The sequence below is a fragment of the Neovison vison genome, chromosome 12, assembly GCF_020171115.1.
Source record: "Neovison vison isolate M4711 chromosome 12, ASM_NN_V1, whole genome shotgun sequence".
NCBI lineage: Eukaryota > Metazoa > Chordata > Mammalia > Carnivora > Mustelidae > Neogale > Neogale vison.
Genome location: NC_058102.1, coordinates 99,366,897 through 99,507,576, shown reverse-complemented (window position 1 = coordinate 99,507,576; position 140,680 = coordinate 99,366,897). Strand labels below are relative to the sequence as shown.

Genomic DNA, 140,680 nt, shown 5'->3' with positions numbered 1-140,680 from the left:
GATGGTTCAATCAGCCACCCTGCTAATCCAACACCCCCACCACCCCACCACCCCCCGAAAGCCCAGCCCAGCTTCTTGCCCACATTCAAGAATTCTCAGTGCAGGGGCGCCTGGGTGGCTCAGCGGGTTAAAGCCTCTGCCTTCGGCTCAGGTAATGATCCCGGGGTCCTGGGATCGAGTCCCGCATCGGGCTCTCTGCTCAGCAGGGAGCCTGCTTCCTCTCTCTCTGCCTGCTTCTCTGCCTACTTGTGATCTCTGTCTGTCAAATAAATAAATAAAAAAAAATCTTTTAAAAAAAAAAAAAAAGAATCCTCAATGCAGGATGATTACTGGACTCAAAATAGACCCTTACAAGCTATGTAACCATGGTCAGAGCCTCAGGTTTTCTCACCCAAATACTCAGAATAATATCCATTCATTAGTAGCAATACAAAGGATGGAATCAGATTTAACACACAAGTGAGGGTTGGGAGGCAAGAAGGAAGTGGAGAAGCAGAAGAGAAAGAAGACGCGGGGAGGAGGCAGAGGGAGCACTCCAGCAAGTTCTATAGCCTACAAAGACCGTTCCTTCTAATCTTCCTCCTCACAATTCCCATGCAAACCCAGTGTTCCAGCCTGACACTTACACTCACTCTTTCAAAAATGCCTTTCCCACCCCAATTCCCAAAACTCTGTACATGTCATTTCTTCAAACCCAACCAAATACACTCCTTGAGCCAACCAGGACTGTGACGCCTCTGCCTCTCCACACACCCAAATCATAGCCATCCTTCAAGATGCAGCTCCAATGATCTCACTGGTAAAGCCTGCCCTCCTTAGGACACTGTAGCACTGCTGAAACTTCCCAGCCCCATCCCACACAGGAGAAGGGCTGGACTGAGACCTGGGAATCTGTATTTTAAACAAAATTCTGGTTGATGAAGGCTCAAACCACTGCACGTCACCATGGTTCATGGCTTCTTCCTGAATTCACACCTTGCCTCCTTACCTAGACTTGAGATCAGAAGCCAGGTCCCGTTCAACTTCCCTCTGTATCTTTGAGGTCCTAGCTTTTATTAGGTAGTCAACAAATACCCACTCAACTCTGTCCATCCTACGTTTTTCAGTCCTCTTTAAAATGACCTTCTACCGGGGCGCCTAGGTGGCTCAGCTGATTTAAGCGATTGCCTCTGGCTCAGGTCATAATCCCGGAGTCCCAGGACTAAGTCCCACATCGGGCTCCCAGCTCCATGTGGAGTCTGCTTCTCCCTCTCATCTTCTCCCCTCTTACGCCTTCCCTCAAATAAATAAATAAATGGCCCTTCTACCAAGGAGTCTTTCCTGACGGACTCCTCTCCATTTCTACAGCCCAAGTTCACTCAAGGCTCAGCTGCCCACTTTGCACTCCAGCTGTTTCCAAGGGTTTGCCAGGCTCTGGGTGTGTTTCCATCATGTCTGGGCCTCCCATGGGGCAGGGATCAAGGTTCTTCTCCCTCCTGAGACCTCAGGGTTGACAGAACAGCTTGATCCATCAATCTGTTCTTGGACCCTAGCCTAGGGGAAGTGAGAAAGAAAAAAATGTCAGGGCCAAACTTAGGAAATCCTTCTCCAGACTGATCCCGAAGTCACTGTTTTGTCCAGGTGGCTAACCAGCACCAACTGGGCTCAAACAAAAGACAAGAAGGAAGCCATGTAGAACTCAAATATCTTTGGAGCCCTTGCTGTGCACATCCCCATGTAGTGCCCATGTTAGGGGGCTGGCTGCTCCAGCTCAGGGACTTCTCTCAGGTCTTAGGTTAAGCTGTGCTGGAGATAGCAAGGCTGCAGGGTACAACAACAACAACAGCAACAACAAAAAAGATAAGGCTTTATTTGCAGCATTCCAGTTTCAAACCTAATCTGAGAGCAAAAGACACAGTCTGGGTTTCAACCAAATCCACTTTTTTTTTTTTTTTTAAAGATTTTATTTCTTTATTTGACAGAGAAGGAGAGATCACAAGTAGTCAGAGATGCAGGCAGAGAGAAAGGGGGAAGCAGGCTCCCTGCTGAGCAGAGAGCCCAATAATGGGGCTCGATCCCAGGACCCTGAGACCATGACCCAAGTTAAGGAAGAGGCTTAATCCGCTGAGCTACCCAGGAGCCCCCCAAATCCACTTTTAATCCTGGTTTTATCTCTAAGTTTCTCTTAAGCAAACCATTTAACCCTCCTCCCTCTGAAATGAAAACCACAAATTCCATCCAACCTACCACCAACTGTTAACTCTTTTTTTTTTTTTTTTTCCTTTTCCCAATATTTATGAGTCTCTTCCACGGTAGGCACTGTGGTTGTCTCTGGACAAGGAAGAAATCCAAAATGAATAAAATGTAGGCCAGGCTCATAAACTACCGAGAGAGGACACATAAACAACTCTAATACACTGTGGTTTGAGCTTTAACTTCCTAAACAATACACTATGAGAACCCAAAGGAGGAACCTGAAAGTCCTATCTAAAGCCACCAAGAATCAAAGACTTAAGAAACGTGGATATATTATAAATTACGGTGTCATACTAAATGCAAAGGAAGCTCAGGGTGATCCAGCAGTAAGTTTGGCCATCTAGGGTCTCTGACGCTAAACTCAGGAAGTGAAGAAGGAATCAAAGACACTATCCACTCCCCTGTCCCTTGGAAACACTCTAGGAATCGACAGGGACAATCAGCAAATCCTTAAACTAACAGCAGTGGTACCAGAACTTGGATTTGAAAACACCACTTATCCCTCCTACAGGTTCTGAGAGGGCCACCGGTTAAGGGTCCATAGGAAATCTCCGCGCCCGCCCTCGGGCTCCGCCCGACGGGAAAACCACGTCCCCGCAGGCTCTCCGGGCCGGTTCCGTGGGCTCGACTCTTCCTCTGCCGGGGCAAGCCCCAGACCGAGCGAAGGTCCCCAAAGCACAAACTTTCCGACCCCCCGCCCAACACCGCCCCGCAAGCCTGAGAGCCCAAGCCCTGCCTCAGGACCCCAGGTTCCCAGGCTCCTATTTCCTCACCTGGTTCAGCTCTCCATCCGGTTTCCGGTTCCCTTCCCCGCCCCCGCTCTCGGAGGACAGTGGGAGTCGTAGTCTACTTTGTTTATGGAAAGAGATTGGCGTAGCCGCAGCAACTTCCGCCGGAAATACTTGGATCCCCGGAAAGCTTCTTAAATTAGCCCTAAGTGACTCTGGGGAATGTAGTTTATCTCTTATAGCAGGGCAAAAAAATCAAGAAAGTTTTCAGGAAGGCCAGGCTCAGTAAGGACCACGAAGGTCCTGGTTTCTAGCCCTAAAGGGCAACCCCCTTCCAAAAATTCATCGACAAGACTTTTCCGAACAGGATTGCGAACCAAAGAACTTCAACCATCCCCAATCTCAAAACTCATGTGAGAGTATTAACAATGGTTAAAAAAAACATTTCTAGTCCTCCTGCTGCCCCACAGATAAGAGATCTCTCTTTTGCAGACCTCCAAGGACTGTATCTAAAACATCTACAGAGGGGCGCCTGGGTGGCTCAGTGGGTTAAGCCTCTGCCTTCGGCTCAGGTTGTGATCCCAAGGTCCTGGGATCGAGCCCCTCATCAGGCTCTCTGCTCAGCAGGGAGTCTGCTTCCCCCTCCCCACCTCCCGCCTGTCTCTCTGCCTACTTGTGATCTCTGTCAAATAAATAAATAAAATCTTTAAAAAAAATAAAATTAAAAAATAAAACATCTACAGAGGAGCGCTTGGATGGCCCAGCGGGTTAAACCCCTACCTTCAGTTCAGGTCATGATCCCAGAGTTCTGGGATCAAGCCCCGCATTGGGCTCTCTGCTCAGCGGGGAGCCTGCTTTCCCTGCCCTCTCTGCCTACTTGTGATCTCTCTCTGTCAAATAAATAAATAAAATCTTTAAAAATATAAAAATAATGAAACATCCACAGAGGCACTTTTGGAATCTCCTAACAATTCTTTACTAATGGTTTTGAGACTTCTTCTATCTCCCATCACTGCCCAAGCCTATGTCTCCATAGCTTTCACATTTGACTTCTCTCCCTCCTCTGCCATGCAATCTACCCACCCCTATAATCTCCCATCCTTCCCAATCCTTCCCCTCGAATACTTCCCTGAATATTCCTAATCCCATGGCTGTGCCTAATAATCCATTACCTCCCAACTCCCCAGTCCAAAACAATGTCCAGAGCTGCCCACTCCTAATTTTGTTATTTTTTTAAGATTTTGTTTATTTATTTGACAGAGAGAGAGAAAGCACAAGCAAGAAAAGCAGCAGAGGGCGAGGGAGAGGCAGACTCCCCACTGAGCAGAGAGCCTGATGTGGGGTAGGTCCCAGGACCTGAGCTGAAGGCAGACGGCCAAAGACTAAGCCACCAAGGCACCCCCAATTTTGTTCTTGTCCTCCATCTCGGTCTAATCTGTGTCCTAACTATAAGATTTTCATTGTACTGGAAACTCCATAAAGCTGATTGCCTTCTGGGATATGTCCCACCTCCTGCACACCTCAGCACAGCCATTCCTGAGATCAGGAAGAAGCAAGGTCTCCCTACAGGTGATAAAGAAGAAGACCAGTAGACCCTAGAACACGAAAAGGTGAGAAAACAAGGATGCTACCCCCTCGCCAACCTTTCCCTGCCCTCCTACCAACAGACAAAAGCAGCATGGGCTTTAAGGAAATGTGAGCAACAACCCTTGGACACCAAAGGTGAGAAACCACCCCCACATTTGCCAGACTTTGGAAACAGAGTTAATCATCCACCTCACAAAGTCTGTTATTTCCCGAACTTTTGGTTGTGCCAGATTCTTTCCCTTTTTGTGTCTTTGCCTCTCACCACCTATGTAAATGTATCTCTACCCTTACTTTCTAAATATGGGGGGTTTTGTTTTGTTTTGTCTTTTACGTAGGCTCCATGCCCAGTGTGAAGCCCAACATGGGCCTTGAACTCACAACCCTGAGATCAAAACCTGAGCTAAAACCAAGAGTCTGATGCTTAACTGACTGAGCCAGTATAGCTTTTTCTCTGTATCTGTGTATCTGTCCCCCTCTGTGTACATCTACCCTGTGCCTCTGCTTCTTTCTCTGGAATGTCTGAAATAAGAGTATCCCAGGCTTCTAGAACTGACTGACCCCTCAGTTTCTTCTGCCTTCATAGATCTATGCATTTGTATGTTACCAAACAAAAATTGGCGGGCAAGGACCCACACTGTGCTATCATCTTATTACTTAAATTCTAGGGGCTTCACCATCCCTTGGACAGCCCTCCTGCCCACCCTACCCCTCTGCCACTTGCTTGCCAACCACTTCCAGCTTATCACCATGGCAGCCCCTCCACTTTCCAAGTCTGCGTCTGATAAGAAAGTAATGAGGGAAATGCATGGCAGGCAAGCAGAGTTCCTCCAGGGCCCTAACTCCCAATGTCAGCTTCCAGGAAGAATTAGATAACTGTTTCTTTCTTTCTTTCTTTCTTTCTTTTAAAGATTTTATTTATTTATTTGTCAGAGAGAGTGAGCACAGGCAGACAGAGTGGCAGGCAGAGGCAGAGGGAGAAGAAGACTCCCCGCTGAGCAGGGAGCCCCATGCGGGACTCGATCCTATGAGCCGAAGGTAGCCGCTTAACCAACTGAGCCACCCAGGCGTCCCTAGATAACTGTTTCTGTCCCTGTAACCCCATTTATCCCAGGAGCCCAGAAATAGGAGGTCTGAACATAGGGAGAAACTGAGTCTTGGGCAACCCCACAGTGAGCCCCTGCAGCTGACCCCAGAAGGGTGTGGGAGTCTTCTCTGTCTAGGCCATGCTACACCTCCCCACCTGGTGGGTCCTTCTGAGGGAAGATGGAAGTGAGAAGCCCTGCAGTGGGGGTGCTTAGACACAGAGACCCATAAATTTTCAAGAGGTAGAGTCTTAGAGAAGAAACTTGGGCTAGGGTGGAGCCTTCCCAACCTATCTTGACTGTTTCCCAGGCTCCTGGCCCTGTGGGAAGTCTCCAAAAGCCGGCAAACTGTCATTTATGGATAGAACTTATGGGGTAGAGACAGAAGAAGGCCTGTGGCTTGAACAGAGCCTAGAGAGTTGGGTCACTCCTTTGGGGCTAGCTGGGCCTGGGTCAGGGCCCTCTGCTGCCCACCAGGCTGCTCCTGGGGCGGGAGCCCAGGCAGGAAGGGGTTAACCTGAAGGCTTGTTTTCCTTTGGTTTCAGTGAGCTCCTAAGGCTGTGTTGGGCCATGAGCGCCATCTATCGGCCTCTGGTGATCCTAGCTCTGACTCCAGGCTCACCGGCTCTTAGGAGGATCTTTCCGCCCTGTCCCTGCTTCCATGCTGTCAAGAGTAGAGAGGAGAGTTGTCTGGCTGCAGGGTCTGGTGCAGAAAATAGATATTGGGGATTGGAAAAGATGAGGACCATGTTTCCCTCTCCCCAAGTACCAGATGTGACCCTTGGTAGCTCCTGCCACCTCTGCCCTAGGGAACCCCAAAGGGCTTCTGGTGTTTGCCTTTCAGTGGCTATATCCCCAAGCTCCACTATGACGCTGGGCACTTTCCCTCTCTCAGCCCAGTAAACATTAAAAGAGCAACAGAGAGGAGAGGTGGCGTAGCGGAGGCCTTTAGAGCATGGTCTTGGGACTCAGACGGCCTGGATTTGAATCCAGCTTTGCCACTTACTAGCAGTGACCTTGGACACGTTACTTAACTTCTCTGTGCCTCGGTTAGCTCAGTTGTAAAATGGGATTATCACTGTAAACCATCTCTTCTTTTGTGGTAATTAAATGACTTAGTTACATGGTGCTCAGTAGAGTGCCTAGCTCAGAATAGTAGCTCCCTAAAGGTCAGTTATTGCTGTTATAACCATGTGTCAGGGTCTCAGGCAGATGCTAGTCTGAGAACCCAAGATCTAGACCACAGAACCACATCAGACACACACACACACACACACAGAGGACAAGACTGGGCAATACATCCCTGGAGATTTCCACAAAGCCAGTGACCCATATGGGCAAGTCTAGGGGCCGGAAGTTTAGGATTACAAGAGAAGTACTTTTTAGGTCTCCAAGACCAGTAGGAAATTGGATGAGAGGGTCAGAGAAAGAAAGAACTTGAGGTAAAGATGTAGGAAGGAAAAGCACTAGGAAAGAGGTATTAACAGGCTCTTAAAAGGACCCTGATTTCTCCCCAGCCCAGTGGGGAGGAGACTCACAGAGGGAGAAGGCTATCTGCAGGTCCCACAGGTCCTGCTCCCCCCTCCCTCCCAGAACCGGAGAACCAGGAAACCAGGAAAGCCCGGCTGATGCAACCTTCCATTGTCCACAGGGACACATTTAAACATGTCCCTATCCCTGTGTCTTCTGTATCTCTGCCTTCCTCTGCCTCACTGGCAAATGGGTACAGAGGATACTTCTCCAAGGGGTAAGATGAGAGGCAACATGACAGCCTCTCAAAGGAGACAGAAATGTATAGCCAGCAGGGTCCCTGGCCAGCCTCATCTCCCCCAGCCCTTCCAGCAGCCCAGACCAGCTTTACAGATTGATGGCCACTTAACTAAAGGCAGGTGACAGTTTCCACGTCTCTCCAACTGGGGTGTTCTCCCAGTCCTGGGGCCGGGACACCTGGGTCCCCAGGAGAAGAGCAGGACAAGCTGGATGGGCTGATTTGCATCGCTTACTTGGGAAGCAATTATCGGAGGAGCTGTCAGCTCAGCGCAGCTCTCTTCACTAATCGGATTTCACCAGGGCCCCAGGCTGGGGGGCGCCGAGTAATTTGGCTTGATGCAGTGGTGGGAGATGTCGGGGCCGGGAGGCCGGACAATCCGTCTGAGTGGTGTTCGAGTTGTCCAGAGCAATTCTCCTGAGGAGACCACACAGATATCAGATGGACAGCCAGCCAAGGGGCCTGGCCTGATCCCCAAGGCCTCCAGCAGGACTGGGGGCCTAGGGGGAGGAGCCTCTCCCACAGGTGGAGCCAAAGAGGAGTCAAGAGTCTGGGAGAAGGGCCGCATAGAAGGGGACCAAAGATACCGGCTTCCAGCCGGCCCAGCACCCAGGCCCTGCCCTGCCCTGCACTCCCAGCACACCAGCAGAGAGCGGGGACTTGACTGAGGATGAGTCCGCCCAGCCTTGCTTCTCCCACTGCAGTGCTCCCAGCCCTTGTCTCTGGCTCTGTCACTCGCCTGCCTTCTCTTGTCCCCGCAAGCCCTTGTGAGCCTGTCCCCTCCTTCCTCCCATGCTACCCAGCTCCCTCTCTCCCCAGGTTCGCAGTGGACGGCTGACCCCTCTCTCAGCCTATGTCTCCCATTTCATACCTTTCAGAGCAGTGATAAGGATGATGACAGTAACGAACCCTGACTGAGCTCTCCTCCCACACCCACCACGCTAAGTACTTCCTGTGGGCTTGCGCCTCTGCTACTTAGAGTAGCACTGTGAGGGCCAGACTCCACGTCCCCACGACTGATGAGGACACTGCTGCTGATTGGACACCCCAAAGGAGGGAGCACACCTGGGCTTTGCCTCCTGAGCTACCTAGGCACTGGTGGCCGATGTCTGGTGTACAAGGAACGTCTGTTGACTGAATCAAGGATGGAATGAGTGGTTTGCCCTATTCTGCGCTCCTGGCTGGCCTCCCGGTGACGCCTATATGGCTGATCTGGCCTCCCCATGCTCTCATACCCTGATCCCCCATTGTCACCTCAGCCTGACCTTCCTCACACCTCTCCACACACTCCATCCTGGCATGCGCTGGAAAGCACCACTGACTCCTTCTCTCCTGCTTTTGCGCAGTGGCCCGTTTTGTCCCCTTTGCCCAGAGTGTGCTGCCACTGGATAAGTTCCTCTCACTCCCCAAGGCCCACGTCAAATGCTACCTCCCCTTAGAAGCATTCTCTGATCCTCCCGCTGCTTGCACCTCCCTGGAGACCCTTGTCACCAACTGGTAAGTGGTTCACCTGTTCCTAAAATGCTTTATGGCCCCTGCTAGATTGTTCTGAGAGGTGAGCACTCAATCTCCTCTCTCTGGGCATAGGCCCCCTGCCTTGTACCTCTTAGGTGCTCAATGAGTATCTGTTGAAAACAAGAGTATCTGCTCTTTTGTTGTTGTTGTTTATGTCATTCAGAGATGCTCTTACAGTGGGTTGAAAGGAGCACTCAACTTTCAAGGAAACTTGGAGCTGGGGGCTTGGCAGTTGCCAGCAGTCCGACCTTAGGAAGATCATTACCCCTTGGAACCTCACACCGATCGTTTCATTCATCACCTGGAAGAAAGGATGACAAAGTCTACCACGAAGGACATGCAACACATCCTCCTCTTACCAGCTCAGAGTCTGTCTGCAAAGCTATGGAGATCTGTCTCTCTCCATCTTTCTGCCTCATGACTGAACCTCTGCCTCTCTGACCCCCGCCAATACAGGCACAACCCAGGACTCCGACCACTCAGCTTCCTCAGGGCCACCAGGCCTCTCATTTTTCCTGATATTACCATTCCTAGGGGTGACCCCACCCTTCTGCCAAAAGCCCAGAGGAGCATCAAGCCTCACCTTCGCTTCCTCACAGCCCTCCCCAATCTTGACAACTAAGACCTTGAGTTGTCCCTCTGAAAATATTAATAATAAAGAAACAAGGCACTGGGCATGCAACTGGATGCAAATTGGCCCCAATTCTCAGTCTGAGAAATAGAATGCTTGAGCTGTGGACCCAGAGAAATCCTATGCTCGTTTGCATGCTATTTGCATTATATTTACATGTGATCAATTTCATGTTCAAATGCACAATCCTCCCTCCCCAGTTTTTCTCCCCCAGGGCCCCCCTCAGCCTCTGGCCCCCATCATTCCCCCCAGCCCCTACTCCACTTCCCCTAGGCCTGCCACAACCCTCCTCTCCTTTTCCTTCTTTCTGCCAAGGTGCCCAGTGCCCCCTCCCAGTCCCCTCCAAGCCTCCTCCCAGCTCCCTCCACACCAGCAAGGACCCACTTGCCCCATACCCAGAATAGGTTCTTGGGGTCTTACCCCTTAGTTCAGGAGGGGCATCCCTGCCTGCCCCCTCCCGCCCTGAGCCGGGCGGGCGCAGCAGACAGCAAGCGCGTCTCTCAGCAAATCCCAGCCCCATTCAGTCTGGTGATTAATGGCGCTGCCCTCCCCATGAACCTGCCTTTAATACTGAGGAAGTTATGAAACCGCTATACATCAGCAGCTCCGGCCCCGCTGCCCCCACCCGCCTCCTCCTTGCCTCCACCCCCCACCCTCAAGCTCCCTCTTCAAAATCTCATTTGGGCTCCTGCCGCCTGGGCCCACCCCTCCGCTGGCCTTTGCTGGGGGGAGGGGGTGTCTGCCCCTGCTGCCATCCCTGGTGAAGACCCACATCTCATTTTCCCTTCCTCTCTCCCCCCTGCTCCGCCCTCTCTCCCTGCCCCCCCACCTCCACGGCTGCATCTCCGGACCCATTTAGAATTGCTGACATTTTATCTGCATTACATACATCACTCCGTCCCCAGCAGCCATCTCTCATGGATTGGGGCGGGGGGGGGGGGTGGTGGTGGTCCTGAGCTTGGGAAGATGGTGGGAAATAGGTTGGAGGTGGGGAAAATAGATAGCACTTTCTCCACACCCTTTTCCCCTGGGGCCCTCTCCCCAGCCACCTGGGAAGTTAGGAAGCTGGGAACTTCCTTAGCTGGTGTCTGGTGTAGGAGATTGGTAGGTATGAGAGACACCTCATGCAAGCCCCCTACCTTACAACATTAAAAGACGTTTTCTTAGACTATACGGACTGGGAAGATCATGTTGCCCATCTCCCTTCCATGGGGCGCTTCTGTAGGAGATTATGAAGGTGGTTGCTAGATCTTTAAGCTGACCTGTTGTAATGTTTCCCACACCTCCCTTTTGGGAAGTCCCTCTGAATATCTAACCACTGTGCCTCATGCTGCAGTCATTATTTTCTCCTTGCTTTGTCCTTAGAAGGTTGGAAAGCAGTATTGTCTCTCCAATGAATTAACCCCTTTGTTCTAATGCCTGAGCAATCATAAATATGGTCATCCACCCACACTCCTGGTTCTCATATATATTATAGGAGGCAGAAGATGGGGCCATCCCAGAAAGGAGGGAATTGAGACCCAAATTCCAGAGGAGGAAAAAAAGTAAGAACGATCCCAGTGAGCAATTTTCTCTCCCTGAAGAGATAGACAAGGCAGAGGGCAATTACAGACAGACAGGTCTGGACCAACAGACAGACAGCAGAGGGGGGTAGGAAGGAGAAGCCCAAAGAGAGACAGGCAAACAAAGAGACAAACAAACAAAGAGCTAGACAGACAAAGGGACCATCAGCCAGGGACAGGCAGACAGGCCAGAGGAAGCTGACAGACGCACTGGTATCTCAGGCTGGACATATGAGAAGGGCTCTGTCTCTCTGCCTCTGTCAGTCAGGGTCTCTGCTGGAATGTGTCTCTCAGGATCTCTGGGGCTTTGTGTTCACAGGATCCAAGGCTATCCATTTCCTGGGAATTTTTGTTCTCTTCAGGTTTCTCCTTGCCCTGTCCCTTACCCTTCCCTTGCCCCGTTGATGGTCCCATCCCAGCAGACCCTTCTGTCTCCAGCCATCTTTCTGACCTGCCCTTCACACACCCTCTCAGTGAGATCAGACACTTCCCAGGGCTTTGAGGAGGCTCCCACAGGAGCCAGGCCAGTCAACCAGGGATGGACAGGAGGGGTAAGGGCTCCAGCAGCAGGGATAGCTCCTGGGCCTGCAGAACCGAAAGAGCGCTATAGGACTGTGTCCCCAGCCTGGCCAGGCTTATCCAATGCAGCACGAGGAGCCCCAGCAGGAAGGTGAAGGCAGGGAAGGTGAAAGGGCCCGCTGCTCCCCCCATGCCCTCCTGCTAGTTAGCTCCGCCCCAGACAAAACAAACCTCAGACAGGGGTGAAGCTGGGAGTTGCTCGTTTGCATACGGTTTGCATCTCATTTGCATGTCCCTGATTCCCAGTCATCCCGCAGACCTTGTTCCTCTAAGTCCAGGCTCTCTCTGGCTCAGTCTGGCCCCTAGGACGGTTGGGGGCAGAGAGAAGGTGGGTGGGAGGGCAGGTGGGGTTCCCACAGGGGCCAGTGAGTCTTTGTCATGTACCTTCTGCCAAGGACCCTGCTAAGGGCCACCTACTCTCCCCCCACAACCCTGCAGCCAGTATCTCAATCCCATGCACCAGCTCCGTACTGTCCTCCCTCTGACCTTGTCCCCACGTTGCCCCCAACCTTCCCCACCCTTCTCTGTTTAGTTCAACATTAACCCTTTAAGGGCAGGGACCAAACCCTCCTCCTCCATGAAGACTTCCTTGGTCACACAGTCCAGAGTGGTCGTGATACAGTCCTCAATACTGGAAGGCACCTCAAGAATCCACACAGTTTTGTCTTACCTATCTCCAGGTAAATGATGCATCACTATCCCCATTTTCTAGATGAGGCAACTGAGGCCTGGGTTGAGTTAAGTAAGTCTCCCAGCGCCATATAGGCAGCAAGTAGGGAGAAAACAAGAGCCCAGGCCACTCTTCTCAATGTCCCCTCTCCTACCCTGTCCTTTTTGTTCATTTGGCCTGAGCAAGACCCCGTTCAACACTCCTTTTGTTGTCCAATGAGCTAACCATTAGATATCACTGCTTAACTTCTAGATTGGGATTTTAGTCTCCCGCAATCTCCCTGGGATCCAGCCACACAAAATCCCTGGCAGTTCCCTGAATTCCCCTTGCCCTTTCTTGGCAACATACCTTGGCCCATGGGGACTCTGCTAACAGGACTACCTTTCTTCCCAGCACCTCATGAACTGGAAAATTCCAGCTCATCCTTCTCTGTGAAGCCTTCCCTGCTGTTCCTCTGAGGCTCCCTGCCCCCCCACACACACACCATATTTAAGCCCTGAAGGTAGTACTTGTCACACAGCTACTGACAGCCCAGCCTCTCTCCCTAACCACAAGTCCTTCAAGGGCAGGAGCTCCCATGTCCAGTTCAGCCCTTTCCCCAGAGCCTACATTGTCTAATTGGACCAAATTTCATTACCACCTGCTTTCTCCAGTGCAGACCGCTGGAACAGAGGCATCAGCCTGTTAGGGAGGTCAAACAGAAATATGCAATTGCAATATGCAAGAGGAGTCCCAGGAGGTTGTCCAAGGGTGCAGGATGGCATTTCTTGGTTTTCTTTTCTTTTCTTTTTTTTTAAGATTTTATTTATTTCTTTGACAGAAAGAGATCACAAGTAGGCAGAGAGGCAGGCAGAGAGAGATAGAGGAGGAAGCAGGCTCCCTGCCAAGCAGAGAGCCCAAAAACCGGGCTCAATCCCAGGACTCTGCGATCATGACCTGAGCCAAAGGCAGAGGCTTTAACCCACTGGGCCACCCAGGCACCCCTCTTGGTTTTCTAAATAATCCCTTCCACCTAACTTCATGCTCAATGAATGAATGAAGAGAGGAAGGTAGAGGAACAGAGGAACTGAACTGAAGGGGAGCAGGGGAAGAAGGAAGAAAGGGAGAACAAACAAGAAATAAAAGAGGTGGAGTGAAGGGCAGAAGGGAGAAGAGTCAGAGAAGGCCAAAGAGGAAAGAGGGAGGGAGGAGAAGGACAGGAGCCCAAACTTCCAATTCTCCAGTGTTCCCAGCAGAAACCCTGGCCTTGGGCCTTAGTAACACTCCTGTCCCTATTTTCCTGTCTGGGAAATGGACACATCTCTCTTTCTCCAAGAACAAGTGAGGCTGGGGAGGGGGCAAAATCCAGAAACCCTTGCCATGCTGTGTGCCCTGAGGCTTTTTAACACAAACTACTTCACAAAATTTACCTGAGAGGTAGGAGTTATTCCCCACCCCACCCCTAGATGTAGGCACCCAGACAGAGAGCTGCTCCATTTGCCTCCTTGATGTGGAATGTGGGTCCAAAACCCTTCTCTTCCCATAGTCCCCAAGGCCCTCTCGGCATTGAGGACAGACAAGAAAGAGAGGCAGACAACATTTCACATCACACTGGGAAAGTCGAGGTACAGGGGCTGGGGGGAACCAGTCACCTCCACACCCCATGGAGGAGTGCGAGGCTGTCGTCTCACTTCCCCTTCTAGGGAGAGGGTCCCTGCAGCGACTCAGTCTTTGCCTAGTAGGCTGATGATGTTCAATCCAAGATTCTAAAGATTTAACAAGGGTTCTGAAGACACACTTAAGCGGATGCAGAAAATGGCTCTGTTATTTCATCCCTGCCTCAGCCAATGATCACCAGCGGGGGAGAGAGGGATTCAGGTGTTTGCTTTTGTTTTGTTTTTAAGTTTTTTTAAAAAAAGATTTTATTTATTTGTTTGACAGACATAGATCACAAGTAGGCAGAGAGGCAGGCAGAGAGAGAGGGGGAAGCAGGCTCCCTGCTGAGCAGAGAGTCTGACACAGGGCTCAATCCCAGGTCCCTGAGATCATGACTTGAGCCAAAGGCAGAAGCTTAACCCACTGAGCCACCCAGATGCCCCCCTTTTTAAAGATTTTATTTACTTGAGGAAGAGAGACAGAGCACAAACAGGGGGAGGGGCAGAGGGAAAGGGTCAAGCAGACTCCATGCTGAGCAGGGAGCCTGATGTGGGGCTCTATCCCAGGACCCCGAGAAATTGGCCTGAGCCAAGGGCAGACACTTAACTAACTGAGCCAGCCCAGGCACCCTTCAGGTGTTTTCTTTGAAAGATCACACACAGATTTCTCCCTCATCCCCAAAATCCAAAGGCCCAGAAATATCCATGGTTCTCCATAGCTCAGAGATGCACAGTGACAGGTGAATACACCCAGCTCCCCTCTCTCCTCTCTAACCCTGGCTAGGGAAGTGTAGGTAGAACCAAGGATCGCAGAGGACTCTCCCAACCCCACAGAAACAGAGCTTCACCCCAGGTAAACAGGCAACCAACCTGTGTACATCACCCTTCAGAAGCTCATGCCCTCCTTTCTGTCAGGAAGTCCCTCCTAATGTCTAGCTTACATCTTTCTCCTGCCATCTACCCAGTCCTCAGGTATGATGGCAGAGAAGATTTGGAGCTATAATGGTCATAGAATGGGGAAGAGAATAAATACTTTACTTTAAGCGGGGGGGGGGGGGGAGGGTGTAAGAAGAAGTGGTAATGCAAAAAAAAAAAAAAAAAGAAAAAAAAAGAAGTAGCTCACTGAGCCCCATCTCTGCCTCCCAGTAGCAGTAAACATGGAGGGTAGACAACTGGGAAGACTTCCTGACAGAGAAAAGAGGTACTTCTAGAATAGGACTATGAAGGGCAAAGGCCACATTCCCTCTTGGTGGCCTCCCAGCCTGGCAGAGACCTTTCAAGCGGCACTTGCAGGAGGATGGCCAACACTTCCAGAAAAGCTCAGTGTTCTGGGGCTGCTGGGAATCCTTGCCGCTCCACGCGGAAAAAAAAAGAAAAACCTGGACCCGGAGCCCCCTTGTGGCCATGTGGAGACAGGACAGGCAGGTCGGCCTGCGGCAGCCCCAGCCCTCCCAGCCAGGGAGCAAGGGACCAGGGGGGCACAGCCCTAGTGGAGGCAACCCGTGGCGCCCCGCCTTTGGAGAGAACCCCAATCTGTAGCCCTGAGCTCATCACACCCACCAGCTGACTCCAGGGGTGGGGGTGAGGGGCAGGGCAGAGCCCAGAAGGACCTCTGCAGGTCCTGGACAAGGGCATGGGGGACCCCCAAGCATGCCCACACCCCCACCACAGCCTCTCACAGCCCGGCTCCACAGATGTAAGGATGCACACACAGATCTCTTCAGGGAGAGGATGGCTCCCTGCCGACCCCCTGTGATAAGGGATGGCTGTCAGGGACGGTGAGAGCGCAGGTCCCAGAGCAGGAACAATGGGCAAGTCTGCAGCAGGAGGGTGCCTCAGTCTGTCCTTCAGCATCAGTGGGGCCCTAAGGAAGCCATGACCACTGGGCCCTCCCCCAGAGTCACCCTATAGGGACTTGGGATGTGTGAAGAGGAGTAACTGGGAAAATGAAAAGGATCATAAACCTGGATAGAGACCAGGCTTCCCCACACCTCCCCAAATCCACAGCCTCCTTCCAGGACTGTTCCCTTTGGCGATATGGAAGTTCTTCCAGGCATCTAACCTCAGTCCTTCCTGCTGGGACTGGAGAGGATTTCTCCCTGGGGTTTATTCTGGCTTTTTGCCTCTGTTATAAAGCAAACAAACTATTCTGAAACCTGAATTGGGGATGGATGAGAGGGAGGGAGCAGGAGGCAAGGAGGAGTCAGGTAAGACAGGTGACCATCAGAAAGCTGATGCATATGATCCTCCGTCCTGCCCATCTATAAGGAAGGAATGGGGAATATTGGACTCCCCTTGGAGGAGGCACCTGGGGCAAATGACACAGAGGACTTCCCAGAAAAAAGGACATTCTGTGAAACTCTTTAAGATGCTAGGAAATTGGAAATGATAGCAAGAGAGAGAAGAGGAAGGGAAGATGGTGGGAGGTGGAAAAGGGTAAGGGTTATCCATGAAGAGAAGAAAAACCAACACAGAGAGAGGAGAAGGAAGTCATAGACCTGAAGTGGGGACCTAAAAAGCTCAGGATTGTTTCATGTAACAGAGCTGGGCTTCGGTTTCCTCCCCACAATAAGGGTGATGGTGCCTGTCTGGGATCGAAGCTTCTGGAACTGTCACAAGTCAAGCACAGTGGCTTCCTTCCAATTGCAGGCAGATGAGTGAATCAGAGCTGGAGGCAGGAGGAGCCTCAGGACATCCTCCAGCCTCCAAGCTCCATGACCCATCACTGGCTGCCCATCCGAACCACGGCAGGCTTTGGGGAACAGGGCTAGGTCCTGACAGCAGAGCTCCTGGATCAGATGGGCCTGGGAATCTGGATCCTAACCAGCACCCCCACTTTCCCAATCCCCCAGTGATTCTGAGTCAGCACCTGAGAACTCTGACTTCATCTCAAACTCTCCCTTTTCAGGGGAGAGACTTGAGGCCCAGAGAAGCAGAGTCACCTTCCCAGGTCACCACCCACACACTAGAGCCCACACGTGCAGGCAGGAAGGACCTCTCCCCTCTCCATTCCTCCTGCGTTGGTGGTATAGTGGTGAGCATAGCTGCCTTCCATTCCTCCTCCGTCCCCAGCTATGGGAAATCTCTTCCTGGCCTTGCCTCTCAGTGCTGATGTGGCTGAGGCCTCCCTTCCACTCTGGGGCTCAGGTACGGGCTCCTTCCCCTTCTTCACCAGGACCTGAGTTGAACCCAAGTATGTGATGTCCATCCCAGCACCCAACACGGAAAAAGTTCCATAGGCCTTGGTAGAATGAATGACTCCATCAGTCAGTCCCTCCTGGCCTCTGCCCAGGAGGCAGAAACTTCTGTAGAGTCCATGGGGAAAGGCCAGGAGAAGGGCCTCAGCCTTGCTCAGGGACCAAGAGCAGCAGGGCCCAGTTCTGCTAGGGGGCTGCCTTGACAGGTGGCTGGGCCACTCATCCTCCAGATAAACATGTGAGGTCAGCAAACCCCTCCAGAGATCAGGCAGTGTCAGTGGCATGAAAATACCAAGGGTTATGGGAGCTTTGCTGCACCCCCTGCCAAAGGCCAGGAAAGAGATCAACCTGAGTATTGCCTCTGAAAGCAGGGATGAAGTTCTGGGGCCCCCTTCCAGCCTGGCTTCTGCAGATAGTCCATCCCCAGCCTGGATGGGACTCACCATCCTGCTCTAGACCCTCCCAGACAAGCAGGTCCCCTTCTGTCAACCTCAGGACACTTGCTCCCGCTGAAGGTCTGCGGAAGAGCCCAGAGCATGGGGAGACAAGACTGAGCTGGAGAAAGGGAGAGTGGAGCTGTCCATGCAGATTGGTCAATGACCATTCAAAGTCACATGTGTGACTCTGGGTATTGGCAGGCTGGGAACAGGTGGGATAGAGCAAGTAGATAGAGAGTAAGCACAGTAAGAAGCAGAGAGTGAGGAAGGAAGGAGAGAGAAACCTAAGCTGATGGGATGGCACCAATGAAAGGAGGGCAACCTGCTTCCAGGTACCTCAATTTCCCTTTTGAAGCTATTACCCTTTTAAAATTTTTTTAAAATTTTCTAAGATTTTATTTATTTGACAGAGAGAGAGACAAGCTAGAGAGGGAACCCAAGCAATGGGAGTGGGGAAGGGAGAAGCAGGCTGGTTTTTTTTTTTAAGATTTATTTATTTAAAGATTATTATTTATTTGAGAGAGAGTACATGGCGGTTAAGGGCAGAGGGGGAGGGAGAGAGAGAAACTTAAGCAGGCTTTGCACTGAGCATGGAGCCTGATGTGGTGTTGGATCTCACCACGTTGAGATCTTGACCCTGAGATCACCACCTGAGCTGAAACCGAGAGACTGACCCTTAACCAGCTCCACCACCCAGATGCCCTGAAGCTACTGCCCTTAACAAAAACTCACACAGACCTTCACAGGACCCCCCCAGCCCTTCCACTGCCTAGCAGTTCGGACTCCCTGTGATTTCCGAGAACACCCAAGGCCCTTTCTGGAAGAGCACTGAGTACCTGGCTGGGAATCAGGAACGTGACTTTCGGTTCCATGCCTGCCACAAATGTCCTTTGTGATTTGGAGAGAAGACCCACCCTCCTGGGGCCTCAGGGGTCCCAGCTGTTAGAAAACAGGGCACACTAGGAGGTCTTTAAGACTCCCTCCCCGTCCTCCTCTCTGGGACACCTTGCCACCAGCACTGAGAGATAGCATAAGGTAATGGGGGGCGGATGGAGAGACTCTGAACTCAGAATCCTGACTCACAGATGCTCTTTTACAGATGGGGACAAAGAGGCCCAGAGAAAGCCTGGAACGCTGAGACTGGGAGGAGCCTTAGGTCCTTAGTGCTCCAAGTCTGGACCATGGGCCAGCAGCCTCGGGCCCCTGGAGGGGCTTGGAGAAAGGCGGCGTCTCAGTCCTTGCCCCAGACCTACTGGACCGGCATCTGCCTTTGAACAAGATCTCGGGTGATGTAAAGTTTGAGAGCACTGTGTCAGCAGATAGCTCAGTGTGTGGGTTTCACATGGAGCCAGCCAGAGCTCAGACGGAGGCTTGGCTCCCCTGCTCACCCGCTGTACTTCTGTTCCCTGCAAAGCGGAGGTGATCAAACCTGTCTCACTGGGTTCTCCTGAGGATGAAAGCTGGTGCCTGGTGAGAAGAACTTGGCCCATGGTGAGCCCTCCAGCAGCAGTGGGCGGAGGGGATGGCTAGGGCTCTCCCTGCTGTAGGATACCCTGTGCTTAGTGCCTGGAGCTCCCCCAGGACAGCCTCATTACCTGCTCGCTGTGTGATCTTAGGCAAGGCCTTTGACCTTTCTGTGCCTCTGTGTCCTCACGTATAAAGTGAGAGTGGTCAAGAGCGCCTCCCTGGTAAGGTTGTTGAAGGATTCTGTAATTAAATGATCTGATGCATGTGGGCAATAACCACTCTACAAATGTTTTAACTGTTATTATTATAAGAGCTTCAATCTCCGGAGACCCAGATTGTAGGGAAGAAGGCCAATCTTCATCTGGCTGGGCCATGAAAAAGAAAGCCAGGGCAGAGTCTCCCGGAAGGGGAGCCAGGGAAAGTGAGGACAGAACCACTTCCCAGAGGCAACCGTGGGTGCTGGGAACTGAGCGTGCACTTGTCCGGAAGCTCAGGTTTTTTTTTTTTTAAGATTTTATTTATTTATTATTTGACAGAGACACAGTGAGATAGGGAACACAAGCAGGAGCAGTGGGAGAGGAAGAAGCAGGCTTCCTGCTGAGCAGAGAGCCCGATGTGGGGCTCGACCCCAGGACCCTGGGATCATGACCTGAGCCGAAGGCACACCCTTAACAATTGAGCCACCCAGGCGCCCCAAGCCCAGGCTTTTGACTTGAATGGCACATACACCCAAATCACACCAACACGCACAGATGCACTAGTAAAAGCAACAGAGCAGGAGTCCTAAGGCTCAGCCACAAAACTCACTAGACAAGTCGCTTGCCCTCTCTGGGCCTCAACCTCTTCCTCTGAAGAAAGAGATCGGACCATTAGACAATCTCGGAGTCCCTTCTGGCTATAACATGCTGATTTGGTGGTTCTGGTACATTCTAAACCACACGCCCGTGCCCATACATGTCACAACATGAGCAACAGACAAGATATGCTCCTCCCCACCTCCACCCTCACACACAGAGAAGCACGGGGGAATGAGGGAAGGCCCTAGGAACCAACCTGGCCTTGCCACAGACCCACAACCACTGGGTCCTCCTCATGACCCTCCTTGGCCCCTTCCCTCAGCAGGGCCGGGTAGCTGGGGAACACCCCCTCCTGCACATCACAGAGCCCGGGCATCTGCTGCCCCCTGCTGGCTAGAGAAGGGATGGCCGCCTGGTCTGAGGAGCCAAGCTTAGGGTCTGGACTGATGGGACATCCAGCATGTACCCGGCCCTTAGAGCCACCCTTCCCCTCAGCTGCTTCCCTTCCAACATGCCGGGGAAGGCTGTGAGGAGAAGTTAGAAGAAAACCCACTGGCATACCCGGATACCTGGGCAGGAAAGAAAATTGGACAAACACACTCATCTTTATTATATTAATAGACAGGTAAGCACTTAATATGAGCCAGGCACTGTCTTAAGTGCTTTACAAATACCATTTATCCTCTAAGACAGGTGCTAGCACTGTTCCCCATTTTACAGATGAGGCAAACAAGTCTCAGAGTTACAGAGACAACGGGCTCGGGGAGCAGCGGGGGTTGGGGCGGTGTACCAATGGTTCAGAGGGGCCGAGAGCAACCAAGTCTAGGGAGAGACACATGGACACAGCTATAGAAAGGTGGGGGAGGAGGGGGCAAGGAAGGGGTAAGGAGACAGCATGATGGCCAAGAGAGGGAGGAGAGGGAGGCGGGCTCCCCTTTGACCCCAGGGCCCCAAAGATGCTATCAGGCCAGACCCGGGGGCCGGAAAATCCTTCCTGGATCCCTCCGCATTCCAGCCGCGGCCGGGCTAGTTTTACAGCCTCACCGTGCGGCCGGACACTGTTTATGACAGCCCCATTCTCCAGCTCTTGTCTCCAGGCCCCAAAGGCATCTGGCCAGGCTGAGGGAGGCTTGTGGGGGCAGGGGTCCCCCGCCCAGCCTCCCAACCCCTCCTTTGAACCCTGCTGGGTGCCGGAAGGAGAGGGGGCTGGGTGGGCGCCACAGGGCCCCTTCCAGTCTCCTTACTGCATGTCTGGGGGAGGAGGCCAACCCCCACGCAGGGGCCACCTCCCAAGGACCACTGAATCCCAGCTCGACAGTTCCTTGCTTATGACCTTGGACACATGCCTTAACATGATTTAACCTTCCCAAGCCTCAGTTCACCCTTCTGTAAAGAGAAAATAATAGGACCTCGTGCTTTTGTGGAGAATTTGACATATTTTACAGTACAAGCCCTCAATTGTAGCCAACGTTATTGGCTACTATAGAGTTTGTAAATAAGGCAAAAACTAAAGATTCCCTCCCCATTTAGTGACCTAGAAACTTTCCGCTAATTCTGCCCCAAGCCAGTCCCTAGGCTGCAAGCTTCCTCTGTCCCACCTCTCATCTCCGCCTTGGCCACCTCGGACACCCTGAGCCTCCACACCCTTCTGTCTGGGCTTGTGTGTGTTGCCCTCTGCTGGCGATGGGGAGAACTGCACACTCATCTCCCCTCTGCTACGGAGAAACCCGAAGCTTAGGAAGGAGAGGAAGCTCAGAGAGGCGGGAGGTTCTCTCCAGCTTTCCAAGAATGTGGGACAAGACACCTCCTTTGCAGCAGTGTCCCAGTCTGACCAAGGCTGGGGACAAGAAAGAACATGGAGAAGGAAGAATGTCTGCGATGCCCCCAAAGACATAAGGAAAAGGGGAGTTGCTAGGGGTGGGAGGAGGCTGCCCCCCCCACACACACACAGACACATAAACACGGGGAGGGGAAGAGTTTAACTGAGTCTGTCTGCAGGCGAGATAAAGACTCTGGCAGGGCTGGAGCTGGTTCCCTGGAGCGTTTTCCAGATAATGCTCAGAACCTGGCTAAGATGAACAACTCCTGGGGATAATCTGCAGGGAAGACCAAGGAGCCTGCTTCCTCCACCTGCTCCCGAGCCCCCACCCCCACTCGATCCCTGACAGCCAGAGCCATGCAAGTCAGACAAGAAGAAGGACTAGTAACTATGTCTGAGACTGGGCTGCACTCCCATTCCTGACCCTGAGGTGCTGAGAAGCCCCAGATCTCTCTTCCCCTGCTCACACACACTCCTGCCCACCACTGAGTGGTTTCATGCAAAGGCTCGTCTGTCTTGGGGGACTTTGGAAGCTGGGCCTTTCCTCAAAGTCACCAGCAACAAGTCCTTGAGCAATGTCAAGGACTGCAGGGCTGCCGTCCCCTCTTGCTGTGCCCCTAGACCCTCCAGTGGGTCTGCCCTTCCCCCTCCAATTCCTTTCCCACCCACCGGCCCCTCCCCAACACTGCCACCCCCCAACCACCAAGAATTCCAAACAAGAGGCTGATTCCAGGCCCTGTGTTTGTGTTTATCTCAGGACAGGCTCTGTCTTGTCAGAAGCTGCCCCTGTGCCTGACCCCGGCCCTGCCCCCAGAGCTCTGCAGAGAACATACACTGAACAGGGATGTGTCGCAGACAGGCCCTCCAGGGGCCAGGGCTAGAGCAGGCTGGAGATCCCTATTCTCACAGCAGCCTGCACCCCAACCCAGTGCGCTGGGCACATAAGCCCTCTTCTTCTGGAAGGCCTTCTTTGGAGCCAGGTCACCCCTCTAGCTTGCTTCTCTTCCTCAGTAGGTATCCCTACGTTCAGCCTCGCCAGGCCAGGAGTCAGAGGCACCACCACACCCCTCCTGAGCCCTCTCTTAGCCCCGACATCTCCTCAAGCAGCAGGATCCAGGGAATCGGTCCCAGGCCCTCCCTTCCCCTGTGCCCTCTCGGAGTGGGGTCTTAGGGAAGAGCCTGCATGCAATGAGGGGCCCCAAGCAGAGGAATAAACACACAGCGCATGGGAAAGAGACTGGAGATACAAAAATGAAACTGACCCCAGGCAGGTCATAAACAAAGCAGGACCTTCTGTAAATAAAGAGTGAAATTTACCATAAACAGAAAGTGAAATGGGCTATAGTAGAGGGATGCCTAAAAACTCCGACTCCTCCCCAAGTGAGTGGTGAAGGGAAGGGGACCTGGGAGCACCTGATCCAGGGAAGAGGGACAACATGAGGAACTAGAGCTTACTACTATCTGAAGAGGCCCCTTGCTGGGTTATGAGTTGATAGGATTGCTAAACAACAAGCAGATGGAGATGATACTTACAGAATGACTTGCTGGTGTCAAGGGCAAGTGTAATCTGCCACCACTTCACCTTCCTTTTATCCTCCCATCTCCCCTCCCTCCAAGCCCATGGGGCAGTGGACAGAGTCCCAGAAAAGAGCCAAGGGGAAAGATTCAGAAGCCGGGGCCCACTCCAAATGTCAGGAGAGAGAAGGTCCTGACTAGGATAGGTTGTGTGAGAAAGAGGACACACAACGAATCATCAGATGCCCCAGCAAGAAAAAAGGAAGAACACTGGAGCTGGCAGGGTTCCAAATCCAGAGATCAAGAGCCATGTCCATCCTTCCCTCCTCCCTCTTATCTTCTGACTCTCTTACCTTATCCTTCCTCCTCCCTCCTCTGGTCTCTCCCTCCCCTGCTTCGGCCCTGTCTGGTGGCCTCTACACCATGACAAAACATCAGGTTCAAAGGTGAAACCTGGAGTCAATCCCAGCACTGTTCCACTATATCACCTGACCAGTCAGACTGAGAATGTTGGAGAGCTGGCACAGTTAGGACTTGCCTGGGTCTCTCCGTCTCCCCCCCCATGTCTACCCTCTCCTCGCCCCATGCACACACACACACTTCCAAGTGCAAATTTTCATTTCCCTTCCACCTCTGTGTGCCTGTCCCTGCCTCCATGTCCTGCAGCTGTCTGAATCCTGCAAGTCAGGAGGAGAAAGATGAAGTTAGTGCCTCCTCTTGTGAAGGGATCTCGGTAGACCAGGTTCTGTTCCCAATCTCTAAGCATAGGGGTGAGGGTAGGGCGAACGATGGGGCCTGTAAACCTTTACAGAGCTTCCCAGGACCCGGAGAAGGTCCAGATGCTGCCAGACCCTAGAGCCATAACCTGCGCCATGGCTGCCCCCCCCCACTGCCTCGCAATTACTATTCATAGTGCACAGCTGGGTGATTAATGACCTGATTAATAATTACTCAGGCTAATAAAATAATTAATTAATTTGGCAAGCCATTATTTATCTGTTCATCCTCAGCCTGCAACTCTGCAACTAGGAGTTTGGGAATCTCCCCTCCAGGCTCTTTTAGAAATGTGATCATTAATATGGGCAGGGAAGGGGAGGGGGGATGGGCCTTCTCCATCCTGAGACCCTCCCAAGGTAGAAGCTGGGAGGGCCTGGGGGCTTTCTGAGAATGCAACTGAAGGACTGCAACAGACTGGCCTGGCAACCTCCAGCCCTCCAGCCCTCCAGCCCTCCAGCCCTCCAGCCCTCCAGCCCTCCAGACCTCAAGCTCCAGACCAGGGAAGTCTGGGGGGTGGGGTGGGTTATCCTTTTTTGCGTGGAGGGGGCCACAACAGGGAGATTGTGGGGGGTGGGTAGCTGAGCACCCAGGTTTGGGGAATTCATGGATGTGTTCTCTCCAGTAAATGATTGATGACACCATTTTCAACAAATGATCTTTATCTCGCCTCTTGTCTCCCAAATTTATGATTTTGCCCCCAAGCCCCAGGCTAGACAAGCAAGGACGAGGTGAGTTCTGTAATGGGGGTAGACTGACTTGGGGTGGGGTCCAAGAATAAGTGGGGTAGGGGTCTCTGCAGGGGAGAGAAGGCCTCCTCCTACCAGTTGTTTCTAGGCCCTTGAGAAATAGAGCTCTGCACAGAACTTAGATCTGGGTCTCCAGAATCCAGAAGGTCTGGAGCACCCCCCTCCTAGTGTGGAGGGGAGCACATAACAGGGAGAAAGAAGGAACAGTTGGTCTCCTGGGTTTGGGAAAGGAAGCAGAAGCCCACCCCAGCAGTGAGGGAGGAAGATGACTGCGGTGTCCAGTCCGTCCGTAAACAGGCGGAGCTATCACTGCCATTTTCCAGGCCCAGGACCAGAAACAAGACGCGGATTCTCCTTTTTTTATGGCACTTACCACGGGCATTCACAAGTCTCCCTCCCCCCTCACCACCTCCCCCATTACACACAAGTACTTGAGCTCCTCTGGGGCAAGAGCTGGTTTTTATTTGTCCTTGTACATCCTGGCAGTCCAATCTAGGTCTGCTTGGTGAACGACCCTCTTGTGCACCAGCTCTTCCAGAAGTGAAGTGTGTATAAAATCCATGAGAGCACAGAAACTTTCTGCCTGGGGGTGTCAGAGAAAAAAGACCCAGAGAAGAGGGAACATTTGACCTGGGCTTGAAGAAATGAGTAGCAATTTGCCAAGAGAAAATGGAAAGTATGTGCAGAGGTGCAGAAGAGCAGGAAGTGATTGGAGAATGGTGAGCAGGCAGGCAAAGGGGGTAACCTGATGAAATAGGAAGCCAGGTTGCTAAGAACCCAGGGGCCCAGAGCAGGAGTCTGGACCCTTTCCTATAGGCAAAGGGAGGCTACTGGAGGATCAAGTAGGAGAATGACCCACACTGATTGATGTTTTAGAAAAAGAATATGGAAGGTAAAGAAGACAGAAGGTAGGCAGAGGGTCCAGTTAGAAGACTGAAGCACGTCTAGGCTGGGAGATCCTGAAGGGCTGACAGGTTGGGACCAGGCGGTCCCAGGGAGAGCTGGAAGCAGGCAGTTTGGATTTCAAGCCTCCTTAAGTCATATAAAGGCTATAAGCATGAGGCTGCTAAGATTTTCCTTACTACCCACTGCCTTCTGTCCGGCGTGTGTGGGGAGATGAGCAGGAACACTGGGACTTTAATGAACTCACACTTCCAGGAGGTGGGATGGAACTGGGCCCTCCTCCACAGAGAACTGAGGTAGAGAGAGTTAAGAGTCGGGTCTGGCTGGAGAGTCGGACGTCTGGCATCCGTCGGGCTTCAGCAGGGGAGCGTGACCAGGAGGACAGATATGCTGAAACCTGCCCCAATGGTGGCCACGGGGTAGGGGGCCGCGCGGCGGTGCCCCCGGTGGCCAGCAGAGGGCGCGCGGGAAGCGGGCCGGACCCAGCGAAGGCTTCAGGCGGTGGTCGTGCGGGCCTGGGCGCCCTCTGCTGGGAGCCGGGTCTGGAAGCCGGGACTCGGGACGCTTACAGTGGAGTCTCCCATGCCAGGCTTCTGGGACCGCGTCCAGAATCCCACAGGAAACCAGGGTCTCGCCCTGGAAAATCGGACCCTAAGGACAGTCTGAGACAGTCGTCTCATTCTTGGGGTCCCTGTCTAGCTAGCATCGCTAACAGTTGGCTCTCCAGCTTTTGATTTGATCGTCATCAGGACCTAGCACCACCTCCAAGAGCCTCAACATGTGTGTGTGTGTGAATATGCTTCTGCATGCCGTATCTTCCGTGGCTTGACCTCCCACTACTCACAGTTTGCACGAAACGAAATGCTATCACTTCCATTACCTCACAAAGTCCTCCTTTTAACCGCCTTGGAAGGGAACACGACAATACATCCCCATTTCACAGATGAGGAAATGGAGGCTTCAAAGCGCGATCACACGGTTAGTAAGTGCAAGACTTAAAACCAGGCCTCCAACCCCAGGCTATATTTGATGTCCCTACTATGTGCTAATCAAGGTGTGGTCCCCTTCACAGATGAAGGGTCACCCAGGAAAAGAAGCAACAGGAGCGGGCGCCTGGGTGGCTCAGTGGGTTAAGCCACTGCCTTCGGCTCAGGTCATGATCTCAGGGTCCTGGGATCGAGGCCCGCATCGGGCTCTCTGCTCAGCAGGGAGCCTGCTTCCTCCTCTCTCTCTGCCTGCCTCTCTGCCTGCTTGTGATCTCTCTCTGTCAAATAAATAAATAAATAAAATCTTTAAAAAAAAAAAAAAAAAAAAAAGAAGCAAGAGGAGCGAGAGGACTCCCGGTCCTGCCGGCGCAAGTAGCTCCAGCCTCCTGAAAGAGTCCCTTTCCTTGGGGTGCAGAGTGGACATTTCAGGAGGTGCCCTGAGCGCATCAAAGTGGTGGGCGGGCTGGTGAGGTGCCGTGGGAGCCCATGTGCAAATCTTGGAGGAGGTCGGTGCCGCCAGCGTGCGGCTGGAGACTCGGGCTCATCCAGACACAGTTCTCCCCATCCGGCTAGGGATGGGCCCCCAGCAAGCTCCGGGCGGGGGGCGGGTGGAGAGGCCACCCTGGAGTCTGTCCGGGTGGGCGGGACAGAGTGAGAGCACCTGGTCGGAAGCTCGAGCCCTGCAGTCGCTTCCGTGGGGGAGGGAAAGTCGCCTCACCTAGGTTTCTAGCACCTGCATCCAACCTTTAGCTTTCTATATTCTCTCTCCTGTCCCCACAACCCCTGATAGGGTTTTCAGGTAATTTGTCTCTATACCCCGAGAACGACGTCATCATTCCCTTACACTACCACAACTCCCCGTAGGACTCCAGCCGGGAAGTCCTTCTTGGTGTCTGACCACTATTCCTCCTGCTGCAGGTGCGGCTAAACCTAACAAATTCTGTCCTCGCGGAAGAAAGTGAGTGCTTTAACTTTCCTTCTCTTAGCTAAGCAATGCATACCTCCTGTCCCTTACCCGCACTGATATCCCATTTTCCCATCCCAACAAGGCCTTCTGTTAAGGATTGGGTTCTTTTCTCCTGCCTTTCATTGTCCAAAGTTGAGGGGGTATAGCTCTGTGGTAGAGCATTTGACTGCATTGTCCAAAGTTGTTTCTGATTGGCTGCTCCGGCGCTTTCAATTTCCCCGTCTCAGTACTGTACCTCCCCAGCTGTACGGATATTCAAGTCCCACGCTCCAGGGCCCATAGATGCCCTCAGTTTCCCAGGGAGGGAGGAGCCCTCCTGTCCTCAGGATCCTGCTTAACCGCATCTAGGTCATCTCGCCCCTCCCCCCAGCTACTAAACAGGACACGGCCACATCCATTCATCTAAAAAACATTTATTGAGCGCCTACTATGTGTCTGGTCCCAGTTCCTCCCCTTGACTCCCAGCCCTCTGGCTCCTCCCTTGCCTTAACGGAAGGAGAAGCAGGGATCCAGGAGTGCCGTTCTCCAGTCTGTGGCGCGGGGTAAGAGACCTGAAGGTCGTCCCCGATTGGGTCGAGTCCCCGGTGTAGGACGGGGTGGTCGGACGCCTGCGGGTCTGGTGCTCGGGGACCGCAGAGAGGACACTGCGCCAGGCGCCCCCGCCTGCGCGCTCACGCCAGGCGCTGGATTTCCCATTCTTGGCGCAAGGAAGACCCCTTGTGGCTGTCGTGGGAAAAGCCAGCAAGGAAAGCGGGCGAGAGCAGAGAGATGACAGTCCCTTCTAGGTCTAGCCTGCGGTAGACTTGTTCCCTGGGAGGTCTCGGTGGCTACCTGTGCCCATGAATCCTACACCCCAGCACCACACCCTTAAAACCCAACTGGGATTTCGGGAATAGAGTCTTCTCTCCAAATCACGGGAAGAAAAACAGAAACAGTAGCAAGTGTGACTGTGGTTAGACGTCTGGAAGGAGTTCACTAGAAGCGGATGGGAATCAGGACAGATCGCAAAGAAGGGATGAAAGAAGACAGGCTTTCCGACCCTCCCCTTCCCTGGCGTTGTGGAGAGGGACAGCTCTGAGGCCCTGGGCGGGTGTGGGATTATCAGCCCCCGGCCAGCGGCTGCTTCCCGTTCAAAGCGAGAGAAAGCACCACCAGCACCGGGGTTCGGCTAGCGTCGGCGCTGCTAAAGGCCGCTCTCCCCGCACCTCAGGCTGGGTGCACAAGGTCACCAAGGGGACAGAGAGGGGACCCCATATTCGTCACAAGCGACCGTCAGGGTCTTGAGATGGGACCGTCTGGGCGGGGAAGATGCCCCCACCCATCCTGTCTGAACCCCTCTGGGGAGCGGAAGAGTATGAGCCTTGCTGCGCCCCCTCCCCCAGCCTTTGACGTGCCTAGCGACTAGGCTCCGGCAGTGTAAATTTGCATACATTTGCATGCCCAGCTGTGCACAGCTGCATCCGGCTGTGGGACATAAATTCTTGACGGGCGGCTCCGGGCACGCGGGCCCCACGTGGGACGGGCGCTCTCTCTGCGCCCCTGAGCCGCTCCTGTCACGCCCCGGGTGCCGGCGGGTTCTCACGGCTCCGGGAGCCGTGGCCGGCGCAGCCCTGCCCTCCACACCTCCCCCGGCTCACGCCACCTTCTGGGCATTTGTGTGCCCCGCAGGGCCGCACTCCAGGCCTGAAACCCCGCTCCCGGTTCCCCCATCTCCCTGGGACTCAACCTGGTCATTGTCTCCTGCACGAAGTCACCTTTCTCTAATGCCTCTGGCCAGGCGCTTCTGGTAAGGTTTTCCTGCCAGGACTGGTGTGTTTAGTCTCTGAGGTAGTCGTGCCTCAGGGGTCTCTTGCTAAAAAACAGGTCTGATCATGGTCAACAGCTTAAAACTCCGTGGACTCCCTAGGCTTGGAGAAGCAAGCTTATATTGTTAACTCTTGCCAAGGAGAACCCCTCACGTTCTGGCGGCTTCTTTTTAGCTGTAGCCTTATCACCTGCTCTGTAGTCAGCCCCAGGCACACAATAGCCTGTGCTTTGGTTATACCAAACTGTAGATCCACTAACCTCCCCAAGAGCTCTCTCCATCCACCTGCCATTTACCTGAGCCTGGTTTCCACCTGGACTGCTGCTGACAGTCCAGCAGGACTGACAGGCTGACACACATCCTTATGTCCTAAAACTTTCTGTCCTCTGGGGACATCTTAAGTTCTCTCACCTCTGGAAACTTTAAATGACATCTGCCACATACACGTTTGGGTAGTTTCACCCACCAGGTTCTGGGGCCCCCTCAGTAAGACAGGAACCGTGTCTGTTCCTTGCATTTTTCCAGTTCCCAAGCACAGAGCCGGGCGCCTAGGAGATGATCAGAAATATTGAAGAGTGGAATGAATGAATGAAGCTCCCGATTCTCCCAGGCACTCTTGAATGTGTGGAAATGGCACACATACAGAGACACTCGGGCTTTGCAGAGTGCCGTCCCTTACGTGATGTCTGTGAGCCCACAGGTGAGTCTCTCCTCCCTCTCCAGCATCTTTTTGGCCCAAGCACCCCTAACACTGTGAGAAGTGAGAAAGCAGGAGTGGAGAGCTGATGCAGGGAGAGAGCACTGGACTCAGGAGTCAAGAGGTTTAGGGTTAAACTGTAGGGCTACATGACCTTGGAAAAGTGACTTTCTCAGAGGCTTTCTCCTCAACTGGGAATAATGAAAATATTATTGACCACTTAATAGGGACTTCATAATGATTGAATGAAATGCTTACTACATGTCATTGCAGGCAGATGATATGAGGATCCATCTTGCCAATTTCCCTGGGGAGGAGAGCACTTCCACTAAGTGACCCACACCAAGAAGCTTTAAAGTATTGGGGTTTCCAGGGCGAATTTCACCAGTGCGCATTCTGCAAGAACAAGATGTTTCTCCCATAGGGTGGGGGCCAGACCTGCTTGTGGGCTCAATGGTCCTCACTGCTCTTCCCTCAATGGCTACCAGGGGGCAGCACAAACCCCCAGAACACCGCAGGCTGCCTAATATCTAGAGGCCAGGCCACCCTTCTGGGCCATCTCCTGTAAACTGATGGAGGCCTGATCCTCCAGCTCCTTCCCCTGTTCTTACTGTTCCCTCTCTGGCACATCTTGACGTCCTCTCCCTCCCCTCCCCACAACCCCAGTGCTTCCTGCTGCTTCCTTGGGCTTTGTGCTTCCTTGGCCAATTTACAGCAGGCTCTCCCAGGCCCCTTAAGTGCCCAGCCTGCACTTGATTGTGAACAGTCTTGCCTTAAGCAGGCACCCCAGCGTTGGGGGAGGGGCACAGGCAAAACCTCTGGGAACAGGATAGAGTGGGGAACTCTGGGGATGGCAGACCTGGGTTCCAGGCTTGGCTCTTCCATTCATCAACAGGCACCTGGGCAGATCACAAAGGGCAGAACTCTTGAGTTGTGAAGTGTAAATGCATTCAATGCTGGAAAGCGCCAGTTTGTTGGATGCTTGTCTTATTAAACATTGGTCTCTCTGACTCTAATGACAAGACCCTTCATTCTTTTTTTTTTTAATTAATTTATTTATTTTAAGAGCGAGCAGGGGGAGGAGCAGAGGGAGAGAGACCAGCAGACTCCATTCTGAGCACAGAGCCCCACGCAGGGCTTGATCCCAGGAGCCCAAGATCATGAACCGAAACCGAGAGTCGAATGCTTAACCAACTGAGCCCCCTAGGTGCCCCCAGGACCGTTCTTAACGCTGACTTTATCCCCCAAGAGATGCAGTCTGGATCCAGCTTCACACCGGAAAGGAGTGTGCCCAACATGGAAGGAATTCATATAGGTTTCCAGCCCACTCCCACCCACAGAGCTTCGAACGGGCATTTTCTGAGTGAGACAACCAGCAACTCGGTTAGCTTACAAGAGGCCATGGGTATGCATGTATGTCAGGGATTCTGACACTTCCTGGGGGCTGGGAACTGCTGGACTGCCTCACCCTCTCCTCCTACTCCCCCAGACAGGAGGACTTGCTGAAACTGTCCCTGCTAAGACTCTCATCACCCTTTTTGGGTGGTGGTTGTGTCCAGGTGGTTGTGCACCCCTCCCTCGTGTGATGCCTTCCCCCCACTCCCTACCCATAGCTCACCTTTCTGTTTCTTCTTTCCTTTTCCTCTTACCTTATGCACCCACCCTTTCCACTCCCATTTCCCCTCTCCTTTCTTCCAAGCTTAGTTTCTTCCTTCTTACCCTCCAGAAATCCTCTCCTTTCTCCATCTCCAATGCTTTCCCCTGCTCTCCTCGGTGAGCTCTCCATCACCCTCTTCCAATTCCCCCATTTTGTCTTTTGTGCTTCCCCACCAGGGCCTGAATGATTTATGAGCCACTTTTTTGGAGATCCCAAACTCAGAAACAGCCTTCTGGTGTTTCAAGGGACATAATGCACAAATTCCACTGATGGGAAAGCCTCAGTGATAAGGGTATTGAGACCAGGACAGTCCCATGCTGAAAGCAGGAGGGCAGGAGGAAGGCCTGCGGGGCTGAGGCCAATGGTGGCCAGAGAGTCTGGGCAGTGAAGGTCTTGCCAACTATTGTTGGTGTTCTCAGTGAGTTTCACCCCTGTTTGTGATGATGAAGACAAATCCAGTCTCCCTTGATGTCATATCATGTCATTTTTTTTTTTAAGATTTTGTTTATTTTTTGTGAGAGAGAGTGGAGAGAGAGCATGAAACAGGTGATGGTTAGAGGGAAGAGCAGACTCCCCACTGAGCAGGGAGCCCAGTGTGGGGCTTGATCCCTGGACTCCAGGATCATGACCTGAGCCAAAAGCAGAGGCCTAACCAACTAAGCCACCCAGGCACCCCACAGGTCATTCTTTAAATTATGTTTGCATCCTTATTCACTGTTCATCCTTCTCACAGTCTGCAATGACCACTCCCCAGCACCAACTATGTCTTAGACCATGAGCTCCAGAAGGCAGGGATGACATGGAACTCCCATCAGTAAAGTTCTTGGCTTTGAGAACTCTCCAGGATCCTCAGAAAGAAGCAAAAGAAGGCAAGTGGATACAGGGGAAACAAGAAACAGTTGGGGTGCAGAGATATAGATCTGGGAGGTCGTGAGCCTTATTGTAAGCAGTAGCCAAAATTATGAGAGTGGATGAACTATCTCAGGAGGAGACAGGGCAATGAGAACAAGAGTTGAGAAGGGAAACCTTGGAACCACCACTATTTCAGTGTAGAAGGGTGAGATAAAGCAGTCAGAGAAGTAGGAGGGGGCCTTGCAGACCCGGGATCCTGCAGAATCCATACCTCCTACCTTCATGATCATTTTATTTTTTCAAGATTTTTATTTATTTATTTGACAGATTTTTATGTATTTATTTGATCATGACAGATCATGATCATTTTAATCAGTGACTGTGGGCGCCTGGGTGGCTCAGTCAGTTAAGCCTCTGCTTTCGGCTCAGGTCAGGATCCCAGGGTCCTGGGATCGAGTCCCACATCGTGCTCCTTGCTCAGTGGGGAGTCTGCTTCTCTCTCTGCCCATCGCTCCCCCTGCTTGTGCTCTCTCTCTCTTTCTCTCACAAATAAATATATAAAATTTTAGGGGCGCCTGGGTGGCTCAGTCGTTAACTGTCTGCCTTGGGCTCGGGTCATGATCCCAGGGTCCTGGTTTCCCTGCTGGGGGAGGGGAGGAGAGTCTGTGTCTCCCTCTCCCTCTTTCCCTACCCCCTGCTCATGCCTGAGCACTCTTGCATGCTTTCTCTCAAATAAATGAAATCCTAAAAAAAATTAAAATAGTGATCGTTATGAATACATAGTGCTATGGAACTATTTTATAATGTTAAGTGAAAAAAAATACAAAATGGTGTACACACTACATAAAAACAAGAATTTATCTCATAAGGACAAAATCCAGTCAAGCACACAAACATAAAAATATATTAATTACATTAACATGATAGAATTATACTTTCCAGTTTTTCCTTATATCAGTTTTATTATAATAAAAGGCAAAATATTTTGTGAAAAATGAAATTATTACTCAGTATTTGATGCAAGTCCTTCCCCCTCCCTGCCCCCACCAGGAAACTCATACCCAGAGGGGGAAATTAATTTACCCAATATCACACAGCCTCTGAATGACAAAGCCTAATGATTCAAGTCAGGCTAATGATTTTTTTCCCAGTACTAGGGCTGTTCTGGGCTGGTGCTTTGGCCAAGTCTAGAGTGAGGTCATTTATGAGCTTCTATTGCTTCCTAAACCTCTCTCAATCTACACTTCATCCTGCCATTCTTTGTGCCTTTGGCCTTCCAACATGCTGACTGGCCTTCCAATCGCATGCTGCCCCTGAGGCCCTCTCCAGCCTCCCTGCCTTTCCACCTGAACAGACACGCTGCCTGCAATTTTCTGCTTCTGAACCATATGGCTGTCCTGGTGCAGAGCTGAGAACTGCCTTCGTTTGCCTCTATTAACAACTTCTTCCTCTTGGCCCAGAGCAGCCCACAAAGCACCTTCCAAAGCCTGTGTGCCATCCAAAGCACCTTTCAGTCATATTCATAAATGATTCGAGAATTATCTACTACCTTGAATTTCCTAGACCATTTCTTCCCCTCCATTAGACTCAACTTGGACTCAGTGGAGATTAATAGATTCATATGAGCACAAATGTATATTGAAAGTTATTTCCGAATTCTCATATACACACAATTGTGTGTGCCTGCCATTTCTTTGGGAGGGAGGGGAGCTGCTGGCTTCCTCTCCTTTGGCGACAGCAAGAGCTGGTCAGTTGTGAGGGATGGGAACATCTTCTCTGCAGCCAGTGAGACCCCTGCACTGCCAACCCACAATCTCCCCTCCCCCTATACTTCTTGAGACACTAGAAGCAGGACTGGGGATGGAGAGCAGAAAACAGGAGGATTCCAGGCCTTGCATCCCTCATGCCAGGGTAGAGATTGAAGTCATTCAGGATGCTGCAGAGGGCCTCCTGAAGTAATCAAAAATATATTTTAAATTTTCAGGGCACTCATCCGGTTCAGAGCAAAGACTATTCTGACTCCAAACACATGAGGGTAAATGCTAAGTTGATTCATTGCCCAGAGCTCTTCAGAAGTAAAGTGCCAGCCGTCTGCGTTTGGGTGAAGACGACATTGTGCCCACAGCCTCGGAGGGCTCTGCAGGCTCCTCTATGAGCTTCCATGGTCCTCGCATCTGGGCTGGGGCACACACACATCCCTGCACAGCATCTGGTTTTTCCAAGCCTCTCATCTGCCCCCCTTCCTCATTTCATTCCATCCTCCCAGTTTCTCACAGAGACAACCTTGTGCCTCCTTCTCTCTCTCTTCCACGCCCTCTATCCACGCAGTGTCTTTCCTAGCCACACTGGACCCAGCTCCCTAATCCAAACTAGAAACCCTCTTCTCTGCTTTGAGTAAAAAAAGCAAGGTGGGGATAATACACCCAACCACTGCTCTCTGCCTCCCTCTATCAGCAGGCTGGGCCTGCCTTTTAGGGGTAGAGGAGGGAATCAGGGAAACAGTTTCTACTTGCCCCATGATCCCTTAGGTTGATGAATGGAGCAACAAGACACCACCCACCCCTAGAAGGAAGTTTATATTCCTATGCTGAAAGGGAGCCACAAATTCAGATGGAAATAAGGATGCAATTGGTGTAGCTGAATAGCAACCCCCCAGACTCCCATCACCTCAAGGAGAGTTATGAAATTATCAAAAGTGAACACCTCAAAATTTTTTACCAGAAAAGTACCACAGAGAACTGACTCTGCTTTTGTGGGGATGACAAGGGTCTCTCTCATACACAAAAATATGAAGAACCCAATTAAAAATAGAAGCGGTTTTTCAAGGTTCAGAGTCCCTGTTGTAGACATCATTGCTGAGAGAATCAGGAGGGTCGAGGGTGGAGAAATGCTCCAATTCCCCAGGAGCAGAAAGGGGAGGAGGAAAAAAAAAATCAGTACTTTTCTTTCCCTCTCAAATCCTTCCCATGAGCCCTCTTATTAGCTGTCTATTCCTAGAAACATTGAAATTAAAACAGGGAGAGAAAAAAAGGAAAAAAGGTACTGAGAAAGGACATGAACAGGAGTAAAAGGAAGAGGCAGTAAGGGCAGAGAAAAGATGGAAAAAGGGAGCATCCTGTGTGCTGGTTTCAGAGGAAGAGAGATTTTCCCCATCCTCGGCACTTCCAAGAAACAGGTGGACCAGCCTTGCCCCCTGCTGGGAGGATCCTGGTGGCTCCTTCCCCTCTGCCTCCCTGCTCCTTATGCAGGTAAGCCTGGAACAGGGAGACAGGAACTAGAGGAGGGGGCTACTGGATGAGGGGGCTGTATGACAGGACAAAAGGGGCAGAATCTGGTACAGGTCTCTGGGAGTTGAAACGTAAGGCAGCAGAGGGTTCCAGCAGGGGCAGGGGAATCGGGGAACAGGCAGCACAGAGGTGCTTCATGGTGTTGGAAATAGCGGGAAGGTATGGTCCATCCTGTGTGTGCACAGCACAGCCAAGGGCTTCAGTTCACCTGCCTTCCTCCCCCGCACTGCAGATCTCACTTCCTCCCACCCTCACCCTTGCTGCAGACATGGAAGCAGAATATCCTCGCTGCAGCCTGCAGTAGCCAGGGCCCATCCTTCAGCTCACCGCCAGCCTCCTCCCCAAAAGACAGCAGCAGCAGGAAGGGGGAAGAAAGGAAGAGGTGCAACGATAAGCCCAAACCTTTTCATCTCAGCAGCCCCCAGATTTATCAGCCAGCGCAATTCTCAGCCTCTCTTCCTCTCTCCCTGGCTCATAACCAAATGATCACACAAGGCTTTGCTCAGAAAAGGCATGAGGCATCGCCTCTCCCCATCTGGGAGGGAGCATCCCATTATACACAGAAAGCGATGCACCTGTTTCCAGAGGTGGCATGGGGTAGAAAGAGCTCGTAAAGAGTCCCAGATTGTTGCAAGAAAGATAATAATTTGATGGGGTTGAAATTAAATGTCCAAATTGAGGCTGCTTATGAAATTTAAAGGGGGTGGAGAGAACATGGGGTGGAGAGAACAGAAATGAGAAGAAAAAAGACAAAGAAAGAGAAAAACACACACGATATAGTACACAAAGGGGAGAAACCATAAAAAATACAGACACACAAATAAAGACAGAAGCTGAGAGAGGAGGGAGCCGGCACCTGGAAAGCAAGATGTTAACAGCTGCAGAGGGGGTGGGGGAAGCAGAAGAGCTGAGGGAGGGGAGGAGGAACCAGAGAGCCCAGGACCAGACCCCTCCCAGCATGTGTCTTCAGCCTGTCCCTGACTTCAAGCAGGAGGGTTTTGAGTGAAAGCATTTGTGAGCTTTCTGTCTTTACTTCCCCCACCCTTGCTAGCAGAAGAGCCCCCCAGGCCCGCGTGGCAGGCTTATCACACCAGCTGACCCCTCTGCTTTTGTCTGGCTTGCTCCCATGCCCCTCCACAGGTCACCCTCAAGGCTTGGGGAGCAGCGTGGCATGTCCGCAGGCTGTAATGGGCTCCCATCTGCAAGCACACATGACATGGGCAGCAGCCCTCCACACAGGGGCTCCCACTTCCTTCCAAAGGTGGAGGCTGCCTGGGGGGCCTCTTACTCTAACAGAGCGCATGCCCCGTGGCAGCCCACCTAAGCACAGAACCCCTGCACTCGGTCCTCCATTTTCCCCAGGCTGCCGGTGCTGCATCCATCTCACTAGCTCGGCAGCCCTTTAGTGGAGACAAAAGGAAGGCAAAACAGCCGGGCTCCAGACTCCTCCAGCACACTGAGAGGCAACAGTCCTGGGAGAAGAGTTATGAGCGATGATGAGCTCACCTGAATGAGTGCCATGCAGACGTCCCCCCGACACACTGGAGGGAAACAAAAACCAAGACACAGTTGTTTTAGGAGTGGGAGCGTGGGTGTCAAAACCCTGGAGCCGTGCCTTGCGCAGGCTCTAGGCAGAGACAAAGTGGCGTGAGGGTGAGAGAACTAGGAAAGGGAAGGGAAGGGGGCAAACAGTCCCAGGCTTCAGAGGTGGGAAATAAATAATGTCCAGAAGGGGCTGGCTCTGAAGTGGACCAAATGGCTCTCCTGTCCCATGTTTATGGGGTCATGGACCATTAAACCAGCCAACCTACAGATGTCTTCATAAGACTTTACGAGATTAGACTGGGGAGACCCTATAACTCAGCAGCAAGAAGGGAAAATAAGAGGGGAAATTGCAGACAAGAGATGTGGGAAAGGGCTCAGCCTTCAGGGATGTTGTCTCGGTGGGAGCAGGTCTATGTTCTGGGACCCCTCCTTCCTCACTGCTCTTCTGTGAGAGTTTCTGCCTGTGTCCATGAGATTTAAAACTGCACCAGGCTTTTACCAATTAGTAAGTTACTTATATTATTTCCCTCTTAATCCAACTTCCAGTTGCTCCCCCCCCCGCCACCCACGCAGACACATCACGTTCCTGACACACAATCAACAGGTCATCAGAGAAATAGTTTCTTTGGTATTTGTGAAGCAAATCAGAAAAGATAATAAAATAGCTCTATTTGCAAGCTCACATATACCGGGATTTTTAAGCCTGATTTAGATTGTCAATGTGGTTTTCCACAAATTCTAATGACCAGGAGCTGACTCTTCTGGGGTCTCAGGGTTACTGAAGGTTAGTATTTATTCTCTGAGCCCCTGGCAGCAGAGATGAGCGCAGAGACCAGGAAGGCACAGTCTGACCAGGTTAAGGGAACAGACTAGGAACAGGAAACACGGTCTCTTACTCCCTCAGGTTTGCGCCACCCTGTGGCAAGTCAGAGACCAACAATTGTTAGAAGAAAGCCCTTGTTCTGGAAGTCTCCGGGCTCTTTCAGAAAGGCATGTGTTACAACTGGCTGACATTCCAGGGACCAAATTAAGGAAGGGCGTCAGACCCACATCTTCAAACCACCACTCAGGATCCATATTTGAAAAGCAACCATTTATTAGAACCAATACAAGAGTATGAAAAGAGGGAAAAGAGGAGGGTGGAAGGGGGGGAGAGAATGAGGTCTGCATCAATGTCAGTTGTGGAAACACATAAATTGCCTACTTTTAAACATTTACATTTAAAAGGCGAACATATATATATACCACTTATCCTAAAAAAGATTAAAAAATGAAAAGCCGACATGTTTGGCTGAACTAAAACCAAGAAACACAACCAAAACTCCCCCACAAACCAAAAAGGTCCATAGAGAATTCAATTTCCCATTTTTCCACTTAAAAATCTGGCTACTAAATGTGATGTGTTTTGCTATTCAGGATGGGACAGAGTACGCAAAGATGCCCAGCCTCTCAGTCTCTCTCACATCCCATCCTGTGGGAAAGGGCGGCAAGGCTGCTGGGCCATGGGTAAATCAACTCCTGGCTACTTGGCAGGAAGTCAGACTGCTCTCTCCATCCTCCAGAACACCACAAACTACCTGGTGCCGCCAGAGCTGGGGAACAGAGCAAGTCCACAAAGCACGGAGAACCAGAATGTGACTGCAGCAAGGGGCCAGGACCTTGTGCTTTTGAATGGGTTACAAGTCTAGGGCCAAGGAGAAGGAAAGGAAAAAGAGCCCTGTTGGGAAGAGGAGCTGGCTGAGCCCACATTTGGGCAAATAGGAATAAGTGTCCAAACTTTTCCCAAACCAGAGGGAAAAACAGGTCAAAGTCAGGTTCAGACTGTGGACACTGAGAAAAGATGACAAATGAGTACAGTTAAGTTGGATGAAGCTTTAAGAGTGTTAAACATATCTCTAGAAAAAAATTTTCCCAAGGTGGCTCTTTTTTGGTAGGGGAAGGAGAAAGTGGTTATGTTTATTGAGCCAGCTTGTTCCTATGGGGAGGCAAGGGGTGCAGTGACTCAGTTTAGTGGGGGTAGGGGGAGGACATGATAAAAGCAATGATATAAATTAAGCCCACTGTATGCACTTTGCTCCTGAGACAGCTGAAGTCTGTTCCAATCCCATGGGGAATGGGACCTTAATTCCCAACCTGCAGAAAGAAACAAGCAGTAGCATCCCTGCCTCATAGTTCCCTAATCCAATGCTCTTGGGTCTGAAACAGCCTCTCTTCGTGGATGCAAGACATAGAAAATACTAAGTGCCTTCCCCCGTAACATCCTATGTCTGGACTATTAAGACTCCAACATTCACAAAAACACTGTCAACATCTGAACTAGCAGCTTTGATGAGGGGTGGGGGGCAGAGAACTTGCCGAGGTCACTAGGAGTTCCAACCTTGGGACAGCTCAGTGAGGACTAAAGCCTATGTCAGGTCTAGACTTTAGACTTCGGCTAAAGTATTCTACCAACTTTGATTTACAATGCCTCACAACACCCCTGTGAGGTAGGTCAGTATCATCAACCCCATTTGACAGATGGGGAACTGAGGCATTGAAAGGAGTGACTTGCCCAAGGTCAGCCATTATGAGTCAGATGAGGTTGGCACACATAGTCAGCATCCACTCAATTCTTGTTTCACTCCCTAGGGCACCTTACTTCTTGGAGTGCATGTGCAAGCAAAAGGAAGTCAGCAGGTACACGTCACTCTGCAAATTAGAGAAACTCAACCAAATTAGAGGAACTCAATACCATGAGTATTAACAGAGGGCCTATGATTTACCTGGCATAATGTAAGGAACATTGGAAACACAGACTGCTTCTAAAAATCATGTATTAATGGATGTTTTGCAAATAAAATTACATTTTAAGCATTAAGGGCATGAATTCTTCTGTAAAGAAATACTTTATTATAAGAGGTGAGGGAGTAAGTCATACTGATTTTCCAAAGTTCTATACTGAGTAACTCCTATTCCTAAGCCCTAAAATCCAAGAACAAGACCTCATTTGAGCAAGAACCTTTGTCCCCAGTGGTGGTCTTGGTAGTGCTCTGAGCTGCAAGGTCGGAGGAGGGGGCTCAAGGCTAGCAACCAGCAATGGTGGCCGCAGCACTCTGTCCAGGCTAAGCCAGGCGGCAGGATCTGGCCACCAGACACCCTCTTGCTGCCGCCTGTCCCTCCCCTCAACACCCACAAGGCAGCATCTTTCCAGCCTTTCTGCGCCAGCCCAACTGCAGGAGTTGGCAGGATCTTCATGAATGGTTCTGGAGAATAAGGATATAAAAAGTGACCCCTAGTTTTGCATTCAGAGAGAGGGGATGAAGTGTTCTCTAAAACTAGTTGTAATACTCTTGTAATATTCTTTAACTTCCGACAGGCGCGTAACTCTTGGATGAAATCAAGCTTGAAAGAAAAAACACCTTCCCCACCTCTGAACTTACAACTGGATTTCGGTAGTAATCATTATGACCCTTCTCCTAAAACTAGGGGGAAAAAACTAAAACCATAGTCAGTCCTAGCTTAGAATCACACCCTAAAGCTACCAGAAACTGCAACACACGGACCTGAGCTTTAAAAGCCCTGTAACACAATTTAAACTCTACCTTCTCGGGTCTCCTTGAAGAACCTCCAGGCAGGAAGCCCCTCTCTTTCTCTGTACCCCCTCGCAATAGCCAGAGCAGCACAACTCTACATATATCAGAAGCTCAAAGAATGATTTGCCAACACACAGTATAATGTCCACCAGGGATGCTCTCATTCTAGGAAGGACCAACTATCCCGAGACCTAAATATCAACCTTTTTTCACTGACTGCTGATCACAATGGACAAGTCCAGGTGATGATAACGTTCAAGACATTAAAATAACAAAGACTGTTCAGGTTCAGTCTGTTTGGAATTCCTCAAAAAGTGTGATGAACTAGCCACTGGAACATAGATCAACTGAGGGTCACACCTGCCAATGCCAGGGGACATCTCTCTCTGTCACACACACACACACACACACACACACACACACACACAGAATGGCAAGATAAAAAGTTCATTGCATTCAATTTAGCCTAATTTCTTGATAATAGTTTCCTATTAGATTTTCCGATTAATACTGATGGCTCTTACCTAGGCTGTGATAATTAGGTTTTGATCTATTGTGACATTAATGATCACAATCAGTTGACTTTGAAATTGTCTTAATTAATGGCTCTTCCCTCCTCAGCTGCCTCCAGTGCAGGTTCTGTCCCCTCCCCCAACCATCTTGTTTTAACTCTTTTTTCTTACTGATCCCAGAGACAAATACCATTAAGGATCACTTTCTTCCCATAAGCCAAGATTTTAAACTATTTTAAAACATTTCTCTGACAGAACAACAATATGAGATGATGAAATGAGGATCAGGATGAAAAGGCAAGAGAACATGTTGTCAAGACATAAAAAAAAAATTTCATGCCAGAAAACAACCAAAGTCAAGCATGATGTTAAAGAGTGGCAATGACAAGCTGAAGCTAACTCTAAAAAGACAAGATGAGGTAGTTTAAAATTCAAGAAATCCAGCGCAAGCACAAAGAAATTAGAATTGTTTTATGAAGCTATCCACAGAACCTTCACATTTTAACTTTCCAGAACAATTACTCTTCATTCCTGGGAATTCTGACTTCCAAAGTTAATCAACTCTGTGGTTACACAGTTCAGAATTAAGAAACTTCTTAAAGTCAAACTGTTTCTTAGCAGGGCTGGGCCTCCCTCTAGCCTTCCCTAGACTGCTTAAATCTGAAACGCCAGGGTATGTGCACTTTCAGGAGAGGTTTTCACATAGCTGACACACGTCTGCCTAGAAATCACCACCTTGCAGTGCTGAATAAAACTACACTGCACACAGTAGATGCTCACGTGTTAAGACCTGCACCCCCAAGCCTTCTTTTGAGCAAATCCCTTGTCTCTGAAGAGTATGTCCTCTGTTTAAGGCTTAAAGCCAACCTCATGTTAATTTTTCCAAAAGGGATGAGAAACTGAAAAAGGTGTGAGCAACTCTGATAAAATGTCCGAGAGGAATAAATGTTACAGAACCCATGATAATGTAACACCACAGAACTGTATTTGCAACACAGGTAATACTTTCCACAGGCAAGGATTAACTAGACCATTAAATACTTTGGCAAAGAGCCCACAACAGGGATCAAAATGAGGGGCTCTCAATCCCCACTCACCTGTTATTTTCTCTCTAAGCAACAGCACTGCTAACCAACCTTCAGTTATCCTTATTTTCTAGAATAAAACAAGCCCTTGTTGTAGTCCATCTATGGCCAGTTAGCTCAATTCATCCAAGGTCCAGGTCTACGCCCCTGTGAACCATCACCCTCCTACTGTCCCCCCACAGAAATGTGTACCCAACTGCAGCATTTACTACACTGAACTATTAACAGTCAGTTCATCCCACATCAGTATGAAAGTTTTTTGAGGTCAGGGACTGTATCTTCTTGTACTTTGTACCCCCAAGACCAAAAAAATGCTTGTGGAGTAAAATGAATGTTGATGCACACTAAGATGGCCGCAGTATGGACAGCTCAATACAAATCCACCACTATTAATTGGGTGGGGACACTGAATTCTGAGCATATCATATACTACTGGGTGCAAGGCTGCTAACATCTCTGTTTTTGAAAATGTAACTTTTATGATTAGCCATAAAGCCAGCATGAAACTAGAATACACTGGATGGAAACCATTCGTCTCTCCACCTAGCCATAGGTATGCTTGCTTGGCCATCTGATTACAAAGGTATAGACCTCCACACTACAATTTTTCATCTAAAAACCTAAACCAAAAGGATGGAATCACAGATGCAAAATGAGCTTTTCCTTTGACCTCACTGGTGAGAAACAACCTCCACATTTCAAATCTAATGCCCTAACCCGGCCTGGGGTTCTCATGTCATTGGAAGGCAGTATTTTAGGCCCTCAAACTCAAACCCCAAGGGCAAAGACAACTGCTCCCCAGCCCAGACACAGGATAGATTCCTCTGACTCCTACTGCACTTTCAGTGAGCTGGACTAAACACAGATCCAAAAAATGGCATGATGAAAATGCCAAGTACCTTCCAAAAAGCCCTAGGATCTGACCTGAACAGCAGGAAAATGGACTGTAGGGTAGCCACAGAACAAGAATGAAGAGAGTTAAGAATAACCTAACTGTTCAAGTTATGGACACAGGACTAACCTGCATCACAAACAAAGAACAGTACACAGATATGGCTGGGGGACAGCCAAGGACCACCTAGACTTGTATTAAGGAACCACAACAGGCTCAAATGCTCCCTTGGGCAGACTAAAACTGGACTGTGGGAGGAAAAATGATATGGCTCTCTCCAGGTTAAAAATGGGTGCTTTCATCAGGGCTGATGTTCCTAACGGCTAATCCTAACATGAGGGTACTGGCCCAGGGCAGGACTCAAAAAGCAGCTACAATGACCTTGGTAAACTCTGCTCTGCTACCTCCTATGGAAAGGGAGATCCTTGAACATTGATTACTAAAAGAAATTCAGCATTAGAAAGATGTTTTGGAAGAAGACTAAATAAATACAGCAAAAATGTGCTTCAAGCACCATAGACCTAGATGTTTAAGAGTGCTTAGCCCATGGCTACTAACTCTTCTGAGGAGAAAACCGCATAAGGACAGATTTCCATTTGAGGTTGCAAGGGCCAGGAGAGCTGCTCAGAACTAACAAATGCCAGAGACACAAGGCAGGCATCTGGTTTCCTTTCTGCTGAGGGCTAAAGTCAGAGCTGGCCTCTGGCTCCCTACATTCCTACAGAAGCAGTTGTGGGTAGGCAGGGAGAAAACAACTGTTCTGGCAGCATTCAGTACAAGATCATGATTCAGTAAACTATGAACAGAAAAGATGGAGTGAAAAGTGAGATATTAAAAAGCTGACTAGTAGATGGTACTTCCTTTGCTAAAAGAAAATCACATTTTGATGAATGTCTTAAATATCACCTATAACCACAGCAAACACGTGCCCCAGCTTTTTTAGGACCAATCTCAGCACCAACTAATTCTGTTGTTTTCTTTGTTCACATGTTGATTTTGGTCTGAAAAACAGTCACTGTAGTTTACATGCCCACTGCCCCTGGGAGACACAAACTGGCTCTGTGGACAAGCTGTCATTTTCTCCACCTGCAAATCAACAGGCCCAGATTACCTCCTCCGGGGCTCTGGCCTACTTCTATCTTATTCTTGTCTATCCTAATTATATCCTTGGCTACTTGTATGACAAATCTGTTTCCTGACTATCCTTTCTTTCTTTCAGATGCCCATCAGATTAAGTTCTAACCAACTGTCAATTATCTAGCACTCCATCTAGGCCTTGAATTCTTTCAGAGTAAAGAAAGATGGAGATTAAAAACTCCTACCCACTTGAGGTATGGGTTAGGAGTTCTCACCCAATCACATTACCATTCAGAAGGATTTTCCTGGGTGACTTAAACCAAAAGCTTCATTGTTCCAGTCTGTCATGTCACTGCAGCAACAGCTGTCTTCTCAACTGTGCAGTGTAATTTTTGACATAATTTATACAAGCACACAGAATTCAATCAGCAGCTGAGCAGGAAAGCAATGGTAACAAATGCTATGAATGGGTATATGATTTGCATATTATTCAGCTCATCTGTGGACTGGAGCAATCTATCCATTCCCCTGATTACTCTGAATGATCTAGAAATGGCTGACTGCTCCTGGCCAGAAAGCTATATGTTTTAAAAATCAAAAGCAACAACAACAACAAAAACCCTCAATGGCTGGTGAAATCTAGAGTTAAGGCTAGTTCAAGCATTTATTCTTAATTCCTCAGCTTTGGACTGGGACACGGATGCTCATAACCCTGCTATCTCCTTACTTTTAGTCTTGATCCTCTAGCCAACCCCCACCTCCAACTAAAAGAAAATGGCTAAAGAGAAGTAGGGCATTTCTTGGGGGGAAAAGGATGGAAGGATAAGATTAGGTAATAATCTCTCAATATAATGGCAAAGCAGAAAGAAGTAAAAGGGAAATACTCTGAACAGGGACAGGTGGTTGTTGTCAACAGGCTAATGCCAGGACCTGTCACTCTGAGGCGATAGTCTTCCACAGAAACGTATTTTTAAAAATAAAATACAACAAAGAGTTTGAGGGTGGAAAAAGGGAAGAGCAGTAATCCTTTGGGGACTCTTGGTGGCAAATCCAAGAGTCAACAAAGCAAGAAATTTACGACTACAAACGCTATAAATATTTAAAATTGATACTGTGGCCGATGGCTCCCCTCCAAGAATTCCCCACAGAAAATAATGGCATGAAGGGGAAACTTGGGTCCACTGAGAAGTGAGGGTCAGGTCTGAAGCCTCTTTGGTACCAGGAATGCTTTGGGAGGCCACAAAAGCTGGCAGGGCTGGAGGGTGCCTAGCACCTTGGCACAAGCAAGCACCAGGCAGTCACTCACACCTACATATATAGTCCAAATGTGAGGGATGGAGGAAAAAATACATATATACCAAAGGTGATCATAAAGACAACTGTATCCTACCCCAACATCCTCGTGTACGAATAGCTAAAAATCTCCACAGTTCATAATTTGTCATTTTAGGACAGACTACACCACCTTGCAGAAGCAGAATCAGGGACTGCTATGAAACAAGGCCAAAAGTCCTGGGGCTGAGAGTGTCTTGACAAATCTGAGTGTAACATTTCAAGTTCTCCAAGGAATGGAGCTATTCTGCGAGGATGAGTGGAGACCAACAGCAGAGGTGGCCCAGATGACCACACCAGGAACCCTATCTTCTACTGGGTAGAGCTGAATGAGGTTGGGAAAGCCCCAACAGGTAGGCAGTTGCTACTGGCTTTTTTAAAAAGATGGGAACATCTTTTCCATCCCAACATCTCAAAACAAAAGCTAGCTGGTCATCAACATGTTTAAGAACCAAAGCAAGAAACCAAAACTCATCATCATTGTAACAAAATCCCCCAATCTAAAAAGCAACCAACCCTGAAAAGATCAAGACTCTAAGGTGATTAAAAAGTTAAAACTCATCTTGAGGTCACAGGGAAGCAGAAGGAAAAGATGAGGGCAAAGGAAAATATTGTGGGAATTACACACAGTATGTAAATGCCTGGTCTTCACAGAGAGACACTTATCATGAATCAGACCATCAGTTATGTTACAAGAGAACCAATACCAACATTTCTCCTGTGGAGCACAGTGATAAGCACATTTTTTATGGATGTGTTTAGGATAGAAGGGGGTGGGCAGAAGGGAGAGGAGGCAGGGAGGTGAATGTATTATATACAAAGAGAAATGACAGAGACCACCCCCTCCTTTAGCTCTTTGCTGTTTCTTTCTCTTTGTTTTCCGCATCCTCCGGATATGCGTGCCACGTCAGTCTCTCTTCATAAAATGCTATCACAATCTGTGGACATTTGACATTCGCTTCTTTTGCAAGAACCAGGTCTGCTTCATCTGTGTCTTTCCTGGAAAGAGAGAATATGAAACTTAGGCGAGGAAGTGAGAGTGAGAGAGAATCTACCTAAACCAAAGTTTATATTGTTATGAGCTTAACCGACTTGACTTCCTCTCCGTCTTGCTTTCAAGGTGAGAAGGACCCTAACAGCTCAATATTTTCTAGGAGAAATTCAAGCGAATAAATTATCAGTGAGTATCATTTAACTACCACATCAGACAGAACCAGAAGTCTTCAGCTAGAACTTAGATGGAAAACATAGCTGGCTTAATCAAAAGGCTGAAAATGAAGTTATAGAAATTTACTCCTGTAATTTTGATTTGTAGGTACTGAGTGAACACAATTAAACCTACACTCAGTCCTATTGATTATGCACAGAATGTTCAATCCAAGTTTCCGGATCATCTGAGTGAAAGGGTCTTAACCTTCCTCAACTTGTGGCCTTTTAAACACTCATCCTTTCGGTGAGAACTATGGATTGGAATAATAAGAAAACAGAAACTCAAGTCTACAACAGTATTCACATATGGGGAAATAAGAGAGAAGGTAAAATCTAGTCACTAAAGTGAAATGTAGGAATTAGCTGCAAATTTCAACTACCCAAGTTACAAAGGCTCTACTACCATATATAACAAAAAAAAAAATCTAACAAGTCCCTTAACTAGTATTCCAAATTGAGGGGAAAAAAAGTATCTTAAATTAAAATTCCACTGAGATTTGAGCAAAGACAACTACCTCCCTTTCGAGAAAACTGAGACATTTAATTCACAGAGGTAAGTATTGTAAGTGAGGAGGTGGAGGGGAAAACACACAGCTCGGAGCAGACACTCAAATTTGGACTGTGGTGGGAAAAAAAGCTAGTTAGTATGTGAATGTAAATTGTAAGTAACACATATGGCTGAGTGGGAAAAAGAGTCAGTACAGCTCCTTATTTCTGACAGAGTATAATGATTCTTCAAATCGAGGCTTCTGGGTAATTTCCCAGCAAAATTTCGATCAGATAAAATATTAAACCTTTTGATTCTACAACTTTAAAGTAAATTAGCTTCCTCAGTGGCAATGCAGCATGAAGCCTCTATTTAGAGACCGAATTTAAATCACAAGCCCAGAACACTTGGAAACAGAGAGGCAGTGAGGGCCACACCATAAATCTCACCCTGTCTTTAAGAAACCCAACTGAGGGGAAGTAACTATGCTTTCCTCTAAGAGACGCCCCCTCCACCGGATGAAATAACTTTCACTTTGGCTAGTATTAGTCTTAATGCTTTTTGTTGAGATTATTCTTCTCTTTAGACATTATTCAGTTGTTCTGATCCTCAGTGATGGCAGAAAGCCTCACTCAACTCCTATCTTATGGCCACAGGCTCATGGTCTGACGGTAAATGATTCAGAACTGTGTAAATAAATGGTTAGGTCATGTCTATATGTTTCCTACCTCAAAACTATCTCAGGTACTGGGGCTAAAATAATTTGGCTTAACACCAAAGCCTGAGAATGTCTTAAATCTACTTCCAACCACAATTTCTATTAATACTAAAGGTGATACTAGCCAAAGATCCTTGATAATCAAAATTCTTAGTTGGGGAATACTCCATCTTCCCTCCCTATCTTCCATACAAATTCAAGCCACCAGCAAAGAAGACAACTGTACAGTGAGGCCCAATCTCTCTCACCATTTCATTAGGAACATTAAATCACCACAGGAATCTGTTGCCCCAATGATCTTTTCTGGTTCCAGTCCTCTCTCAAAGCCTCGAGCGATATCATTGCTCTGCTATAAATAGAAGATAAAGAAAAGTTACAGCTTAAAAAAAGAAAACAAAACAAAAAAACTTGTTTCTCAGTTCAACAAAGCACAATCTAAGTTCATTTTTGTCACCAATTCAAAGAATTCTTACAACTTAAGAAATACAGTAATGGGCCAGCCAGTGACAGTGATGCCAAGAAATATTTTTGTAAGAAGATGCAGTTGTTCTTCCATACTCCTTCAAGGATTAGAAGCAGCCCTTAAAACTTGTTCATAGCCCTTAAGATATTCTGGAGGCATCATCTAAGAACTCTAACTCTCTTTAACTCTCTAATCTCCTTGATATTATGAACTGATACCCCTAAATTGTTGCTTCTGAGATAATAAACAAGTCCATGCTTATCTGAACTAAAGCCTTTTTCATTTTACGAACTTCAAATATACCACCTCTCAACCTTAATTTTCTTAGACATTTAATTTACCTTAACACTGACCAATATATATATATATTTTTAAACACTGACCAATATTTTTAATACTTCTTTTCACACAGTTGTCTATACTGATGAAAGAACAGAGGTAAGAATCATTCAAGGCAGTACCATAAAACAGATTTCCTTCAGAGCTCACATACTACAATACCCACACACTTGGGAGAAGAGGCCCTGGTCTGTGCTTATCCCCTCCTGATGTGGATGAGTTGTTAGCACTGGACAGTGACTTAAAACAAACTGGCAATTTTCTTGAAGATTATTCAAAATGCAATCATGCCACTGAGACAAGGCGCAGAGTCCAATTCGGGTGTGCTGGCACTGCTAAGCACAAAACAGTGACATTTTAAACAAACCAGGTAATTTTAAAAACCTTATTATGGAACATAATGCAAACTTATCTAGTGGCAACATAAAAAAGATTTAGTAAGACTGCCCAAATGAACTAAATTTCCGATGTCTGATTTTCATAATAAAATCTCTTTGATCTGACATTCACCCTGCTTTTTTTCTGAGAGATACAAAGTATTCAGGATCCAGGTGGTCCCCAAAGATACCAGAACCCACACTGGGAAGGAAATTCCATCCACGGATCAGGGGAGATACTGACTCAAAAACACAGCCTCTTTTGGGGGCGCTTAAGGGGAGGAGGTTCCCAGATGTGCACACAGCTGCTCACAGCTGGAATGCTGGCGCATGAACTGAGTCGTAAATCATAGCTGGCGGCTGAAAACAGTTTGCCACATAGAGAGGGAAGGGAAGAAAAATGTTCAAGCTGCTGAAAAGGAGCCGAGGCAAGGAAAATGCTAAAATCATCACACAGGCAGTAATCTTAAATCAGGCATAATGCCGACTAACAAATTTCTTCTGCAGTGGTCTAAAGAAAGAAACGCAATCCCCTCCTGTACCTTTAAAACATACAATCACCTATCTTCCCAGCTATCTACCTGACAGCCCCAGCACTGCTGAGAATGCTGCCAGGGGCCCCAGGTGAACATTACAAAGGACGTGTGGGGGTTGTTTTCAAGGTCAGCAGCAAAAGAACCAGGCCTAGGAATGAAACTCTCTATGTTGGCTAGCAGGTCTAAAGCCAGACTGCTCCTTTTTGAAAAGGACAGAAACTTGAGGTTGAGGAAATACACACTGTATGTCACAAATGGCTAGGTCACAAGTCTTCTGCTGTGCTGTTTTTTGGTCTCTTTAGTTAGTTAGAAAATGAATCAAATGACAAAAGCCAGAATACAAAGGACTAATAAAAAAGAAAATAGAAAGAAAGATCCAAGTCTTAGCTCCTTAGAGAAGGCACTCTCAAATTCCTTATTAGTACACTATATCATAATGATATACACACCTCACCAGAATAGAGTGGTTTTAAAAGTAAGGCTGTAAAAAATAAAATTAATCATGGATACAAAGAGATAGACACAAACCTAGAGTCCACTTCCACCTGCAGCCTCCAATCTTTCACTTACTTCAATTCTTTTTGGAACACTGATCTCCCATTTTCTCTATCACTTGTGTCAATCTTTTAAAATTCTGTGCCTAGGGGCGCCTGGGTGGCTCAGGGGGGTTAAGCCTCTGCCTTCGGCTCAGGTCATGATCTCAGGGTCCTGGGATAGAGCCTCTCTGCTCAGTGGGGAGCCTGCTTCCCCCGCCTTCTCTGCCTGCCTCTCTGCCTACTTCTGATCTCTGTCAAATAAATAAATAAAATCTTAAAAAAAAAAAAAATTCTGTGCCTAGGTCCAACTCACAGAAATCTGAATTTAACTAGTCTGGGGTGAATCTTGGATACTGGGTCTTTTTAAAAACCCCCCCGCCCTACCTTGATGACTCTAATGTGCAGCCAGGGCTGAGAATAAACGTTCTAGAAAGATGGGTATCAAGCAGAATGAAGATAAACAGAGATGCTTGTGGCAGTGATGCTAGAAGATTCAGAAGTGGACTTATGCTTTTATTTTATTAAACGTTAAGGGTATGATACATGCTTCACCACAAAAGGCTTCATAACCTTGAAATAAATGAAAGGAATGGAAGCTGGGAGGGGGAATGTGTGTGTCTGTGTGTGTACAAAGATGAAAAAGATACAGATGAAAAAAGAAAGGCAAGAACAGTGCTTATACGAGTTACTTAAGAATTAATGATCAGAAGAACTAAAGCAACTACATCAAATCAAAATTTTATAAGCATACTTTTCAAACTGAACAATAAAGATTCAAAAGGAAGATGAAAATTAATTTATTTGGAAAATGCAGAAATAATAGAGTCAAAAGAGAGATACACATGCCACTGAGCTGTATGCTTTAAAATGGTTAACTGTGGGGCGCCTCGATGGCCCAGTGAGTTGAGCATCCGACTCTTGGTTTTGGTTCAGGTTGTGATCTCAGGGTCTTGAGATCAAGCCCCACGTTGGGCTCCGTGTTCAGGTGGAGTCTGCTTATGACTCTATCCTGTTCCCCTCTACCCTTTCCCAATAACTTGCACACGCGCTCTCTAATAAATTTTTTTTTAAAAGATTTTATTTATTTATTTATTCGACAGAGATCACAAGCAGGCAGAGAGCCCGATGCAGGGCTTGATCCCAGGGCCTGGGATCATGACCTGGGCTGAAGACAGAGGCTTTAACCCACTGAGCCACCCAGGCACCCCTCTAACAAATCTTTAAAAAAATAAAAAAGTAAAAAATAAAATGGTTGTGTGTTATGTGAATTTCACATCAATTTTAAAAAAGGAATTTAAAAGTTTGAAAATAAGTGCTATCTTTGAAACAAAAGGAAGAAAGACTTAGTAAACTTTTTTTTAAAAATGATTTTATTTATGTATTTGAGGCTTAACCCACTGAGCCACCCAGGTGCTCCAAGAAGTACTAAACTTTTTAAAGCCGTTTTCTACCCTTAAAAACTTCACCAAGTCCCTCCCTTGCTAAGATAACTTAGCTGCCCATTTATGGAGAAGACAGGGAGTAGCTGCTGTTTTAAAGGGTCTTAATTTTGCCACTTTAATACAATTCAGTGAAATATACAGTACATTTCTAATTCAGCCATGAGGGGGCGCTATAGTTAATCAACACACCTCCCTGGAAGCTCTTTTGTTCAACAATTTACCTTGCAGGCCATCATCAGAACAGAAACCACCAAAATACCACTTGGGGAGTAAGGAGAGCCCAGCAAGAGGCAAAAACAATTGTTTGTGGAAAACGCGGGGAAAGAAGCTTACCTCTCTCTTTTTTTTGGATTTGATATCATCAGCATTGTTCGAGAAATTGGATTTCCTCTTGTTACTTTCTGACTTCTCCCTGGGTTTGTTGTTTTCACCCTCCTTCATCTTCTTATACTTTTTCATAAACTCAGAAATTAGCTCAGGGCAATCCAAATTTTTCTCAGGTTCCCAAGTATTGTGCTCCCTGGGCACAAAGAATTCAAAAAAAAAAAAAGAAAAGAATGAGGAGGGGAAAAAATCCAGTGCTTTCTTTTAAAGAAGACAAGTAGGCAAAATGAAAAACAAAACAAAACAAAAACAAAAACCTACATTTAAAAGAAATAACAAATTTGATCCTAGGAATCTTGATAATAGAAATGAAAAAATATATCCACAAAGAAACTTGCAATTTCTTGTAGCAGCATTTCAATAGCCAAAGACAGAAAACAATTCAAATATCCATCAACTTGTGAATGGATGAATAAATGTGGTACATTTATAAAGGAGAATACTATTCGGCAACAAAAGGTACACAATACTAATTAATACATGCCACAACATGAAAGAACCTCAAAAATAATATGCTAAGAAACCAGATACAAAAGACTATATATTGTCTGATTCCACTTATATGAAATGTAGGAAAGAAACATTTAGAGACAAAATGTGGGATTAACTATAAAAGGGCTCAAGGGAATCTGGGGAAATTATGGGAGTATCCTAAACTGGAGTGTGGTAATGGTTGACAACTCTATGAATTTACTAAAATTCACTGAATTGTAAACTTTCAATGAATGAATTTTATAATATCTAAATGATACCTCAAAAGTTTTTTAAAACTCAAAATATGAATTCTGCTTTATAAAATGATGTGATTTCATATAATCATCTATGCAAATCCTGAGAGAATAATGTAACAAAGCATGCACCCCCAGTTTACACTATCTTTAACATGTTACTTACATTTTGAACAAATGTCAATAAATTATTTCAAGATTGGAAGTACTGCAAGATTTTTATTAAGAAAAAAGGTAGTATAAGGGCTTAAATCATTAGAATATAGGTGAACAGTAAGAAGACGACTCAGAAGTGGGATTGGAGTACATTAATTCAACATTGTGGAATCAAGTCTACTGTTACCAGGCAGTCAAAACACATTTTTATATTAACAAAAAACAAATATTAATATTAGTATTTTTTAAAAACCGAATAACTGAATCTAACTAAACCTGAGTCAAGGGAGTCATTATGAGGAAAACAGTTATTATTCACAAAGTTGTTCTCTATTCCTGGCAGGGGTTTTGGAAAACCAAACTACCAACTACATTATAGGCTTATGCAATTAAATCATGAGATGTACCTCCATAGGAAAAACCAGACCAGGCATCCTCTTCACTCCTAACCAGTGGCAGAAGTTCTTTTGGTTAAATAGTAAGGACTAGTTTATATTAAAGTATATCTGGAAATACACCATAGAAACAGTTTCTACAATCCTTTCATTGACCTGGGTAAAAATTATTTAATGTATGTACTATTCATTTAAAATATTTTATTTTGGTTTTCAAATACAGTATCTTTAGATGGGCGTGGTTTGAACACACACCATAACTAGACTCGAAGAAGAATAATGGAAAAATATGGTATTTACTCTAGATTTAAAACTTTCTGCAAAAAGAGCTTGAAAATGAGACAAGATTTATTTCAAAATCATTTGAGCTAAAACTAGAAAAGCCTCTCCTTCATAGCTCTTCAGCAAAAGGCAAAAAAACCAAAAACCCTACCTCATACAGTAACTTTCCCCCAAATCCACAAACCACATAGTTTCTTCTAGGATACCAAAAGAAATTAAGACACCAAAAGCAAGAGGTGTGCCAACACTGAACACAAGCAAGCAGACTTGGAGGGAGAAGAGCAAATCTCTATGGATAGCAAGGAAAGACAGTCCTATAATGGGATTCTCTCTTTTCCTACCATATTGGTATTGCTGCTTCTACAACAACCAATTTCCACCCAAAAGACAGCATGGTATAATTTAAAAAGAACCTAGGCATTAGGGCCAAAGAAATCTGATACTAGATCCTTGTGCCAGCACTTATCAGTTATGCCATCTTCGGCAAATAGCTTCGCTAACTTCCTCAACTGTAAACTGAAAATACCTCTAAAGGCTGTTATGAGAATGAAAGAAAACACATGAAGTAGAAGAATCTGACCACTGCCCAACAGGCAGTAGGTACTTAGTTAGCTAATGCTAACAGGGCAAAATTTGTTTTAGTTTTTTAATGAAATCCTGGGCACTTCTGAGAAAGTAAGGGTAAGTGCTTTAATCCATCCACCTCAAACTTCCTTTCCCTCTTTAATCTATTAAGTTATCAGTAACTCAAATACAGACAGTCTCACGAATCTTCGAAATGACCAACAACTTCAAATGGTGATTCAAAGAGCCCAATAAACACCCTTAAAATCTTTCAATGTTATTTTAATTCCTATTTCTAGGTCTCTCAAACTCGTAATTTCTCAACTCTAAAGGATGTGGTGATATCACTCCTCTTCAGAAATATGGAGGACATACTCTGATTGCTGTGCTACCCAAATTTCATGCTCTCTGTGCTAGAGATCCTAAGCATCCTGTAGCGCATGCACTGTCCCACTTAAAACGCCCAAAGTGCTCCAAATGAGAAACGCTGACTTATGTAATAAAATAACCTTAGGTATGTTCCAAAGGCTCCTGATTCAGACCTTTGTCCAAAGGTACCGTCAAAATTTGAACCATTTAGTACATATAAGTCCTACATGTTAAAGCTGTGATGTTCAATGTGCTAACTACTAGCCGCATGTGGCTAACTGAACACTTGAAATATGACTAGTCTGAACTGAGATGTGCTATAAAATGTAAAATACACAAGATTTTTAAAACTCAGCATGAAAAAAGTAATGTAAAATATCTTTATTTTTATACTATTAATGTTGAAAAAGCATTTTGATACACTGTTAGATAAATTACTAAAATTTCTTTTGGGGTGCCCGGGTGGCTCAGTGGGTTAAGCCTCTGCCTCGGGCTCAGGTCATGGTCTCAGGGTCCTGGGATCGAGCCCCACATCGGGCTTGCTGCTCAGCAAGGAGCCTGCTTCCCCCTTTCTCTCTGCCTGCCTCTCTGCCTACTTGTGATCTCTCTGTCAAATAAATAAATAAAATATATTTTTTAAAAATTTCTTTAATGTGGCCACCAGAAATGTAGAATTACCCCTGTGCCTTGCATTATATTTCTATTCCAAGCCACTCCAAGAAGCCTGTACCAGTTCCTACCAGTGCACTGGATTCTGGAAAATCCATTCTCTGTTATCAGTCATCCTGAGGAAGAGAATTAATCAAAAACTGAGGCAAAATGTCTAACAATTACACATATTTTACCTTTCAAGTTACCTCCTCTGTGCTTCAATGTGTCTAGTTGTGTTTATTCCAAGGAAAAAGAATAATCACCTTTAGCACTTCAGCTTAAAACCAGTTATTTCCTAACAGACATTCTAGTCAATACTTCAGTATCGTTCTTAAAGCTCATTGAAAAAAAAAAAAAGTTTTTTTAAGGCCTTCAAAAAAACAATAACAAAAAGCCAGACAGATTTTAAAGCATTAATTGCAGAAACTAGGTGGTTTGTATCTGAGTGTTCAATTTCTTTTGCCTAAGCTGTAGATTTGAAATTAAAAAAATAAATATTGGGAGGGAAAAACGTGGCCTCAGATTTAAATTTCTCATTAAGAGGAGTCTTTCACTCTAGGTCACTTGTGAGATCCAAGGATCATTCTGGAAAGCTATGGGCTATGGAATGGATGACTTCTGTTTCAATGTATATATCTTCACTTAGTTATATCCAAAAGAATACTAACAGTAGCAGTTTATACTTTTTTTAAAAGAAGATTTTATTTTTATTTTTAAGTAATCTCTACACCCATCATGGGGCTTGAATTCACAATCTCAAGATCAAGAGTCACATGCTGTACCAACTGGGCCAGCCCTAATAATAGTTTATATTTACACTGAGCTTACCTGTCAGTCTATACATATACCCAACATCTATTTTCTCTTCCTATTGTATTGAGGAGGGAAAAGATAACTAAACCAAGGTCAACCAGCTCATAAGTGGTGGAACAAGAATCTGGACCTAAGCAATCTGGCTCCTCATCTAAGCACCTAATCAATTCATTATACTATCTCTCAAAAGCATTATTATTAGAACACCAGCTAGAAGTGAAAGACTAGTTTATTGCTATGTCTTCTGACTCTTAGGAGGGGTGCAGGTGAGGAGAGAAAAAGACGAAGATGGCAGTGGCTCATGGGGAAGGAAACCAAAGGTGTCCACCTCTGCAGAGTACTAAGGCCTAAAGAAAACACTTACTCAGAAAAGCCTTTCCATTTCAGTAGATATTCCACTTGCCCCTTAACTACACGCCTGTCTAGCACCTTCTCGACAACATACTCCTCCTCATCCTCTGAAGAAGAACTGTCAGCTGTCCGCTTGGTTTTCTTTCCCATGTTGCACGCTGTTCCACCTGAAGGACTAAGGCCACCGGGTTCCTGCAAAGAGGAAGGACAAAATGATTGAAATCCATGCAGGGAATTAAAACTTTGTCTTTTCTTGATGGAATGCAGAGGGGATAACACAAAGTTGCCATGTACCCTTCGCTTGGGTCTTGAAGCATTCTGTAGACGGTTCCTAAGAATATAAGGAGAAAATGGTCAATCCCCACTTTGCCGAAAACAACTTTTCTTCAGCTCACAAGACCAAAATCATTATTATACACACAACTAACTCCTCTAATTTCAGATTCCAAAAGACAAGTGGTGTGGTATGTTACTCCTGGGCACCTCTATAATTGTTAACAAGCCAGGATCTCAAACAAATGCAGAAAACTACCAGTTAAATTAACAGTGACAAAATTAAAACCTTACCTTTAAGGTGAATAAGGTTCTTCATAAAAATGAAAAAAGAAAAGCCCCAAAATGTAACTTTCCCCTGCTCTGAGGATCTTGACTAGTCTCTTGGCAGCACAAAAAGGCCTGCTCAGGCATCTTTCTCCACTGCCTTCAGTGACTTGATATATCTTTCCCTCAAACAAACTGAGCTTGTCCCTAGAGCGTCCATCAGTTCACAAAAGCCAAGGCTGGCATCTCAGATACATGAAGCCTTTTTTTTCCACTTAGGGATGGTAGATAGGAAAGCACAACAACAAACATTTTTAGTCCAAAAACTAAAAAAATTCGGTAATTCTCATGGCTCAACTAATCCAAATGGTTAAGGAGGTACCTCTCTTAACTGGAGTTGACTTTGGGCCAAAGGAAGAAGAGGAGGAAAAAGAGGTCTGGCCCCAAACTCACATCAACACGAAGCCTCAAAACACAGAGGAACCATTCATAGGCCCAAGGAAAGCTGAAGCAGAGCAACACAAATGGAAATTGAGTTAAGCTCAGAAATATGCACACCAGGGGGTACTCACCACAGATCTAGTTTTTAAAATTCCCACATTGTTGTTTCCATAATCACTTTTAAGAATTCTTTAACCAAGTTAAATGGTGCCTACAGTCTGGATTATAGAGTAGCAGAACTGTTTTCTTAGCTGAACTCCATTTTCATTCTTCCGTAATCTTAAAAGATTTTTTTTCAGCACTCTCTAAAAATATTTCCCATCCTGACTAGAAGACGTCTCCCAGGAACAGGGAAGGCCACTACTAATCTCAGAATTGTGTTCAAGTCAAGTAACATAAAAAGTTGCATTTATCAATTTACTTCAAGTTAGCGAAATTTAAGGAATTATTCCAAGAACATCTAGTTGGAAACCGTATCTCCAGAACCTATTAGCAATAAATAGGTCTGCCTACCCAAAAAACTGTCTGTACCCATTACTCCCCTATAAAAATAAAACTTAAGATTTTATTAAAGTACTTTATTCAGAAGAGGGGGTGGAGGGGGAGAATGTAGACAGGAGTTTCAAAATAATTTTCCCATGAATTTAGAAGAGAGTCCTAAGCTTCAAGAAAAAAAAAAAAAATCTTATTTATTTAAAATACAAACAGCCTCCGATCTCACCAGAGACAGGAAATGTCATATTCCAGGGAGAGTACCCCACCCCCACCCCCACTCACCTTGGAATTTCCGGGAGCTGAGCAGTTTAGGTCAGAGCGCTGGGGTTAAAACCAGCCCCGGGTAAGATGCATGCAGTTAAGCATTGTGGCTATGGCCTCCCCTGGCTCACGAGGAAAAACAAGGATTTACATATGTGTTCTTCAGTTTGAGGGAGAAAAGAGGAAAATCTCCCTTTATACCTTCATGCAGAAGAGGAGCCCCAAAGGTAGAAGATGAATGGGGGTTCCCTCCTTTACCTACCGGATCGCCCCAGTTCTTTCTTTCCCTCTGGGCTAACAGGAGGGGCCTCCCCTCCCAGGTCTGGGGCTTGGCGGGCTGGCAGCTCCCCCGCCCCCACCCAGCTGCCTGGGAGCCACTGCGCAGCTGTCCCAGCCCGTTGCCATGGCAACTGGCAGCAGTACTAGACTGGGGGGGGGTTGCGGAGAGGCAAACGGAAAAGTTAAAAGGCTTAACTTTCCTTTTCAGTGAAGACTGGGTGGAGAAGTTGGAAGGTACTCTACTGGCCTCAAAGCGAAGGCATTCAGAACTCAAGGGAATTGATTCTTGGGTTTTAAACCCCAAAGCTGTGCTTATTGCTCTAAGAGCACCAGGAATTAATCAATAGCATTTTAAGATCATCTAACAGGATTATAGCTCAACTGGAAGGGGGAGGGGAAAAGCTAGGTCGCTCTACAGCAGGATCAGTACAAACCCCTCACCCCTAACCCAGCACAGCAGAAACACTTTAAATAAGGCCTTTTCTACCATCTGTCACTGAACAGTTAATTAAAATTGCTTGGGGGAATGCGGGATAACAGAAAGGGGGGAAGGGAAGTATTTCAAAATACTCTACAACTTTCCTTCTTTGAAGGATTATTAGATACAGAAACAGAATCCAGACACTTGAAGCACTACCAAAGAACCTATCCATTGAAATTACAAGTAGAAAAAAAAATGTAATCCTTAAGTAGTTTTTAAAGAGGACAGCAGTCCAGCCACAACCATTATTGTTTTATTAAAACCACTTTTGGGGGGGGGCGGTGCCTGAGTGGCTCAGTGGGTTAAGCTTTGGCCTTTGGCCGCTCGGGTCATGGTCCCAGGGTCCTGGGATGGCGCCCCTCCTGGGGCTCTCTGCTCAGCGGGGGGCCTGCTTCTCCCTCTCTCTGCCTGCCTTTCTGCCTATCTGTGATCTCTGTCAAATAAAATCTAAACAAAAAACACAAAACACTTTTTGGGGTGCCTGGGTGGCTCACTCAGTCAGTTAAGCATCTGCCTTCGGCTCAGGTCATGACTTCAGAGTCCTGGGATCAATCTCTGCACAGGGCTCCCTTGCTCGGCAGGAAGTCTGCTTCTCTCTCTCCCTTTACTCCCCGCCCCTTCTTCCAGCTACTACTCTCTGCTTTCCCAAATAAATAAAATGCTTAAAAAAAAAAAACTTTTCATTAATTGTTATTGTAATATTATGAAACAAATTTTTAAATAATTACTACCCACCCAAAGCATTACTATATAGTAATTTAAAACTCCATATATCAGTAATCCCTAATACTTGGGAAAAAGATTGCAATAAAGAAGAGAGCTACTTAGAGATTGCAGTTCCATAAAGTTCCTTTTCTCCTGGCCCTAAAGACCATTTTGGAGAGCTCCAAAGACTTCCCTCTGCTTTAGGATTCTGGTCTTTAAGACAGCTTTAGGCAGCTGTCATAGGAGAGTAAGAAAAAGGGACAATCAAAAGCAAAGACCCCAACTGAGGAAAAGGTGGAGAACAGTGATTATTTTAGTTATCAAACAGAAGAAATTATAGGGTATGAGAGTAGACAGTTTTTAACTACAGAAGATTTCCTCAAATTTGAATATACCTGTCAGAAAAATCTCTGGGTATTAAAAGGCCTTTTTGGACTCTTCCTAACTTTTTAATACTTTTGTAGTTAAAGTATATAAAAACAATGGAAAGGAATTAGATCAGGGTTCTCACTGTGTGATCAACTTGCCATGTATGATCTCGAGTAAATAATTTGAGACCTAACCTCAGAATCACTAAAATGGGCCAAATCCCCAATGCCTACCTCCTAGGGAAACAGTGAGTTTAAATAGAGACCAAAGAGCTGGTAAGTCCCCCAAAGAGAAGCTTTTGTAAAAATATAGGGCCAAATTCAACAGCAGCAGGAAATATGTGACCTTCCAAGTTCCTAAGCCGATAAACCTTATCACATGCAGTAACTCCTGCAGCTCAAAATGTTAGTAGACAGCAAGAAAGAAGGGGGAGTATCTTTGTTAACTAGGTACGGGTATGGGTAAACTAATAAAGCTTCGGAGAATAAGGTACATTCTCTCTTAAGGGTAAAATACTTAGTCTTACTCCCTAACACTCAGAAAAGCACTGGAAATGGCAATATAAAAAGACTAACAGTAATTCTGTGAAGAGATAAAGGAAAAAAATGACAGCAACATTATTATTTTAGTGAAACCTTTCAGGGAAAAAAAAAGTGAAATCAACAAGAAAAAGGACAAAAATATTCTGGTGTCTACCCCCTTCCTAAAACATCCGGAAATAATGTCAGATCAATTTCCTCCTTTCCCCTCTTCAAGAACTGCCTAAAGGGCACTCGGCTAAGGTCCCTTTCTCTTTGGGAAATGGGTTTTGTAACAGCTGACAAATCAAATTGGGCCTGATGCCAGAAGTCAGAGTCCAACCATAATATTCTGTAAAGAATGGCACGCAACTGTCTTGTAAATCTCTGGGACAGTCACAGATCAGAAGCTGGCAAGGATGACGACATAGTTCTGATGGAATGTGTCTTATCTTAACCTTGAAGTTACAGATCTGCTCAGGAGCAGCAGTAAGAAATGAGAAATGCACTCAGACATCGGAGGGGACATAATTTTCTTTTAGACGTTGCGACCCAGTGTATTAGGGTCAAATGAAACACAAAGCCAGACGGACAATTTAAGGGCTAGAGCCTGTACCAGATAAAGCATCAAGACTGGTGGTTCACGCTGAGCTTGAGAGAAGGGAGCGTTCGAGTATGAGAAATGAGGCACGGCTGGCAGGATGATGGAGTGATTAAGGTAGAATCCCGATACCATGACGAAGGAAGAGAGGATGAGCCTCAGTGCAACCCTATCCTTGTGGAAATCTCCATAGGAAGGGGTGAGCAGCTTCTCAAGTTTCTAAAGTCTTTCAGATATAACAGCTCTCAGCCTTTTTGTAACGACACAGAGTGACTCTCTGGTAAAGGCATCAACAACTACACATAGATTCTGGCAACTTAACTGCCCATCAGGACATGAGAAAAGAGCAGGCCCCACCAACCGTTCATATCAACGACACAAGGCAAAATCACCTTACAGGCCTCTGAGTGCTGGGCAAAAAATCCCCTAAACCAGGGATCTGGTGAGAAGTCAGCCTTGGAAAAACATCAAAGAGCACTGTGGTCAGGCACAGGCAGAACCCACATTCCAAGTCGATGACAGACTTCTTTAACAGATAAATCTTACGGGAGGGGGGTGGGGAGGAAGAGGTGAGGAAGTGAAGCAGAAAGAGGACCAAAAAACTCCACTCGTTATAAAGGTTTTTAGAAAAAATATGTAAGAAACTGTAAATCCCCAGAAGTTAGAGAAGCCATTAGAGAAAACTGGGGCAATCCAGAAGAGAGGGAATGGTTAGCTATTTCCATTTGTCAATCCTGGATTCACAGAATCGCCCACATAGGGTTTCTGGGTTCTGTTTGTCCAGTTCAGGCTCTGCTCTAGTCCCTCCAGTCACTACTTGGCAATGCCAGCTGTCTTGGTGGCTTTTCTTAGATCTTGGTGTAGCACATTTTATTTTCATCACTACTTACGAGCAAAAGTATATATACAACAAAATTCTAAATCTTTCTCTGAGCTTGCTTTGTTATTTTTAAAAAAGTAATGAAGAACCAAATGGTAAACTGCCTCACTGAACCACCCACTGAACTATCTGGAGGTGGTAGTCAGGCTAAATGTCAAAACACATCATCAGTGAGCTCTCTCTTCATTTTAGAGTTTCTTTTTTCTTCCCCCACCCCAAAGATTTTATATGTACATAATCTCTACACCCAACGTGGGACTCAAACTTACAACCCCAAGATAAAGAGTCTCATGCTTTACCGACTGAGCCAACAAGGCACCCCTATTATAGAGTTCCAATATAAAATCTGTAAGCCAGTAAGAAGGTAAAATTCTCCAGAAAGAAAGACTCCAGAGGGGAAAGGAGTGAGGGCATATGCAAAGCTCCGTATCACATGTATTAATTAAATATGCTGCTGATGGGTGACTTCAGTTGGCCCAGGCTTGAGAAATTCCCATTTCTCCCCAAAGGGCTTTGGGAAAGTTAGTGGCTTAAGTGAAGATTAGATTGTCAGCTGCAGCACTGTCTTCAAGGCATCCTCTATATAGCCTTATTGTAATAAATAAAACAGATGAAAAGAAACCAAATTTACAGAACCGTTTTAATCTGGTCTGTATTCTTTGTTCTTTATGGATCTAGAAGCACCAATGATTTTAAGTTTGTAACACATTCAGCATAAAACTAAAATACCCTCCATAAAGATGTTTTCTTCCACTAGATTTATGATTTCCAAAGTATTAGCCATGTGGCATTTTAACAAAAACACGGCATAGAGATACACATTACAGCTGTCCTGGCTGTCTCAGGTTTTGTTAAATGGGCTGATAACTATCACCCCACCTCCACCAAAAGCCCATGAGCACCCTATTCAAGAGGAGTTAAAAGCTTTTTAAATGTCTATTTAAGAGACTGGATTAAGAAAGAGTTGAGGAGGAAGATTAACTGTGGTCGTTAACACCCACATCATTAACAAGCCACATATAGACAACACAAACTTTATTAATAGAAAGGAGTGTGGAGAGAGGAACTGCTCTCCGTTTGGCTAGCGCAACTCCAGTTTGTGAATCTTTAAAAATCAGGCCAAGGCACTGCCTCATCCAGTCACAGAATTATTCCGGGGCAAAGTATCCTGTTTGTTGATTATCTAAGCCTCCTGCTCCAGTGAGCAAGGGAGTAAAGGGCCTTTTGTTCTTTTAGATTAAAACATATACATTATAAATAGAGATAAAGGCTGCCTTATAAATTTTACTCAGCTGTAGTCTCCTCCAAGCTCTGATCACCATTAAAAAAAAAAAAAATGAATGTGTACTATAGCAATTCTCAGAACTGCTTGAAGTTATCAGACTAGTTCGCTGGCATATTTGTAAGTAACACACAATTTCTTTCTTTTTTTTTTTTTTATTTATTTGACAGAGAGAGATCACAAGTAGGCAGAGAGGCAGGCAGAGAGAGAGGAGGAAGCAGGCTCCCTGCTGAGCAGAGAGCCCGATGCGGGACTTGATCCCAGGACACTGAGATCATGACCCGAGCCGAAGGCAGTGGCTTAACCCACTGAGCCACCCAGGCACCCCAGTAACACACAATTTCTTGATATCTCATTATAAGATCACAATCCCACAAAATAATTTTACATGGTATTTTTTTTTTCCTTTATTAAAATGTACTGAATTTCCTCTCTCAAGTGTCAGTCCTCTTTAAATTTAGTTAGGCCACACCTAAACCCATCACTGGGCAAGGTTAGATATGCAATTGTTCCAAGATTTATGAGAAAGTAGAATTTGGCACCACTATGGGCAAATGTCTTCCAGATGGTGCTTTCCAACAACTCTGTCCTTGTAATGTACTGAACTCCCCTTAAGGCACCACAGTCCCAGGTGGGTGTTACTCTGACACCCACTCCTCTCTTAATTAAATGGAATAAAGCATGAACTAGTAGATCCAGTCACTTTTCATGACGAACCTGGCAATTTCACCATAAATAAATCTTAAGAAAAATGGGCTATAGCAATGTTGGAATAGTTACTATGAATCTTGGGTTCTTACATACCACTTTGGCAGAGCATATTCACAAAATATGGAAGGGTTAAAGGAGAACTGAAGTATCCACCCCCAACTAAAGTAACAGTCATATTTTTCAAACAGCCATAAAATTAAGACACGGTGCTTATCTGGCATCATCCAGCTTGCACAGATTTTGGACATCAGCAGCTTAAGGGTTACCAAGACCCCTTCAGGTTATTCTAACAAATCCTCTATTTTAAGAAAAAGCCTCTGCTATTACCAGACAATTTATACTCTCTCATAGCCTTAGTTTAGAGAAGACATTCAAGAGACATAAAAATTAATTTGCATAACCATAAACTAAAAACTCTAAAATATCTCTAATTTAACTGTTGAGATGCGATTATAATTTAAGTCAATATGCTAAAATCTGATTAATACATGCTGACAAAAAGGAGTTTTTATGTAATTGGAGTTAGAAACGTATCTCAGACTGTAAAACTTCATGGAGTAAAAGCATTCCTTCAACATATGGCATAATTTTGTGCTTTGCCATTACCTTGGTATATTAGCAACATGAATTATATTGAAGTCATAGCCTACAATTTAGATAAATAAAATCAAGGCAGTATTGAACTTTTTCCCATCCATGCAACGGTATCCTTGGCAGCTCCTTGGCCATCTATTATGATCCTGACCAATTTCTCTCCGTGGCAATTTAAAAGCTGTAAAAAAATACATAATGGGTGATGACAGGAGAAACAAACCCACACCAGAAATTATTGAACCTTGTAGGTCTTTGCAAGTGTCTCTATTGACATTTAAGTGTGAGTTACTATGCCACAATATCATAAAAGTGTGTTTTACACTTCAGATATATTGATAGCTAAATGCAAAGAAAGGCCACCACCAGATTAACGGCTAAAAGGGATAGCCAATCTCAGACCACCCAGCTCTTCCACTGAGCATTCTGATGTGTTCCTTAAACCAAATAAGATGTTTCTTTTTATCCAGTTCCAACTGCAATCCTAATTTAAATCCTATGCCGAAGGGATGATTAATATTGCAATTCTGATCCTCGTTCTGCCATATTTATTGAGGGCTTGATAAGTGTCAAGCATTGCATGGGCACGGAGTCTAACCCAGTCTTCAATTTAAGGGCTGAGGATTTTAAGTTTCTCCTTGAAGTCAGCACTGGTTAGTCCTGTCCCCAAAGGCTGTTACAAAAAAGCTACTGAAGGGGCAGCTTGTTAACAGTAGTAATATGAGGACTAGAAATAAGGAGATGTGGTCCTCTCCCAATTTGATAACTTAAAGGTCAAACTAAACAGTTCAGTTCATCTTAACGGTGTTATTTGCCCTACTTATCTCATAGGTCTGCTGTGAAGGGAAGAAAAAAAAAAACTGGACAACACTTTAAAAAAATATATAAAGGGGGTGTCTGGCTGGCTCAGTTGGTGGAGCATGTGACTCATGAACTCAGGGTTGAGTTTGAGCCCCACCTTGGGTGTAGAGATTAAGAATAAAATCTTGATGGGGTGCCTGGGTGGCTCAGATGGTTGGCGTTTGCATTCAGCTCAGGTCATGATCCCAGAGTCCTGGTATCGAGCCCCACACTGGGCTCCCTGCTCAGCGGAGAGCCTGCTTCACCTTCTCCCTCTGCTGGCTCCCATTGCTTGTGTTCCCTCTCTCGCTATCTTGCTCTGTCAAATGAATAAACAAAATCTCTTTAAAAAAAAATAAAATAAAATAAAATCTTGGAGCCTTTGTAGCTCAGTCTTTAAGCGGCTGCCTTTGGCTCAGGTCCTGATCCCAGTGTCTTGGGATTGATACGTCAGGCTCCCTGCTCAGTGGGGAGCCTGTTTCTCCCTCTCCCACTCCCCTTGCTTGTCTCCCCTCTCTCACGGTCTCTATCCCTCTGTGTCATATAAATAAATAAAATCTTTAAAAAAAAAAAAGAATAAAATCTTGGCACGCCTCAGTGGCTCAGTTGGTTTAGCGTCTAACTCTTGATTTTGACTCAGGTCATGATCTCAGGGTCTGGGGATAGAGCCCTGAATCAGGTTCCATGCTCAGAAGGGAGTGTGCTTGAGATTCTTTCTCTCCCTCTCCCGCTGTGCTCCCCTGCCTCACAGGCTCATTCTCTCGCTAGAATAAATAAGTCTTCGGGAAAAAAATCTTAATTATTTATATAAATATACATACACACAGAAATAGAAGCTTGCCTGATAACAGATGATGTTAAAAATAATGAATGCTGGGGCAACTGGGTGGCTCAGTGGGTTAAAGCCTCTGCTCAGGTCATGATTCCAGGGTCCTGGGATTGAGCCCCACATCGGGCTCGATTCCAGGGTCCTGGGATTGAGCCCCACATCGGGCTCTCTGCTTAGCAGGGAGCCTGCTTCCTCCTTTCTCTCTGTCTGCCTCTCTGCCTACTAGTAATCTGTCAAATAAATAAACTCTTTTAAAAAAAAATAATGAATGCTTTGGTAATTGTTCCTCTCTCACCTATTTTCTGGAAGAGTTTGTAGAATTGATATTACCTCTTCCTTAAAGGAAGGGAGATGGTGGGGAAGGTCTGGTGAAACCTGCCAGTGAAGCCATTCAGACCTGGAGCTTTCACTGGGGGGGAACACTTTCAACTACAAATGTTACTTCTTTAATAAATATGTAGCTAGTGAGATTCTGTATTTCTTCTAAAGTGAACTTTGGCAGTTTACTTTTCAAGGACGTGATTCAATTCATCTAAGACACTGAATGCACTGGCATAATTGTTCATAATAGTCCCTTATTACTTTTTCACTGTCTCTAGGATTGGTAGTAATATTCCTTCTTTTATTCCTGATATTGGTCATTTGTGTCTCCTCCCCCCCCCAATCAGACTTGCTTGGTTTATTAATTTTATTGATCTTTTCGAAAACCAACTTTCAGGGGCACCTGGGTGGCTCAGTCATTAAGCGCCTGCCTTCAACTCAGGCCATGATCCCAGGCTCCTGGGGTTGAGCCCCACATCCAGCTCCCTGTTGAACAGGGAGCCTGCTTCTCCCTCTCCCACTGTCCCTGCTTGTGTTCCCTCACTGTGTTTCTCTCCGTCAAATAAATAAATAAAATCTTTTAAAAAATTAAAAATAAATTTTTAAAAAAACCCCAACTTTGATTTTCATTGGTTTTCTCTATTTTTGTTTTATACTTCACCAACTACCTTCTGTTTTTATCTTTAGTATTTTCTTTCTTCTGCTTAATTTGAATTTAACTTACTCTTTTTTCCCTAGGTTCTTAAGGTAGAAATGTAGGTCACTGACTAGATCTTTCTGCTTTCTTATCTGAAGCATTTAATACTATAAAATTCCCTTTAAGCATTGTTTAGTTATATCCCACAAATTTTAAGGTCATGTCATCATTTTTATTCAGTTCAAAATCTTTCCTAATTTTGTGATGTCTTTGATCCATGGGTTACTTAGAAGCGTGTTAATATAGTTATAATGTATATATTTCAATTCCACTGTTTTTTTCTTTCATTTATTTTCAAGTTTTATTATTAGTTATGTAAAATTTAGGGTTCTTGTGTCTTCGTGATGAATTGATCCCTTTATCATCTAATCAGGCTTTAGCTATCTGCCCTACCTACCTCATGTCTGTTAGGGGAAAAAAAACAAGAAAAAAACTCTTTGGAAACTATACGGCAAACAGAAGGTAAGATATCTGATAACAGAGGAAGTTAAAATAACTTTAATAAATTTTCTGAACTATCTATAAGTTATATCTCTGCTTGTCTCCAAGTACTCATATAAATGCAGTTTGCCAATGTTTTATCAGATCCCTAGATATAATTTACTGTTGTGAAATACTGAACAAATTAGCAGTATATTACCCTCCACAACTCCCTGTGAGGTAAGTGAGTCTTACTGATTTAGGGATGAGAAAGAAGGTACATGGAGTTCAAGGATCTGTCGCAGAAACCAAACCTAAGATAGATTTCCCAGCCTGTTGGTTGACCTCTTTAGCAGGGCACTTTATTCCGACATAATTATGCCTGCTGACTCAGATATGAACTTGCTTTATTCTAAGAAATGAAGATTATAATCAGAGAAAAACTTGAATTCAATTTGGTTCCTCCTCCTCTCCATGTAATAATAAAAGTGTACTAAAAATTTGACCTTTAAATAGTGCCTTCAACAACACCATCTCAATCCCACATTTTCTAAGTGTTTTTTCTAGCAATGGAGTATGATGGAACAGGCACTCAGTTAAGTCTGAAGAGTATGACTGCATGTGAAAATTTGTAGAACCAGCTTCACAATCTAGTTTCATGTAGAAAAATCTGTCAGTGTTTTTGACAGTGTTTTTGACTCTTCCTGGAAAGGAAATCCAGACTATACAGTCCACAGCCTCAGTAGGATGAGTGTGAAAAACGGCCCAACCTGTCCATTAATACCTTTTTTTTAGAAAACCACACACAATTAACAAATTTGTTACCTTATGTTAATACCCCAAGGATTTGACAGCCAGCCAACAAGTCAATCATCTATCCCTCAAATCCTAGGCAAAGGCCTCCACTGGCCCAAAATACTAGAATGAGTTCTTTGCTCACATTTAAAATCACTGGCTTCAAAAAACAAACTCCAAGACAATTCAGGAGTCATTTCATCAAAGTCTTTGGTCTAGAAAGCTGTTGGCAATCACCTATCCAATTCTTTCCATGTAAGATGAAGAAACTAGGGACCAAGGAGGGCAAATGGCTCAACCAAGGTTGTATCAGCAGTTAATGACGGAAGAGGGAAAAGAATCTAGGTTTCCTGAGTTTTTTCCCACTCGCCTCTCATTTTTCAAATAACTTTTTCTTGGAGCACCTAGGTGACTCAGTTAACTGACTGACTAAGCCAGCCAGGTGCCCTGTAACTTTTTATTTTGTGAACTAGGTAAAATTTATGGATAAGGGTTAGAGAACTAGGATGTAGTGGCCTGCATGGTGCCCCCCACAAAAGATAACCAAGTCCTGGGACGCCTGGGTGGCGCAGTTGGTTAAACGACTGCCTCTGGCTCAGGGCGTGATCCTGGAGTCCCGGGATCGAGTCCCACATCAGGCTCCCAGCTCCATGGGGAGTCTGCTTCTCCCTCTGACCTTCTCCTCGCTCATGCTCTCTCTCACTGTCTCTCTCTCTCAAATAAATAAAATAAAATCTTAAAAAAAAAAAGATAACCAAGTCCTAATCTCTTGAAATTATGAACATTACTTTATATGGCAAAAGATGCGAAAGGAAAAATGTATCCTAGAGTATCTGGTTGGCTCTTAAACACAATCACATCCATCCTTATGACAGGCAGAGACACAGAGAAGACAAAGAAGTAAAGAGAAAGCAGGGAGAGGTGAGGCTGACAGCCACCAGAAGCGGGAAGAGGCAAGGAAGGGACTCTACTCTAGGGCCTCCAGAGGGGGCTCAACACCTTTATTATAGACTTCTGACCTCCAGAATTTTAAGTATAAATACCTGTTGTTTGAAGCCACTAAGTCTGTGGTAATTTGGGCTAGCAGCCAAAGGAAACTATTACACAGTGGACATAAAATTTTTTAAAAATCATAAACTGGATATATATAAATCCAATTACTGATCTAAAAAGAATTGTACTTCAAGTAATCCAAAGAATGCCTAAAACCTTTAAATCCCTCATTTCAAAGGGTAAACTGAGGCAAACAGAGAATGTAACTTACCCCACAAAATACTGGCAGATCCAGGAAGACAAACTCCGCAAGGTCTAATATTTACATAGCTGCTAACAAGAACAGTGTAGGTTTTTCCCCAAACATGTTAGCTGATAGAGCTCCTGGACAGACTAAACATAGGCACCAGTTGTCACTGTGGGTGTTCTGCCAACACAAGTGTAAAGTTGTCATCAGAAATGAATATGTGGCTTCGAGTAGCTTACAGAAATTCTACAAAGCTGTATCTTGGATTCTGCACAAGCCAACTCTTCTCAGGATGACCTGGACTCTTTCCCATTAGTACAATGATCAGCTAAAAGGCATCCTTTATAAGGAGGAAAGGAAAATCAAATTTTATGTCAGAGAAAAAAGATTTAATTGCTCAGAATTCAAGTTCATGAATAAAGTGTAAATAGCAGCCATACTGAGTCAGTTACAAGTGGTATCTCACATTGTAATTTACTACCTTTTTTTAAAGATTTTTATTTATTTATTTGACAGAGGGAGAGAGAGGGAGAAGAAGGGAGAGAAAGGGAGACAGCAAGAACAAGCAAGGGGAATGGCAGGCAAAGGAGAAGCAGGCTCCCATCTTAGTAAGGAGCCCAATGTGGGGCTTGATCCCAGGAGACTGGGATCATGACCTGCGCCAAAGGCAGCCGCTTAACTGACTGAGCCACCCAGGAGCCCCTGTAATCTACTACTTTTAAAATCAATATCCACAGCACACAGCTTTAATCCAATTTCACGTAAGGTAACTGAAAATAAAAACAGACAAACAAGGGGTGCCTGGGTGGCTCAGTGGGTTAAAGCCTCTGCCTTCGGCTCAGGTCATGATCCCAGGGTCCTGGGATCGAACCCTCCATCAGGCTCTCTGCTCAGCAGGGAACCTGTTTCCTCCCCTCTCTCTGCCTACCTGTGATCTGTCTGTCAAATAAATGAATATTAAAAAAAAAAAAAAAAAACTACCAAAACCTTCCCAGACATATAAAAATCCAGCCACTGCAGAGTAATGTTCTCTTTTTTCCTTTTTTGCCCCAAACATTATCCTGCTCACCTACTATCCAGATAGCTGTCTACTTACTGGTTTTCAGACAGACCAGTGAAGATGTGTTATGTTCCCTTTTAGTAAACACTAATCCTTTTAGGTTTGGCAGTAATAATATATCCTTAAAAAAAAAAAAAAGACTTTACTTGTTCATTTGAGAGAGAGAGAGAGAGAGAGAACATGAGCAGGGGAGAGAGGAAGGAAGAGGGGAAAGCAGACTCAGCAGGGAGCCTGATGTGGGGCTCAATCCCAGGACCCCAGGATCACGACATGAGCTAAAGGCAGACGCCTAACCATCTGAGCCACCCAGGTGTCCCAGCAATAATATAATATATCCTTAAGTTGTAAGCACAAGTACTTGAAATTTAATTTTGTAACAAAGGCTAAACATCTGGTCTTGTTAACAGACCAGTATAAATGAACCAAACCAGGTTCTCCAAAGGCAAGTCAGTCAGTCCAAACAAGATTTTCAATATACCTGGGTAGCTCAGTCAGTTAAGCATTCGACTCCTCATTTTGGCTCGGGTCATGATCTCAGGGTCCTGGGATTGAGCCCCACATCTGGCTCTAAGAATTCTCTCCCTCTCCTACTCTCTGCCCCCGCCAGCCCCTGGCTCCTGCACACAAGCGTGCACATTCTCCCTCTCTCTCAAATACAGTAAAATCTTTTTTTTCTTTTTAAGATTTTATTTATTTCACAGAGGGAGAGAGAGATCACAAGTAGGCAGTGAGGCAGACTGGGGGTGAGGGGAAGCAGGCTCCCTGCTGAGCAGAGAGCCCGATGAGGGCTCGATCCCGAGCTTGATCCCAGAACCCCGATATCATGACCTGAGCTGAAGGCAGAGGCTTAACCCACTGAGCCACCCACGCACCTCTCAAATAAAGTAAATCTTAAGGGGAAAAAAAAAAGTTTTCAATGTGATAGTCTCAGAATATCAATGAAAAATTAACCCACTAAAATTTCCCTACCAGAGAGAAATGTTCATCAGACCTATTAACTCTAACGCTGTAAGAGAATTCACAAAAAAAGCAATGTGTACTTGCGCACCATAGTAAACCAAGAAGCTTATGTTGAAATCTTTCAAATTAAAATAATCAAATAAAGGGTCATGGTTAATGTGTTTATAAATCCAAGGAGCTGGGGCTAGAGATGGGTGGAATCCATTCAGAGTACTCTAAGACGACATGATTTACCTATTCTTCAGATCAGTTTTCTTTTTTCCCCTATCTGTGGTCTAAACACAGCCACGAAACCACCAAAAACCGACCTGCATTTTTAAAAAAATGAAAGTGTACTGTAGATGAGAAAGTACCAGACTGCTTTGCACATATATTCATATAGTGAAACTTATTTCCATATGTGTACGGGGTCAATGTAAATGTGTATCTTAGCAAGGGTCAAGATCAAAAGTCTGAGACACATTTATCCCAAAGAATTCCAGCAAAGGAAAGGCTTAAAGCAGGAGAAAATCTAATAAGCATCTAATGCAAAGTCCACCTCTGTCCAAAACACATTTGCCATTATTTTAGGCAGCCAATCAAAAACAGGATGCAATCGTGTTTAGAGTGCAAGAAATGGTAAAAACTTAATTAAATTTTCCTTTTACCCAATGGAGTGATGATCTCTCTACTTCTGAAGAGATAACCATTAGGATTTAGTGATCCATTTATCAAAGGCTACTTCCTAGACACTTCACCCATCTTCTCCCTCCAATTTTCAATTACTAAAATAAAAGATTTTGACAAGATAATCAACTCCAGTATCTGTCATGTTACTTATTTATTTATATAAGTTTATTTAAGTAATTTCTACACCCAATGTGGGGCTTAAACCTATGACCCAGAGATCAAGTATCACATGTTCCTCCACTGAGCCATGCAGGAACCCCCAGCATCTGTCACTTTAAAATCAATGATTTTTTTCTCTCTCTCTTTTTTTTTTTTAGTTTATTTTTTTTAGTAATCTCTACACCCAACGTGAGGCTTGAAGTCACCACCCCGAGATCAAGAGTCACATGCTCCTCCAACCAAGCCAGCCAAGCGCCCGAACATCAATAGTTTTCGAGTGATTTTGCACCACCACCACTGACACCCCGAGGGCATCTGGCAATGTGTAGAGGCATTCTGGTAAGTCACAAATGGGGGTGAGGGAAGAGGTGAGAGGCGTATATTACCTCAAAACATCAATAATATTGCAAGAAACCCTATAGATCAAGATTGTATTCCTTGGGGCGCCTGGGTGGCTCAGTGGGTTAAAGCCGCTGCCTTCGGCTCAGGTCATGATCTCAGGGTCCTGGGATCGAGTCCCGCATCGGGCTCTCTGCTCAGCAGGGAGCCTGCTTCCCTCTCTCTCTCTGCCTGCCTCTCCATCTACTTGTGATTTCTCTCTGTCAAATAAATACATTAAAAAAAAAAAAAAAGATTGTATTCCTTTTGAACCTAAATAAATTAGGGACAAATAACCTTAATCTAGAGTCCTTTAGTTCTTATAAACTCAGCAAAAGCAGCTGCATTATTAGCATACCTACAAACAGTTTTTAATGATATGAAACTGATTTGTCCTCTTGCAAGTGTCAGAGGTCACAGAAATCTCTCCTCTGTTCATTTTAAGAGCAAGTGAAATTAACTTTCTTTTGTACAATGTCACAAAGTTCTGTAATCAGAAGTGTACTTCATATATAGTTGAACTTACAGTATTTAAACATTTTTCTTTTTTTTTTTTTTTTAAAGATTTTATTTATTTATTTGACAGAGAGAGATCACAAGTAGGCAGAGAGGCAGGCAGAGAGAGAGGAGGAAGCAGGCTCCCTGCTGAGCAGAGAGCCCGATGTGGGCCTCGATCCCAGGACCCTGAGATCATGACCTGAGCCGAAGGCAGCAGCTTAACCCACTGAGCCACCCAGGCGCCCCTTTTTTTTTTTTTTTTTAAAGATTTTAAAACATTTTTCTATTAACCTTAAGTCAGTGAACAAGAGAGCAATTTAGATTCTGATAAAGCCATCATGTAATGAAAATTTCTTTATTTTTACAAAACATCTTCAAATCAGCTCAGTGGTTGTTACCAACAGGTGATTACACTGTCTGTAAAACACTTTGAAGGAAATACAATCAAGGCAATGGAATAATCCAGGTGATGGCTGACTCCTCCTGTGCCTACCACCCTAAATACCACCCTTGTTAAGCAACTTATCAAAATTCAGGCATCCTTAAAGGAAGGGCAGAAAGAGGGCTTAGAAACTCTCTTTAAAGGTGTAAAGAAAGATATACATAGGGGGAAAGTTCCTCAAAGAAGAGACTAAGATAAAAGCATTGAGACACAAATATTGCTTATAAAGTCCTTAGCACAATGTCTCCCTAGCAGGTACTAAATACACACAAAAAAATTATCTTTAAAAATTTGTATTTTTATCCGGAGGATCACCTTAGTTCTTTGGAAAAACAGCACCTTCTCCAGGTGTAAGGATAAAAGAGAATATGAGAAGCAGGTGATTATGACTGGAAACACAAAAACTGACTTTTTCATTTTTAGTCACAAATTACAATCCCTGAAAGACTTAAACATTAGAGATCCAACCTCCTAGATCTCAGTCTCTCCCTAAAGATAACACACTTTAGTGTGTAGACTTCCAAAACTTTTTCTATGTATTTACAAATATCTATTTGTCCGTAGAAACATGCATCATTATGTAGATTCTTCTTGGGCGCCTTTCCACGACACTAGAGATTTATCCTTTTGGTTCAAACATTACAAGTCAGTCGTCCTAAAGAAGTGGGTTCCCAAAGACCTATCCTGCCCCTCTCAAAACCAACAAACTGAGGGTTGCTGGACCGGGGGGGGGGGGCGCGGGGGCGCGGGGCGGACGGAGATGGAGTGGCTGGATGATGCACAATGGGGGAGTGTAGTGCTATGGCGAGTGCTGTGAATTGTTTAAGACTGATGAATCACACACCTGTACCCCTGAAACAAATACATTATATGTTAATTAAAAAAAAAAAACCTAAAAAGTGTGAAGTGGTGAGAAGTAACGATATGGGGGGGATGCCAAATTCGAAGCAACACAGGAGCAAACTTATAGTTTCCCTACCAGAAAGGTATGTGGATGGGAGCCTAAAGACTTCGTTAGAGAAGTCACTGTGAATAAAATATGTGCCCGCCGCGCCATCACAGACATTGAACCATCGTCACAACCCCAAATTTAAGACCTTTCTCTTCTAGAATGCTGATTGGACGACCTGCGCGAGCGCTTTCCGTAGGGTACCCGCCTACTGGCTCCAAATTTGGTCCATCCATTTAGCCGCCCGACTCCTGCATTCCCCATTGGAGTCAACCCGCTGCCTCTTGGAGGAGCCCAACCTACCGCGCGCTCCGTGCTCATTGGCTTAGGGAGACGCTGCTCAGGAGCGGAAAACCCGCCTCCCACATTCCGATGGCCCAAGGACCGATCAGTCGGCAGCTAAAAGTAGAGCCAATTGGCCCACACACAAGCCAGTCAAACTCTCCCGCTGCAAAGCTCCACAGAACTTACAGGAATAAAACATCCCGCCCCTGTTCTTCCATTGGTTGGCCGAACCCACCGCTCCCCCTTCACTAGCCCCCACCCCGCGGTCCATTCATTTCACACAATAACGGACCCAATTGGAGTCAGTTCAAGACCTAGTATGGGTAGGCAAGACTATCCGCCACTTACCCGGAATCGAGACCGATCACTCACGCTAATGTCTTCCCAGATCCTCTGTGGTGAGGCCGGACCACAAGACACCACGGCCGCCGCCTTCTGCGCAACGCCAACCGCCCGCCAAAACGGATCCTTCCTTGCGCCTGCGCGACCAATCCTGGGACTGAACCCTTTCTCCGCCCATTACGCCTGCGCAAAACGAGGCACAACTCCCGCCACTACGCAGGCGCTGTAGATTCGCCACCGTCTCCCGCCCGCCATTTCACGTGCTCCAAGCGCCAAGCGGAACTTCTTAATGCGCCTGCGTAAACTCGCCATTTTACTACACATGCGCTCAGCAGGCGGTCGTTGCAAAAAAAAAAAAAAAAGTCACCTGATAACTTCTTTCCTAATACATAGTATTAACCGTGCTTTGTCAAGTGAGTTGAACGTAATTTCGGGCCTTGAAGGATTAAAAATTTACTTAAATACTTTAGGTACATTCAAATATGAATGATTGGTTGGCGAGCCAATCACACTAGTTAAGGTTAATATTACTCGGGAACCAATGGCCCCTAAGGGGTGGAGACTACGTGGAACGCCCAAACGGATGACGTTAAACAGCAATGCGGGACTACAGACCAATAGCAGGGGGAAGCTATTGCAAATATCCAATCAGAGATACTCAGGGGCGGAGTCTACCAATGCCTAAAGCGAGGAGGCGGGATAAAAAAGCGAGGCCGAAGGTAGGCTGGCAGATACGTTCGTTAGATTACTCCTTTCTGCCCGTGGACGCCGCCGAGTAAGCATCGTTGAAGTCTCCCCTCCCACCGCCGTCATGTCTAAGTCAGAGGTGAGTAACACGCTGTCTCCAATCTCATTTTCTTCCTCGCTGCTTCCTGAGTTCGGTAGGATGTAGCCTCGTTGGGTTGCTCGCGCCAGCTCATACAGCAGTTCTTCGGTTTCTGCCAGGCCTACCCCTCCCAAAGTTCAGGTCGCCATTTTGTCCTCGTCGTCGCCATGAGGCCGCCGTCCCGCAACATTTGGTTATCACGCCAGGCTTGCCCCTCCTGGCAAAACAGTTAGGCACATTCGATTGGTTTTGTTTTACCTCGTCACAGGGGACGAGTTTTCTAAAGAACAGGTATAGTTCCATGCTGGTTATGTATTTTTCTAGCCTAGTCCTTTTGTTGCGCGTGCGTCGGAGGGACAGTAGAGACGCATGCGCTCGTGGTTCCCAGCCCCCACATACGTCTCCCCTAATGGGGAGAAGCACGTGGCTTGCTGTGACCCGAAGGAACAATAAGGGCTACATAACGTTGCTGCCTAGTTTTGCGGTTCCCAACTGTAAGGTGTCTGGCGTTATAGCCCACATGTAACGAGTTTTTCCCCTGTTGCTAGTCTCCCAAAGAGCCTGAACAGCTGCGGAAGCTCTTCATCGGAGGTCTGAGCTTTGAAACAACCGATGAGAGTCTGAGGAGCCATTTTGAGCAATGGGGAACACTTACGGACTGTGTGGTAAGACTTGGGAGAGACAAAAGGCCAGTAGAACTAGTCCGTTTACTTGGATTATTTTCTGGTAATTACTGTGCTTATGAAGATTGTTAACAGGATTGTGGTTGAAAATAATTTGGCAAGGGAAGGTGTGGTTTTACCTAATTAGAAGGTACTAGTTAATTTTAGATTAGATGGGTAGTGGGAAACGGGAGGACTTTGCATAATGGGCTGAAAGAATTTATTACGTTACCCGGGATAGAAATGACCAGAGGTTCTAGGGTTTTACTGTGTATTAAATGCGTTAACATTTCAGGTAATGAGAGATCCGAACACCAAGCGCTCCAGAGGCTTTGGGTTTGTCACATATGCCACTGTGGAGGAGGTGGATGCAGCCATGAATGCAAGGCCACACAAGGTGGATGGAAGAGTTGTGGAACCAAAGAGGGCTGTCTCAAGAGAAGTGAGTGATACTTTTTCCTGCCTCTGACGGTTTAGAAGTGTGTCACTAAGTGGATTTCCCATTTGGGGTTCTTAACACACTTTAGTGATCTTTATTAAGGATACCTTTCCTGATCCAAGAAACTTAACTGGGCTTTTTCTATTAGGATTCTCAAAGACCTGGTGCCCACTTAACTGTGAAAAAGATTTTTGTTGGTGGCATTAAAGAAGACACTGAAGAACATCATCTAAGAGATTATTTCGAACAGTATGGGAAAATCGAAGTGATTGAGATCATGACTGACCGAGGCAGTGGCAAAAAGAGGGGTTTTGCTTTTGTAACATTTGATGACCATGATTCTGTAGACAAAATTGTCAGTAAGTATCCGGGACATGCTCTTTGCTAGGGGTTCTGAAGTCTGTGTTCTGTTCTAAGCCCTGAGATCGTGTTTTCTTGGTAATTTTTTAGTTCAAAAATACCATACTGTGAATGGCCACAACTGTGAAGTAAGGAAAGCGCTCTCTAAGCAAGAGATGGCTAGTGCTTCATCCAGCCAAAGAGGTGGGTTTATTTGATAATTCTTACAGATAGCTAAGTAATTATAATCTGTATGACTTAACCTTTAAAACTTATCTTTAAAGGTCGAAGTGGTTCTGGAAACTTCGGTGGTGGTCGTGGAGGTGGTTTTGGTGGGAATGACAACTTTGGTCGCGGAGGAAACTTCAGTGGTCGAGGTATGTGTGGTTATAGTTTGCCACTAAGAATTAATAGTGAGCCTTGTGGTTCAGTTATCCCTAAAGTTAAATTTTATCTAAGTGTAGTTCTGGCTTCTCAGCTAACCAGAAGGTTAAATCTTGAGTATAAAATTAAGGGCATAAATTGTGTATAATTTATATACTTTAAAAAAGTAGCTTAAAATTCTGTTTTTTTCCAGGTGGCTTTGGTGGCAGTCGAGGTGGTGGTGGATATGGTGGCAGTGGGGATGGCTATAACGGATTTGGTAATGATGGTAAGTTTAAGGAGTATATAGGTGAACTTTCGTTTGGCAACCTTTAGACTAGGTTAGTAAACTAGTGCATGACAAGCTTAGCTCTGATAACAAACAGCATGTGGTGTGCAGGCTTTTAGGCATTACATTTGCACAGGTTTTGATTGTTGAATACTTTTGTCTTATTGAGAAGAATTGTATTCTTGTAGGTGGTTATGGAGGAGGCGGCCCTGGTTACTCTGGAGGAAGCAGAGGCTATGGAAGTGGTGGACAGGGTTATGGAAACCAGGGCAGTGGCTATGGCGGGAGTGGCAGCTATGACAGCTATAACAACGGAGGAGGCGGAGGCGGCTATGGCGGTGGTAGTGGTAGGTATCCAGTGATCCAAGTACTTGGTGCAACAGCTAGATTAGCCCTTTAGAGTTTACGCCCATAAGGGGATTTGATGCTCTTAAAAGCATTATGTGGTACAGTGCATGGTATTCTTTTTTAATGGGCTTGCTAATGCTACCTCCTCCTAGCTTTAAGCTGGGGCCGCCTCACTCCCAAGATAGATAGATGGTTAAGTGGATAGCGGTGTCTTTAATCAGAATTAGATTAGCTTCTAGCAGGATTTAATATTTCAACTCCTTTGGGATCTTAGGCACTTAGTTGATATATCCAGCATGTGTTTGTAGTGCCCTTGATGGGTAGTAGCCTTCAAAGGCTATAGACCCATCTGCTGTTAACCCCATGGTAAGTTGGGTAAACCTTCTTAAAATGTAGTGGATTACTCAGCTGAGTGCCTTGCCGAGAAAAGGATGAAACAGATAATCAAACGTTGGAGTCATGAGTTGGGGAGGAAGGCAAGCAGAACATGCAGCTTCTTTGGCTCTGAGGACTAAATAGAATTCACAGTTGCCATCTTCAAGTAGCATATAAAAGCCCTCTTCTCATTCCTAGGAAGCAACTTTGGAGGTGGCGGAAGCTATAATGATTTTGGCAATTACAACAATCAATCCTCAAATTTTGGACCCATGAAAGGAGGCAATTTTGGAGGCAGAAGCTCTGGCCCTTATGGTGGTGGAGGCCAATACTTCGCCAAACCACGAAACCAAGGTATTGTATATATGCAGTGTTGGAAGTGCTAGTTACCTGTAGATAGTTCTAGTAAAAAATACTAACTTTTAGGTAATGTTTGTATAGTAGTGAAACGCTGACAATTCAAAGCTTTAAGGTATGTGCAGTCAAATTGGGAAAGTCAAGTGAGCTCAAACTCTGGAAAATAGGGACATCTGTTGCCCCCAGTATAAAAAATCTTGTTGGCACTTCCAAAGATTAACAGGGACATATACTCTCTTCTTAGGTGGCTATGGTGGTTCCAGCAGCAGCAGCAGCTATGGCAGTGGCAGAAGGTTTTAATTACTGCCAGGTAAGTAAACACCTTTTTATCTTACAAGTTAATTTTTGTAAATGATAATGAACCCAGTAACCCTAATGTAGCTGAGCAGTGCAAAGTAGTTAACATTATAATTGCAGTAAAATTTTGAATATTAAGTTAATATTCAGATCAGCAAAATTTGTGGGAAACAAAACTTGCTATTGGATTGTAGCTTTGAGTCTTAATATGTTTAGATTAACAACTTTATTCCATATTGTTCAACAGGAAACAAAGCTTAGCAGGAGAGGAGAGCCAGAGAAGTGACAGGGAAGCTACAGGTTACAACAGATTTGTGAACTCAGCCAAGCACAGTGGTGGCAGGGCCTAGCTGCTACAAAGAAGACATGTTTTAGACAATACTCATGTGTATGGGCAAAAAAACTCGAGGACTGTATTTGTGACTAATTGTATAACAGGTTATTTTAGTTTCTGTTCTGTGGAAAGTGTAAAGCATTCCAACAAAGGGTTTTAATGTAGATTTTTTTTTTTTTTTTGCACCCATGCTGTTGATTGCTAAATGTAATAGTCTGATCATGACGCTGAATAAATGTGTCTTTTTTTTAAATGTGCTGTGTAAAGTTAGTCTACTCTGAAGCCATCTTGGTATACTACCCCAACAGTGTGAAGTTAGAATTCCTTCAGGGTGATGCCAGGTTCCATTCGAAATTTATTTGCAACCTGCTTGGGCACAGAAGCCATTGTCTCCACAAAACTTGGTGTAGTTGAACTGACAGTTAATGTGTTGTGACCTGGAGTTCACCATTAAAAGGTCACCCAAGCAAAGTCCTGGAGTTTATTTGGTTATTAATATGATTGTTGGCACATCCTATGCAATATATCTAAATTGAATTATGGTATCAGATAAAATTATAGATGGGATTAAAGCTTGTGTATCATCCATTATCATGTGTAATCAATAAACGATTTAATATTCTCTTGAATGGAATGACAACTGTATGGATTTGGGACTGGCAGAGCTTTGGACTTCCCTACACACTACCCCTCATAATGTTGAATGCTTCTATCACAATTCCAAGTTCAAAACTCTGCCAGAGAATAGAAACCAGCTGCTGGCTAATGCCACCCCATAAGTCCACAGCTTAGAAGTGTTTGGGAGACCTTTTTAAACTGACCAGCACCAGTAAGAATATCTTATTTTTAATACAAAAACAGGCTTACATTAAAGGAAAACAGCAGTTTTAACTTGGTTCTGGTGGGTGGGTCCCTAATAGAGGTTTATAGATTAACCATACTATTGAATCTGTTTGGACATTAAAATTATGGAGATGGTGAGGAACCTTATTATATTCATGTTAACTGCAGTTTTCCTTTAAATATGGTACATCACACAACCATCCTAAAATGTTAATTGTATAGAAAATGATTTTTATTTAAAGCCTTTTACAGTTACTTAATATCCAATCATTGTTATTTGTTACATAGGTTCTTTTGAGCCCTCCCTTGGTACCCTCAATTTCAGTGCCATTGTACCTGGTAGCATAGAGAATTGTTTATCACTAGGACTGTGTATTCCATCCCGTGGGTGTGTTACTTGGAAGTTTGGGGAGGAGGGTGGGGGGGGAGGTGGGGGGGAGGTGGGTGGGAAAGCATGGTTGATAGTTCCATGAGTTTGATATTGGCTGAGTTTGCAATGGCAGGTGGAACCTTAACTATTGAGGGAGTTTGCAGATACCTCAGGATTCGTGACAATGCCTTGTAAAGATCCAGGAGAGATGTTCAGCTACTAGGAACTGCTAGCAAGCATAGCGCGAATGGCTCCGAGCTCAGACACTCTACAGCTGAGAGTAGACACTTGTGGTATGTGGAGTACAGATAAGCCAGGGGCAGGCCACGGAGGGAGTGAAGTTTCAGTGACCATCGCAAGAAAGGAGGCAGACAAGAGTAAGGCACACCTGACTCTTAGGACTAGCAGTCAGAACCAGGAGGAAAGGTTTTATTGCTATGCTGGTAGGTAAGAACAGATTTTACTTCCATCCATATAGTGTTACCTAAAATCCAGTTTTCTGTTACATTTTTCTTAATGTATTGAGCCAATACTAGTCCAGTTAAGCTGAACTTGGTTTTTCTGGAGATCAATTGCTTTAAATTGACACCCTAGACTTGGCTCCCAAATGAAGGAAGTAAACACTAATTCTTCTATGACAATATATTTTTGCCCTTTAATTTTGATTTATTTCATGCCTTCCTTTAATCCATTTCCTTAAAACAATGGCTCAAAGTAATGCATTAGAATCTTCCCCAAAACATGGTGGGAGGGAGGGTGGACCATTAATTTTGGTGGGTGGGGGGATTTACCCGGAGCTGGGACTTGGTCTCAGAAAAGCTAGTTCTAAAGGTTGTTTACTTTTCTAGGGAGGAGTCTGCTACTCCAGGCTAATCAACTCTCTTTAAAAAAAACAAAACAAAAAAAAATACAAAAAAAAAATACAAAAAAATCAGAAACTCATCTGTCCAAATTTATGGCTAAAAGGTAAGCTTTTTATGAACTTGATCAGCAAAAGTGCTTGGTATTACCAAAGTAGAGAATGACAAGCTGCCTAAGAACCAAAAAAAAAAAAAAAAAATGGGATCTCATAGTCTACCATTTTGCCCACAAAATACCTAAAGCGGTTGATTTCCCAGTAAACAGAATGAGTAATTGCAGAATCTTTCAAGTGCATATGTAAACACTTCATAACTTTTTCTTTCTTTCTTTCTTGCAGCAACATCCTTCCTTAATGAGGACAACCTTTCTTTATCTGAGCCACTGCCCCTCATTTTCACTGCCATGGGGTTATTAGCTGCTATGCAGCTTGAATTAATCATTCAGTTTTATGAATGGACTTTTTAATAAAATGCTTTTAATTTGGTTCTGTTTCACTTTTTTCCTTTCATGATAATGATAAATCTGAATTTTTTAGCGGAGTTGGAAGTCCTTCCCCTTCATTCCTTAACTTACGCTTCCTTAGATCCTTTTTTTTTTTTTTAATATTTTTATTTATTTATTTGACAGAGAGAGATCACAAGTAGGCAGAGAGGCAGGTAGAGAGAGAGAGGAGGAAGCAGGCTCCCTGCTGAGCAGAGAGCCCGATGTGGGACTTGATCCCAGTACCCTGAGATCATGACCTGAGCCGAAGGCAGCGGCTTAACCCACTGAGCCACCCAGGCGCCCTCCTTAGATCCTTCTAAATGAACAAGTAAAATAGGTATGTTAAGAAAGGTGGGACAACATAAACACTTTTTAAAATTACAGGTTGAAATTGAGATTCAGGGGGAACAATTAGGTTGTTGGGAGTGCTTCTCCCCCCACCGGTGCCACCTCTCCCCAAACTAAAAAGTAAATGATAACTTGGCCTTTAGGAATGCAAGTGGTTCTATTAACGTATTAATACGTAAAACTTATCCCAACAGCAGCATGGTTTTAGTGAAATGAAACTGGCTCTTGCTAGCCCACTCAGAAGTAAGCTGTTAACTGTTCCACAAGCCTTTATTGGCCAGCTATCTCTGGCTTACAAAAAATCGAACCAGGTAAAGCTTACTGGGGGGGGGGGCAAGTTTTTCAGAAGTAACCCCAAAATTTGGGAGCAGTAATTGAATCCCCCAGCAAATGCTTGAACTTCTATCTTCCAAGAGAAGATCTAGCCTCCATCAGCTAGTAGAAGGGGTAGGAAGGTGTAAATGTATACACCGTCTCCATTGCTGTGATTTTAATTCTCACATGTGGCTTGTAGTTACCTAGAACAGGTTTCTCTTCACAGTCATGGTTTAGAAGGAAGGCAACTCGGGCCACCAGTGTGCAAAACATTGCTTTTGAAAAAAATGGGAGTCCTGCATCTGTCATGTGTATTTTGCTGCATGCTTTACAAATACAAGTTTGATGGTAAATTCTATAACTTGAGATGATTACCTGTTGCAAGTTTTTGCAACCTCTAGAATAGAACCTAGGTCATACTCCAAAGCTGTTCCACCTTTGCTTTAGTTAGGTATTAAGTTCTGTTTGTATGGTCTTGACCTGTTGCAGTTTATCTGTGGGATGGGGGCATTTCTCCCCATTATAAAATCCAGTGCCTAGAACTGTACCTTACTTGGGTAAGGGTCAAATTTTGCCTCGGAGTTACCACTTGGGAGCTTGCTTAGAAGTGAAATCTTGACTGATGGCCCTTAGGTGAACAAGTTTCTGAACCGGTAATCCCAGGCACTGCCCTTTACAACTTGATTCTACATTTTGAATTTCTCGAGAAAGTTGACAAGGCGTCTGTTTTCAGTTCTGTTAGGAATCAGAAGCTTTAAACTTTTCATTCCCTAACCCAGCTTCGAGCCCACATTTCTGAGAATCTTTAAGTGTAAAGACTCCATACCACTTTGATCATCATCTGCTTTTCATAGCTCACAGCTATTTGTGTAGAGCGTCAGAACTCGAAAGTAAGTTTTCATTGTTGGAGCTAGTAAAGTTGAGTAGAAGTGTAAATAGAAGTAAAATACCCGCAAAGAGGTAATTTGTGTTAACTCAGTGACTCATCCAAGAAGATGGTGTAGTGTCTGAGAAGTTTGATCGGACTTTGATGTGATAAAGGATTCTAGAACTTAATGCATTCCCTTCAAGAAAGTAAGAGACCTAGATGTTTGAAGATCTAGAAAAGGGATGTCCTGAAATGAAGATTGGATAGTGTGTCTAATGTAACCAAGGAGAAGAGTTCACCAAAAGGCATAACCTACTCCACAGGAGAGCAGGTTTTGCCCAGACGGTATGAAGTCCCTCGAAGCTAATGTCCAAATTCTCTCCAATCAGGAGCATCTCCGTCTTCTTTTTTTTTTTTTTTTTTTTTTTTTAAAGATTTTATTTATTTATTTGACAGAGAGAGATTAGAAGTAGGCAGAGAGGCAGGTAGAGAGAGAAGGAGGAGGAAGCAGGCTCCCTGCTGAGCAGAGAGCCTGATGCGGGACTCGATCCCAGGACCCTGAGATCATGACCTGAGCCAAAGGCAGCGGCTTAACCCACTGAGCCACCCAGGCGCCCCCATCTCCGTCTTCTGAGAGAGCTCTGGCACATCAGGATGAGGACATCCTATAGTAGTAGGCAGGCGGGAGAGAACAGAAAAAAAGCCTGGGGGCATTCTAGACTTTTCTGTGTTCCAAAGACTGACAAAGGAGAGGTCTAAACCTCAGCGACCTTGCACAGAGGTAGCCAGTGCTGCCAGCAATCCCTGCTCTGTAAATAGTGGGCCACCAGGGAGGCTGGGCCTCCCTGGTGATTCCTCAGATCACCCATGATCTCAGGCTCTGAAAAAGGAAATAAAGGTGGTAAATCACACTGCTCAAGCCCAAATTTCTTGCGTGTGTATCATACAAAGTTGTAGGGGAAAGAAACAAGCTTGGCAGGATTCCCTTCCCACCACTAACAAGCACTAAACTCAGTACTGAGCTTCATCACCCTCTCTTGAGAAGGAAGACACAGTGGAAGGCTATTTGTGTAGAGCGTTTTATAGACCAAAGCTCAAACAAGATGTGGAGGTTGGAGACCTAGGAAGCTGAATCATGGAAAAGAGATTCCAACCTCCCCTCATACACTTGTCTCAAGGCAAGCCCACTGAATACACCTTGGGTCCTCCAAATGCCAGGTTTCCCATTGTCCTCTTCTGGTCTGGAGAACCCAGCTTCTTCTGGGGAGAACATTTATCAGAAGGGAATAAAGGAAATCTCCATCACCAGTCCCACCTCTCTGGGCCAGCTTAGTCTGTGGCCTCCATCTTGGTCCCCCGGGGCACCAGGAAGATGGCCCCATCAGCAGCCTGTTGGAGAGCATACTCTTCAGGGGAGTAGCTGTTGCCCGCTTCATCCCGCAGGTGCTGGAAAATGTCACAGTACAGCTCTGTCAGCTGTTGGCGCATGACCTCCAGGGTCCTGTCAGCCTCCCCTCTGGCCCGGAGTAGCCGTTCCCGCTCACTGCCCAGCCGCTCCAGTTCCCGCTCCAACTGCACAATGGTCTCCAACTTTCTCTTGCGACAGTTCTGGGCGGCCACCTTGTTTTTGCCCCGCCGTCGGATGTCCCGGACTAAGGCCAGCTGGCTCTCCGTCAGTGGGTATCGTGCCAACAGCTCGTTAAAGTCATCTACCGGCAAGTTGACAATCTTGTCCGTCGGGAAGGGAATCTTCATGGCCAGGGCCCGACGCTCATCCCGACTCCCCGCCTCCCCCCGTGCAGTGGACTTGGCCCGCACCGGGCCTGAAGAGGGTTCTAAGGCTAAGGGGTTCTCCGCAGGTGGCAAGGCATAGTTAGGGTGGGCCAAAGAGTTGGGCATAAGTGAATAGGGGTACTCCACTGGGTACATCTCTACGTACTCACTGCGCCGCCGACCAGCCTCTGTCCCCTCCAGCTCAAGAGATTCAGCGTCACTATAGTTGAGGGATAATCCTGAGTCGGATTCTGGGTCTTCTTGGGGCTTGGGGGGCCCCGCTGGCAGCCCAATGTCCAGGAGAGCCAAGGGGTCTGGGAGGGGCTCACTGAGCAGGCTCGAGAGGGTCAGTGGCTTGGAGACTGGGATGGCCATGTTGCCATAGGAGTATGAAGGCTCTGGGACCTGAGATGTGGGTGCTGGAAGCTCATAAGGTGGTGGAGGAAGGGCGAAGCCAGCATCTGGGTGAATTGAGCAGGGGCAGTAAGTTGGGGGTGGTGGGGGCCCAGGATATGGGGCTGGGGCAGGGGCCTCAAATGATGGCTCACTTGGAGCGTTTAGGCCCTGCAAGAAAAGACAAAGAGGTTTTGGAGACAGCCTGAGGAACAGAAACCAGCTCTTTCTCCAGAAGAAGCTGGGTCCTTCTGAAAGACACAGTGAGATAACAGGGGAACAGAAAAGTGCTAAAAATCATTCAAAGCTTCTTGTAAGGTTGTGGTGAAGCTATTTCAATCAGAAAGCAGCTTAAACAGGAATGGAAGTCACTGAAGTCAGACTTGGGAAAGGACTATCTAAGGCTGCAACAATATAGAATCTCCTCCTCCTCAGGAGAAGTTCTTACTGGGTTGAAGTGGCACTTCTTCCTTTAGTTCCTTCAGGAAGACCAGAAGTTGTTATCTATGATGACCTCCCCGCCTCCCCAAACCCTTTCCTGCTGTGGTTATCTAGGGTCAAAGGGTCAAATTCAGACCCTGGCCATCCCCTGGGTTCCCAGCAGAGGGAGCTGCTGAGCAGGAGGAGGGCTCAGGGCAGATCTTGAGGACCCAGGCATTGCGACAGGGGAGAAAAGAGGGGTGGGGTCAGTGGGCAGAGCCAGGTCTGGGGGCTGAGGCACCTTGGGGAGCCAGCACAAGCTCTACCCTCTCCTCTTCAGTCCCTCTCTCCCTGCCCAGGTGCAGAGAAGAGGAGAGAACATGTTGGAAAACAGGGCCCCCAACCCACATGGAGGAGACACCATGCTCCAGCCCAGATGGGACAAAGGCATCATTGTTAGACCAACAGACACCCCTTTGTCCAACTAGCAGGAGGCGAGGACCCTGTCATAGTCTGACACCCCCCCCTTCTCCAGGCCCCTGAATTACCGCTCTGCTACCTGAGGGAAAGGGGCCCAGCATCTGAAGACAGGGGGAGGAAATGAGGGAAGAAGATGGGCAGGATTGGAGGAGAGGAGTTAAGAAGGGAAGAAGGTGAGAAAAGAAAGGTGGGGCAAAAGGTGGGATAGAGAGATGTGAGCAGTGTGGCTGCCCAGAGAGCTTATACTCCCAGTCAGATCCTTCCCTCCCCACCACTCCTTTCCCCTGCTCTTCCACACCCTTTTCCCCTTCATATTCTGGTCTTCCATCCAGATCTCCCTCCTACTCCAGCCCATCCTTTTCCAGTGCCTGGAACATTCCCTGCTTGCTCCAGCCCCCTGCCTCAGGTCCCAGCCAGACTCTGTATTTTTCTGCTCTTCCTTTTCCCAGGTGCCCCCGACCCAGCTCACCTGCAGCTCAGTGATGGACATGATCTCTTGCCAAGTCAACTCCATCTCACCCAGCTCCAGAGCGGGTAACTGTGTCACCCTGTTCCTGCTCTGCTGGGGAGGACACGGGGGCATCCTACTGGGCCAGGGCCTGGTCCCGGGTCCCCAAAGCCCAAAAGGCCCCAGCAACCTGTGTCAAAGGAGAAAGAGGTTTAAAAAAAGATCTGGGTTAAAGCATGTCCCGCTAGGGGCCAGCAACTTTGTCCTGCCTCCATGGAGATCTCCCAGCAGCCTCAGCTGAGAGAAGGAGAGGCTTCATGCCCTCAGCTCTGTTGTCCTCATCAACCAACTCCTTATGCTACAAAGGCTTTCCCTGCCATGTGATCTCCACCTCACCTGCTTTGGCTGTAGTCAGGTCCTTTGGGAGCACAGTAGGTCTTTACCTACTTTTTCAGACAAGGTGCCTTCCCTTTCCCCTTCTTCTTGCTCCCCAAAACTGTATCAGCGGGCAGGGAAGAAGTCACATCTTCTGGGGTTGTTTTTCCCCCATTTTCTGGGGCAATTCCAGGGTCACTCCTGCTTTCCCCCTCGGTCCTCAGTTTTCCTCCTCTGTCTCATCCTCCAAGGTTGAGAGTGAGTACTTCGGGATCCCCAAGGAGCATGTTGTGGGAAGAGCCAAGCAGACAGCCACTCCCCTTCTCTGAGATACGGCCCAGGCCTGGTGGCTGATAGCAGTTCTGCCTTCTCCTCCTATCCTGACTCTGGGCTCCCCTGCTTGAGCCTGATAAGAGGTTTATCAGCTGGAGGCAGCAGAGGAGGAATGGTCTCTGGAGACACTGGACCTCTGTCCTATGGCCCTACAGGGTCATCCTGGCCATACCCCAACCCACACCACCAGGCTTCCAAGGTTCCTAAGGGCATACAACAACCATAGCAAAAGCTTATTAAGCACTGTCAAGAACTATGCTGATGTTTTACAAGAATTAGTTTGAGACTGATTTTCACAAAGATCCTATAGGGTCCATTCAGAAATTGAGACTCAACCCGATAAAGAGCCGGCATACATCTGGAATGTCTACTAGCCGACTCTGCTAGCAGGCAGCAGCCTCTCAGACACCTTCCCATCCCACTCCTGAGTCTCCAGACTCCAAGCCTCTCCTGGCGGTTCACCTCAGTCAGTTCATCCTGTGATATCTCTTTTCTTCTGGGGGAGTATCTCTTTGGAGTCTTAAAAACACAGTCCCCTTCAGCACCCCCACCCATGTTTGATCTGGGCTCTAGCTGCCAGTCAGCCACAGAGCAGCCATGTGAGGCTGGGCAAAGCTGTCACACTGCTCTGAGCTTCTGTTTCCTCATTTATAAAACTAGGGAGTTGGAGAAGTCTAACTCAGAGGTCCCTTTCTGCTTGGGCAGCTTACAGTTCTCAGCAAACCCTCACCCCTGTCTTCATCTTCTCCCTTCTATCCGCCCCTCTCCTCATCCCATCTCCCTATTCCTTAACACCCGTCTCCCTGCACCTGCTCCCCCAGCCTTCAACAAGAGATGACAAGTAGATTTCACAGGGACCTCCCAATATCTTCTGGCCAGACACAGCACCCCATCCCTACCATATAAGTAAAGGCAGGCAGGCTGGGAGAGGGAGACACTTAGAAAAGAACAGAGGCTAGGACTGGATGACCTCAAATTGCATGACCTTAGATCACTACAAGGATGGCCTATCACAGCTATCCAATACGAAATCCACTCTTTGACTTAATCCAAAATTAGTAAGGACTGCAAATTATCTTTTGGAAGGAGGATCTCCCTAGCTCTTGCCCCCTGCCCCTTTGTTATACTGCCATCCCTAGAGCTGGGAGCTGGTGTAGGCCCAGGAGCTTGGCCCATGGGCAAAGTGGGTGGGGTGTTTATGTCTGCCTAGGATGCCATTTCAACACCGGAACCCCACCCTCCCCCACCCAGGTTCGGGAGGAAATTGCCCAAAGGCAAAGTGAATGGAGAAGGGGGTTAGGGGGCAGGGACAATGACTCTTGCCTCATAGTCCTTCACACCGTACCCCCCACCCCACCCCAACTTTGTCCCTCCTTGTATCTTCCTGGATCTGACCCTTAGGTGCAGTGCAAAGATCCTGCCCTAGGAGGCAGGAGACCAGGTTCTCTGGCCTTCCAAAAGCATGACTTTGGTTAAATCAGTTCTCCATTTAGTCTCTTCCATCAAATGGAGATAGGACCAGAGAAGTTCCATGCTGCGGAAGGCAGTACACGGCATCTAGCTCAGGGAGTCACAAACCTGATTATGCACCGAATTCACCTGTCGTACTTCTAAAATCACAGGCTCCTGTGAGTATTCCCGCCCCTCCAAGGCCCACTGAATTGAATTCATAAGTGCGGGTACCCAACAAGCAGCATTTTAACAAGTGCCCTAGTGTTTCTGATGCCAGAAGCTCACCCCACCTTGAAAAATGCTAAACTAGTCCAACCATATGTATTTACAGGAAAGAACACAAAGCCAGAAAAGAGCCTGGCAAATGATCTCCAGACGCAGGCTTCAGACCCAGGCTAGGCTGGGTTCTAGGCTGTCCTGGTCTCTAAGACTAGAATATCAGCCCCTCCTCATGCACCTTTGGGACAGGAAAATGAGAATCCAGAAGGGTCCCTGTGGGAGGCAGGAGGTCGGAGAAGAGGGAGTTGATGAGAATCTCTAGATCAACTAGTTCCAACCACCTCTCTGGGGCAATGGCAAGTTTGCACCGGGCCAAAAGGGAATAGTATGGTTTCCCCTAGATAGTCAGTGGTTGTTGGTGGTCTATACACCAGGCATAGGCCCCTCTGGACCTTAGGAGCCTACCTTTCTAAGGATGGGCCTGAGGGCCTGGGTGACTTGGACTGGGAGCTAGTGGTATAGAGCAGGGAGGAAGGCGTAGTCAGAATTGACTCCAACAAAACGTCACAGAGGATGCAGAAACAACAGCTCTTGGGAGACTAGAGCAGGCCTCCCTGTGACCCTTTTGCTTTACAATAAACAGTTCCCACTTTCCAGTTTAACCTGCACTTTGAAGTCACACAGCCTTTTTCCTCCCTACCAACATGTACCAGGTAGGACTGGCGCCATCTCCAGGGGCTATAATCCATCCTCCTTACTCTGATCCTTACTCTGATGGTGCTCCCCAGAAAGCTCTTATCACAGTCTCTGAGTACTCACAGAATGACACACAGCTTTATATTCAAGAATTCAAGATGAGGACCATTTGTGGGGGTGCCTTGATGGAGAGAACGAGAGAAGGCGCTTGCCTCTGGGATCCTGTTCTGAGGTTTAGTAGGTCAACCCACCTCTCCCTGTGTCAACAGGAGCAGTGAAAAGATGGGGAGGTATCAGGGAAACTTGGGGTGTGGAGTGGCAGGTGAGCAAGCTATTTAGAAATATTAGGAACCATCCCCAAAGAGGGAGAGACACATAGAGGTGAAATAGAGAAACAGAACAGAGGAAACCGGAAGAGAGAGGGAGAGTTATCAGAGTGAGATTTAGTTTCCTGAGGACATACACAACTCAAACAGGTGGATGGGAACAAGGCAGAAAGGAACAAGTTTCTGTTATCCTCATTCGGTCCCTAGAAACCAAATGCCAGTCATTTGGGGGGTCAATGACTAGAGAATCCCAGCCCCAGCAGATCTGTTACCTCCCCTCTTTCACTGCTACCCAGACTCCTACTTTCCCAGCTGCTAAGATTTCCAGTCCGAAGGAACTGTACCAGGGTAGGATGCCTTCTTCTCCCTGTCAGTTCTAGTGAGCTCAACTGCCCAGGCCCAGAAGGAGCAAAGGAGGCAAGACCTCAACAGCTCTGCCCCCACCATCCCATCCTTCTGCAGAGCTCCTCACCCATCCAGGTATCCAGGCATCCAGGCATCCAGGCATCCAGGGTCTCCAGTTCCTCACCTTCCCCCAAATCCTCCCAGCTGGCCAGTCAGGGCAGCATGATGGAATTGAGTAAAGGAAAGGGGGGGTACCATAGGCCTAAGATTTTGTTGGCTACCCCCCCTGCGAGGGTCACCCTCCTGCTGAAGGGTTACTCAGGGTCACCCCCACCCCCTCAAAGGGGCCTCAGAGGATGACTGTCTGGTCCCCACCTACAGCCTCTCACCCAAGAATCTCAAGAGTGCTCAATAAGCCATCTAGGTCCTCTCCCAGATGAATTCCCAAAGATGTCTAATTCCCAAGCCAGGGGCAGCCAGGGAAGGCCCGAGGTCTCCTGGGGGTGTGCGGAAAGTTGGTCATTTTCTCCCTCTGCCCCTTCCACCTCCCCAGCTCGCCCGTGGGATCCCACTGGAATCTACCTCCCACCCCGCCCCTCAGGCACCTGTGGCAGGGTCCGAGCTGGGCGAGGAGAGAGATGTGGCTCCAGTTGCTGTCTCTGGGGAGGCTGGGCCTGCGCTGACACCTCCCGGGTGAGGATCCCTGCTACCTCTGGAAACGGGGGAAGGCCGCGCCCCGCCCCCGGGCCATTTCTGAGCGCCGAGTGTGGAGGCTCGGCCTGAGCACGGGGAGCGCCGGGTGGCGCACCAGCCTCCTCTCTGAAGACCTCGGCCTGAGCTCTCTGTCCTTCCTCCAGCCCTCCCCTCTCCCCGTGGCCCTCCTCTCCTCCTGCCCCTTCTGGCCAAGAGAGGAAACTTGAGCCCGGTGTGGTTTCTGCCCACACCCCGCCCCCCACCTTGCTCCCGGCCAGCGGGGGCACGCATGGCTTCCAGCGCCTCTCAGCCCTCCTTCCGAGACCAGGAGTGCGGCCAGGCCTGCGTTTCTCCCTTGCACAGGATGAAATCCAACCTAGTGGCCCACTCCAAGGTGACCTCTAAACTTCGTACAAGTCTAACCTCCTTCCTTCTGCCCCCTAACTCATTTAGGGACAGGGAAACTGAGTCATAGCTGCTGAAGATAGGGACCCAATGTCTAGTGTCCCAGCTGTTAAGGCAAGTGGGCTTTTAGAGCATTGCTTTTATTTAAGGAAAGCTTCGGGTCTGGGAGAGAGGGAGGGGAGCTATTTTGGGGAGGAGGGGCAGTGGCTGCTTTGATGTGTCCTTTCACCTGTAGCCTTCTCCCCTCCCCCAGCAGCCTCAGATGTCCTAGGACAAAGGCCTCTTTCTTGGCCAGGTTTGTTGTCAGTGTGTGAGGGGAGTTAGATGTGCACAGGGCACCCAGCAGCGACAGTATTCACCTCTCTTAAAGGGGGCCCTGGGTGCCCTTTGTCCTCCTTTCTTCCAGGCAGGGCATCCCAAACACAGGGCAGCCTCATCCTCTGGACAGGCCAGCACATGTCTTAGGATATCGGGTTGATCCCCCAGCACCCACAGCAGCTCTTTCTCAGGGCAGGAAGTACCCCCCAGAAGTTGCTCTATCATCCTTGGTCTCCAATGCACAATCCAAGACCCAGGCCAAACAGATCTCTCTCCAGAGACCACAGGAGTCTTGTTTCCTTCTAGTTTCCCGTTAGTGGCTCTCAGCTGTAAGGAAAGTCCTTCTCATGTCTAGCTTCAGTCCTTACAGCTGCAGCTTAAAACTTTTTCTCTATTTTTTTCTTTGTATAATAGTTCAAGTTCTATTGGAAATAATTAAAGAGAGGGAGGAAGATGAGTGTCACCCCAAGGCAGAGCTGGCACCCAACCAACATTCTCTGATAAGATCATGTTCACTGGGGGTGCCTGGGTGGCTCAGTGGGTTAAAGCCTCTGCCTTCGGCTCTGGTCATGGTCTCAGGGTCCTGGGATCGAGCCCCACATCAGGCTCTCTGCTCAGTGGGGAACCTGCTTCCTCCTTTCTCTCTGCCTGACTACTTGTGATCTCTGTCTCTCAAATGAATAAATAAAATCTAAAAAAAAAAAAAGTTTATGTATGTTCACTGTTAATGTCCCAGTTCATAAAGAATAGCTGCTGGGAGTCCTCCTCCAAGTGTTCCCTGCCGTTACACCCCTACATCAGCACTACAGTTCTTCCTTGGGACCTTCCACAACCAGCAACACAACGAAGCAACTCAAGAGGCAGTTTGATATGGCTTCCTGGCAGCTTGTGTCTGTGCGGGGGTTGGGAGGCTGGGGGTGGGGGGGGGTAGGGAGGTGGGTGTTGATCAACCCACACTACACCCATGATTAAACACTTTGGATTCTGGCTCTATTCCAGGAGATCATGATTCTATATGCATGATCCTTGTGGGACAGGAGGGGACACATGGCTTCATGGCATGTTACTTGTTGGTTCAGAATCTCTTGATGACCTGGGCATGAATCTAGGTCACATACCTGGAATCTGGGCATTCAGATATAGCTCTCTCAGTGGCATACTTATTCGGGCCCCTCAGAGGGGATGAGGAGTGATGATAGTCACACTTGTGGCTGATTAAATAATGATATCAGGTTACAGCTGGTGAACAAACATTTACTGAATGAAAACTACCAGCTCAGGGCACTGTTGTGGCATTGCAGATACAACTGTGGATAACACAAGCCTCATCATTCATTAATCCATTCAATGAAGATTTATTGAGTGTCTACTATGTTTTATACTCCAGGAACACAAAGATGGATAAGATATAGTCTATGCCCTCACTCACAGTCTAGTTGGGGAATTACACTAATAAAGGTCAATTACATTAATAAAGGTCACCCAGAGCACCTGGGTGGCTCAGTCATTAACCGTCTGCCTTCAGCTCAGGTCGTGATCCGGGGGTCCTCGGATAGAGCCCCACATTGGGCTCCCTCCTCAGCGGGAAGCTCTTAAAAAAATTAAGGGCTATGAAGTTGAATTTCTGCTTGATGAAATTCAGGAAAGTCTTCACGGAGGAGATGACAATTGAGCTGGGCTGTGGAGAATGACTAGGGGTTCACCAGGGAGAGAGAGGAAGAAGGGTATTCCAAGCAAAGATATAAAGGCACAGAGCCATAAAACATAGAGTAATACTTTGGGTCTGCTAGGGTGGGGCGTGGGGGTAGGAAGTAGTAGAAGATAAGCCTGGGAAGTTTGGGGCAAGATTGTAAAGAGTCTTGAAAGTCAAGCTAGAGAGGTTACATTTCATCTTATAAGCAATAGGCATTTACAGAAGTGTCTGAAGCAGTTACTGCTTATTTCGGGGGGACAGACATGAGCAAGTAGGGTGAACTAAGTGAACAGACAGTCTTCACTGAGGCAGCTTGGCCAGCCAGAATTGTCTTTCCCACCTCTCTCCCACTCCCCTCCTATAGGAAAAGGCCATGACTGCCATTCCCACCCTGCATCCTGAGTCCAGAACATGCTTGATAGCCCTCAGGGGTGGGAATGGTTCCTTCAGCCTCCTCTTCTCTGATTCCTGATGTCCAGAGTCAACAGCCTTCTCTCTTCAGTCTCCTTTATCTGATTTATGATTAGCAGGGATTAGGAGCCTGGATGGGTTGGATAGTGCCTGTGGCTTGGCAACGCAGGATCCCTAACATTTTCCAATCCCAAGATTCTCCACTTTCAGCAAAGGTAGCAAACAGAATGTGGAGAAAAACATGGCAACATGTCTTGACTGTTACACCATTCTCCATTCAGGCTGCTCACCTATTCTCAAAAGTCTGACTTGTCACCCTGATCAATCCACCCTCTCCACCCAGCCCCAACGCATGTGCACACCACCACCAGCATTAGGTCAAGCCACAGGCAATGTTGCCAAACACCCCACTGGGTTATGCAACCAGCTTCCCGAGTAGGGCGGGGTGGGCAGAGGTGGAACCAGGGGAGGGCCGTGGGTCCCAGAGGGAGATGGCTGCATTGCCTGCCTGCCTGCTGGTCTGACCGCAGTGGCCCCAGGGGGCGGGGGCAGGCCTGGCCCTTTATCAGTGCCCTGCAGGGTTGCACCCGCCACCCCCTGGCTTCCTCTCTCAACAGACGGAAAGGGGAGGCAGCCACAGGAGGCAAGGGGAGGGCTGGGTGTTATCCTAGGCACCAGAGCCCGGCGGTTACCCCGGATGGCTGGGGGAGGTCGAGGAGGGGGTCTGGGACCTGGGAATAGTTGAGGCCCCTCTTACTAAAGTAAACCGAGGCCCAGGTATTGGAGCCAGATCTCCTAAGCGATTTGCTGATGGTTTTCCTTGTCTTCTAGGTTGGGGAAAGATAGGATTAAAAAAAGTCTTTGAGGAAGTTGCTTTCCAGCGATAAGAATTCCTAGAGGATTTTCTCAGGAGTTGAGGGGAGACTGAGCCCCACTCTCAGACCAAAATTGCTTAGGGCTTAGGGTCCAGGGAAGACTGAAGATTCCAGATTCTGACATCTAAGAGTTGTGCCCTGCTAGCAGAGCCTAGCCCTGAACCCAAAATGGATGAAGGCTAACAGATGAGTCCAGAGTAGCCCAGAAGAAATAACCCCTGGGGCTTCATTCTAAATCTCAAAAGAGACATGGGCATGGTGTAGAGCAGAATGAGGGAGGACCAGATCCTGCATCTTGAGACCCAGGCTTGAGTCTTAACCTTTCTTGGCTATGTGGGCTTGGGCAGCCCAACCTTTCTGAGCTTTCTCTCCTCACCTGAAAAATGGAGATGATAATGATGATGATACCTATTTAGTGGTGTTGAGAAGATGACAAGAAATCTACAGGAAAGTGAGTCTATTATTATTAGGAGATGGGAGCTTCAAAGCCTGGAGGCCTCAGGGGTTTGGGGAATAAGACTAACCTATCTGGAAGCCACACTCATATGTGAGAGACACTTGGAACACAACTGCAGCCAGCCAGTGGGCAGCCTGACTCGGGGAGACATCCAGGCCTAGGATGCAGCAGTTTGTTGGGGCGGGTGGCAGCCAGACTTCCAGGAACTAGCCCTCAGGCCATGGCTCTCCCACCAGCACTATTGGGCGGGCCCGCTTTAGCCACACAGTGGGCACAGGGCCAGCCTTCTGGGCTTCAGTCACCTTCCAGGAACCCAAACCCCTACCCCCACCTCACCCTGTTGCAATCCTCTGCAGGGCCAGAACTGCTAGGAAGCCCCACCCTCTGCTCCTTGGAGGATGAGACTTGATACATGACTATTTTTTTTTTTAACATTTTTTACAAGATTTTATTTATTTATTTGTCAGACAGTGAGAGAGAGCACAACCAGGGGGAACGGCAGGCAGAGGGAGAAGCAGGCTCCCTGCTGAGCAAGGAGCCCAAAGCGGGACTTGTTTCCACCACCCTGGGATCATGACCTCAGCTGAAGGCAGATGCTTAATCTACTGAGCCACCCAGGCATCCCTTTAACTTTTTTTTTTTTTTAAGTAAGCTCTGTGCCCAACGTGGGGCTTAAACTCCCCACCCCAAAACGAAGAGCCACAGGCTCCACCCACTGAATCAACCAGATGCTTGACTATTTACTCCTTCTCACAGCCATCCTGCTCATTCCAGTCTTCTGTCTTTGATCAAGCCACTCCCCTCCACCAGAATGCTCTGCTTGGCCCTTCCTACCAACCCAAGGCAGTATGGAGTAGAAGAGAGATCTGGGTTTGAGGGTCAGCTCAACACGCCACTGTGCATTTAGGCAATTTATTTAAACCTCCTCCTGCCTCAGTTTCTCCTAAATGGGCAGAATAGAGCTCCCAACACAAGAGACGGTGGGGGATCAGATGAGATGATGTACATACAGTACTAACGTGGAAAGTCCATGACTGCCGGTTCCTTATACATATCAAATAATTAATAACCTGATTTAAATGTTTTTTTAAAAGATTTTATTTATTTATTTATTTATTTATTTATTTTTTTAAGATTTTATTTATTTATTTGACAGAGAGAGATTACAAGTAGGCAGAGAGGCAGGCAGAGAGAGAGAGAGGAGGAAGCAGGCTCCCTGCTGAGCAGAGAGCCCGATGCGGGACTCGATCCCAGGACCCTGAGATCATGACCTGAGCTGAAGGCAGTGGTTTAACCCACTGAGCCACCCAGGCGCCCCTTTATTTATTTATTTGACAGAGAGAGATTACAAGTAGGCAGAGAGGCAGGCAGAGAGAGAGAGGAGGAAGCAGGCTCCCTGCTGAGCAGAGAGCCCGATGCGGGACTCGATCCCAGGACCCTGAGATCATGACCTGAACCGAAGGCAGAGGCTTAAACCACTGAGCCACCCAGGCGCCCCCATTTTTTAATTTAAAAAATTTTTTAAAAAGATTAAAAAATTTGTTTTGGGGGGCACCTGGGTGGCTCAGTGGGTTAAGCCTCTGCCTTCAGCTCAGGTCATGATCTCAGGTCGCTGGGATCGAGTCCTGCGTGGGGCTCTCTGCTCAGCAGGGAGCCTGCTTCCCTCCCTCTGTCTCTCTGCCTGCCTCTCCGTCTACTTGTGATCTCTCTCTGCCAAATAAATAAATAAAATCTTTAAAAAAAAATTAGTTTTGGGGGAAACAAAAAGAAGAAGCAACTGTCCCTTGGAAGGCCTCAGAGAGGAGGTAACCTTTCAACTAGTCTTGAAAGATGAAAAAAAATATGAATTTCCTAGGAGAAAAATGGGAGACAACATTCTGAGCAGAAGATACGATATATGTAAATGCACAGTTGTGGAGGGAAGCCCTATAAGATTTGACCAGTTATAGTGTATGAGAACCCCAATGTTGTTAAAAGAGGTTTGGGTGGAGAGGAAGTTTCCTGGACCACAGAGTAGGCCTTAGAGAGGAGGTTCAGGGCCCACTCCCCAGGGAGTCTATCTAGTTGCCTATCAAAGTTCTCAGGTAGATGGCTCCCTCCAAGTACTCTGGGGCAAGTTGGGATGTCCTACCCTGGGAAAACTTACAGGGCTTTACTGAGGTTCTTTTAGTCTCTAGGAGTGACCAACTTGGCCAAAACTGACAAGGGGGTTCTCCTCACTGTGGTGAGCCTGGGCTCACCTCTGTATAGCACATGGAGACCCCAAATAAAGGGTGGAATTTTCCACGTGCCTCTGGGCCCCTTCCCAAAGTCTTCTGCTTTTAAAGTTTCTTCCAAAAAGCCTATCTCCACACCAGGGCCTCATACTTGCCCTGTCGGCAGTTCTTGTCTGTGTTCTCTCTGGTTGCAGCTAAAACCACACTCATAACCTGCTTGCTGTCCCTCTGGCCATATTTTCCCCAAAGAGATCACTTGGCAGAGAATGAGACACCCACAAGGAGGAAGGTGTAGTGCTCCTGACCTCCTCTTCCCTCAACTATCAGCTTTCCTTCTCCAGAATGAAGAAACAGAAAAAGAGCGAGATCCATATTGAGGATTGGGGGAGAGCCAGCAGCTCAGTTACCCAGACAAGAAACGAAAAGCAGACTTCATTGTTTCTTACTCCCTGGTGGGAGAAGAGGTGCAAAGAAGAAATAAGGAAAGACCAATGGTTGGAAAAGAAAAAAATATTACAACAATTTAGTCCAGATAAAATTCTCCATAACATCCAAGTACCTTAATTTCTGTTCATTATTTTCTGCCTTTTCTTCTCACACCCTAACACCTGTCCTCCCACCCAATTACCTCTTTTCTCTCAATAATCTTTAAACCATTGATACTATCTTTTTATTTTCTTCTTCTTCTTCTTCTTCTTCTTTTTTAAGATATTTTATTTATTTATTTGATAGAGAAAGACGCTGCGAGAGAGGGAGCATAAGCAGGGGGAGTGGGAGAGCAAGAAGCAGGTTTCCTGTGAAGCAGGAAGCCAGATACAGGGCTCTATCCCAGGACTCTGGGATCATGACTTGAGCCAAAGGCAGACACTTAACTGCCTGAGCCACCCAGGCTCCCCTTTATTTTAGTCTTTAACCCACCACCTCCCCTTATATCTAGAACTATAAACCTGTTAATTTCCTTTCCCCATTTCTCCCTCCACTGAACTTTCCTGTGGGGAAAACAATCAATTCTGGGGCTCCTGGCTGGCTCAGTCTGTAGATCATGTGACTCTTGATCCTAGGGTTGTGAGTTCAAGCCCCATGTTGGGTGTAGAGATTATTTAAGGAAATTTTTTTAAAAAACCAGTTCTGGTTAGATCCAACAATTTAGCTTCTCTGCATCTATACCTGGGCAGCTAAATATTGGTAGAGGAAATCACAGATTCTTGCTGACTAGTATCACTTAAATTTATGACCCCAAAACTCAACATTACCTAATATTACACTTCCCTGGCAAATTCTCATTTCTACTCTGCTCAAGACTTGTTTCATACCTTCTCGTTTTGAAAATCTCCAACACCCACTCCCCCCTACTTCTCTGTCAGCAGATGACCTCGACTCACATTTCATTGATAAAATAGACACAGCTAAATGGATTGTCTTATTTTTCCAATACTCAATCCACTGTCTTATTTGTGTGTATTTCCACATGCTCGGCCTTCTCCCTTATTAAGATGAAAGAAGAATCCTGCTACTAAGGCCATCCCTTCTCGGGTCTGTGAAAAAATGAGAAAATTTGATTCCTCTGCATGCATAGCTAACATCCAGTTCTGCACCACATACAGCAAGGTTGCTCTCTGTACAGCTGACTCTGTGGTTCCAGGTCTGAGAAAGAGGAATGAAATAATTCAGAGGTAGGGCTGAATTACAAGATGGCTGTCCTAAGACTTCATCCAGTGGAATTCCCACCCCATTCTCTTAGATGAAAGCAGCAGCTAGATAGCCCCAGGAAGCTTCCTCTTTGTGGTCTTAAGTGTCATCATAGTCGTATGCTGGGGAGACATTTCCTATACTTCAGAGACAATGTCAGACTGCTATTAGGTCAGAAAGATTCTACCTTCTTCTCTTGTCTCCCCACCACCTGCTTCACTGTCAGAAAGTGCCCCTACTGGGCATCCAAGTATCTTGGTGTCCTTACTAGTCATCTTGTGGAGGGGATGTGCCCGTATCTCCAGGTCATCAGCTGTGGCTGCGGACACCCTTCTGTCTGTAATTCCCCCTGTTTGTGCTGTTTCCCATTCTTTAGAAACCATCAGTGATTGCTTTAGCAAGAGGCAGAGCATGCCCTGGGCTGGGAGTTGGAGCATTTAGCACCTAACTTAGTTGAACTATGAGCAGCCCTAGGTGATGTAAGCACTTTCTAAGTCTTCGTTCCACTCTAGAATGGAAAAACAAAATAACAAAAACTCTCACTACCTCTCCTGAGTCCATGAAAGAAGACTCCTTCCAAGCCTGAGTCGACCGTAGAGCAACAAGAGATAGAAACATTGTTGAGCTTTCTTCTTAAGAGGATCTGAGCCTTAGTTTGAATACTGAGAAGTTGATTTTGTCCAATTAATTCACCTTAGGAGAAATCATTTATGCTGACCAAACTCAAAAGAGCATGAAATAAAAGCCATATGGTTGATTTAATGTTCTACATATACCTTATAGTGGCTTAGACAAACCTACTGACCAATCAAAATACTTGACAATTTTGGAAGTCAAAATTATAATTAGAAGACTGTTTAGTGAACAAGCGAATTAGTTGGATTTTTTTTTTTTTAAGATTTTATTCATTTGACAGAGACCACAAGCAGGAAGAGAGGCAGGCAGAGAGAGAGGAGGAAGCAAGCTCCTGCCAAGCAGAGAGCCCGATGTGGGGCTCAATCCCAGGACCCTGGGATCATGACCTGAGCTGAAGGCAGAGGCTTTAACCCACTGTGCCACCCAGGTGCCCCAAGTTGGATAATTTCAATAACTAATAGAACTACATGCATCTTCTTTATAAATATATAAGATACCTGTGTAGGCCAAACTAGGAATCTTCTTTCCTAAATGTCGCTGGGGAAATACTGACTTTGCTGTTGGTGGTGGTGGTGGGGGGAATTCTATGCAGATTATCTCCCCCTTTTGTGAAGACAAGGTACAATTCAATTGATTGAGTCTCAGCTCCAGCCAAGTTAATATAATTGATTCTGTTTATGTTCACTTCAGCCATTTTGTTATAATTGATTAGTTTAGAGTTTGATTGTGTTAGGGCTCTAGCCATTCTACTTTAAGTGATTAGGCTGCTAGAGCTTTAGATATATTGATAGAATTATGCTTTCTTGAAGCTATAGCAGGTCATTTGCTTCTTCTACAGATGGCTAATCTTAACCATTATACTCTGACTTTTCCTAATTTCACTTGTGGTACACAATCTTTTGGAGGTATTTTCCCATTGTTACTAATCTGTGTTCACTACAACCCAAAGAACTGCAATGGTTTCCTAGTTGGTCTTTCTGCCCTTCATCGCTCCTGGAATCCTTCCTACACACATTGTTGTCCAACTAATTGTCTTAAAATTTCTTTCATACAACCTACAAAATAGGAGAAAATACTTGTAACTCATATGTCTGATAATGGTCTAGTATCCAGAGTATATAAGGAATTCTTAAAAAATGGGTAAATGACTTAAATAGACATTTTTCAAAAAAAAAAGATTTACAAATGTCCAACAAGTACATAAAAAGATACTCAGATCATTAGTCATTAAGGAAATGCAAATCAAAACACCACTTCACATCAACTAGGATAGTCATTAAAAAAAAAAAAAAAAAAGGGAGGGTGCCTGGGTAGCTCAGCCTTTGGCTCAGGTCATAATCCTGGAGTCCTGGGATCTAGTCCCACATCGGGCTCCCTGCTCAGTGGGGAGTCTGCTTTTCCCTCTGACCCTCTCCCCTCTTATGCTCTCTCAAATAAATAAATAATATCTAAAAAAAAAAAAAAAGAAAAAAACAACAAATCTTAGTTATAACGTGGAGAAATTAGAACCCTTGTACTCTGGAAAGTAAAAATGGTACAGCTGGTGTGGAAAAGAGCTTGGTGGTTTCTCAAAAAGTCACACATAGAATTAACATATGGCTTAGCAATTCCACTCCTAGGAATTTAAACAAAAGAACTGAAAACAGGCACTCAAATGTTTGTAACATGAATGTGCATAGCAATACTATTCTATCTATAATAACCAGAAGGTGGAAACAACCCAAATGTCCATCCACTGAATGGATAAACAAAACAAGGTACATTAAGCAATGGAACATCACATGGCCATGAAAAGAAATGAAATACTTATCCTTGGTGAGAAATGTATGCATCTTGAAAACATTGTGTTAAGTGAAGGAAACCAGATACAAAATGTCACATACGGTATGACTCCATTTATCTGAAATATCCATAAAGATAGAAAGTGAGTTGGGGGTTGCCAGGGGCCAGAGGGAAGGGAAAATTGGGAATGACTGCTTTATGGGTGTCGGGTATTTTTGGGAGGATAATGAAAATGTTTGGGACCTAGATAGAGGTGGTGGTTGTACAACATTGTGAATGTACTTAATACCACTAACTTATATGCTTTAAAATAGCTAATTTGGGGGTGCCTGAATGACTCAGTTGTTGAAATGACTGCCTTCAGCTCAAGTCATGGTTTCCCAGTTCTGGGATGCAGCCCCAGGTTGTAGGGTTCCCTGCTCAGCAGGGAGTCTGTTTCTTCCTCTCCCTCTGCCTCTCCCCCTGCTTGTGCACTCTCTCTCTCTCATGAATAAAATCTTAAAAATAAAAAATAAAATGGCAAATCTTTTGTGATATGATTTTTGCTCCAGTTAAAAAAATTGCTTCCAGGGAAGACTGGGTGCCTCAGTCAGTTAAGCATCTGCCTTTGGCTCAGGTTATGATTCCAGGGTTCTGGGATGGAGTCCTGCATCAGGTACTTTGCTCAGCAGGAAGCCTGCTTCTCTCTCTGCCTGCTGCTCCCCCTGCTTATGCTCTCTATCTCTCTGACAAATAAATAAATAAAATATTTTTTAAAAAGATCTAAAAATTTGCTTCCATAATCTCATGCCTTTGCTCAGAAATGTCCAGTGGGTTCCAACTATTTATAAGTAATGAATAACAATGATAGAGCATTTAACAGCTTATGTATATTTTTATTATATCATTTAATCCTTACAACTTTGTCCCCATTTTGACATTCACTTTTTTCTTTATTAGTTTTTTTTTTTTTAAGATTTTATTTATTTATTTGACAGACAGAGATCACAAGTAGGCAGAGAGGCAGGCAGAGAGAGAGAGGAGGAAACAGGCTTCCTGCCAAGCAGAGAGCCCGATGTGGGGCTCGATCCCAGGATGCTGGGATCATAACTTAAGCCGAAGGCAGAGACTTTAGCCCATTGAGCCACCCAGGCGTCCTTTTATTAGTTTTTTTTAAAATATTTTATTTATTTGATGAAGAGAGAGATCACAAGTAGGCAGAGAGGCAGGCAGAGAGAGAGGCGGAAGCAGGCTCCCCGCCGAGCAGAGAGCCTGATGCGGGGCTCAATCCCAGGACCCGGGGAGCATGACCTGAGCTGAAGGCAGAGCCACCCAGGTGCCCCTCTTTATTAGTTTTTTTTTTTTTAAAGATTTTATTTATTTATTTGACAGAGAGAAATCACAAGTAGATGGAGAGGCAGGCAGAGAGAGAGAGGGAAGCAGGCTCCCTGCTGAGCAGAGAGCCCGATGCGGGACTCGATCCCAGGACCCTGAGATCATGACCTGAGCCGAAGGCAGCGGCTTAACCCACTGAGCCACCCAGGCGCCCCGATGCCACTATTAGTTTTTAATTATAAACACATGCTTCTAACAAAGTCAAAAAATACCAACATATATAAAGGAAAACTATTTAATAATCCACTCTTTTGGGGCACCTAGGTGGCTCAGTGGGTTAAGTGCCCAACTCCTGGTTTCAGCTCAGGTCATGATCTCAGGGTTGTGAGATCAAGCCCCGGATCCAGCTCCATGCTGGGTGTGGAGCCTGCTTGAGGATTCTCTTTCTCCCTTTCCCTCTACCATTCACAAATAAATAAAATGCAACCATATTATATAAATTTCTCTGCAACTTACATTTTTGAAAAAGATTTCATTTTTTTATTTTGACAGAGAGAGAGAGCGCACATACATGAGCACAAACAGGGGGAGTGGCAGGCCAGGGAAAGGGAGAAGCAGGCTCCCCCTGACCTAGGAGCCCAATGTGGGGTTTGATCCCAGGACCCAGGGATCATGACCTGATCTGAAGGCAGACACATAATTGACAGAGTCACCCACATGCCCCTGCAACATTTTTCATTTAACATGCCACTCTACTACTTCTCCAGTTTAATGCATACAGCCAGAACATATTTTTTCTAGTTGCATATTTTTCCACGGTCTGGAAATAATAATGTATAAATATTCCCTTATTTATACACAATAATACTATTTGTTGTCTTTGTAAACAACATTGCAATAAGCATTCTTGTACATTCTTGTACATTCTTATACATAATACATTCTTGTATTATCATTATGTACTGGGGTATATTTTTATTTCTGTAGGTGAAGATGTACTTATGTTTAACTTTAGAGAATATCACCATGATACTTTCCAAGAGACTGTAACAGTTCCAGCTCCCACAATCAACTGGTCCCACTACAGCAGCCACCTAGGTTTGTATTCAAGGCATTTCCCAATCGGCCATAAAGTATCTTTCCACTTTTATCTTCATCTTCTTCTGTATTTCTTTATTTGAATCTTCTGTGCCATCAGGTCAATCTCTCAAACATTTCTGACACAACCATGAAGTCATTATGTTGAATGAAATAAGTCAAACACAAAAGGACAAATATTATATGATTCTACTTATAGAAGGTACTGGAGTAGTCAAATTCATACAGACAGAAAGTAGAACAGTGGTTACCAAAGACTGCTGGGGGGCAGGGGAGAATGTGGAATTATTATTTAATGGGTAGAGTTTCAGTTTTAGATGATGAAAAAGTTCTGGAGATGCATAGTGGTGATCATTGCACTTCAGTGCAAATGTACTTAATGTCATAAACTGTACACCTAAAAATGGTTAAAATGGTAAGATGTGTGTTATGTATAAAATAAATTAAACTATTTTACAATTAAAAAGTTAAAAAAAAAGCTTTCTTACCCATTCCAACCTCCATATCTTTATTCATACCAAACTCTAAACTCTACCTGGCATTTCAGCAATGCATGAATGAATCAAGGCCTAACTCAACACCTCAGCGTCTCCTAGACCTTGACAACCCCTGCCCCCATCCTGAGGAATCACTCCCTTTCAATATCTGTGTTCCTTACTAGTCTTTTAATCCTAAGTTTCTCTTTGACATCCACCGTTCATTGCACTTTGTATCTTGCATTTTCACAAATGTTCATTCCATTCAGTAAACACTGAGTGTTACCATTTGAGGGTGAGGTGCTGAGGAAGTAAAATGAATAGGACATAGATGGCAAGTCTAGTGAGTTAGATCTATGTTACAACACGCTAAAAGTAGAGTCGACGATGGCAACGAAGGGGAAACGTTTGACTTCACCTGGGGACATCAGAGAAGGCGTCATGGAAAAAGTTGATTTTGTCCTATAAAAAATGCTTCTTTTTCTCCTTTTATTATTTTTATTATTTTTTAAAAGATTTTATTTATTTATTTGACAGAGAGAGGTTACAAGTAGACAGAGAGGCAGGCAGAGACAGAGGGGGAAGCAGGCTCCTTGCTGAGCAGAAAGCCCGACGCAGGGCTTGATGCAGGGCTTGATCCCAGGACCGTGAGATCATGACCTGAGCCGTAGGCAGAGGCTTAACCCACTGAGCCACCTAGGTGCCCCATTTTTCTCCTTTTAAATAGCACTCACACATTTTAGAACACCCAGAAAATATGGAAACATTGAAAAAAGTCATAGCACTTAAAAAACAAAGCAAAACAAAACACTGGTTACATTTTGGTATATTTATTTCCAGGCTTTTTCTCCATTTTCCCTCCCTATATATTTTTAAGATTTTATTTTGAAGTATGGGGGACCTGCGTAACTCAGTTGAGCATCTGACTTTGGCTTAGGTCATGATCTCAGGGTCCTGGGGCTGAGTCCCACACTGGGCTCTCTGCTCAGCATGGAGTCTGCTTCTCCCTCTCCCTCTGCTCCTCTCCCTTGCTTGTTCCCTCTCCCTCTCAAATAAATACATCAGCTCTTTTTTTTTTTTTTTTTTAAGATTTGATGTATTTATTTGACGGAGAGAGACACAGTGAGAGAGGGAACACAAGGGGGGAATGGGAGAGGGAAAACCAGACCCCCTGCCAATCAGGGAGCCCAATGCAGGGCTAGATCCCAGGACCCCGGAATCACGACCTGAGCCCAAGGCAGACGCTTAATGACTGAGCCACCCAGGAGCCCTTAAATAAATTAAATTAAAAAAAAAAAAGGAATCTCTACACTCGACACGAATTTACAATCCCAAGATCAAGAGTCATAGGCTCCACCAACTGAGCCAGCCAGCCACCCCTCCCATGCATTTTTTATTGTTTGTAACCGTATACACACGGTTTTATATTGTATGCATATATATGAGGGGATCAGGCATATATGCATTTCCCATTTGATTGATTCTTCTATTTTATTTTCTTTTTTTTTTTAAAGATGTTATTTTATTTGAGAGAAAGAGTGAGAGAGAGAGCAGGAGCAGGGGGAAGAGGGAGAAGCAGATGCCCCGCTGAACAGTGAGTCTGATATGGGGCTCAATTCTAAGACCCTGAGATCATGACCCAAGCTGAAGGCAGATGCTTAATGAGCTGAGTCACCCAGGTGCCCCTGAGTATTTTTATTTTCTTTTAAGATTTTATTTATTTATTAGAGAGAGAGAGAGAGCGCGCATGTGCATGCATGCTTGTGCTCAAGATGAGGGGCAGAGGGAAAGAATCTCAAGCAGACTCCCCACTGAGCAAGAAGCCCAAACAGGGCTCAGTCTCAGGACTCTTATTCTGAGATCATGACCTGAGCTGAAATTAAGAGTCAGACCCTCAACTGACTGAACCACCTAGGCTTCCCTATTTGATTGATTCTTAAAAGTTTTCCAAGTGAAGGGGCGATGGAAGATAAAACTTTAACTCTAGATAGGGCTTTAGATAGCTCTAGTCTGGGGTTTTTGTTTGTTTGTTTTGTTTTGTTTTTTAATTTTTAAATAATCTCTATCCTGAACATGGGGCTCAAACTCACAACCCCAAGGTCAAGAGCTGAAGACTCTATGACTGAGCCAACCAGGTGCTCCAGAAGGTTCCTGCTTATTAAGTCCAAGAAACAAAAAGAATGTCTCCCATCCAGCCACTTGTCTTCCCCCTACAGCACAGTGACCTAAAAGGCTGGAGAGCTAACAATGAGCCATCTTCTGGAACAATGTCTGACTGTTAAAATTTGTCACTCTATCAAAGAAAGAGTACCCCCTCCCTTCTTACACTTTTACTCCTCATAGTCCTTACAGAACATAGGGAACTTCAGGTAGGACTGGAATACATAAGAGGCTGTACCACAAGTTAGAAGAGTGGATTGTGGATAAAACATGGTTTAGAACCAGACCTGCTATGTCTGAATGTATGGCTGACAATTAATCTTTGAAAGGTTTTAAGTAAATCATGTAGTTGCTCTAAGCTCTAGTTTCCTTATCTATAAAATGGGTGTAATAACCACCTACCTCATAAAGATTTTCTAAAAATATTAAATAATGGGCCTCAGGGTGGCAGGCAGCTGGGAGTAAAGGGGTGGTTTTGAAGTAGGGGCTGTGGTGGTGCGTGGGGACCCAGCCAGTGGCTGCAGGGTTGGCGAGAAACTACTACGATTCCTATGGAAGTAAAGTAGAATTTAATAAGAACATAATGGATGGAGAAGAGAAAACCTGTGGTGGCTGTGAAGGCCCTGATACCAGGTATACCAAATTGATTATCTTTTGCTGTTCATGAATTTATTGTATAAAGGGACATGCACTAATATCAGGAACAATAAAAGCTATGTTGAGTGACCCAGGTCAGTTTGCAGAGAATAAAACTAATGAGGGATACCTGGTTGGCTCAGTCGGTTAAGCCTCTGACTCTTGATCTCAGCTCAAGTCTTGATCTCAGGGTTGTGAGTTCAAGCCCTGCATTGGTCTCCACTCTGGGCCTAGAGCCCATTTTAAAAAGGAAAAAAGGTGGGGCTCCTGGGTGGCCCAGTGGGTTAAAGCCTCTGCCTTCGGCTCAGGTGATGATCCCGGTGTCCTGGGATTGAGCCCCGCATCGGGCTTTCTGCTTGGCAGGGAGCTTCCTCCTCTCTCTCTCTCTGCCTGCCTCTCTGCCTCTCTGCCTATTTGTGATCTCTGTCTTTCAAATAAATAAATATAATCTTAAAAAAAAATAAGAAGGAAGGATGGAAGGGAGGGAGGGAAGGGGGAGAGAGAGGGAGGAAGGAAGAAAGAAAAAGAAAATGAAGTCAATTCGAGAAATCCATTCATATGTGCTATCAAAAGCACGCATGCATTTTTACCTACCACGTTTGGTACACTAACAGCTCCACAGGGATTCCTGAATTCCCAGTTACACCTGATGACTGCAAACTTCCCAGATCGTTAAATAAAATAAATTAGAATAAACTGGGTTTTTTTTTAGTATTTTAAAGATTTTATTTATTTATTTGACAGAGAGAGATTACAAGTAGGCAGAGAGGCAGGCAGAGAGAGAGAGGAGGAAGCAGGCTCCCTGCTGAGCAGAGAGCCCGATGCGGGACTCAATCCCAGGACCCTGAGATCATGACCTGAGCCGAAGGCAGTGGCTTAACCCACTGAGCCACCCAGGCGCCCTTTTTTAGTATTTTAAAAATAAAAACTCTGCTAAGTGGAGAGCCTGCTTTCCTCTCTCTCTCTCTCTCTGCCTGCCTCTCTGCCTACTTGTGGTCTCTCTCTGTCAAATAAATAAATAAAATCTTTAAAAAAAAATAAAAATAAAATAAAAATAAAAATAAAAATGTTAAATAATCTATTTAAAGATTTAGCATGTGCCTGACATATAGTAGATGGTCATTAAATGTTAGTTTTATTATTAAGCTGTCAAGCCAAGGACAACCTTGTGATGCCAGGCACAATGCTAAATGTTTGAATAACTCCCCATTCAGAACAGATAAAGGCTAAGCCCTTACTTCCTCCAGATATGAAGCTTATCACCTGGGACTTTACCAGAAAAACATATACCTTCCTTCATACCATATGTTAACTCTAGGTTTGTATTGTTCTATACTTTTCTTTTAGGCCCTCTGGCTCTACTCTGAAATTATTAGAAAAACTCTTGGGTAGGTTTGGATGTTCTTGTTGGAGAGCTCCTGAAGATGCAATTGTCAGAAATGGGAAAACAAAACAAAACAAAACACCCTCTCTTTAAAGATAATATAAGGTAATAGGTGTCCCCCACTTAAGAGGAGTCAGGACCAACGAACCTAGGGTAGGGGAAAGCTAAACTTCATCAGAAACCTTCCATATTGTGAAATCCCTGCATTCTGTAAACTTCTCTTTTCTCGTTTTGCAACAGCTTGTCCCTACTGGAAAACCGCAGACCCTGTACCATATACCCTTCCTTATCCTGGACTCTGGACCCCTTTGTCCCTCCTACTCTCTCCTCTCTAGTCTCCAAAGCTCTAACATCCCATTTCATGTCTGGTCAAAGAAAATCTGCTTTAGAAATTCACTGGCTTCTTGTCTTCCCCTGGGCCCAGCAAAGCCTGGGAGTCCATCTTGGGGAGATGGTATTACTGTAGCAATTAACTCTGGAGGCCTTGGGTTTTTTTTGTTTGTTTGTGTTTTTTTTTTTTAATTTTATTATTTTTTTTTACAGTCAGAGATCACAAGTAGACAGAGAGGCAGTCAGAGAGAGAGAAGCAAGCTCCCCGCCGAGCAGCAAGCCCTATGAGGGGCTTGATCCCAGGATGCTGGGATCATGACCTGAGCTGAAGGCAGAGGCTTTAACCAACACTGAGCTACCCAGGCGCCCCGGAGGCCTTGTTTTATCTAGTTAATACGCTGTGCATCTCTTGGCTTTACGCTATGGTTGTGCAGACTTTGTGAGGAAACTGAAGGAATCTCGGCGAGGGAAGAGCTAGCAGTGTTTGCTAAAGCGACCTTGGATACACAGTGCCTAAACTGGGCTCTTGGAATGAGGATTAGGGTAGGATTCTGACAAGAACCGCCAGTGCTCAGGGCTAAGGAGACACAGCGCCCCCTAAAGGGAGTGCGGATTAAAGTTGCTAAATCAGGCCAGCGATATCACGTGTTCTTCTTTCTGCCAATTGAAAATTAATAATCGCTTCCTCTGTTCCCCATGGAAACAACCCCGCCCCGCTGGCCCTCCCGCCCCATTCAACCGTGAGGTTTTGGCGTTTTATTGAGTGCTTAAACTGACAATCAAGTGCCTGCGCTTTTTGGCTGGACACCTTGCTTCCGCCAGGCAAGTTAGCACACTGATTGGCCAATAGAGAGAGAGCTCTTACGATATAGCCCAATAATCCTGCTTCTGGGCGGGGTCTAATGAGGACGCGGGGCCAATCAGCGGCGGTGTTGCTTTTGCGGCTCCACGTCGGCAGCAGCTGCGGGGCAAGATGGAGGCGCTGATTTTGGTAGGAGCCGGAGGGGCAGCTGAGATGCTGCGGTGTCCAGAGGGGCCGGGAGTTGGGGTTCAACCTGACTAGGCGGGGGTAGCAAGGGGAATTCCGGTAATCCTCGCGGACCGAAGCTTTTGCCAGTCCCTGGAATAAGTGTGTGGCCTAGTATAGAAACTGTAGGAACTAAAGCCTCGGTTTAGAGTAGGAAGCTCTTCCGGGGAGAGGGAGAATCCGTGGAAAGTTGGAGGGAGCACATGGAGTCCTTAGGATGTGTAGGATCATAGGCGTACTGGAGCGAGGTCCTTTAGGTTCCCCCTCATTCTGAGCGTTACGGATGATAACCTGGTTTGACTTTCTCCAAACCTTCAAACTAGCCCCAAATTCTAAGAATAGACTTCAGGTGTTTATCATCACAGGGTTCTCCTCCTGGTTGTCACAGCTTGACTCTCCTTTGATAATAACGTTACATTTCTTCCAAAAACGGGTTTCCTTTTACTTTAGTGTTCTGTTAATTCCCCTTGTGTAGTTTTGTCATGGTAAATGTATTCTGTCAAAGTTCTGGAATACCTCATAGAGTTAGCGTGGATTATAGAATATTTTTCCAGACTCCTTATTTTGTTTTTTTTTTTTCCCTCCCCACTAAGACTTTAGGAATTCTTAGTGCAGGATCTGGGATGCTAACTCTTCCTTGGTTATATGAGAATTTTGATGGCCAAAGCGTGTTATAGATTCCTTGCCCATAGGATCCCTTTTGCTTGTTGAAACAAATAAAATACTATTACTCCTTTAGAACTGGACTAGAGGATTTCTCTCTAAAGTGCTCTGTTTTGCAGTTTGGGATGTTAGTATTAGCTCCCAGTCTCCTTGATTGAGTTGAATTCCAGGCTCTTTCCAAAGACAAGTTTTCTTGTATCTTTTCCTTCAGCTCTAATATATGTGCACATTCAGATTTTCATCAGGTAAAAGAGAATAACAGGTTTGATTTCTTTCAAAATGGCAAAGATAGGGATAAGTCCTTCTCATCGTATGGATTGGTCAAGTTAAGGCAGCAAGCTTAAAATCTGAGATTTTTAAAAAAATTTTAAAATTTTTATTTTTTTAAGTAATCTTTATACCGAGTGTGAGGCTCAAATTTGTGACCCAGAGATTAAAAGTCATAAGCTCCACAGCTGAGCCAGCCAGGCACCCCCTAAGTAGGTTTTTTTTTTTTTAAGATTTTATTTATTTATTTGTCAGAGAGAAAGCACAAACAGGGAGAGTGGCAGGTAGAGGGAAAAGCAGGCTCCTGGCTGAGCAAGGAGCCCAGTGTGCGACTCAATTCCAGGACCCTGGGATCATGACCTGAGCCAAAGGTAAATGGCTGTCTGAGCCAACCAGGCGTCCTAAGCCCTGAGTAGTTTTTAATAAGATATTTTCTGTATCAGGCAGTTAGCCAGTATTCTTAACCAGTTAAAAGACACAGATAAATTTCCAGGGAGTTGGTTTCTTTGGAAGTTTTTAGAAAAAAAATTTTTTTTTTTAAAAGGTTTTATTTATTTATTTGACAGACAGAGATCACAAGTAGGCAGAGGCAGGCAGAGAGAGGAGGAAGCAGGCTCCCTGCTGAGCAGAGAGCCCGATGTGGGGCTCGATCCCAGGACTCTGGGATCATGACCTGAGCCGAAGGCAGAGGCTTAACCCACTGAGCCACCCAGGCACCCTAGAAAAAAATTTTTAAATGCTCCCTACATCTATTTACAAGGTAGCTTGCTTAGAGGTATAGGGCTGAAGGACATGAGACTTGGGGAGCCCTCTTAAGGAATCTGTGTATATGGTTAGTTGAAGGAGGTATATGTGAAAGTCTCACATTTTCTCTTACCTCATTTTTCAGTCTCTGCTTCCTCAGTGAAGTCTGTTTCAGTCTGCGTCTTATATCCATTTTGATCTGTACCTAAGATGCCACTTTCACAGATTCTTGCTAAACTGGTTAGATACCCCTGAACTTTGCTTTTAAAACCATACTGATTCTTTGTCATGAGAAATCTATGTAATGGGGTTGGGGGAGCCAAATTACAGGGAAAAGGGATTGCTCAGGGAAGCACATGTCAAAACAAGGATTAAATTTTGATTCCTCATCCTCCCAGACTAAGTCTCTTTTGTATTACTATAGATTTTCTTATCATGGACTTTGTACCTCTTCAGTATGCAGAATTGTACTGTTAAACATCAGTTATATAGGGACGCCTGGGTGGCTCAGACAGTTAGCCATTTACCTTTGGCTCAGGTCATGATCCCCTCCTCTCTCTCAGCCTGCTTCCTGCTCTCTCTGTCTCTGTCTGCCTCTCTGTCCACTTGTGATCTCTGTCTGTCAAATAAATAAATAAAATCTTTAAAAAAAAATCAGTTACATAAAGCTTTGTTGGGGACAAAGTACTAATAGGTATCAGTATGTTTGCTGGTCTCCAGAGTTGTTATGATATTAAACTAGTATCTTCCTTCCTCTATGTCAGCTCTTTCCAACATTTTTTTTTTCTTTTTACAGTTTCATTATATTTGGGTCTCAGTTAAGAATTTTATATTTCTTTTTTTTTTTAAGATTTTATTTATTTATTTGACAGAGAGAGAGAGATCACAAGTAGGCAGAGAAGCAGGCTGAGAGAGAGGAGGAAGCAGGCTCCCCGCTGAGCAGAGAGCCTGATGTGGGGCTCAATCCCAGGACCCTGAGATCATAACCTGAACCAAAGGCAGAGGCTTAACTCATTGAGCCACCCAGGCACCCCAAGAATTTGATATTTCTCACCATTCCATCCTTTTCTCAACCAGAGTTCTAGGAGAGAATTAAGCCCTAAGGCATTCATTAATACAATGAGTCAACTTCTCTGTATCCACAATGGTACTAGTTTGTACCATCCTTGTGAGAAGTTTAAAAAAAAAAAAAAAGCTGTCATTTAAGTAGTTTTCAGTATTCTGTGCTTCAGATGAGGAGCCGTAGTTGAGAATCTAGGTGATACTTGCTAAATTTTTATTTCTCTCTACCCTCACAAACTGGCCCACAAAATTTAGCCCCAGCAGATTCAGAATCACCTTTCAGCTTTGGTCCTTTTTAACCTCATCCCCTCCTCTTGTTTACTCAGCAGCATCTGATTACTTAAATTGCCATCTTTTTTGTGAAAATTGTAAGGAGTACCTGGATTTTTCCTTAGCTTTCTACTGAACTAGGTTTACTGTACCATGATAATACTAAATAGACTCCTCCTTAAAGAGGGTAGACACCTTGTGAAATTCTTGTTGGCTTTCTCCTTTCACATTTCTGTTTCCTGGTTTGTCTGGACCGCTGGAGAAATCTGATCAAAGTACATTATCTTTCCATCCTCACCTCTACAAGGCACACAGCCATAGGATACTGAGAAGGGAAGGGTAATCTAGAGGGGGTCATGAAGAAAATCTACTGAAATTTGATCTGATTATGGGAATTTCTAAATACCAGTAGTTTCCCTTCATTTAGGTACTTTACAGTGGGTGTCATTTCTTTATTGAATTAAGTAATCTGGCTCTAGGTTTTGAGCAGATTTGTCTTACTTTTCTCAGGTCCTCTAAGGAAAGAGACCCTTTCATCACCTTCTCTTCCCAGTGCTTTATAGTGCTTCCAGCCTGTGTCTTTGGACTCGGCTTCCTCTCTCCTGCTGTTTTCTGCTGGTTCTCCCTTTCTTAGCTGTGAATGGAGAAGGATCTCTGCAGGTCACCATTCTCCATTAATAACCAATGAAATCTTAGAGATAATGACTTATCCTTTTCCTCCCTTCCCCCTATACCTTTTTTCTTCAAAGCTGAATTACTTTAGCAGTCTAGATCCTTAAATCTTTCCTCATAGGTTTCATTTTTCCTGATCCTCCATAGATTCACTTTCTGTTTTTCCAGTGTTCTTCCAACTAAATTCTATCCTTTCTCTCCCCTTAGTCATGTTTTTTATTCTTAATGGCCAAATCCCGAATTCTAAGCCTCGTTCAAAAATCAGGGCATCCAGAGTGCATAAGAGTGTGCACTTGGAGGAGGAAACTATGCAGAATACATCAATGACTTAAAGGTTGATATTGCTCTGTGGCCTTCGCTTCCTGAATCATCTTAATGGGGCTTTTGTTAAATTCCTTTGGCACTAACAGTAGAGGTACTTGGCCTAAATGCCCCCTCCCCCTGCTCTGGGCAAAGGTATCAATTACATTAAGCCCCCAAAGCACTCCCATCTCGTTCCTGGCAGTCCCCTGTGCCCCTCTCCCAGCTGCGTCCTTGCTGGTGCCTGGCCCCTCCATTTCGTTAGGAGAAGCAATCTCCTCGTTCCTGCACTGTGGAGATATATTTCTCAGCTAGGGCGCGAACAGTGCCAGCGCTGCCCCCGGTGAGGTCCCTGGCAGCCATAAAAATTTTTATTGTGATTATGTTGGTGTCGGGGTGTCCATCTGGGTTATTGCACACCTAGTTTAATTGATTGAAGTTTAATTTATTGACACTTCAAATTAAATGATCAGAATAAACTGTGCTGTTACTCTGGCCGGCTTGTTTTAATGGTTGATTGCTGGAAGCAGACCTCGGCTTGAACTAAAACCCCCAAAGAGCAATTGACGCTGCTTCTAACTCTCTCCATGTCTTGCCCTCCAAGAAGACCTCGTTATAGATTTCCGACGTATTTATATATATTTTTTCCCTCTCCTTCACAGTGGTGGGAAAGAGTTGGTCCCTGGCAAGGTATAAATTATATCAAAGGTCTAGGGGAGCTGTCACATGGTCAAGAGGAGGAGGGGGTCTCCATATGAAGAAGGCCAGATCTTTGAGAAGCCAGGTCTTCCCTGTGAGGCAGAGGATGAATGCAATTATCCAGACATTTGAAGGAGCCTAGTGGCAGATTTAGGGTCTTTTTCATCTAGATATTTGCTACTGTTTTTTACTCCATTGACATGACTTGGTTAGAGTTAGGATACTGACAAGAGGACTAGTTATGGAACGGGAAACTTGAGAAGCAAATAAAGGATAGAACAGGAGTAAAGAATCAGTGCCTACCTATCCACTTATGGTAGAGTAATTAGAAAGACGGAGGGCAGAGTGCCCTCAAGCAGCTGACGAAGATGGATTGGGAGGTCAAGTCCATGCACTTTATAAGATGCTGGTACTGGCAGAGGCCCTCTCCCATTCTGTCTTGCCTTTCTCTCAGATCGGATTATTAGAGGAGTTCTCTTATCCTTAAATTTTCCTAGCTTTCGTTTTCTGCTGTTGACCACGTCCATCTCTTCAGAAGTTTTTCCTGCTGTGTCCTAAGTCTCAGGCGGCAGGTGAAGCACATGTCTCCCATGTGGCTCTTTAATTCTCCCACTGTCAAGGCAGATATCTCCACCTACAGCCATGCATTTGGATATCTCTACCAATTTTCTTCAACTCCTTTTCTATTATTTGTGGACTTAGTAGAGGGAGACAAACTGGGGCAGAGGATCGCAGTTATTCCTTGGGGTGTGATTCTGAATTTTGGGTTGATAGACTGAAAGATGAACACAGAGGCTGTCAACTCATTCTCTTAGACTAGCAGATGTTGGGCAGGGTTTGGGGGTGGGCACAGATAGCATGAAACATCATAACTAAGAACTCAGCAGAAAGGGTTCTAGTTCCATTTGATATTTCCCTTTACTGATTGGTATTTAAATGAGAGCTCTTGGATTACCGAACTGGGAAGGCAGGAAGTTCTAATGTTGCTCTCAGGCCTAGGGTGTGGAATACTCTGATTTCTGCTTGTTTAAATCCTCTTTCCAGTGCTGCTTGCTTTGTTCTGCATTTCTGTAATTCTTTCACTTTCATAAGAGTTGGAGAATTGACTATGTGGCCCCTGGGGAAAAATTCTACAGATAGCCTTTCTGAAAAAAAAATTTTTTTTTTTTTTTTTAAATAAGTTCTAGGCCCATTGTGGGGCTCAGAAACCAAGAGTTGCATGCTCAGTCCACTGAGCCAGCCAGGCATCTGGCTTTCTGAATGTTAAGAGAGGACCTGAGATTTTGCATTCCTGAAGGGCTTGGGCTTGGTTACCTTTGCCCTTCCTATCTCACAGCCACCAAATTTAGTCATTGAAAGGTGCTGACCTTTGCTCCCCCTGCTGGCTGCATTAGTTTTCTCAATCATATTCATTAATTTATGAAGACCAAACATATTTATTGAAATCACTATTTGGTACCAGGCAGAGGAGAGGGGGTGATTTACAAAAGTATCATTCATTTCCCCCTTTTTTCCCCTCCCCTCTCCACACCATCTTATTATCCTCACAAAGTATATTTAATTCTGAGCTCCTTGAAACCATAAAAAGTTTGTGAATGTGTATTTTTCTGGGAATGGGGTCCCTATATTTCATCAGCTTATCAAAGAGATCTTCTGTAACTTAAGGTATTAACTTTAACTGATCCAGGTCAGGCCTTTCATTTCTCTGATGAAGAAGCAGAGTCCCACAGAAAGGTAGGATTTGTATTAATGGCTGATCCAGATTATAATAAAGGGGTTTTGGAGTTTATTTATTTATTTAAATATTATTTATTTATTTATTTGACAGGTGGAGATCACAAGTAGGCAGAGAAGCAGGCAGAGAGAGGAAGCAGGCTCCCCGCCAAGCAGAGAGCACTATGCGGGGGCTCAATCCCAGGACTCTGGGATCATGACCTGAGCCGAAGGCAGAGGCTTTAATCCACTGAGCCACCCAGGTGCCCCAAGGGGTTTTGGAGTTTAGAGATGTTTTCTCCTGTAGCGTATGAGTTCTTTGTAGTGACTGCGCTTTCACATTTTTATCTATGCCAGATAGGAAGATTCTTCCTGCCGGTCACTCCTGACATCACTTCTTTCTTCCTAAGACTTGTGTTCAGTTTCCTCTTTATAGCCAGTATTCGGTCTCACTGCATCTGGGATATGCTCTGCGGTACCTATGGCTTAGTCTTTCCTGAATTGTGCTTGAATCTAAGCAAACCTTGGGTAGTGTATAAAAACTATGCTTCCTTGTCAAATCGTTGAATTAATTCTTTTCATTTGAGGTGGCAAATTGGAGCCCTCAACCCCAGAGGAGCTTTTCATTTTAAAGAAGTTGGCACAGAATCAGGGAGCAAAATACCTGCTTAGCTACGTGGACCTGGGAGTCGTATCTAGGAATTTTTCCCTCTAGTTTATACTGTTTTGGTTTTACTTTATAAATAGGGTTGAGGGAAGGGCATCTTGTTTCTTCTTGTTCAAAACCTATTGCCAAGCAGGGTACTACTTTTGGCATGGCCATAAAGATTTCTTTATAAGTGGAAAATGAAGAACTTTCTAGGAATCTCAACCGTATTCTTAATTGTGTCCTTTCAGCTCTGTGAGTGGCATCCTCCAACTCCACAAAGCCTTCTTGGCTGTGTTCCCTGCCCCCACCCCTGTGAATTAAATAAAGTAACCAGTCTTAGCCCTCAAATACCCTGTCTGCCTGCTGCAAAGTCTTAACCATCCCCACCCCCATCCTCTTCTGGTGGCATTCCATGATCTTATCCCAGAGTGCCCTCTTACTGTATACATTGTGAACTGACTTCATTCAGTGCCTTTTTCAGAGCCCATCTCCCCTAGTTTGACTTAGAAGACACAAAAATAGCTTTTATCCAGAGCTGCCTTTTTAATATTTTTGCCAGCTATAATCCTGAGCAAGCCTTGCAGGTCATTCGAAGGCCCACAGGCGGCAGCACTAGGAATGACTTCCCCCACTAGTCCCCTCTGTGCTGGGGGTGGGGTACTGGGAGAAAATGTTTTTCACCAGGCTTCAGAAAGCCTCTGATTGAGATCAAAGACTCCTTTGCAGCAGGCTAGTTGCTTGTTCCGCGTTGTTTCAACTCTCCTGAGGAGCCCAGTCTCGTTTTCTTGATAATGAAAACATACAAGAAAATCTGTCTGAGCCACCCAACCTCCCACAAACTAGTCTGCCTACATATCATTTCCAGGCACTATTAGCATTTGAGGTGAAGTTCTGTTATACACTCAGGCTGTGGCTCTCTGAAAGTCAGTGCATCACAGAACTTTGTCTCGAAAGCTTTCTAGCAGCTACACATTCGGGAGCGGGAGGGAAGAAGAGACCTTTTAAATCCTTTGAACATGGCCCTAAGCTCGTAGGGTCTTTTTCAGTAATCAGCATTTAATGTGTTACAAGGTCAAGCCTAGTCCATTGTCCATGAGGCCCATTTCTCAATAGCTGGGAGTTATTTATAAACTTACCCTTTGCAAAAACTTAAGATGAAATTACATTATCAGTAATGGCTTCTGGGGCCTTTAAACTGGCTGGTTTTATGGTAGGAGAGGAATTCTTGGCCTCCCCACTCCGGTGAGGTAAAGGTCCCCCGGCTGAAGTGGAACCGGCAATAGTCAGGAGGTGGCAGGAGAAGTAAAGGAGAAGCTGCCGGCTCCAGCTGTAGCAGAGTGGAGAATTAAAGCAGCATTTAGACTCATGCTGCTTTAATTCTTGGATTTGTTTAGGGTGGTTATCCCTTTGGAAGTTTGAAATGACCAGCCTTTTTCTCTAGTGCCTTCTTACCTCTTTCAGAACTGTAGTAAATCAGATTGTTCTTCTGCCTGCCTGCCTTTGCCTGTCTTTTCATCCTTCCCAGTAAGCTCCACTTCCTATTTGGGGGCTTTCCTTGATAGCCTCTCCTAAGAAGCCAGTGAGAAAAGCTAGGAGTGGAACCCAGGGATCTGTTTCTTTGCCAGCAGTTTTTAGGCACTTCTACCCTGTTGTCCACAAAGGGCATTGTTTCTCTCCTAGCTGGCCGTGGCTATAGGGTTTTTCTTTTCTTTGGGATCCAGCCCATTCTTTCTAGGGATGCCAGACTCAGTGACTGCAAGAACCAGTTACCTATGGTCAGATCAATGCCCAGTTTAAACCATTAGGAATCTCACCAAGGTTTCTGTGAATGTGGAGAGAGGAACAGAGCCAAAGATTTCCAGGGAAAAGGTTGTAGGAAAAATGATCTCTTCTAAATTTCCTTCCCTGTGGGCTTCTTTTCCTCATTAAGGAAACTCATTCCCATGGGTGCATCCCTTTTGGTGAGTTGAGGATCCAGTGGCTATAGAATTATGCCTGCTTTATGGGAAGATCTTTCTGTGGGGTATAGAAGTTAGGAAAGCTACTCTGTTTGTGACCTTTTAGATGATATTCTAGGGGACTTCCCTCTGCTAGACACAGTTCCTTAGTTTGAGACAGAGTATTTATTTCAGGGAGTAATGTGTATAGGGTGAGCATCTCTAAGGAGTGTTTATCAGAGGAGAGATAAGTTGGTAGTAAGATCACTCAGAATGGCCACACCAGAATGTCTCCCTGTATTTGGAAGTCTCATTATAAGAGGGTCCCTTAGATGCTTACTGCTTCAATAAATTTTACTTTATCCTCAAACTTCATTAATTCTCATAATCATTTAACAAATACCAAAAGTTTAGTGTGTATCACACAATCTTTAGAACACTTGGAATAAATCAGTGAACAAAACACAAAATTTGTTGTTCTCAAGAATTCAAGTGGGGGAAAACTTACATTCTTCATCACCCTGTTGTCAAAAGACTGGGTTCCCTATACTCTCATTTTTAACTCCCTGAGGGTAGGGTTGGTTCTTTGCATGGAGCCGTAAACCTCCTGAAACCTCATGGGACAGTTTACCTTTGTAGACTTTGCAATTTCTGGATCCTTGGCAATAATTCTTTTATCCTCACTCTTGGGTCTTTATTAAACTTATGCTTGGAGATTATATTTAGCTCCTGTGAGGACTGTGGGTTTCCTAAGTAAGGCCAGGAAGCGGAGGCAGCAAAGCAACAGCCCTTTCTCATAGCACAAGGGAAGGATATCAGTGGTAGGTAATGTTGATTAGAAATTCAGGGAATGTGAGGGACACAAACTGGCTCAGTTGGTGGAACATGCAACTCTTAATCTTGGGGTTGTAAGTACCTTGGGCGTGGAGACTGCTAAAAAAATATAAAAGAAGGAGGGCGCCTGGGTGGCTCAGCGGGTTAAGCCGCTACCTTCGGCTCAGGTCATGATCTCAGGGTCCTGGGATCGAGTCCTGCATCGGGCTCTCTGCTCAGCAGGGAGCCTGCTTCCCTCTCTCTCTCTCTGCCTGCCTTTCCATCTACTTGTGATTTCTCTCTGTCCAATAAATAAAAATCTTTAAAAAAAAATAAAAGAAAGAAAGAGAGAGAGAGAGAGAAAGAAAGAAAGAAAAGAAAGAAAGAAAGAAAGAAACCTGAGCCTGCAGACACCTTCCATATACATAATACTGCCTCCTTTCCTTCCTCTTCATCTCCTGGTTAGCTGGTTCCGTAGAAGTTGCAGGAGTAGAGGAGCTTCTGCAAAGTGATATGTTTTGTGGTTGTTTGAGTGTAACCATTAAGGCCGAGGCTGTGGTTCCTTTATGAGAGCCATTATCCTCAAAATTTGATTTTGGGTAGTAAAAGAACACTCCCTTCCTGCTCATTATATCTAGGCTCGAGGCTTCTTAGATCCTCTTCTTACTACTTCTTTACTCCCCCCAAAATCAGATTGGTTTATGTCTTGTAAGTTAAGTGGTAGTGGTTGGGGATGTAGTAGAAGGATTGGGATCATAGGGGAAGTCTTGGAAGATGGATGTCTCACTGGGTTGCATTCAGAACTGGTGTGTCTGTGTGCATGAGTGTGTGCACATGTATGCGTGCTCATTTCTCTCTGCCCAGTGTGTGGGTGGTTTAGGGAAGGCTTGCTTTATGCCTCTGCATTGTTACTGCATTGGGACTGCAGAAACTTCTAAGTACACTAGGGCATTCAACCCTATTTTCAGATAGGCTCGTGCAGTGCCTATTAATTAATCTGGTCACATTCCATACCTACCTGTGCATGGGAGACCAGGGAGGGAGAGTAATTTGGAAAATAACTGTAGCATAATATTTGGAAATAACAGCATGACCTACCTTGATTAAACTCTGTGTGTGTCTGGCTCAGAGAAACTGCTTCTCTGATGCTGCTTTGGAGTCCTTTGTTGAAATGCCCCCTCCCTCAATTCAGTTCATGCACCACTTGATCATTCTCAGTGAGAATTGCCTAAATCTAACCAGGTTGGCAGGCGAGGATAGGGGACATACAGAGGCACCTCTGTATCCCCTTGCAGCCCCAGCGGGATGAGGGGAAGGTATCTGGCTTGTCAGTGGTGGCAGGAGCCTTTAGGACTGAAGGTTATGTTCATATCTCTTCAGGAACCTTCCCTGTATACTGTCAAAGCCATCCTGATTCTGGACAATGATGGAGATCGACTTTTTGCCAAGGTGAGATTCCCTTTGAAATTCATTTAGGAGCAAGACAAAGACTTACTCTGAAATTTGGATCTAGGTACTGCTCCTATTATCTCATATTCCTTGATAATTTAATTTTGAGAATCCTTCCATTTTCCTGTGCCTACTCCAGATAAAACCCAAACTGCTTCTGTGTCTTAGTTGCCCTGCTTCCATACTTGCGTCCCACAGATTTTGACCTCCTTTGTTGTCAGCATCAGATCAGACAAAAGCTTGGGGACCTTGGTTTCTGAACAGTACAGTGCCTGGGTGTGAGAAGCAGACTGCCTGTGCCCATCACTCCTGTCCCTTTTCCTCCTGCCTTTTTGCCCTGCCTGGGCTTTTCCAGGGAATTCTCTTGTAGTTCCAGGGTTCCAGCGCTAGGTCTGCAGTCACCGCCAAGCTTATTACCTCCTGACATCCCTGTGTGGTGTTTCTAACTTTGGATCTATTGAAAGAGAGGAGAAAGGACACCCCTCTCCTCTCCCTCCATATCCACCCCCCTCCTGTGGAAATTTTTTCTGTCCCTGGTGTATTAACTCCGGGCGAGCACAGCATAAATCAATCAGCAGGTAGAGATTAGTTTAGAATTCACCAGCTGTTCCTCCCTGTAATTGGATGTAACTATGCAGGACACCTTTTGAAACAGTTATCCAGTTACTAAATGCCAGACCTGTCATAGGTCTTCAGCTGACTGCGACGGATTAGCCCCTAAAGAGCAGAGCGATTTAGCAGCCTGTATCTCCACCCCGTGCCAGGGCGGGCTTGGGAGTGGGCTCAGCAATGTGCTAGATTGTCTCCTGCTTCTTGCAGTTTGCAGAAAAGAGAGCTAAGATAGAGGGATTGGGTAGGCTTTGCCTTGGTTTCTGCAGCCTTTCCCCATTCCTCAGCTTCATACTGTGAGTGAGGGTCTGAAAGAAGCAGTCTGTGCTTCTAGTGCTTTTTGTGTTCCCTATCACTGCTCCCTAACATAGGTAGCTCTTAGGGCGCACTTGATGAGCTTCATCTAGAGATTACTATCCTGGAATGCAGACAGGGGCAGGACTTCATCACAGAGCTTGCAAGCCTCTGCCCTATAGTCTTAGAAATGTGAGGTGGGCATGCTTACAGCAAGGTCTTTAAAAGGGTTTTGGTTTTTTTGTTTCTTCTTCTTCTTCTTCTTTTTTTTTTAATATTTGCGTACTCACCAGCCATTCCCCACCTCCATAGTTCTTCCTTCTTCATGTCAGTATTTTTCCCTCACCCCATGCCTTGAAGGAGAGAAATCCAAGATCCAGGGCAAAAAACAGACACTAATCATTCTGGGCTTCCAGCTCTAATGACCCAACCCATCTCCTTTCTCTCTGACCAGTACTATGACGACACGTACCCCAGTGTCAAGGAGCAAAAGGCCTTTGAGAAGAACATTTTCAACAAGACCCATCGGACTGACAGTAGGTCATTTTCCTTTCACCGCTCCCCGTGTTGGGGGAACCATGGCACGCAGGGGGTGGCAGCAGGGCTGCAGAGAAAGGATAAAATGACTGCCTCCTTTTTCTTTGTCTTCCTCCTCCCCTCATAATAAACTCTTCGGAATGTAATGGGGAGGTGAGTGTACCTCACGCGGGAATACCGTGCTGGAAGGTTGGCTGTTAGCTACCTGTCTAGTCCCTGGATTTATGAGCCTCACTTGACAAATTTAACTGCAGCTCTGCTTATTGTACCGCATCCATTAGGGCAGGTAAATGGAAGTCTGTAAAGGTGACCGCTCTGCATTTTCACCTCCGAAGGATCGACTAGTATCCTGTCTCATATACAAGGAGGGAAATAAGGGTAGTTGGTAGGGAGGTGGTTAGAGGAGAAGATACACTTCAATTTCCCCAAGTTTGTACTTCCCTTCTTCTGCTACCATGGGGAAGAAAAAAGCAGGTCAACTTTGGTCTTTGGGCACTATTATGACCTACCTTACTTCAGCCCAAACAGCTGGATGCCCAGAGTTCATGGTAACTCCTTCTATCCTACTTTCTTATCTCAGGGTATCCACTGTATCCACCTTTCCTTCTCCCACCCCCAGGTGAAATCGCCCTCCTGGAAGGCCTGACAGTGGTATACAAAAGCAGTATCGATCTCTATTTCTATGTGATTGGCAGCTCCTATGAAAATGAGGTGAGAATTCCACCCCTCTTTGCTATCTCTGATCCCACTTTCTAAACCATAAGCAGGGCATAGTACGGCGTCGGGACCCTAGAAGTGTCCCGTCCCTTTGGCTTCTGACTGGGCTAATGAAGTTGTCAGAGATCTCTGCTGACCTCACAAACATGGCCTAGCAAACAAATCAACCTAGAGTGGAAATTTTCACCAATTGCTTTTTTCTTTTGTCTTTTTTTTTTTTTAAAAAGATGTTATTTATTTATTTGACAGATAGAGATCACAAGTAGGCAGAGAGAGAGAGAGGAGGAAGCAGGCTCCCTGCGAGCAGAGAGCCCGATATAGGGCTCAATCCCAGGACCCTAGGATCATGACCCAAGCCGAAGGCAGAGGCTTTAACCCACTGAGCCACCCAGGTGCCCCTCCTTTGTCTTTTTTTAAGTTTTATTTATTTGAGTGATCTCTATACACAACATGGGGCTTGAACTCACAACCCTGAGATCAGGAGTTGCATGGTCCTCAGACTGAGCTAGTCAGGTGCCTCCTGAAATTGCTCTTGCTCTTTTATCTCCATGTAGGAGACACCATATGTATTTTAATACATACTAACATGTATCAGTGGCCTTCGCTGTATAGTGTTTTTAAAGATGGATTTCTTTGTTCTTTCTTTCTTTTTTTTTTTAAGATTTTATTAAGAGAGGGGCGCCTGGGTGGCTTAGTGGGTTAAAGCCTCTGCCTTTGGCTCAGGACATTATCCCAGGGTACTGGGATCGAGCCCCACATCCGGCTCTTCTGCTCAGCAGGGAACCTGCTTCCTCCTCTCTCTCTGCCTGCCTCTCAGCCCACTTGTGATCTCTGTCTGTCAAATAAGTAAATAAAATCTTTAAAAAAAAAAAAGATTTTATTGAGAGAGAATATGCATGCGTGCACACACGATGGGGGGCGGTGGGGTAGGGTGGGGGCAGAGGGAAAGGGAGAGAGAATCTCCAGTAGACCCTGAGCTGAGTGTGGAGCCTGACACAGGGCTTGATCTCACGACCCTGAGATCATGACCTGAGCCAAAACTGAGTCGAACACTGAGCCACCTAGGCATCCCTTATAGATGGATTCCTGAGGTTTGGTCAGGGTTGGGGGGATGCTTCCTCCTGCTATGAAGGGTCCATACCTGACTGAATTTGGGTCAGTTAGGCAACATTTGGGGTCATGTTGAAGCCACACTTTCTGAATGGATCAGCCTGAGAAGCCTGTGGGTATAGTCCTAACCTGTTTCCTACACACAGGAAAAGCTACTTACCTCAAGTAGCAACATCTAGGAGAAAAGATAAGTAAAAATAAGCCCCCACATAACTTGAAGCAAAAGTAAACGTTTGAGAGAACCAGTTCTTTTGAAGCTCTTATTACTTTAAATCTATTGTAAGGTGCATTTTTACCTAAATCTTACAGCACTTCTGTGAGTTGTGGGCATTAGTGCCCTTGTTTTGTATTTGAGGAAACCAAACCGTGAGGAACGATATGAAATTACTTGCATATGACCACTGTTGAACTACAGAAGTGGCAGTTTCTTATGGTTCAGCCTAATAACTTTTCCAGGGTCACACATCTAGAAATGGCTCAGCTGGGATTTAACCCAGATCTGTCTGATGCCAAAGGCCATGCTCTTTCCACTAACCCTCTGGCCTTAGGTATTGTTTGGCTAATGATTTCTTTACCTAAGATACCAAGTAACACATATACAGTTGCAAAGACATGTAGAGGACTGTGATGGGAAAGTTTGAACAGTCTGGTCAAAGAGAGACCTCGAATTGTGGGATTGTGTAGCCGAATTTATTTCTGTGAGAAACCATAGGTCCTCTTCCTGTTTTGCTCTCACTTTCACCTTATGCTTTTGGTCTTTTGTGAAAGCCTGTGTATTTTGATGCTTAATGAATTAGTGGGTTTTGTGTTCAGGTAACAGTTTTCAGGGCCTTGAACCTTATCCTTCTGCTTCTTCTGTTTCCCAACAGCTGATGCTCATGGCTGTTCTGAATTGCCTCTTTGACTCATTGAGCCAGATGCTGAGGTGAGCAGGCCATTCTTGACATCTGTTTGGAAGATAAAGTCACTATTCATCAGGCCCAGGGGTTTGTGGGGGGAATTAGCAGAGGCTCCAGGGAATTGATTTACCTTGAGAAGTTAGGCTTATTATTTCAGAGTAATTCGCACTGATAGGGGAGACTGGATGGAAAGTACTTCCCTCCTGTGGGATAATTCTCCTAAGAAAGAGGACTGGACAGGAGCAGTGTCTCTCTGCTCTGTTATTATCGAGTGGCTCTTTCAGAGTTCTGAGCACTGGTAAGGTGCTTTTCTAGACTTCATTAGAAGGTAGGAAAGGGCAAGCATAGGAAAATGTCCCAGATGTAACATTAGTGCCTTGGGAATGGAGGTAACATTCTCAGTTTTTAACTTTAACCCATAGGTTTTCCCTTCTTTAGAACAGAAAGAATATGCAATTTTCCCTCTCCTCCCTTTCCACCTCCCTAGCAGCCCTCTGTTTCCCACATAGATGGGCAACAGAAGAGATATAAGATACTTTTCCTGAAAACATCCAGGAGTCTGAACTTCATTCCCCCAGCAGTTCCCAAGTGAACCCAGTACAGACAGCCATCCGCCATCCGGAGCAGAACAGCAGGCACTCTCAGCCCCACAAAATCAGCAGGGCAAATGGCTCAGATTTCCTCAGGAAGGGGATGATTTATTTCTTAGCCAGGTGAATGAATAGACTTCATTTCGGTGATCTAGTGAAAGAATCAAACTGACGGTTGTGACTGGCCACGTGCACAACCACCGGATCTAAGGCTGGTGGATGAGGGCCCTGACTGTTCCCAGCCCCCGACTTGGGCTTCTTTTCAAGGCCTGAGAAGAGCTGGTGAGGGAGGGGAAGAAGGGGGGAGCAGAGAGAGGCTTAGAAGGTTTGTCAGAGCTTAAGTGCAAAGAGAATTTGCATTTAACTCTTCTCCATGTCCTGCCACCTCCAGATTGAGTTTTGCTGTTTGTTTTCTTTTTTCCACTCACTGATGTCCGTGTTCATGAGCAGTGTCAATAGCCGCATTATGGTAGGTAGGGAAGAAACTAGCTCTGGATAATCAACCCTTGAATAGTCAGAAACTGCCTGTATTTTTTTAATCTCTTTCCTGACATTACTGATACTTATTCATTAACCAAGAGTAAGAAGAGGTTTAGAGTGGATAAGCCAAAAAGTACTTATTTACTTTTCAGTGTGTGTGGCTGGTGCAGATATTTTATTGGTCTAGTTTTGGATCTCCAACTCAGTCAATGTCCTAGGATTCCTTTTATACACAGGCTGGTTTTTTCTCTTCTCTTGGGGACTCAGGAAAAATGTAGAAAAGCGAGCTCTGCTGGAGAACATGGAAGGGCTCTTCTTGGCTGTGGATGAAATCGTAGATGGAGGGTGAGTTTTCTGACCTGCCTGGACCTCCTTGGATTTCGGGTAAGGGAGTGGGATAATTACTTCTGTCCTAAGGCAAGTGGCCTGAGTCACCAGAGTATCCCCACAATGAAGGAGTTTGTCTTTGAGGACAGAGTGAATGATGGTTTCTTCTTTGTCTTAGGGTGATCCTAGAGAGTGATCCCCAGCAAGTGGTACACCGGGTGGCATTAAGGGTAAGCAGGAGTGTGCTCCCCTACATCCCCCATCTACTCACCTTCCAGGGCCATACCTGCTAAATGCATCTAAAGGTCAGGGCTTATAGAATACACAGATCCTTCCCCTTCCCTTTTAAATTCTTGTTGTCTCAAAGAGGGGCAGCAGAAGGAGCATACTTTTGCCCCTTACCTGGTACCTAGCATCCCATATAGTCTTTGCACAGAGGGGACATTTAATACATACTTAATTGAATCCAAGATGAATAAAAGGGATGCCTGGGTGGCTTGAGGCACCTGGGTGGCTCAGTGTGTTAAAGCCTCTGCCTTCAGCTCAGGTCATGATCCCAGGGTCCTGGGATCGAGCCCCACATCGGGCTCTCTGCTCAGTGGGGAGCCTGCTTCCTCCTCTCTCTCTCTCTGCCTGCCTCTCTGCCTACTTGTGATCTGTCAAATAAATAAAATCTTAAAAAAAAAAAAAAGATGAATAAAAGAAACTTTAATGGTTCTGAAACTATAAAGGAACTTGAGGTTGATTAATACTTCTTTCGGGGATGGATCCCAATCTGGTGAGTCAGGGGAGTGTCTTCCTTGTCTTAAAGTCTGAGGACACCACCTCTTTCTCAGGAAGCATTAATTTGCGAGAACCTCAGTCCTCTTTTGATGGTAGTAATATCAGAAAGGGGCCTCTGAGTTAACCATAGATGCCTCCAAGTCTGCTAGGGAGATAATGGTGGATATAGAGAGAACCCATCGGCAAATTGTGGGGTGCATAGATGTTTAAGCGAAGCAAATCTCCCCATTCATAGAATGTCCCAGCTCTGACCTCCACAGAGTGAAGGCTGACAGTGTCGGGTAATGGAAAATCTTCTCCCTTAACTGCCTTGGGCTCCATTTGCATAGTTTAATCTTCTCCTCTAACATATGTCTCTATGTGGCAAGAGAGAGGGTTCCCCCCCACCACCCACTCCCGCCTTCCCCTTCTCAGGCTGCTGTTGCAGCAGTTTATTTCTTCAAATTAACATGCTGTCGTTACCCATCAGGCCTTGCGGGATCCATTAAATTACCCCTGGCTCCCCCTCATCCTTTCCCTAGTGATATTGATATTCAGGGAAGGTCTTCTCTGACTAGGGAATCAGGTCCCCTACCCCCAAGTTGAGGATCAGATAACCTGCTGATTACTTGGAATGGAATAAATCTTTTAAGAAGTCCAACTGCCTTAAAACAGGATGGATGAAATGACCCTTTTCTGCTCACAGTCTCTCTGGCCAAGAAAATTGTGACTGTACTACCTAGAAGGGACTGAGAAGTCAGGCATCTGCCTTTTGCTTCAGTTTAAAGGACCACTTTTTCCATCGCACTACTGACTTCAGTCCGGTCTTACCCCACCTTCCTCTCACGCTAAATGTTTGTCTCTCTTGTCATAGGGCGAAGATGTCCCCCTTACGGAGCAGACCGTGTCTCAGGTATGTCTTTCTCTCCACATGGACTGGATCAGTAAAGAGGCTAGACTAGCATTCCACCCCAGCCCAAGTTTGAATGAGTTTAGAGACTGAAGGCACATTTTTCTTGGCTCTAGTCCCCAGAGAACTGGGGACTCATACAGCCAAATACTCCCTACCCACCCAACTCCTATCCCATGTTCCTGTGAGCAGTGGCTGTCAGCCTTGCTCTGTACCCTTCCAACCCTCCCTGTTTGATGCCTCATTCAATGATTTACTCCCCAGCAGAGGCTTGCCTTAAACAGATGGTCTGTGTGTGTGCACGCATATGTGTGCACACACACACACACACTCTCTCTCTCTCTCTCTCTCACATTATTCAAATGAGGGCTAGGCTGGAAATGCTTATTCTAGAGTAAAGCAGGTTTTACAGATCTATCCTGCTACTTTGTGGATAGCTTGTCTACCTGATGTGGGAGGCAAGGGAGGGATTCTGTTTTCTATCTACTTGGAATTCTCACCAAGAAGTCCATCTGGATGCGGTAACTCCTCCTTTCTAACATATGGCCAGTAACCCCCAGTTTTTTTCTCTCCTCCCAGGTATATCTCTTCTCTCTTCATCCCCCCAGTGGATTTGAATTTTTTTGGAATTTCCCAAACTGACAATCCTCTAGGGCCCTAGAGAGCTTCTTCCCATCCCTCTACCCCTGGGGATTTTGTATTTGCCATTCTTCTAAGGACAGGGAAGGCAAGTGAGGGGAAGGAGAGCCCCAGTCTCTGTCCTTGCCCTGCCCCCCAGCAAGCCCCTCAACTGCCGCCCTTGTCCCTGCAGGTGCTGCAGTCAGCCAAAGAACAGATCAAGTGGTCACTCCTTCGGTGAAGACCTCACTGTTCCTGGCTCCTCACCCCCTCAAAAAATCCACACGTCTGCTGTGACTTCTCATCCAGTCCCCCAACTGATGCTCTCAGGGTCATCTCGGGGATTACAACGGACCCTTAAATCTCCATTCTGTCTGGTTGCTTCCCCAAACTCCAATGTATGCTTCCTATCCTTTCTCACTTTTTTGTAGTCTGGAAGTAAAACTCCCAGCAGATTCTAAACGCAGGGTAGGGGAAGCACCCTTTTCCTTTTTACACTGGATTATGCTCTCATACTCTCCTACCCCACATATTTTCTTCTCAACTTTTGTGCCCTTTGCTGCAGTTACACTTGAGATCAAAGCAGGAGAAAGAATGTGCTGAGCGTTTTCCTCCCTTTGCCTTTACTGGGCCTTCATCCCAACAGCCCATATGTTAGCAAGGGGAGGGAGAGAGAGAGAATTCTTTTCCATAGGATGAGTGGGGGTGGCATATCCAGTCTGAAGCTACAGCCCCACTTAATTGGCTTCAGCATTTCCTCCCATCCCTTCTTACTGCCCTGTCCTCCAGCCTTGGAAAAAGGATTGGGAACAGCTCATGGGCTGGGGACAGAATGGAAGAAGCAGGGATTTAAGTTTTAATGGATAGGGCTTATAAAATTCTGTTTTTCAGTCACAGCTGCATTCTTTAGCCTGATTCTGGCTTATAGCTTCAAAACCACTGTGGTTTGTGAGTGTTCATTTTAGGAGCGTCTGTCTCCTGGTCCACTACCTTGACTCTCCACCTTCCCTACTCATGGGATCTTGGCCTGGCTTGTCCTTGCTGTGCCCTGGAGCAGAGCCAGTCCCTGAACTAAAACTCCATTTTAGTCTTGGGAAGAAGAGTTTTTGCTCAGAACTGGGGAGGGGTGGGATTTATGACTTGGGCCTCTGGGCTGTGTCCCCTTCACTCCCCCACATGCATTTCACTCCTCTGCCCTGGGTCTGCAATCTCTGCAGCTTAACCCTATCTTCTCTCTGCCTCAGCCTTACATCCAGGCAGTAGGTCTGCGCTCCTTCCCTCCCTAGGTCGCTGAGAGAGGTCCCTTCCCTCAGAAAACCTTTGGGATTTGGATTTCCCCAGGAAGATGGAGGTTGGAACACCCACTCATGGGTCTAATCTTTCCCCTTGACCGGAAACTTCCCACAAAAATGTCTCAGAAAAACCTTCCTGAGACTTAAGCCTTCTGTCCCACCCATTAACTGCCAGTTCTCCAAGACTGAAGTGGGGTGAATAACCGGGCATATTTGAGGGAGCATTTTTGTGTAGGAGATGCATGGAGTCAGGAGATCGCCACCTTCATATACTGCTCTGTGCAAAGAGGAATAAAACAGATTTCATTTTCCAAACTGCCTTTGTGTGATGTTTCTGTTCTTCTTCCTCTCTTTTTGGCAGCTGCTTCTATTCCTCCAGCACCCCCCCCATCGCTCCCCATCTTATAATATTTCTTCCCTCCTACCTCAGAGACTCCCCAGCATTCCACCCCCCCATCCCTAATTTACGGGGCTGTTTGCCTCCTTGGCATCCCTCCGTCCCCTCGCCTGGAAATTGGCGCCAGGGGTGGGGTGGGGGTGGTATTTTCTCAGTGGGAGTCCCAGGGAACTGAGTGCTCTCCCCCACCACCCCAAAGCCAGCTGCCTGCTCCCGCCTCAGCCATTAGTAACCCGGAGACGCGCACCTGCGTGGGGGCTCTCCTCAGCCCCTGCTCCCTTCCCGCACCTCCCACTCCTGCTCTGAAATGGCGCTGAGCGGGTTATTTATCGGAGCCAGCGCTGCTCCAGAAGGTCAGGACGGTGGTGTAAATAACCTCTTCTCGCCATTTCCCCGTCCCTCCAGAGCCTGCTCCCCTCCCCCTCCTCCACCTTTATTCGCACAAATGAATGTGGCTGGGCTGGCGCGGAGCCTGGCCCTGCATCTTAATGGGGCGGTGAGCTCACAAGATGGATTTAGCTGGGGGTTTTATGGTTGCCGCGGCGACAGGAGAATGCTTTGGTTTTCTTTCCCCCTTCCTCTGCAGGATTTTCAGGAGGGGGAAGCATGGGGAGCCCTCCTCTGCACTGCAGTTTTGAAGGGTCTCCTCAGTCACCTCCACAGCTCCTAAGATGGGCCTGCAATTTCAGGTGTAAGCAGGAGACCACATTAGGACCTCAGGAAAGGATGAGGGAAGGAAGGTAAAAGGAGTGGGAAGAGACTCTCCAGCATCGAGACATGAAACCGAGTTGTCCAGTCTTGCCTGCTGTATGAGAACCTGGCAATTACAGCTCATCAGCTGTGGGGCACCTTGGCCCAGAATCCCTCCTCAGCAGGTAGAAAACAAAGAAAATGCTTGGGTTATCAGCCCTGTAGTCCTGCCTTGAAAGTTGGGGTACAGGGGGCTGGATGAGGGCTAGGGATCTTTGTTTTTGCCTGTCCGAGATGGGGAAGAGGCAGTGTCCAGCCTTACCGTCTACTTAATACCCCGTACAGACCCTGGCTGGGGAGGGCATGTCTGTGAGAGCTGGGGTAGAGGAGGGCAGTGGTGGCTGATCAGTGGTGACCAGGTGGAGAATAAAGTTCTACCCAGTTCTCAAACTTGAAATTCTCTGAATTTGTTTCCCCAGCCTGCCTGGTTTGAACTTTTCCTGTCTTCTCTGTTTCCCACGAGGAATGCAACTCTGGTGGCCTGTCCTATCCAGACCTTTGGCCAGCAATTTTCTTTCATAACTATGAGCAAACCCTTCTCCAGCACTGACTAAAGCAGAGACTGGGGAGCAGGGTCTGATTATCTACCTCCACTGGTCTCCGTCTGATTCTGGGCCTCTGGGTCTCTGTAAGCTTTTCCCTTCTCCCCAGGGGACCCTGGGAAGCCCCCTCCTCCCCTCTCCCCCTTCTTCCCCTTTGGCTGGGAAAGTGACTGGAGCCTGAACAGTGCCAGACACCTGCCTGCCAGATGTGGCGATTCCCTATTCTTCTTTCCCCCTCCCCAAATGTCTATCCTTTACCCACCCCACTGAGCTCAGGCAGAGAGAGCCCCCCACAGAGTGATTTAGTGCTGCAGCCCCTCTTCCTCAAGTGCCCCCCTCCAGCTCCTCTCCCTCCCCCTGGTGCCCAGGCCCCCCCCCTTTTTTTCCACTGTGTCCTGCAGATGGCTTCCTGGTACAGCTCCCTCCTACTCCACCTGGGGGTGCTGACATGTATAAGCCCCAGCTCCTGGGCTGGAGAATGAATGGGTGGAGCAGAGGTGACTGGCCTCTCTTTCACCCATGGGAGAGTACATCAGCAGGGCTGAGGATAGTGGCAGCCAGAGCTGATGTCATTTGCATTGGTGGCTAGGGGAGGTGTTAGGGGAGGAGGAGGCAAGTGGGGATGGAACCAGCACTCTAAGACTGTCTGCAGAGAAGAAAGAGGTCTGTGAGACCTCACGTAGGCAAGAGAGCCCAGAACCTTGGCTGCCTGGTGGACATCACATCTTAGTTTCTCTGGCTGGGTCTGCAGATCCTGTTGCTGGTTCTGTGTCTCGCTATGACTCAGGAGATGCCCCTCAGCTCCTCCCATTCAGACTGACCCAAAATACACTTAAAGGGAACCCTTAGTTCTTACCCTCCTCTCCTTAGTGTTTGCTCTTCTGTATCTTTTCTGTCTTCCATTCTTTCATCTTTTCTCCCTTAGTTGAGCTTCTCTGCTGGTCATCTGGCTTCCCTGTACCCCCTTCCATCCCATAACGTAACACAGTATGGTCCAAGACCTGCCACCAAAGTAGGGCCTCGTTCAGAGCCTCTTTTCTCCTTCTCGTCCCTCTGAGGCTCTGGGGTGGCAGTTGAGGTACCGGGGAATTGGTCTGAAGAGCAGCAGAGGCAGGATAGGTGGAGAGTTCAAGGAAATAGGAGAGGGGGGAGTAAGATAGAAGCGGAGTGAGAGAGAAAAAGTGACTGAGAGACAAAGAAGCAGAGGTTGGGAGTTAGCAGAAAAGCCAGCCTAATGAACTGGGAGAGTAGAGAAGCTGACACAAGAAAGAACAGCAAACCTGGGAACAGAAAATAATGGAAAGATGGAGATGGGAAAGTCACAGCAAGAGGAGGCAGCTGGGGATGGCCAGCCCAGGGGGCAGGCTGGCTCTCCTGGGCTCCCTCATGCTGATGGGCCATAAATCTTAGATGTATGCATGCATGTGTGTCTGTCTGTCTGTCTCAGAGTGTGCATGCACAGCACATTGTGTATGGGTCTGGTGGGGATAAGTTTGATTCTCACAATATTCTCATTCCTTCCTTGAAGCACCCCACACCAACCCCCAACTCCCATTATTTCTGATTTCCCGGGGGATCATTCCCAAGGTACTTTTACATCGTAAGAATCCTGACTTGCTTACTCGTAATGCTGGCCTGCTGGAATGTGCAGTCAGGATCTGTAGAATCAAGAGAAGAGGCCCCATCCCCTCGCTGCCCACCCTCAGTGCCTGCTCACCAGCTGCTCCTGTCCATCTTCTCCTCCCACTTTCCTTGTGTCTCTCCTCCCTCCACGCTGACCCCTCCCCCAGCCTCTGACCCCCAGAGCCTGGGGCCTAGGGTTGGAGGGGGAGACAAAGACAGGATTTATCATCAGGACAGAGAAGCAGCCAGAGACCAGGGCTGAGGGCAATGGCTGACCTCCTTGGGATGGGAGGGAGTGCTTGGCCAGATGCTGGGAGGCTGGGAGCCTGGGTTCTAATGGCTCTGGCTCACAACTCCCAACTCTTCTCACTCCGGCCTTGTTCTCTCTCTGATCCCTTAAGACTTAAGAAAGAGCGAGAGGATGGCCTTGAGGTGATTTTAGGCCTCTGAACGAAAACCTGGGAAGAGGGAAGAGAGGGTCTTTCTCTTATGGATACTGAGGAGGATTGGGAAACCCGGGAGCAATTAGGCAGCGGTTGTTTCCAGGACTAGCAAGGAGTTCAGGTTTTGCATGGCAACAGATGAGACAGAGAGAGGATTCCTTTAATATAAAAGGACTTGTCCAGAATAGGCCCTGACTGCCAGTAGAGAGAGAGAAATGTCATTATGGGTCCTGAAAGACTTACTTGAACCTAAGGAAGACACAGAATTCCCCAAGTGTTGCTAGTTCCAACGCTACTAAGAGGGCCTTCGTCCCTGAGATCCCCAACTGCCTCCTGAGAGGTATGAGGAGCAGCTGGACCCTGCCTTTACAATAAATAGACTATTGGCCCGAAATTGTCTCTACTCAGCAGGCGGGGTATGTGGTCAAGGAGAAGGAACAGTATGATCCAGGAGTTTCTGAGAAACCAAACCGTATATCTTCCTGCGGATAGCTCCTGCAGCTTCCCTAGCTGCCCTTGAAGGCCCACTAGCCCCTCTAGCATCTCGGTGTGTCAGAGGGCTCCACAAACCCAACTTTGAAGCTCTCACACTCATTCCAGCTCCTGGCACCCAGCATCCTACTTCCTACCTTTACTATCCTGGGAGGAGGCTGCTGGAGTTACCTCTAAGTGAAAAGAGGGTGGAAGGAAGAGAAACTGAGGCAAATGGGAGCTTCCAGCCTATTGGCTTCACACCACAATCCCACCAACCCATTCCCATCCAGTATTTGGTAAAGGAGACCTTCTTGTGGTTTCCTTCTACAAGCTGAAACTATTACCTCAATTCCTGATGGAAAAGTCAAAAATTGGAAATCTTAGGGGAAAAGGGTCATGGGTTGGGAGAGGACAAAGGAATTGGGGTGGGGATGGTGCAGGTTAAGGAAAAAAACAGGAAAAGGGAAAAGAGAGCATCTCGTTTTTCCTCGCTCCCCCTTCCCCCAATTGAGAAGACAGATTTACAGCCTTGGTTCGGTGTGTGGGGGGGTGAGCATAAGGAAGACAGATCTGCAGTTCTGCCCTCTGAGTGTCTGGGTACTTAGCTTTAACTCCCCCATTAGCATCAATCCCCATCTTGCTGCCCATCCGTCTTCTGACATCAGCTCCTTCCCCTCTCTGTAGCCCAGGCTTTCTGACCCTAAGTGGCTCTTAAAGGGCCAGTCTAGACCCTTCTCTCCCTCCCTTCTCCCACTCCAGGCAGCAGAGTCCAGCGTGTGTACTTGCATGCATACACTGTGGCCATCCTTGCTAAAGCCATAGTGAATGGAGGGCACAGTGTGTGGGGAGAGGGGCAGCTCTTCTCCAGCTCTCTCTCTTCTCTTTAGACACCCCCCACCCCCGCCATCCCACTGACTCCTATCTTTGTTCACCACCTAGCCAAGCCCAGAACAAACCCTCTGACTGGGGTGGGGGTCACAAACACATGGTTCTGGGAGCTTAGGGCTGGAGAAGGCATGTGGATCACAGGATAGATCCTCTCCCTCCCTCATTTCCTGGAGGCCCAGGGCAGGGAGTATGAAGAACTACTGGCTGTTTTTAATTCGCAGCCAGCAGTGGGGGTGGAGGCTGAGACTCCTAGGAGATGCCCTGAGCCCCACATTCCTAGCCTCCTTTCCCAGGGACCCAGGTTGTGGTCTGTGGGGGGTGGGGGATTTCAAATCTTCCTCTCCCTTTGAGGGAGGTGACATGCCAGAGAAACCTGCCTTTGAATTTCCTGGCTCCTTTCCCCTATTTCTCAGCAACTGACCTTAGGGGGGCAGAGGGAAAACTGGCTTCTCCCCATTTCTCTCCATCTTCTGCAGAAATGCTGTAACTGCACTCCAGGGGCTATAAGAATGCCAGGATACTCGGAAAGTTCCTCCCCCATCTGCCTTCAATACTTTCTGTTGCAAAGATCTGCAGTCCTCTGAGGGGCTCTCCAGGGTAGTCAAACCCCCTTCCTGATATCTGAAACCCACTCCCCACCTCCCTCAGTGCTCCCTACTCTGGCTCAGGATGAGAGGGAACTGGTGGGTGGGGGTCTTGGGAAAGTGGCCACACTAAAAATAGGAGCCCCCAGCTGCACCCCCCCACCATGGTCCCTTATTTATCACCTTCCAAATCTCACTCTCAAAGAAGCATAAATATTCCTAATTCCTGAAGGCCTGCCCTGAACTCATAAATTTAACGGGGGAGGTGGGCAAGGGGGAGGAGTGAGGTGTAGGGATAAGGGAGCCCACTGCAGCCTTGAAGTGTAGAATATCCCGGCATCCCAGGGGTGGGGGTGGGGATGGGGGGTAGGGCGCCAGACTTGTCCCCATGCAGGCGCCTATGGGTCTTCTTAGAGAGGAGGAGTGGGCATTATTTCACTCAGTAGTTCCTCTAGAGATTAGTCTTTTCTCACTAGCCCCCCACCCCCGAACCCGCTTTAGTTCTGTCTTCTCCACTAGTTCTCCATCCTCCTCCCCCTTTCCTTCGCCATTACTTTCCAGTTCTCCTTCCCTGCCCCTCTCTCTCTCACTTCTCTATTGCTCTTTTGTTCCTCTAAACCTCCTCCTTTTCAGAGCCATTATCTGAAGGGAAATTTCAGTCCCTTACTCTGTCTGGATAGTGAGGTTTGAAAAGAAGTCTCCCAGTTCCCGGATTCCCGCCACCTCCCAACCTTCAGCTCATTTGCCCCTTCAAATGTGTCCTGTCTTTTCAGTCTCTCCTTTCTTCTCAGATTCCCTTCTTCCTGTCCCTCAGTCTCCCTTTTCTCTTCAGCCTTCCTTTTTTCCTATCATCCCTTTGATCCCCTCACTTTCCCCTTTGCTCTTCAGTTCATTCTCTCTCCATCTTCAATCTTCTCTCCCTACTCCACTGGCACCCTACCTCTACCCCCTCAGATCTCCCCTGCCCATGTTTACACCTCCAGTTCCCATCCTCGACTAAGGATTTCCCCCCACCCCTACCCCAATTCTCCTCCCAGGGTTGAAAGAGAAGGGAGGAGGGGACTGGAGGAACAGGTACAGTGAGTGCGGTTCCTTGAGGGGAGGGCGAGAAAGAGGAGAAAGCAGGGGAGACTGAGCAGGAAGGGGTGGTGAGGGGAGGGGCATCCTCCTTCCCCAGCTGCGCCCCCCCTTTCCCGCAGCCACTGAGCCATAAATCAGGGCCAAAGCTGTTTGGCCAATGGTAGAGTGACTCGTAAATCGGCCTGTCAAGCTCAGCCAATGAGAGGAGGCGTTAAATCAAGGCCTGTCAGCGCTTGGCCAATGAGAAGCCCTGGGCTGACCATAAATCTGTCTGTGAGAGACAGCGAAAGAGAGAGAGCGTGCGAGCGAGCAAGAAGGGCCAGGGGCGGGGGACTGGGGAGGAGGCGCGGGGAGAGCGTGGGGGAAGGGAGGAGGGAGAGTGGAGTTTAGGAGAAAAAAGGCGATAACAGAGGTACAAGAGATGAAGACAGCCTACTGGAGAGACGGACAGATGGAGAGAGACAAAGAGAAGCTGTGAGAGATAGCGTCAGAAAGTCAGCGATAGAGCTCGGGGCTTGCGCGGGAGACTGACAGAGATAAAGAGACAAAGAGACACACTCACACTCACGAGGGCCCCCAAATACAGACCCTTCCCCGAGACACGCGTGAGCGTCACACCGTGAGGGACCTCGTGCGTGGACACAGACGCGCCATGCCATGCACACCCACTGGAGAGAGAGAAAGCCTGAGAGAGAACCTTGCTTTTCTTCCGCCCCTTTATCCTAGTTTTTTTTCCTTTTTTTTTTTAAATCAAAATTAGAGGCAGGTGTGTTTGCGTGGGCCTTGGAGGGTGAGTGGGGAGAGGGTTGTTTTCTTGCTAAGAACTGGCCCCTCTGGTCTCAGGCTCCAGAGTTTCCTCCTGTGTCCCGTGAGTCATTTTTCCCAGCGACCGATACTTGGGAAGTCCCTCCTTAGGTCTAACTTCAATCTCTATTGCTGCTTCTTTCTACTTGCCAAAACTTTTGAATTGCCTTCAAGGAACATAAAAAGTGAACCCTTTTACAGCCCTTCAGAGAATTGTCAACTTTCAGAATGTAAGAAGGGCTGAGCAGGAAGGACTTTTAAGGGATTATCTGTTAACTTGATTCTAGTTTTAGAAAGACAGCTGTCCTATAGTGGTTAGACATGTGGGCTGAAGTGCGACTCTACCACCCTCAAATCATGGTCATACCACTTTATAGTTCTTCTACTTTGGACAAATTGCTTAACCTCTTTGTACTTCCATTATTTTCATTGATAAGAATGAGATTATAATAAATACTTCATGGTAAATTTTATAAGAATTACATGAAATGATATATTTGCAGGGTTTCGGACAGTACTGGGCACAGGGTAAGATGATTTCCCACCCCGAACTTTATACACAAGATAAAACCTGAGGCCCAGATGGTCCAGGATGCTGCTCAGATTCACAGAGCTAATCATTGGAAAGCCTGGACTGGAACCCTTGTCTCTACACACTGTAGCTATTGTTCTTTATTGGTCCTGCTGTTCACCCCTCCTGCCTGCACCCCTGCCTCAGCAGTCTGAGCTTGACTCAGTTTAGGCTGTTGTGATTTTTGTGGAAGAAGAACTCTCAGAAATACATGTTTTGGATTAGGATACAGGATTCCTGGGGCTTGGAAGTGTGTTGAAGGTGAGGACATTGATCTGTCCACCCTGACTCTCGTTGTTTCAGTCCTTGTCTGAATCTCTCTGGTCTTCACTTTGTTTCCCTCAAACCATGGACTCAGGAGGAAGGAGGGGACAGCATGTGGCCAGAGCAGCATCACTGTAAACATGACTGTCACATTCCAGTGCCTGTATAGTGCCCACCCTGCTCCCCCTCACCGCAACTAAATAGACAATAAATATCTCATGAATAAGAAATGTCTAATTCGTTACTTTCTGCCCTTAGCTTTGGGGAAAAGAGAGAAGATGCAGGTCATCACTGTTGCTGGCTGGGTGGGAGGTGGTTTGTGGGCTCACAGTCCCTCTGACACCTTCCGTACTCAACGGGGACGCCAAAAAGGAAACACAGAGAACCAGCGTCACCTAGTGGCCACAGGTACTCTCTTTTAAGTTCACACGTGTGCCTGGCAGGGGTGACAGGATGTTGGTCATGTTAGAGGAAGGGCATGGTATGGTCTCCCCTCAGGTGGACCCCCAACTCTCTTAATTAGAGTCTCTGTTCTGTTCTCATAACCC

The 140,680-nt window shown here is 46.3% G+C and overlaps 5 protein-coding genes across 16 annotated transcripts in view; 2 read left to right on the top strand and 3 right to left on the bottom strand.

Moving 5' to 3' along the window:
- SMUG1 (single-strand-selective monofunctional uracil-DNA glycosylase 1) overlaps positions 1-3,090 on the bottom strand; it is a 6,515-nt gene extending 3,425 nt beyond the window's left edge. Inside the window, exons 1-2 of one of the 6 annotated variants that reach the window (XM_044227618.1) lie at positions 3,009-3,031; positions 2,227-2,310 (exon numbers count right to left, since the gene is read on the bottom strand). Coding sequence is in view for 1 of the 6 variants with exons in the window: in XM_044227613.1 (XP_044083548.1) it covers positions 2,227-2,380 (154 nt within the window). In the remaining 5 variants the exon portion in view is untranslated. The other 5 variants (XM_044227615.1, XM_044227616.1, XM_044227613.1 and 2 more) reach the window with 5 other exon arrangements.
- Positions 3,091-38,518: 35,428 nt separating this feature from the next.
- On the bottom strand, positions 38,519-75,921 carry CBX5 (chromobox 5). 3 transcript variants are annotated; one of them, XM_044228502.1, is made up of 5 exons: positions 75,759-75,921; positions 56,728-56,906; positions 52,355-52,541; positions 48,577-48,677; positions 38,519-46,913 (listed from the first exon to the last, which is right to left on the bottom strand). In XM_044228502.1, exons 2-5 carry the CDS (start codon positions 56,862-56,864, stop codon positions 46,763-46,765), a joined length of 576 nt encoding a protein of 191 aa, XP_044084437.1. In that variant the 5' UTR covers positions 56,865-56,906; positions 75,759-75,921; the 3' UTR covers positions 38,519-46,762. The 3 variants fall into 3 exon arrangements, with proteins under 3 accessions (XP_044084437.1, XP_044084438.1, XP_044084439.1); XM_044228503.1 differs by lacking the exon at positions 75,759-75,921 and adding an exon at positions 58,714-58,810; XM_044228504.1 differs by lacking the exon at positions 75,759-75,921 and adding an exon at positions 58,473-58,617.
- A 549-nt stretch (positions 75,922-76,470) lies between these two features.
- HNRNPA1 (heterogeneous nuclear ribonucleoprotein A1) lies at positions 76,471-82,938 on the top strand. Of its 3 annotated transcripts, XR_006381273.1 has the most exons (12): positions 76,471-76,578; positions 77,127-77,243; positions 77,536-77,682; positions 77,828-78,038; positions 78,130-78,222; positions 78,303-78,395; positions 78,596-78,670; positions 78,859-79,017; positions 79,592-79,747; positions 79,995-80,060; positions 82,443-82,560; positions 82,793-82,938. XR_006381273.1 is itself a non-coding variant. In XM_044226912.1 (11 exons), exons 1-10 carry the CDS (start codon positions 76,564-76,566, stop codon positions 80,048-80,050), a joined length of 1,122 nt encoding a protein of 373 aa, XP_044082847.1. In that variant the 5' UTR covers positions 76,471-76,563; the 3' UTR covers positions 80,051-80,060; positions 82,793-82,938. The 3 variants fall into 3 exon arrangements, 2 of the variants coding, with proteins under 2 accessions (XP_044082847.1, XP_044082846.1); XM_044226912.1 differs by lacking the exon at positions 82,443-82,560; XM_044226911.1 differs by having other exon boundaries at positions 82,443-82,938.
- Positions 82,939-85,534: 2,596 nt separating this feature from the next.
- Positions 85,535-92,545, bottom strand: NFE2 (nuclear factor, erythroid 2). Of its 3 annotated transcripts, none has more exons than XM_044226705.1 (3): positions 92,335-92,545; positions 88,005-88,173; positions 85,535-86,806 (listed from the first exon to the last, which is right to left on the bottom strand). In XM_044226705.1, the coding sequence occupies exons 2-3, from the start codon at positions 88,116-88,118 to the stop codon at positions 85,799-85,801; spliced, it is 1,122 nt and encodes a 373-aa protein (XP_044082640.1). In that variant the 5' UTR covers positions 88,119-88,173; positions 92,335-92,545; the 3' UTR covers positions 85,535-85,798. The 3 variants fall into 3 exon arrangements, with proteins under 3 accessions (XP_044082640.1, XP_044082639.1, XP_044082641.1); XM_044226704.1 differs by lacking the exon at positions 92,335-92,545 and adding an exon at positions 91,857-91,928; XM_044226706.1 differs by lacking the exon at positions 92,335-92,545 and adding an exon at positions 88,380-88,630.
- An 18,694-nt stretch (positions 92,546-111,239) lies between these two features.
- COPZ1 (COPI coat complex subunit zeta 1) lies at positions 111,240-132,027 on the top strand. The gene is made up of 9 exons (XM_044227315.1): positions 111,240-111,293; positions 122,499-122,567; positions 123,925-124,006; positions 124,627-124,718; positions 126,704-126,759; positions 128,071-128,148; positions 128,309-128,360; positions 129,767-129,805; positions 130,614-132,027. Exons 1-9 carry the CDS (start codon positions 111,276-111,278, stop codon positions 130,659-130,661), a joined length of 534 nt encoding a protein of 177 aa, XP_044083250.1. The 5' UTR covers positions 111,240-111,275; the 3' UTR covers positions 130,662-132,027.
- Positions 132,028-140,680: the final 8,653 nt, after the last annotated feature.

Coding starts and splice junctions, on each gene's coding strand:
- CBX5 (XM_044228502.1), bottom strand. CDS start 56,864: ATGGGAAAGAAAACCAAGCGGACAGCTGACAGTTCTTCTTCAGAGGAT. Junction 48,678..52,354: donor AATCCAAAAAAAAGAGAGAG/GTAAGCTTCTTT, acceptor TTCTATTTATAG/CAGAGCAATGATATCGCTCG. Junction 46,914..48,576: donor TTAATGTTCCTAATGAAATG/GTGAGAGAGATT, acceptor CTCTCTTTCCAG/GAAAGACACAGATGAAGCAG.
- HNRNPA1 (XM_044226912.1), top strand. Junction 77,244..77,535: donor GAACACTTACGGACTGTGTG/GTAAGACTTGGG, acceptor TTAACATTTCAG/GTAATGAGAGATCCGAACAC. Junction 78,039..78,129: donor TTCTGTAGACAAAATTGTCA/GTAAGTATCCGG, acceptor GTAATTTTTTAG/TTCAAAAATACCATACTGTG.
- NFE2 (XM_044226704.1), bottom strand. CDS start 91,876: ATGCCTGGATACCTGGATGG. Junction 88,174..91,856: donor ATGCCTGGATACCTGGATGG/GTGAGGAGCTCT, acceptor CCTTTGACACAG/GTTGCTGGGGCCTTTTGGGC. Junction 86,807..88,004: donor TGTCCATCACTGAGCTGCAG/GTGAGCTGGGTC, acceptor CTTTTCTTGCAG/GGCCTAAACGCTCCAAGTGA.
- COPZ1 (XM_044227315.1), top strand. Junction 122,568..123,924: donor GAGATCGACTTTTTGCCAAG/GTGAGATTCCCT, acceptor CTCTCTGACCAG/TACTATGACGACACGTACCC. Junction 128,361..129,766: donor TACACCGGGTGGCATTAAGG/GTAAGCAGGAGT, acceptor CTCTTGTCATAG/GGCGAAGATGTCCCCCTTAC.